General features: G+C 40.8%; 5 protein-coding genes, 2 non-coding genes and 2 pseudogenes across 7 annotated transcripts; 4 read left to right on the forward strand and 5 right to left on the reverse strand.

Moving 5' to 3' along the window:
* Positions 1-9,901: 9,901 nt before the first annotated feature.
* RECK (reversion inducing cysteine rich protein with kazal motifs) lies at positions 9,902-91,110 on the reverse strand. Its single transcript, XM_070375659.1, has 21 exons — positions 90,934-91,110; positions 76,336-76,394; positions 73,870-73,944; positions 72,944-72,980; positions 70,189-70,274; positions 68,472-68,519; positions 52,866-52,899; positions 50,628-50,825; positions 46,849-47,116; positions 44,136-44,315; positions 38,530-38,742; positions 34,288-34,424; positions 28,065-28,205; positions 27,037-27,225; positions 25,537-25,659; positions 23,275-23,446; positions 16,317-16,509; positions 14,549-14,759; positions 13,287-13,360; positions 12,303-12,458; positions 9,902-11,486 (listed from the first exon to the last, which is right to left on the reverse strand). The coding sequence occupies exons 1-21, from the start codon at positions 91,031-91,033 to the stop codon at positions 11,265-11,267; spliced, it is 2,916 nt and encodes a 971-aa protein (XP_070231760.1). The 5' UTR covers positions 91,034-91,110; the 3' UTR covers positions 9,902-11,264.
* LOC102281494 (NADH dehydrogenase [ubiquinone] 1 alpha subcomplex subunit 5 pseudogene) lies at positions 42,789-43,136 on the reverse strand (annotated as a pseudogene).
* Positions 49,172-49,290, reverse strand: LOC138989037 (small nucleolar RNA SNORA40). Its single transcript, XR_011465280.1, has one exon. It is a non-coding gene; the product is annotated as a small nucleolar RNA SNORA40 (small nucleolar RNA).
* Positions 91,111-97,045: 5,935 nt separating the features above from the next.
* LOC138989039 (U6atac minor spliceosomal RNA) lies at positions 97,046-97,171 on the forward strand. Its single transcript, XR_011465282.1, has one exon. It is a non-coding gene; the product is annotated as a U6atac minor spliceosomal RNA (small nuclear RNA).
* Positions 97,172-100,217: 3,046 nt separating this feature from the next.
* On the reverse strand, positions 100,218-102,457 carry LOC102265966 (olfactory receptor 13C7-like; annotated as a pseudogene).
* An 11,191-nt stretch (positions 102,458-113,648) lies between these two features.
* LOC102264549 (olfactory receptor 13C7) lies at positions 113,649-114,608 on the reverse strand. Its single transcript, XM_005909971.2, has one exon. The coding sequence runs from the start codon at positions 114,606-114,608 to the stop codon at positions 113,649-113,651; it is 960 nt and encodes a 319-aa protein (XP_005910033.2).
* A 12,236-nt stretch (positions 114,609-126,844) lies between these two features.
* Positions 126,845-127,801, forward strand: LOC102288354 (olfactory receptor 13C7). The gene has a single exon (XM_005909970.3). The coding sequence runs from the start codon at positions 126,845-126,847 to the stop codon at positions 127,799-127,801; it is 957 nt and encodes a 318-aa protein (XP_005910032.1).
* A 5,384-nt stretch (positions 127,802-133,185) lies between these two features.
* Positions 133,186-134,142, forward strand: LOC102265676 (olfactory receptor 13C7-like). The gene has a single exon (XM_014483035.2). It carries the CDS (start codon positions 133,186-133,188, stop codon positions 134,140-134,142), a length of 957 nt encoding a protein of 318 aa, XP_014338521.2.
* Positions 134,143-142,404: 8,262 nt separating this feature from the next.
* Positions 142,405-143,864, forward strand: LOC102265393 (olfactory receptor 13C7). Its single transcript, XM_014483034.2, is given in 3 exon segments — positions 142,405-142,588; positions 142,591-142,719; positions 142,722-143,864. Coding segments are annotated over 3 exon segments (954 nt in total). The 5' UTR covers positions 142,405-142,458; the 3' UTR covers positions 143,417-143,864.
* Positions 143,865-144,179: the final 315 nt, after the last annotated feature.

Below are 144,179 nucleotides of genomic sequence, written 5' to 3' on the forward strand. Positions count from 1 at the left end.
ACAAGCAAGGAAATTAAGATGCAGCCTGGGTGAGATTCCCCAGAGTAACTCCTTATGGGGGAAGGGATTCAGTAAACCCTAACTGAAAGAAGCTAATTTTAAGATCTTTCAATAAGTGGGCACTGAAGTGGACTGACTTGTTGATTATAAGGGTTGATTTTTAAGTAAGACTGGGCGCTGTCCTCTACTTCCTCCCCTGTGCCAGGCAAATAAGACCATTTATATTTGATAACATTATTTTCAAATTTCTATGGAACAAATACAAAGGTTGACCAAATATTAGGCCCTAAAGTAAACCACAATTCCAGAAAGTAGAAACTATCCAGTTAAATTTTCTGAACACAATGTAATAAAACTAAAATTTAACAAAAGATTAACTGATAATTTTTGAAATGAAAAAAGTCCCTCCCAGAGGACTGAAAGGCAAAGTCAAAAGAAGTGTTCAGAGATGAATGGCAATTAAGAATGCTTGGTTAAGAGCCTGGGGCATGGCCTTGAAGTCACGTGGCCCCTGTCCGTGTTCCAGCTCTGCTGCCCACTGACTGGGATTCTCATCCAGGTGCTTGAAATAACAGTAATACCTAATTCAGAGTTTTTTTTTTTTTTAATTAAATGAGATGATAACTAAAGCATCCTTTAAACATCACTTATTTGTGTGTGGGTAATATTTCACAGTCACAATTTAGATATGTAAAACGGTCACTGTATAGATCTACTCGAAATTCCGCTGATGGTAGAAAACTTAAACTTGCAAATTGACGGAAACTGTCACATCTACTTTAGTCTCTTGGGGATAAATATTCAAGCAATCCAGAATCTTCCCTGGTCCCTCGCTATGCCTCTGGGTCAACTCTTCTAGACTCAGATTCTTGGGCAGCAGCACCTGTTTGGCTGAACCGGGGTCACATGACTTCCCACAAGCTTTCAGAAAGAGAACAGAGGAATGTCTGCCCCGCTTCAGCTTCCATAGTTAGATACAGGATCTTGTACTCTCAAATAGAGACCTCGCCACATGCTGAGCAGCCAGAACCCAGAAGATGTCTACCTTATCTTCCCTTCAACAAAAGGAAATTTTGTTTCTGTCCTAAATGTTTCCCCAGAATGTGCTGCACTCCATGATTCAGTCCTTCTTAGTGTCTAAAGTCTTATATTATTATAAATTCTTCCCTAAACTATGGTTTAAGATACATATAATGCTTTAAGCCCTTCAGCCTTTGGGTCTTGATCTGCAGTTCTGGGGAATAAAAAATTCATTGTAATAGTTTGATGGGTAGAGATCATGGCAGCTAGAAAAGTGGAGGAAAGTAAAACCTTGGCAGAAAGTCTCATTTTATTGAGTTATGCTCTCTTTATTACTGTTGGTAGAAAATATATGGGGGGGACTTTCCTGTTGGTCCAGGGGTCAAGACTTTGCCTTCCAATGCAAGGGGTACGGGTTTGATCCCTGGTTGGGGAGCTAGGACCTCCCATGCCTTGGGGTCAAAAAAGAAAACCCCCAAAACATAGGACAGAAGCAATATTGTAACAAATTCAATATAGATTTTAAAAATGGTTCACATCAAAACAAATAAAAGATTAGAAAAAAGGAAATCTATGGGATTGAGAGTTGTTTAAAAAGAGAAAATAAATAATGCTGGGCCAAAGGAGTTAGACAAGTTATAAAAAATAAAGAATCATAAAAAAATATTGAATTCTAATTAATGAATAAATGCTGAAGTGTTTAGGGGTAAAAATATATTAATGTTTGTAACTTACTTTGAAATGCATAAAGTATAAGATGTATGGATAGAAGACGAGATGGATAAATAGTGATAAAGCAATTAGCAAAATGTTCATTATAGAATCTGGACAGTGGTATATGGATTTTCACTTTCACATTGTCTGCCAGTTTGAAATTTTCATAATAAAGTGTTCAAATTAACTGAATAAAGAATTAATATAGATAAAACAGAAAAGTAGCAGAAGTGAAAAAATATATCCTAGAGCTGGAAGATATCAAATAGATAAATTTCTACAAAATCAAATCACTAAAAAAAAGTCTAAAAAGAGAAAATTCAAATGTACTACATTAATAATAAAAAGAGGAGGTAACCTCTTTTTAGAAAAATAGTATCTACTCTCCACTAGTAGATTTTCTGAATTGGGCAATTTTCTAGGGAAAAAAAAAAAGTATTTAAGAAGAGAAAAAAATAAAAGTGAACCAATATGGTCATTAAAAAAATGAAAATATGACTGCTTACCCAAATAAGAGCTGGACCCAGATAAGCCCACAGGTAAATTCTATCAAAGCTTTGATAGACAGATGATTCTGGTACTATTTACATGTTCTAAAGCATAGAAAACCTTCCCCTCTCATTTAATGAAGCTAAAATGATCCTGATTCCACAACCTGAAAAATACAACAAATACAAAAAAACATTATGAATATAAATATCAATGTCCTAAATAAAATGTCAGCAAGCTGAACCTAGAAGCATATTATTAGAGTAAAATTTATTTCAAGGCTATTAAGAAATATATTCATAAGTCAAAGGAAAAATGTCATTTAAATGGATGCAGAAAATACCTTTGATACAATTCAATATCCACTAAGGAGTTAAAAAAAATCTGTTTTCCCTTAGCAGAATCAAGAGAAACCTCCAGAACAAATAGTAAAACATCATACTTAAAACATCATGCTTAACAGTAAAACAATGGGACACTGCCATTAAAATAAAGAACATAAGGTTTCTTGCTATCACCACTGTTATCCAACACTGTCTGAGGAGTTCTAGCTCATACTAGGGCAACAAAATGATGTAAGAGGTATAAATATTGGTAAAGGAAGAGTGAAGTTTTAATTATGGCTTCTTCCTAGAAAAACTTAAGAAAATTCATTAAATTAATATAAAAACCTTCAAATGATAGCCAGGTCCAAGAATAATATTTTTAAGAATCAACTTTTTCACATGGCATCAATACCTAGTTAGAATGTTGTTGTTGAGTCACTAAGTCGTGTCCGATTCTTTGCAACCCCATAGACTGCAGCATACCAGGCTTCCCTGTCCTTTATCTCCCAGAGTTGCTCAAATTTATGTCCATTGAGTTGGTGATGTTATCTAACCATCTCATCCTCTGTCACCCTCTTCTCATTTTGCCTTCAATCTTTCCCAGCATCAGGGTCTTTTCCAATGAAATGGCTCTTCGCATCAGGTGGCCAAAGTATTGAAGCTTCAGCTTCAGCATCAGTCGGTCTTTTCCAATGAAATGGCTCTTCGCATCAGGTGGCCAAAGTATTGAAGCTTCAGCTTCAGCATCAGTCCTTCCAATGAATATTCAGGGTTGATTTCCTTTGGGATTGACTGGTTTGATCCCCTTGCAGTCCAAAGGACTCTCAAGAGTCTTCTCCAGCACAATTTGAAAGCGTCACTTCTATGGGGCTCAGCCTTCTTTATGGTCCAAATCTCACATCAGTAAATGACTACTAGAAAAATGATAGCTTTGACTAGATGGACCTTTGTTGGCCACGTGATGTCTCTGCTTTTTAATATGCTGTCTAGGTTTTTCCTTCCAAGGAGTAAGAGTCTCTTAATTTTATGGCTGCAGTCACCATTCGCAGTGATTTTGGAGCCCAAGAAGAAAATCTGTCACTGCTTCCACTTTTTCCGCATCTATTTGTCATGAAGTGATGGGACCAGATGCCATGATATTCATTATTTGAATGTTGAATTCAAAAAAGCCAACTTCTCTTTCACCCTTAAGAGGCTTTTTAGCTCCTCTTCACTTTCTGCCATTAGAGTGGTATTGTCTACACATCTGAAGTTGCTGATATTTTTCCTGGCAATCTTGATTCCAGCTTGTGAATTATCCAGTGCAGTATTTCACATGATGTACTTGGCATAGAAGTTAAATAAATAGGGTGATACATACAACCTTGTACTCCTTTCCCAATTCTGAACCAGTTGTTCCATGCACAGTTCTAATTGTTGCCTCTGATCCACATACAGGTTTCTCAGGAGACACGCAAGGTGGTCTGGTAGTCTCATCTCTTTAAGAATTTTCCACAGTTTGCTGTGATCCACACAGTCAAAGGCTTTTGCGTAGTCAGTGAAGCAGAAGCAGATGTTTTTCTGGAATTCTCATGCTTTCTCTGTGATCCAACAGATGTTGGCAATTTGATCTCTGGTTTCTCTGCCTTTTCTAAAACCAGCTTGTATATCTGGAAATTCTCTGTTCATGTACTGCTGAAGCCTAGCTTGAAGATTTTGAGCATAACCTTTCTAGAATATATCATGGGCGAAACCTTGATTAACAGCAGTAATAGCAACTTACTTTTTTTTAAGATTTTTTTTTTTTTTGATGTGGACTAGTTTTTAAAGTCTGTATTGAATTTGTTACCATATTGCTTCTGTTATGTTTTGGTTTTTTGGCCTTGAGGTATGCGGGATCTTAGATTCCTGATCAGGAACTGAACCTGCACTCCCTGGGCTGGAAGGTGAAGTCTTAACCACTGGACTGTCGAGGAAGTCCTGACATCAACCCATTTTAAAAGTACCCAAGTATGGACTTGTTTCACTAGGCACATGATCAAATTCATTTTATTACGAGGATTATGTCGCTTCCTTACATGTGACAGCCTTGTCTGCTTTAGGAAGAAAATGAATACGTTGAGGAGGGTGCTTGCTCTTGGGCAGCTCCATGCTGACAGGGAAGGCGAGCTGGATCCTGAGCCAGATGACATTTCTGGGTCATTCTTGGGGAGTTGGGAAGAGACTCTGGGAAATGTGGCATGAAGAACGGCCACAAGAGGAGGGTGGAGAGGAACTGTGGAGGCTGCACTCAGAGGGACCCTTCCAAAAGTTTAAACCAAGAGGCCTTGCCATCTTGGGGTGTGCTGGAATGAGGGGGCAGATACTGTCACATCTCCCCTCCTCTTACAAGGTACTGCCCTGATCTGTTGTGCTGGTGTCTTCTTCTGCTCCACTTCCTTCCCTAAATCACTCTGTGCCCTGCGGGGAAGGTTGACTTGCATAGTTGCAACAGAATCCCTTGTCCTCTGGCTTCTGATGGGGTTCAGCAATGGGCGGACACCCGAGGGAGGGGGAGGAAATGCCTGCTCTGTGCAGCAGTGCCCTTGGCTTCTGGAAATCACCTCACCACTTTGTGCCAAGAGGTGTTAACATACCTGTGTTAACAGCTCGTGCCCTGTACTCTTCCTCTGGTTTCTTACATACTGCTCACACCTTTATAAATAGTTCCTTTATGAAGCCTTCCTCAAATTATCCTGATTTGGGTGGGCCACCTGTTTTCCTGCTGGGTCTTGACCAACATGAATGCCTCCATGACTCTTCCCTAAAACTGTGGCTCACATCTCCAGTCAAGGTCAGCGGGAGATTGTCCAGGGAAGACAGCCCTCAGGAAGGGGACCCGGAGAGGTTCTGGCTGAGTGAGGCTTCCACCTGTGAACCATCAGGCAGGGAAGTGTCAATCAGGAGGCAACATCCTCAATATGAAACCAATGTTCTGAGTTAACCACCTGTGCCCCCAAGCACAAGGAGAAAGGACCCTGACCCAACTGGGTACAGAGATGGCGGTAGAAAGAGTCCACTCTCTCTAGTAGGGGCAGGGGGAAGATGGTGCACTGAGGGTAACTTTTTCCTGTGTATATTTCCAGGTTTGGGGGGAATACACAAAGTTATTTTTCACAATAAGAAAACAATAAATTTCATTTAGGAAAAATGAAAGAGTGGGTGGAGCTGGGGGCAGGGGTGTTAGGAAGCTTCCCCATGTGAAGGCTCCTGCCTTACCCTTGCCTTACCCTTACCAGCCTCACTTCCTGAGAACCTAACCTGACCTTGGACTCGGTATATGCCCTCTCTGTGCACCCTTTTGCTGTGGGCCAGTGAGAGAAGCAGGTGGAGGGCACTGTGCAGACTGTCACACAAAGGGCAGGAGGGCTGTGTCCATTACTTTTATGATCCCTGTTGCTCCTTGGACCTGTCAGACCCCACCCAGGTGCTTGCCTTGTCAGTCTGACACTGAACCTAGTTCACTCGGGCCACTCACAGTATCCACCTTCACGGAGCGCTCCTGCATGGTTGGCTCCATCCCTCAGGAGCACAAATCCTGCCCAGCTGCCTTGTGCCAGGGAAAGCCCAGACCTGGCCTCTGGCTTGGCTCTGACCTGACTTGCCGTGTGACCCCGGGCTTATATTGCTTTCCGGGCCCACTGCCCTCTGTGTACAAAATGAAAGTCTGCTGGACTGGGGAAAGGAATTTCCCTAGGAATGATTCTGCAGCTTTCCCTTTCCCTCGCCTGGCAAAGCTCACAATGCAGCTGGGAGAAAGGGAGAGAGGACCAGGGCCTCTGGTCCCTTTGAGAAATACAGTGGGAATGTGTGGGTTTGACTCCCGCCAGCCAGGGTTAAAGGAAAACCATTCAATCAAATGAAAGAAAATGAAATGTCTTCTATGGATTTTGTGTGAAGGCCATCAGTGTTGCTGGCGGGTTTAACTTTCTTCCCAAGGTGCAGCTGAAACAGACCCAGGCTGAACCCTGAAGGAGGGGGCAAGTTCCAGGGAAAGCTGGCACCCAGCCTGGCTCAATTAATGTTTCCTCAGTAGAGTCCAGGATGTTCACAGGACAGAAGAAGGGAGCATGAGATAACGAGATTAGTGGGTGACCTTGAAGGTCTCTCCAGTCACTGAGGTTGGGTGGCCACGGTTCTATGCCTGGGAACTATCCCAGGCAGTATAGCCGGGAGGGCAAGGCCAACAGCTCTGGGTGCCATTCCGGCCTGGAAGCCTAGGCTCCAAATCTGACCTGCCTTATGCTTCCTCTCACCACCCCTTCCCACGTCATTAACTCCACTGTACTACCACTGGGACAGACCCAGTGCTAATGAAGCCCTGCACAGCCCTCTGTCTGCTCCTTATTAGATTTTCTCTCCCACTCCTGACACTTCCCATGGCACACTGCCTTGTACAATTAGGTGACCTACATCTGTTTTGTACAGGCTAACCACAGTTGAGGGCAACACCACTCACCTCTTGGTTGACAAACTTTCTTACTAGAAATGAATGTTCCAGAGTTTGTACTGAAGACACCCTAATGTCTGTGACTAATGCCACTAGACAAGCTCACAGACTCTGAGATGTGAGCCTTGCATATGTTTGTGGCAAAAAGACCATCCCTTCTAACCACCCTATTCTTGAGCAAACATCTAGTCTAGGCTGGAGGAGGTGAAGAGGCCTTTGCATTGGATATGGGATGGAAGTTTTAAAATAACCAGGTCAGAGGCCTGAGGAATGGAAGCAGGGCTGTTTAAGTAACTGGAGGAAAGCACTAAAGTTATGAAATCAGACACTTGTTGTTATGGGGTTTCACTACCTTATTAGTGAACTAGCTGCAGTTCATGGGATCACAACGAGTCAGATACGACTTAGCAACTGAACAATCACCTAGTTAGAAACACCTATCACAGCTGGAGGTAGTTAAACAAAACTTTTCATATCTATACTCTAACAAGTTGAGACTACCCAAAACTGACTTTATCTTAGGGTAAATGCTCTTGGCGGCCTTGGCCAACTTACTCTTGCCCTCTTGCACCTCAGATTGGTTGCGGCAGCAGTGCGTTGCCTCTGACTAGCCAACCAGCTACGGCCATCCTGCTCCCCTTGGCCAACTGTCTAGTGTTGGCAAATACTACCCAGTCCTGGGCAAGGAGATACCCGGGACAACTGTTGAGGGATTCCTGAGAAGCATTTTTTTATTCATAAGATACGATGGCAGCAAAGAAGGTACTCTAGTGCCCTTTCTTCCTACTCAGAATGCTGTGCTTGAAGCTGGGCTTGTCGCCACCACCAGGAGACCATGATGGAACTGTGATCTCTTTACCATGGACATCCAATGAGGATTTGGTCACATGAATGACACACATTTGCTGTCCCTGGTTTACAGTAAATGATGACTTATGAGAGACCAACAATTTAGTGTCACCCTGTGACAATCGAGCCTTAAGCCTGGATCCTCTGTCCTGGAGCCCTTGGGAAGACCCCTGACAGAGCTGGTTGTGGAGTGAGGATTCCAGGAGATAAGAAGAATCTTTCCCAAGTTCTCCTACTTCTTTTTGCCCTGATTAAAAATGTTTACATTCATCACAGTCTCTCCTCTTCATTGCCATTTTTGCTCTGAAGATGATTTACTTTATTACCAGTCACTTTGGATAACTCCCTTGTTTAATAGGTCTCTCATACAAAGCACCCTGTTGGCTGTCCCTGGGCTCTGGTGGCTGATGGTTTGACAGTTCCAGGTGGGCACCTGGCCTGAAGGTGAGGCACTGTTGTGTGCTCCCAGACTGACTAACGGCCAGTTAGAGAGACGTATACTCCCCAGAGGATATATCTAGCAGCCACCTTCTTCTAGGAACTGAGTCATTTCCTGTGAGAAATCCATTCTGTCTGGTTTAAGTGGGGCTGAAGCTCCCCTGACTTTCCTTCTCTGCCAGAGGTGGGCATATGACCCAGGCCAGGCCTATGACCTCTTAGGGTCCACTGCTGCCCAATTACTTCCCGTAGGCCAGACAGGAGGTTATTTCCTATGTTTTCTTAGTGTCTTAGTTTCATTACCCATGACCTTATGGGAGCCTCTGAACCTTTCTCTGGAGTCCACTTTTCACGCAGTTATCTCATCTGCTAAGTTACCTCCCGCAGAACCGCTTTCTCCGGACTTCCAGGTCCTCCCTGCCTCTAGCTCCTGGCAGAATTACAGAAGGGCAGGGCCCACATTTCTCTCTTTCGCCTGTGCCCCCTGTCTCCCGCAGAGCCTCTACTAGCCTAATACACTTGGACAGAGCTAACCAACAGGGGCTGTGTCCTGCTCTGAGGCCACTGACAGCTGGTCCCCAAGGCAGCCTGGCTGTGCTCACCACAGCCACTGGCTAGTGAGGAGTGCCATCTCCTGAACTGACTGGACCTGGGCTTGTTTCGCCTGTGACTACCTATGGTCAGAGTTCTCAAGACTGTGATTCTGTCCTTGGGGCAGGACCAACCTTTAGATCTTTTCCTCCCTTGATATTGCCCCCTCCATCAAACCCAAGCACCTCTCTTATTTCTCATTTCCTTCTCAGACCAAAAACTTCTACTGCTTTTTTAATAAGAAATTCAGTCATTCCTGGCTATTGCCCTATCCTGATGAGAAAGGGCCTCTGCAGTAGACTGTATCATTGTTCAAAATACTCATGGTCTGCCCCAGCTTCTTCTCTTCTTCCCCGCAACACACAGATACACACACATACACAAGAGGACGGTATGTTCCTCGCTACCTTTTGGAGTCAGGGGCGGCCATGTGACTTGCTTGGACGTTAGCCGTAGGCAGAAATGACAGCGTCATTTCTGAGCAGAGACCTAACCACCAGTTGTGGTTTCCTTCATCTCCTTCTTCCCTTTGTGAGGACACTGCATGGGTCCTGGAGTGAAGACAACAATGAGAAGAAGCACAGCAGACATGTGACGGGAGCAAGATGGAGGTTTGGGGCCTTAGCCTCAGCCGACTGATAGAACCTCTCAGGCCCTGACCAGCTGGCCCTCTGTCTTCACAGTGCAAAGTTCTTTCTGTTCTAGGATATACCATAGGGCTGAAGTATCGGGATGAACCAGTGGGGAGAAGAACTGCCTAACCTACTCCTGGTCTTGGAGTGCCTGAAGCTCTCAGTCCTGAAGAAGCCGGGGTCTTTGTCCTTGACCCTTCTGCCAAGAACATGCCAGGGTCTGTTCTGACCAGCTCTGTCCCAGCTGCTCTGTTTTCCCATTTTTGAAGTAATCACACTCCCATAACTTCTTAGTCAGAGCAAAGGACATGGCTCGCTGAAGAGTGATCAGTGGTTTCATTCTAAACGTGCACTTTGCTTAGAAATACACATAATCATATAAAATTATTTTATTAAAATAGAAAAGCTTTCCAGTATATTGCATTGAAGAGATTTATAGCAATTGCAACAAACATGCTACATCAGCACTGAGAAATTCTGAAAGCTTTAAGTGCCCACTTTTAAACAACATTTTGGTATAATAAGCATAACCCTATATCTTTCAGAGGGTACATATATATAACACTGAGAAAAACACTTCATGTAAATTCTAAGTTTAGGTGCATATAAACAAGAAGTATTACACTGAATAGCTTATTTAAAACTGTGAAACACATTCAAAGTATTCAATTTCTTAGACAACATGCAAACATTTTAATACTTAGATTGACACTTTTAAATATATAAACCACACTTCTTTATAAATCTGTATCAAAAAAGAAAAACAGAACACTTACCTACATTGTGCATATCACAAAAAACAAATGTGTCTTCATGAACGGAAAGTACTGGGTTAACACACATGATTGTCATTTTACAAATATGGCTATTCACCTTCTTCATAATAAAATAGAAAAATCATGTATTATTTACATGAACTACTAATTATTTCACTTTTTGGCAATTACATAAGTAGCAGCAATTGGTTTAAAGGTTAATGTTTAAAAACTCAACATTTAACTTGGATGATACCAAAAGATATACATCTGTTAATATAAAAAATGCATAATACAAGATGCTTTGATGCAATATAACTTCTCCCTTTCACAGAAGTCACAGACACACTTTAAGAACCACTGAGACTATCACTTAGGTACAATATATCATGTGAGTGCCATTTACTTAGCCTGCTTTTGCTTACTTAACACATTAAATGGATTCTGAATTAGATTTCTATAAATTAAATTTGCCTGATGACTTATATGAATTCCAAAGATGCCTTATCTTTTTCTCATACTCTAATAACAGAGTAGGGAATTATCTGTAAACAAACACACACGCACTAGGGGCACCCTAATACTGAAAGAACTCTGAAATGAAGTTTCTGTGATACGAAGTCCATAGTTAAAGTGAGCTGTCTTTCTAAAAAGTGATCATCTCATTTATCAATGATATATAATTTGTTTTGGGTGGGGGACCCATCTAACGAGCAAAATGTAAATTGTAAGGCAGTCAGTGATCCACCAGAAGGAAACATCCTCTTTTCCTTAGTATTTGGAAGAATATATTGTAACACTTGTAGAAACAAGGAAAAACCCTTACTAATACTGGTAATTAAGAAAAATACTGTATGGTGAACAGGTTAGAGGTGACAAGTGCTTTGCCTTGGCCACTATTCAACTACAAACCAGCAGTCCTATATGTTTTTTCCAAAGTGAGAAAATTAGATCAAGGACTATTTTGCAGTTTTCATGGGCATCAGTTGTGTCTCCAGACCCTGTGGAAGGTGAGGCCCAGGCTGAGGAGGAAGAGGCAGGAGTGATGGGGAGGCCGGGCGCTGGGGGCGGCTGAGGGCATGCTGCTGGAGACCTGCACCTGGGAGATGACCAGGGCAGACAGAGGGACGTGGGCCGCCAGAGTGGGGCTGTCAGAGTTGATGAGAGACTCGATCTTCTCTGCTTCCTTATTGCAGGCCTCAATCTGGGAGAGGATAATCAGATCCTTTTAATATAAGTCACAGAACCCACGAAAAAGTCAAGTCACACAAATTCCATATATATCCCAACACACGGAATATGTCTTCTCTTTATCCTTCTTTTTAGCAAAGTGATATTCTAATAAAGTCTTAATTTATTACACAAATAATAACAGCATCAATGGAAATCAAATGTAAAGAAAAGCCATGACCCACACAGCCACTGCCCTTTCTTTCCCCACAATCCTGTTCACCCCTTCTTCACGTTTAGACATTATCTTTTCACGCTTAGACACAGTCACAGGGATTGGCCTCTCCACGGCCACCTACACATCAGGAGAAGAGGAGAGCGCTGAGACAGAATGAGCTTCCTCACTGTGGCAGCTTAGAAACCACTGTATTCACTTCCGTCACTGGGACCTCCCTATGTTGATGCTGAAATTTGTGCCTCCTGAGTGAGTTTCACCTCTAGATTATGAAGAAGAAAACTCGGGGCCCATCAGATCAGTTCTGGTGGGCTCCTCCTCCCCAGTAGGAGCACAGCCCTTGGGAGACAGGAGTCTGCCTGGCCTTGTCACTGAGTGGCTGGTGTCTGTCCCTGCCCTCCCTGGGCCTCAAGCGCCTCATCTGGAAGATGAGCAGACACCTTTCATGTCTGCACCTTCTGAGTCACAGCACCTGCACCTCACCCCCGCCTCCCCCGCATTCTGTTGGAAGCCACTCCCCTGGAGCAGCTTGTCCTCAGAGCTGCCGTGCTTTCCTCCCTTCCGCCCACCCAATTCAGCGTGACAGGATGGCTGTACGACACGTGCTGACCTCACCTGTAAAGCCTTTGGATAATGGTCCACAGGAATGATAAGGATCACAATTTCTGACTCAATGCTGAAGTACCCAAACACATCACACTGTGGGACAGACACGTGCATGCGGATCTTCTGAAGTATTTCCAGAACTGTGATTGGCTTTTTGTTTGTAACCTAGAAAGAGAAAACAATTCTATTACCTGAAAAAAGAATTCCTTACTACTGCCTAAGCTGCCTTTTTACCTTGCCTAAAACAAGAAGGCTCTTTTAATCCTAAGTGTGGGGCAGGGCCTTGCTGGATGAATTCTAAATATCCACAGAACCCATTCCAGTAGGGTTTTTTCTGACTGCTGAGTTTTCTGGCTGACATAAACACTCTCACCAGGAGCACTTTTTAAGGGACAGTTCTGAGTTGGACACCATGGGGAAATAATTAAAGCCTTCCTGTAAAAATACAGTTGTTTTCATTGAAATGGGTGTAATTTTTTTAGGTGGTGGCAGGTGTTGGTTGCTACACTTCTGCAATCTCATCTTCACAAAAGTGAGCAGCAAAAGTAATGGTACAAAAAAGGAAAAGGGGTAAAACCATCACGGGAAGATGGTCGATTCTGGACATACCCCCAGAGGAATGGGGACCACCTGAGGGCGGGCAACCTTGAAACTATCTGGGAGTCTACCAGCTGCTGGCTGCCTGGCTCTGGCTCCAGCCCTCACTCTGCTCACTATGCTGGCAGGAGACCTTTTTTAAACAAGTGCAGGCTACCTGGTTGCAGAGCAAGGTCACTGCACAGCCAGGCTGTACAGGGAAGGAACACAGGACGGGGAGGCAGATGGCCTGAGCTCAAAGCCTCCTGGTTGGGAGCTACTGTACAGCCTTGGGCAAGACGTTCCCGTGCAAATTAGTTTCTTCAACTATGAAAGGGATGACACGTTCTGTCTGTATGATTACTGACAAGCTTATTAATAAGGTTTCAATAGTACATGGCACATAAAGCAACTTACCTTAGCAATAGTATCCAATTTTTCTTTGTCAAACAAAACTCTTAACATTCCAGCACATAGTGGGCAACAAGCACCTGTATAACAGAAACCATTCTGTTTGTGTTCAGAATTAGAAATAAAGAAAATTCAAAACAGTTGGTGAAATTACCAGCCCTTCATTTTGTGCTGGGAAAGTTACCGAAGTCCTTCCTGATGACTGCACTTTCAGATATGTTCCCTGATCAACCTGGAGTCTAATGATCTACACATTTACCAAAATCCTTCCTCCATTCCTGCTTTCCTCCTGTACCACTTCTCAGGTGGGGCAGCTGTGGCTTCATACAGCACAGGGAGAGCTGGCCTTTCCAGAGACACGGGGCCTAGACCCTGCCCTACTCAGAACTGTGTCATCCCAGGCAAGTGTTTCCTGTCGGCAAAACACAGGAGCAAGTGTTTCAGAGATTCCATGGGTGTTTGATTCAAACTGAATTTTAAAAGTTATTTAAACTGTTAAAAAAACAATAATAACATGTCAAACCATGGTCTCCAGGAGGAAGGAGGCTATGTTAGCTCACTGCTGTGCCCCCAGCACCTAGACACTTGTCTAGGACATAGTAGATGCTCAAGAAACATTTGCTAAGTTCCTAGACAAAGGAATGAATTTGTTAGACTCCAGGTAATCTGTTCTGTGCAGACTTGGGATAAAGCCTCTTCTGCTACCTCTGCTTAACTGAAGAGTATGAAACTGAAAGGTAAGCTGTTTGAAAACTGTTACTGCTTATAATAGCCTGTTTGAAACAAGACTTCTTGATTATATGCAACTGAAACAATTAAATTAGACGCTAAGGCCAGTCTAAGGCAACAACTATCTTGTTTTTCTCAATTTAAAATGTTTGTGTTCATCAAAAATACTTCAATTGTTCATTAATGTCCAATTCTTTATTCATTAACTTTATAACAGGCAAACATTATGCCTTTGAACTAATAACCATAATTCTAGCAGTTAAATATTGCTGTTTATCTATTGGTGCTTGAGGTAAGACTGAAATAAGTTTTCCATATTGTTTTAAAACCACTAGACTAGATGATGTCTAAGATAGATCCACTACTTTTTAAGGTCTGCCCAGAGAAATGCATCCAATCAGCATTAGGTAGAGTCAAGACTTTCTGAGAAGTTTAAACACACTTAAGTCAGCTTTATTTTTAGTGACTCACTCTCTGAAGACAGATAAGTAAATCCACCCAATCCTGCCCCTACCCCACCCCCAGCACTGCCAGCCTACCAGGTGGGATGATGGGTTTGCACTCAGTCACCGAGAGTGAAGGACACTTCACAGCAGCACACTCAGCCACAGAACTGTACTCGGAGAGGACTCCAACAGCCTGGCAGGGCCCATAGTAATCGATGGCCACCCGGTCCGAGTAGGCAGCACACACGCTGCTATAGGTCTCCCCGTTGTGCCCACAGACGAGCTCCGGGGCCCTGCAAAAAGGCTGAGGGCAAGAAAGCATACTTAGCTGTAAACTTCTATGGCACACTTTTCCTAACCAAGAATAGGTCTCCCTACTTTCAAGAAGGAGAAAAGACAGTATAAATTTTTGGACACTCTAAACAGGGCGTGGGGTTAGGTGCAACAGGACCATCCCAAGACTGACTGAAGAGACTACTTTTCTCAGCCTCTCAGGGACCTGGGTGATCATTCTCTGAGAACGGATATGAGATAAAAAGCCTTCCTTCCTCTCGACTTCCATTATTCCAGAAGAGCCTGTTAGAAGAGAACAAGACCAATCTTGATGCAAATTCAGAGGCCTTATCATTTCACACTGGTTCATGGGGTTGCAGAGTCAGACACGACTTAGCAACTGAACAACAATAGGATAGAGAGGGAAGACAGGAGGGATGAGGAGAGCAGATGGACTCTGCATCCATGAAGAACATGTAAGAGAAAACCTGAAGCCAGAAAGAGGGACCAACAAGAGGGAATTCAGAGTCAAGGTATCAGTGCACTTAGAACACAAGCTCTGAGGGGAAACAAGCCCAGGGAGATGAGCTGAAGGGACTTTCCTTCAGTGAAAACCAGGAAATGAGCATGTCAGCATGTCAGGTGTCAGCCGGCTGTAGGCAGGGATTGCTGGTCCACGGCTGGGCTTCCTCCAGGCAGACGGCCCAGCACACAGATCACTGGTGTGTATGTAAGGTCTCAGTGGGGTTGTCCTCAAGGTTATTTTTTGACATGAATACCAATTTCACAACCCTCAAAGACTAAAGTAAACTGATGTAAGACATTAAGTTTTAAGATAAAATAAATTATATATATTAGGTGGGAAGGGGTGGGAGGTGAGAGGGAGGTTCAAGAGAGACAGGACATATGTATACCCATGGCTGATTCATGTTGATGTATGGCAGAAACCAATACAATAGTGTAAAGCAATTATCCTTCAATTAAAAATAAACACAGAAAAAATTATAGAAGACAAAGCCTAATTTTGTAAATTATACTAAGTAAATATAAAATTCTAAATAAATCTAAAAAATATGTCCAAAAAAAAAAAAGACACTAAGTTTTAGAGAAGTTTTCAGGACCTTGGGTGGAACTTCAGTGGAAAGAGTGGGGGAAAAGCTCTTTTCTTGGTTGTTTTCCCTCATATTCTTCCTGGGCTGTTTTCTTTCTTTTTTTTTTTTTATTATTTTTGTTTGTGCGGTTTTCTAACGAAACAGTTCTGGGCCCACAGAACTAGGGGAAGTGAAGATGCTGCTGACTCATGCCAAGGGTGCAAGGCTTTAAATTCTTTTCTAGTGGTTGGTGTCAAGAAGCCTCTCTATTTGCTCTGTACACTAGAGGTGCCAAGGGTCATGAGCAAGGGGGCCCTCCAGTGTTAGGAGGAAAAGCCAGCCTCAGATGGTTCATTTTTGATAGAGGACTGAGTGCTTTAGATTTGATGGGATTCACAGAAGACCCTCAATGGGGGTCTCACTGCTGATTACATGTAAAAGATCATAAGCTGATTTCATGCTCAGTGTACTTGGGCTTGTCAGGCCAACAGCGGTACCTGGCACGGGCCTTTGTATAAGAGGCTTTTCCCTCTCTGGTACAAAGTGCAGAGATTGCTGTGCTCCATGTGGTTTGTATCACAAACAGGATCTCGGACCTGGTCACAGGTGAGCTGTCTTGGCAAACACTCATATTGGCTACATCCAAATTTATCAAATGTCGTCAGGCAGACTTGTGGTTTGGGTATGCATCTGAAAAACACAAATGCAGCACCATGAATCAATGTTGTAAGAGACTATAGTGGGGCTGGCAGGCAGTGGTGGGGCACAGGAGGCTGAAGAGAAAGTAAGAGCGCAATCAGAAACAGTCCCTGTGCCTGAGAGCTTATGGAGACTGGGGAGTCGCGCATGTAACGCAGGCCCTCAGGCAGAAAACCACATGCCAAATGCTCATGAGAATGAGTCATTCTGACTGGGGAGCCTGGAGAAAGCGCATGGAGGAGGTGGAGCCTGGAGGATGAAGGCCTGCCAGTCAGAGGGAGTAGCAGAGCAAGCGTGTGATGCCCCAGACCCTGTGGTGCTGGGGGAGAGGGCAGGGGGCCCTGAGGGCAGAAGCGAAGGGTGCTCGGGGTGGAAGAGCATGATACGAGACCACCAGACAGGTCAGGGTCCAATGCTGGAGGCGTTCTTATCAATAATAAATGAAGCATTTCTCAGGGACTTAATTATCAGCTTGGCTAATATGAGTCTATCTTAAGAGAAAACTTCACAGCATACGCTGAAAATTTCAGGCTTCTGTGTTTATAAGGCTGAGGACCTGATGCTGGCTGGTTGTGAATCACTGAGAGAATGCCACACCATGAAGCTGGGTTTTCCTAGTAATACCCAGATCTGGCTTCATTCTCAATCTCTGAACTTCTTCAGAGGGGTTAGGGAGGATGGTTCTTTTCTTTTTTAGACTATTTTGCCTCTCTCATTTCTATAAAGGGTATTTATAATTTTCTATAAGAAGACAGGACCTAAGAAAATGTTTAACTTTTACTGGGTATTTAAAATAATAGGATACACAAATATTTACCTATAACATAAAAGGTGAAGAATATATTAGCTAACATCATATAATTCCAAAGGAAATTACTTCTTTTTACACAAAATTACCACCACCATCACTACTACTACCTATGGCTACCTTTTCTGATGAGATTTAAAATCAGGATGTATGTAAAGAAAAATTAAGAAAACAATCCAATTTACAAGCACAAATAACTAAGGAAAACTATAAGACACTGATAAACTGAAGACAACACAAACAGGTGGAAGGATGTACTATGCTCATGGATTAGAAGAACTATTGTTAAAAATGACAGTTACCCAAGGTAACTGTCCAATGCACTCCCTATCAAATACAAATAGCATTTTTCATAGAACTAGAACAAATAATTATAAAATTTGTATGGAAACACAAAAGTTCCTGAATAGCCAAAACAATCTTGAGAAAGAAGAACAGAGCCCTTCCTGATTTCAAACTATACTACATAGCTATAGCCATCAAACCATATGGTACTAGCACAAAAACAGACACATAGATCAATGAACAAAACAGAGAGTCCACAAATAAACCCACATTTATATGGGCAAATAATCTATGACAAAGGAGGCAAGAATATACAATGGGTAAGAGATAGTCTGTTCAATAAATCGTGTTGGGAAAACTGGACAACTACATGTAAAAGAACCAAACTGGACCACTTTCTCACACCATCAGTTCAGTTCAGTTCAGTTTAGTCGCTCAGTCGTGTCCGACTCTTTGCAACCCCATGAATCGCAGCACACCAGGCCTCCCTGTCCTTCACCAACTCCCGGAGTTCACCCAAACTCATGTCCATTGAGTTGGTGACGCCATCCAACCATCTCATCCTCTGTCGTCCCCTTGTCCTCCTGCCCCCAATCCCTCCCAGCATCAGAGTCTTTTCCAGTGAGTCAACTCTTTACATGAGATGGCCAAAGTACTGGAGTTTCACCTTTAGCATCATCTCACACCATACACAAATATAAATTCAAAATGGATCGATGACTTAAATGTAAAACCTGAAACCATAAAACTTCTAGAAGAAAACACAGGCAGTATGCTCCCTGACATTAGTCTTAATAATATTTTTTAGGTATGTCTCCTCAAGCAAGGGAAACAAGAGCAAATATAAACAAACGTTGACTACATCAAACTAAAAAGCTTTTGCACAGCAGAGAAAACCATCAACAAAATGAAAAGGCTGCCTACTGAATGGGAGAATATATTTGCAAAAGATATATGTGATAAGGGGTTAATATCTTAAATATGCAAAGAACTCAAAATCAAAACAAACAAGCAAACAAATAAACAAAAAAACCCCTAACCCTAAACAATCCAATCAAACAATGGGCAGAGGATGTGAAGAGACATTTTCCCAAAGAAGACATACAGATGGCTAAAAGGCACAAGAAAAGATGCTCAACATCCTCAGTAACCAGGGAAATGCAAATCAGAATCACAATGAGATATCACCTCATACCTGTCAGAATGACTATTATCTAAAAGACAACAAATAAGTCTTGATGAAGAGGTGGAGAAAAGGAAACCCTTCTGTGTGCATGTGATGTATGCCACCCATGTGAACACACAGGATGGAATATTACTCAGTTATAGAAAAGAATGAAACCTTGTTACAGCATGGATGGACCTAGAGAGCGCTATGCTAAAGTGAAATAAGACAGAAAGAGAAAGACAGATTTCAGTTACGTGTGGACTGTAAAAAATGAAACAAATGGACGAATAGTAAAGGACTGCATCTATGTGTATCTGTATCTATGTGTAGGTACAGAGAACAAACAGGTGATTGCCAGAGGGGAGGAGAGTGGGGAGAGGACAGAAATTGGTGTGGAAGACCAAGAGGTACAAAATTCCAGTTGCACAATAAATGAATCATAGATATGAAATGTACAGTATGGAGAACAGAGTTGATAATTATGTAATATCTTTATATGGTGAAAGATAGTAACTAAACTTACTTCAAAATGTATAGAAATACTGAATCACTATGTTTACACCAGGAACTAACACAGAGTTGTAGGTCAATTATACTTTAAAACAGACAAACTCATAGGAAAAGATCAGATATGTGGTTGCCAGAGGCAAAAGGTGAGGGGAGGGAGACTTAGATGAAGGTAGTCAGAACCAGACATGGAACGACAGACTGGTTCCAAATTGGGAAAGGAGTATGTCAAGGCTGTATATTGTCACCCTGCGTATTTAACTTAAATGCAGAGTACATCATGTGAAATGCCAGACTGTATGAAGCACAATCTGGAATCAAGACTGCGGGGAGAAATACCAATAACCTCGGATATACAGATGAAATCACCCTTAGGGAAGAAAGTAAAGAAGAACTAAAGAGCCTCTTGATGAAAGTGAAAGAGGAGTGGAAAAAGTTGGCTTAAAACTCAAAAAACAAAGATCATGGCAACTGGCCCCATCACTTCATGGCAAATAGATGGGGAAACAACAGAAACAGTGACAGACTTTATTTTTTTGGCTCCAAAATCACTGCAGATGGTGACTGCAGCCATGAAATTAAAAGATGCTTGCTCCTTGGAAGAAAATCTATGACCAACCACAGCATATTAAGCAGAGATATTACTTTGCCAACAAAAATCCATCTAATCAAAGCTATGGTTTTTCTAGTAGTCATGTATGGATGTGGGATTTGGACCATAAAGAAAACTAAGTGCTGAAGAATTGATGCTTTTGAACTGTGGTGTTGGAGGAGACTCTTGAGAGTCCCTTGGACTGCAAGGAGATCCAACCAGTCAATCCTAAAGGAAATCAGTCCTTAATATTCATTGAAATAACTGATGTGATGAAATGACTCATTGGAAAAGACCCTGATGCAGGGAAAGATTTAAGACAGGAGGAGAAGGGGACCACAGAGGATGAAATGGTTGTATGGCATCACTGACTCAATGGACATGAGTTTGAGCAAGCTCTGGGAGTTGGTGACGAACGGACAGGGAAGCCTGGCGTGTTGGCAGTCCATGGGGTGGCAAAGAGTCGGACATGACTGAGTGACTGAACTGAATGGAACTGAGTCAAAAGATAACAAACTTCTAGTTATAACATAGTGATGTAATGTATAACATGATAAATATAATTAACACTGCTGAGAGTTATATATGGAAGTTATTGAGACTAAATCCCAAGAGCTCTTAGCGTCAAGAAGAAATTTTTTTTCAATTTCTTCAAGATGATAGATGTTCACTAAACTTACTATGGTAGTTATTTCATGATGCATGTAAATCAAATCATTGTGCTGTACACCTTAAACTTATACAGGGCCACATGTCAAGTCTATCTCAAAAAAACTAGAAGAAAGAAATTGGAATGCATTAAGTTACAATTTTATAGAAATTTAAGACATTTGAAGAGAAATGAAAAAGAAGACTATTTAGAACTTCACTATCTATTAACATGAAGGAATGAGGACAAAGAATATCACGAGAAATTTGGTAATTTTGGAAGAAAAAACATTACTAATTTGAATACACAGAAATAAGAGGATCAACAGGAAAGGCTGAGAATCAAGGAGAGGGCAACAAATTACAAAAAACACTATCAGGGCAGGGACTTGGTCTTGTTGACTACTGTGTCTTAGTGATTAGAAAGATCAGTACAACAGGAGATACTTGATGAATGAACACAGCTTCATTTATTTTCAAATTTCTATTTTTTAAACAACTATTTTTTGAACAGATAATATAAGCCCATGGAGAAAATGAAAAGACAAAATTGTATATAATGAAAAGTAAGTCTCCTGCCTATTCTTTGTATCCCAGCCACCTTCCCTGGAGGTAATCACTTATTACCAACTTCTTATTTATTCTTCCAGAGATATTTTATATAAGAACAAGCATTTTTACATGCTGATTCAAAGAGCATGTGCACTTAAAATTTTGATATGCTTGGCCAAACTGCCCTCCATAGAGGAGGTACCAATCTTTGCCCCAATCCTCTTCTGTATAGGAGTGCCTATTTCTCTGTATTTTGCTATCAAACTTTTTTATCTTTACCAATCTGGTAGATGGAAAATGGTACACAACTGTAGTTTTAATTTATATTTCTCTTAATATGAGAGAGGTTAAGCATTGTGGTAGATTGGCTAGAGCTCATTCATCAAATTCATTTAGTTTTCTTCCTGGGCATACATCTAGATTATATTTCCCAGCCTCCCTGGAAGTATTGGTCAAATGAAAAAGTTCTAGACAATGGAATGTGGCTAGAAGTAGAGATGAATTTTAACTTGGCTTATAAAAGCTTTTCAGGAGCAACCTCCATCATGTCCCTTCTCTTATTTGCCTGACAGAGGAGGACTAGAGGCTGTAGGAGCTGGCTGAGTTGCTAGATGGAAAGATCCTAAGTTTCTGAATCACATGTGGAAAGCCACCTGCTGACCACCCAAATGGACTGTAGTTGAACTTCCACTATGTAGAAGTACTGATATTTGGGGGTTTGTATACAGTAGCTAGAGTTGCTCCCCCCAAGTAATAAAAGCATCTTTTTAAGTGTTTAAGAAGAATTTGTATTTCTTTTCCTATGTTTATGTCCTTGGTCCATTTTCCACTGGTTATAGATCTTTGCCTATTTTTATTAATATATTAAGTTGTTCATCTTTTTCATATTGATTTGTAGGGGTTCTTTATATTATCAGAGATTGTACTGAAATCCCTTTCTCTTAAGATTTCTCTTAGTTTGTCATTTGTTACCATGCAGCAAAACTTCATTTTCATGTAGTTGTATTTTTCAAACTGTTCTTTTATATTGATTTTGTATTATACCCAGCCAGGCCTTCCCATTTTTGAGATTTGTGGTTTTATTATAAAAGCAAGCCAATCTTATTCAGAAAGGTTACCAAACAGAAGGAAACAAACAGATAAACAGATACCAAAACAACTCTCAATTCTATGTCCCGACACAACTATATTATCCTTTTGACTTATTTCTTTATCATGTTTTCTTATGCATAACACCCTATCTTCTTTGCAGAACAACTCTTTGGGCTTAGCTTTCATGATGTAAACTTTGCTAGACAGGGACCAATTCTCTTTGGTAAAAGAGAATTTGTTAAAATAAATTTAACACAAGAGAAAATTTTCCTTCTCTCCCTTCATACTGCACCAAGGTTTTCGGGATGGAGAAGCAATTGCTTATTCTCCACAAAACCTTCAAAAGGCAAGGACTGTGGTGCTGGGACATGTCTTACTCAGCTGTCTGAGGCAGTCAGTGAAAACTTCAATTCCAGAAGCTTGAAACCTAAGAGAATCAGCAGTACCCTTCACCTGCGACCACAAGCAGAAATCCATCATTAAGGTGACGTCAACTGCACTCTGAGCTCCTGAGGAAACCACAGAGAGAGGAGTCCCTAAACAAATGTCTTCATAAAATACTGAAAGTGCACTTCCAGAGATTTCTCATGTTCAATCCGTACAGTGGAGGCAGGTTTTAAGTAGACTATTTTCTATTACTACCAGGCATCAGTAACTAATAATAAGAATGCATCCATTTCTCTTGTCTTAGCTGCCGCTTCTCCTTGCCTCACACTTTGTTTCTGTCTTACAGAACTGGTCTAGCTTCCGGCATACACCATGCTCTCTCATTAGCAGCCAAGAGATTTGCTCTGGTTACTCTCTCTGCCTTCATGAACACCACTTCTCCTCTACCGTAAACCTTGCTGGCAGTCTCCTCCTCGTTTTCCCAGCTAACTACCACATGCTCTAGAGGCTTTCCCAGGTTCCTCCAGGCTGTGTCAACTGCTTGACCTCTGGGCCCCCAATCACAGCATATTACCAAGCAGCTTTACCTGGATCTTTCCCTCGAGACTCTAACTTCTCAGGGGAGAGAGCATCTTAATTCATCTTTGTATTTTCACTGTCTGGTATAGAGTAAGTGGTGACCTTCAGTTGAAAAAGACAAGGAGGCATTTGACTTACCTTTGGTTTTTTGGGCAGGGATTAGGAGTACATGGATCCTTTGAGATGCATGATCCAAACTCAAACTGATGGTCCTGGAGGCCCACACAGCGAGCAATGCAGGCGCTGGGGTAAGTGCGTCCATTCTGCCCACAAACGGGGACAAACTGATCTGCACAGTTGCAGGGCAGACCTGCAGGGGGACAGCACCTCAGCAACTGCTCTTGTATGGCCCCTTCCTCTGTTTCCTCATTAAGGTAAACCACTGACAAGCAGCCAGAGGTCTCAGGTTAAAACAGAATTTAACATTAGGTCAGGGGGGTGGGGGAGGATGGGGAGCTGAATGGAAGGGGGCATATCCTCCCATCTCAGTGTTTTTAAAGGTGGCAAGGCTCTGAAAAGCCATTTGTCTGCACAATGACTTTCCTTTGTTCCACTTATTGCCTGCTAACTGAGGGTTTCCAGATCTTGATCCCAGGGGTAGAGATCCTTGCAAACTAAACTACGGGTAGGAGAATGTTTCTCCCAATTTTATATATAGAATCTGGAATTTAGATGTTTGATTCTGGTTTAAGGGATTTCCAGAATGTTCAAGGATAATACCAAAAAACAAGACAAAGAATGAAGGTTGTAAATGCCTCACATAGGTTCTTTCTACCTCCTTAGGGAGGAGAAAGAACAAGAAGTTAGTAACTTGGAAAGATATTGTAACTTAAAACTTAAGAATTTTTATGAACATCTCCTTCTGAGTCCTGTGTAGACTGTGGCCCTATTTGAGTCCCCCAGATGTGTATACTTTGTGGCCAGTAAAATCTCCTTAGAGTCTGCTAGCTAAATACTCTTTATTTTTTTATTTTTTTGTCTGTACCACATGCCTTATGGGATTTTAGTTCCTTGACCAGGGATTCACTGGACTACCAGGGAAATCCCATTAAATAGTCATTGATGTAACTTATCCCAGGACATGAGGGGCTACACACTACAGGGAAAAAGGGTCCTACTAGTTGTAAACTTTAACTTCTAAAAACATTGTGATGTATGTAAATAAGTAAAAGTCTTCCTTGTAAATCTTTAGCTCATTTCTCATCCCACATCATTTTTCGGTTTCTCTAGGCAGAATGAATTGTCCTCATCAGAGCACAGCAGATAAAGGATAAAAATAAAGGACAACAACAACAAGACAATAAAGTAGCAAACCCTGGTACTCATTAGGGTGGATAGAGGATGGGATGGAGCTGGTCCTGCCTCTACTTCCCCATCAGTCTGCATTCACTTCTTGTTTCTGATCTCCCTTTTATTTCCAATGTGCTGGAGATACAAGGTTGGTAAACCCTATTCTGTTCTCTTCCTACCCTATTCCATGTGTAATACCAACTCAGAGTCAAGCTGCTGCTGCAACAGGAAGAAATGGTTTAAGGGCAACTACCTAACTCCTCTTTGCCCAGAACCAGATTTGGGAAAAAAGTAGATACCAGCAAATACTGGCAACTATGCTGTTGCTGTTGACAACTGGAGTTTCTTCTCAAGAAAAGAGCATCTCATCTCACTAACCTTGTCACTTACTGTGGCTGATGTGAGCATAATACCAGCAGCATAAAGCCTAGGAAAGTCAAGAAAGTAACATTCTTGATTGACTGTTCATAAAAATTAAGTTTCAAAATTACAATAATTTCCCAAGTTACTTTCCTGTTTTCCCCCTCCCTAAGGAGATATGAATGGAAGGAATCTATGTAAGGTGTTTACAACCTCTGTCTTTGTCTTGCTATTGTTATCACCCTTCAACATTCCAGAAAACTCCCAGACTTGACATACCTAAATTCTAGATTTTATATCTAGATTGGGAGAAACATTCTTTACTTTTTCTTCCAGTAGCTTTGTTTATAGGGGTCCCTGCCTATATGAATCCAGAAAGCCAAGGTAGGACAAGGAAGAACATGGTTAAAGAAAACAAACACAGAAACAAATTTACAAAATACAGGGACACTTTGGACTATAGTGGTAGGGGCAAATGGGTATTTCAGCAGGTAGAAAAACTCCATGTAACTAAAACTATACCAATCACTGGCCCTGTTCTTTTTGACTTACGGAATTCCAAAAGGACCTTAAGAAACCACTTACTTTAATGCCTTCAATTTATAGAGGAGGAAGCGATCCAGAGAGCAAAGTACCTTGCTCTCAGGTTATGTATTTACTTTACTGTGAACATTTGCAGTTAATGAGATGCTGCCTTCAAGGGAAAATGGGTACAGAGGATGAGGAAAGCTGCTGGATGACCACGGTTACCTGTGAAGGTACGACGGTCATCTTCTGAGCTGTGCTCACTGAGACAAAGGCGGGTAGAACACACCAAATTGCCAGCAAAACAAGAACAGATATTGCAGTCGACATTAAAGGAAGTTCCATGACCTGAGAGAAAGAGAAATAAAATGCTAATTTATGTCATGAATTTATAAATAAATCACAAATTAAAAATTACATAGTTTAAAAAGTTTTAAAATAGAAATTCTTAAAAGATGACTTCTGAATATATAAACTAGGGAATTAAACTTGTAATACTGGTATTTTCATATTGACCTCCCACCATATCCCCTCCAAACCCCTAATATGCTCATCTCACTAGACTGCTCCAAATTCTCTCCTATCTTATCATGTAAAGCATGACTTCAATTCCTCATCCGAGGTTCTTTTGTACAGAAAAGGTATTTACTCAGTGAAAGCATGACTTCAATTCCTCATCCGAGGTTCTTTTGTACAGAAAAGGTATTTACTCAGTGAAAGTTTATGGAAAGAATGAGTTTATCTTCTGATGTTTTCTGTGATTCAAGGTACCTATGTTACATTTTAGCTAATTAGAATATGGACTAAGCAATGAATACCTGACTTGCTGGTCTAAGCAGAAATTTGCAAGCTCTTTTTAGTCAAAAGTACTCTTCTTAAAGTAAGATCTCACACAGAAGAGTAAAACAAGAGGCATATAAAAGCTGAACTACTCTAGTTGATGGGGAGGGGGATGGATGTAGAGGTAGCAGAATGAGCAGGTGGGGTGGGGAGCACATTCTCAAAAGTGGTTTTTTTTTTCACAGTTTTTGAGGTTATATATTGATATGAAGAGTTACTAAGGGCTATAAGCAAAAGATGGTTTAAGGAAGCACTGAGAAAGCAAGATCCTCAGACTTTTAGAGAAGGTGATCAAACGGGGAGGTACTCTTAATGTGCTCTCTCCCAACCCCTAACCAACAGTGTAGTTCCCATCCCTTTGGTTTCCATGATGTCAACCTCTGGGTTTTACTTCTGGGAAAGGGGCAAAGCAGAGACAGACTGTTGAGAAAGGGGTGGGAAGGAGCAGACCTGTGTCCTTGCCTATGGAGCGCAAGGGCTTTATTGTCAAATAGGCCTAGGACTGAATTCTGCTTTGGTCATTTACTAGCTGGGTGACCTCTCTAAGCATCAGCTTCCTTATTAGTACCCATATCAAACAACTGGGAGGATTTAATGAGATAACACAGGCCAAGACTTAGCGCAGTATTAGCACACAGTAAAGAGTTCAGTAAGTGTTAGTTACTATCAGCTGTTAGTAGTCCCTTCTTGATGAGGCTTCTAAGAAGGTTCCTTAGAAGTCCTTGTGTTCCATAGAGTTTGAAAAATACTTCCCTAGAATATCTGATTTGTAGACTTTTACTCTCTGGTGAGAACCCATCCAATGTTCTCCCTACCAAGTTAATAAAACTAATCTTGTGTTAAAAACAAAACAAAACAAAAAAACAAAAACAGTTCAAGACTCACTTTTTCTTTTTCCTCCAACAATACAAGACTTCTGAAGGTCTATACAGTGCATCTCTATACAGTTTTCTAAGAGTCCACTTTGCCCACACGAGCAAATTTTATAACAACCAACTTCCCCTGCAGATGATGGCACCTGGATCAGTGTCCCTTGACGGACAATAAAATCAGATGCTTCTCCCAATTTGCAGCCTGTAGGGACAAAAATGAGCTGAGAGAGCTGGTACTGTTCCCTGATATTGTTTTGTGATATCAGATACACTTCACATAAGTTTTATAGATATTGTGTGGCCACTAAAGATTACGTAATAGAACTTTCACTAAACTAGGGAATTGCTTTGGTTCAACTGGCCACAAACAAACAAAAATTCCACGTTCAGTCTGTGAAGTGGTGGTGATTAAAGGACACATACCCCAAAGTTAGAAATAGTTCTTACAAAAATGCTGTAAGATAAGTAGTTCTTAAAATTTTTTAAGGCTTATCAAATATATTTTTAAAACACAGGTATTTTTTTAAATGTAACATGGCAACTGAGAGTAATTTTAGAATAATCTGGTCAGAAAACTTTTAGTGATAGAATAAAGACACATCTTAAATTCAAAGAAAAGTGAATACTTGATTGGACTTAGGGAAAACCCGTTTATTTTCAATTTTAACAAGATTTATTATGATGCTATAGCTTATGTAGTATTATACAAATATTATAAGTGGCCCTTTGAGATACGCTTATTTAATTTTTTTTTTTTTTCTTTTTACTTCCCATGTTTAAAAACTAGCCCAAGGTTCTTTTTTCCTTTGGTTGTCAAGAACCTTATGACTCATTATGAGAATCTGGTTTTGAAAGTGAAATAAGTTTACAATCTAAATGACTACTGAAAATTATTTTTTTGTCTTCCTCTGCTTACATATATAATACACGTTTATTTGAAAAACATAATTTAGAAAATGATCTTATTCCAAAGATAACTGCTATAAAGAAACAACAGCAGCACATACCCTTGCCCATCCCACACCCCATCCCACCTCTTACCCTGAACACAAGAGTATGGAAGGCAGGGATCACCAGATGGACACCCTTTCCGGTTTACCTCACAGAGTTCATTAGCAGGGCAAGGGTTTGGGTTACAAGGATGAGTCACCTCTTCTACAATGTTACCTAAAGAACTTGGCCCTGAAAATACAAAAACAGATCAGTTTAAACACCCAAAAGAGTAGAAGAGGTCTGTAAATTGTCTGAATTAATGACATCTGAAACAAATGGACAGCTCATGAGGTCTGTATAGTCAAAGCTATGGTTCTTCTAGTAGTCATGTATTGATGTGACAGTTGGACCATAAAGAAGGCTGAGCACCAAAGAATTGATGCTTTCAAACTGTGGTGCTGGACGAGACTCTTGAGGGTCCCTTGATCAACAAGGAAATCCAATCAGTCAATCCTAAAGGAAATCAACCCTGAATATTCATTGGAAGGACTGATGCTGAAGCTGAAGCTCCAATGCTTTGGTCATCTGATGTGAAGAGCTGACTCAACAGAAAAGACCCTGATGCTGGGAACGTTGAGGGCAGGAGCAGAAGGGGGTGGCAGAGGATGAGATGGTTGGTTGGCATCATCAACTCAATAAACATGAGTTTAAGCAAACTCTGAGAGATAGTGAAGGACAGGGAAACCTGGCATGCTGCAGTCCATGGGGTGGCAAAGGACTGGACATGACTGAGGGACTGAACAACAACATGAGGTATGATTCAAGTGAGTTATTGAAATGGATTTCCTGATCAACTGTGCATTTCCATAAACAAACATTCATTCATTTGTTTATTTATTGGGTGCCTAAGATAATGCCCATGAATCAAGGCAAATTGGAAGTGGTCAAATAAGAGATGGCAAGAGTGAACGTCGACATTCTAGAAATCAGCTAACTAAAAGGGACTGGAATGGGTGAATTTAACTCAGATGACCATTATATCTACTACTGTGGGCCAGAATCCCTTAGAAGAAATGGAGTAGCCATCATGGTCAACAAAAGAGTCCGAAATGCAGTACTTGGATGCAATCTCAAAAACGACAGAATGATCTCTGTTCGTTTCCAAGGCAAACCATTCAATATCACAGTGATCCAAGTCTATGCCCCAAACAGTAATGCTGAAGAAGCTGAAGTTGAATGGTTCTATGAAGACCTACAAGACCTTTTAGAACTAACACCCAAAAAAGATGTTCTTTTCATTATAGGGGACTGGAATGCAAAAGTAGGAAGTCAAGAAACACCTGGAGTAACAGGCAAATTTGGCCTTGGAATACGGAATGAAGCAGGGCAAAGGCTAATAGAGTTTTGCCAAGAAAATGCACTGGTCATAGCAAACACCCTCTTCCAACAACACAAGAGAAGACTCTACACATGGACATCACCAGATGGTCAACACCGAGATCAGATTGATTATATTCTTTGCAGCCAAAGATGGAGAAGCTTTATACAGTCAGCAAAAACAAGACCAGGAGCTGACTGTGGCTCAGATCATGAACTCCTTATTGTCAGATTCAGACTTAAATTGAAGAAAGTAGGGAAAACCACTAGACCATTCAGGTATGACCTAAATCAAATCCCTTATGATTATATAGTGGAAGTGAGAAATACATTTAAGGGACTAGATCTGATAGATAGGATGGAGCTTTGTGACATTGTACAGGAGACAGGGATCAAGACCATCCCCATGGAAAAGAAATGCAAAAAAGCAAAATGGCTGTCTGAGGAGGCTTTACAAAAAGCTGTGAAAAGAAGAGAAGCGAAAAGCAAAGGAGAAAAGGAAAGATATAAGCATCTGAATGCAGAGTTCCAAAGAATAGCAAGAAGAGATAAGAAAGCCTTCCTCAGTGATCAGTGCAAAGAAATAGAGGAAAACAACAGAATGGGAAAGACTAGAGATCTCTTCAAGAAAATTAGAGATACCAAGGCAACATTTCATGCAAAGATGGGCTCGATAAAGGACAGAAATGGTATGGACCTAACAGAAGCAGAAGATATTAAGAAGAGGCGGCAGGAATACACAGAAGAACTGTACAAAAAAGATCTTCACGACCCAGATAATCACGAGGGTGTGATCACTGACCTAGAGCCAGACATCCTGGAATGTGAAGTCAAGTGGGCCTTAGAAAGCATCACTACGAACAAAGCTAGTGGAGGTGATGGAATTCCAGGTGAGCTATTTCAAATCCTGGAAGATGATGCTGTGAAAGTGCTGCACTCAATATGCCAGCAAGTTTGGAAAACTCAGCAGTGGCCACAGAACTGGAAAAGGTCAGTTTTCATTCCAATGCCAAAGAAAGGCAATGCCAAAGAATGCTCAAACTACCGCACAATTGCACTCATCTCACACGCTAGTAAAGTAATGCTCAAAATTCTCCACTCCAGGCTTCAACAGTACGTGAACCGTGAACTTCCAGATGTTCAAGCTGGTTTTAGAAAAGGCAGAGGAACCAGAGATCAAATTGCCAACATCTGCTGGATCATGGAAAAAGCAAGAGAGTTACAGAAAAACATCTATTTCTGCTTTATTGACTATCCCAAAGCCTTTGACTGTGTGGATCACAATAAACTGTGGAAAATTCTGAAAGAGATGGGAATCCCAGACCACCTGACCTGCCTCTTGAGAAACCTATATGCAGGTCAGGAAGCAACAGTTAGAACTGGACATGGAACAACAGACTCGTTCCAAATAGGAAAAGGAGTACATCAAAGCTGTACATTGTCACCCTGCTTCTTTAACTTATATGCAGAGTACATCATGAGAAACGCTGGGCTGGAAGAAGCACAACTGGAATCAAGATTGCCAGGAGAAATATCAATAACCTCAGATATGCAGATGACACCACTCTTATGGCAGAAAGTGAAGAGGAACTAAAAAGCCTCTTGATGAAAGTGATAGTGGAGAGTGAAAAAGTTGGCTTAAAACTCAACATTCAGAAAACGATGATCATGGCATCTGGTCCCATCACTTCATGGGAAATAGATGGGAAAACAGTGGAAACAGTGTCAGACTTTATTTTTTTGGGCTCCAAAATCACTGCAGATGGTGACTGCAGCCATGAAATTAAAAGACGCTTACTCCTTGGAAGGAAAGTTATGACCAACCTAGATAGCATATTGAAAAGCACAGACATTACTTTGCCAACAAAGGTCCGTCTAGTCAAGGCTATGGTTTTTCCAGTGGTCATGTATGGATGTGAGAGTTGGACTGTGAAGAAAGCTGAGTGCCGAAGAATTGATGCTTTTGAACTGTGGTGTTGGAGAAGACTCTTGAGAGTCCCTTGGACTGCAAAGGAGATCCAACCAGTCCATTCTGAAGGAGATCAGCCCTGGGATTTCTTTGGAAGGACTGATGCTGAGGCTGAAACTCCAATACTTTGGCCGCCTCATGTGAAGAGTTGACTCATTGGAAAAGACTCTGATGCTGGGAGGGATTGGGGGCAGGAGGAGAAGGGGAGGACAGAGGATGAGATGGCTGGATGGCATCACTGAATCGATGGACGTGAGTCTGAGTGAACTCCAGGAGTTGGTGATGGACAGGGAGACCTGGCGTGCTATGATTCATGGGTTCGCAAAGAGTCAGACCCTACTGAGCGACTGAACTAAAGATAATGCCTGGCAAGGTCCTAGGTTCTGGAGATACAGAAGTGAATAAAAAAGGCAAATCTCTCTAGAGTTTACATTTTGGTCAGGAAATAGACAATAAATAGACTCTGAGCGTGTGTGTGTATGAATGTAAGTAAAAAGTCAGATAACAATAAGCAGTATAAAGGGATGGAATGTAACATATATTTTAAATAAGGTGGTCAAATAGATGCTTATGTCTAAAAGCGATAATTTAGCACATTCACCATAAATAATGATAATATATTATGGTAAGATGGACCCTATACCATGATCATATTGGTGAACTTATTAAATAATGACCAAGGAAAAATCTCACTTAATATACAGTCATCCCTCAGTATCTGTGGGGGGTTGATTCCAACACTCCCATGGATATCAAATTCTGAGAATGTTCAAGTCCTTTATATAAAATGGTGTAGTATTTGCATATAACCTAAGCACACTCTCCTGCATAGTTTAAATTATCTCCAGATTATTTATAATACCTAATACAATGTAAATACTATGTAAGTTCAGTCGCTCAGTCGTGTCCGACTCTTTGCGACCCCATGAATCCCAGCGCGCCAGGCCTCCCTGTCCATCACCAACTCCTGGAGTTCACTCAGACTCACGTCCATCGAGTCAGTGATGCCATCCAGCCATCTCATCCTCTGTCCTCCCCTTCTCCTCCTGCCCCCAATCCCTCCCAGCATCAGAGTCTTTTCCAATGAGTCAACTCTTCGCATGAGGTGGCCAAAGTACTGGAGTTTCAGCTTTAGCATCATTCCTTCCAAAGAAATCCCAGGGCTGATCTCCTTCAGAATGGACTGGTTGGATCTCCTTGCAGTCCAAGGGACTTTTAAGAGTCTTCTCCAACACCACAGTTCAAAAGCATCAATTCTTCGTAAATAGTTATAAATAAAATGTAAATGCTATGTAAATAGTTGCCAGGTATACAACGTTCAAATTTTGCTTTTTGGAAATTTCTGGAATTTTTTTTTCCTGAATATTTTCAATTTGCAAATGCAGAACCTGTGGATATGGAGGGCAAACTCTGTGTGACATTTTAAAAGAGTATTGAAATGTAAACAAAAGCATTTCTTTAAGTTTCCTCCCACTGAAAACAGTCTCTGTTTACACATATATTTGACTACTCTAATGGCATCCAGGATTATGAATACATTCATTTTGCTTACATGATTTTAGGCCAGACTTAGACTCTAAGGCTATAGAGAATCAGGGCTTATAGAATTTATCTCATCCAGCCCAATCATTTTATAAATAGGAAAGCTGAGGCTCACAGAAGTCATCTGCTTAAAATCAGAGAGGCCTATGATTCTAGTCAGTCCAATGCTCTCTTTTTTTCTACACTTGTCACTAAGGTTAAGGGACACAGTCTGTTTGTCTTGATTAAAATATAGTGAATATTGGGAGTTGCAAATGTAGTACCCACTTTTTTCTTTTTACTTACTACCAGGTTGGCAATGGGCCCACAGATAAAAAATCTTTCCCAGCTTCCCATACAATGAGGGGTGGTTTTCCCTTACATGAAGTAGCTAGAATTAAAATACTCATGTTGTGATGGTAAAGTACACAAAGTAACCTTGATGATGGAAGCCAAGCACTAAGAATGGTGGAGAAAGAAAAGGGAACCTGGATTCCACTGTAACAGCCCTAGACTATTTACTTCTGGGCTTTCTTTTGCTTCCATCTGTTCTATTATTTGCAGGTGAACTTAATCCTATCTTAACACAGGAAAATAAAGCTAGTTTGAGCCAGCTCACAGCACTAATGCCCCTTAGTGGTAGCCTAAACACTTCTCTTAACTATATGTACTTAGTCTCTCAGTCGTGTCTGACTCTCTGCGACCCCATGGACTTATAGCCCACCAGCCCACAGGGATTCTCCAGGTAAGAATACTGGAGTGGGTTGCCAGGCCCTTCTCCACGAGATTTTCCCAATCCAGGGATCGAACCCAGGTCTCCAGCATTGCAGGCAGATTTTTCACTGAGCCACCAGGAAAGCCCCTTGACTATATAGTGTCTATGAATTTTATCCCCTGGTTTCTACCACACAGTCACCTCCTGCTGGGAAGCTTAGCTTCAGAGTCCATCAAGGAGATACAAACTTATTCTTCTAGCTCTTGGTAGGAGTATTTGGTACAGAGAAAAACTCCATTTTCATGTACTAACCCAGACCATCATTCCTTACTCCCTATTTGGTGGGTAAGTCCAAGCCAATGCCTGGCTCAGTTTCCACTGATATTAGATGACAAGAAGCTAAAGACTCCCTAGGGGAAATTCTACTTGATCAAATCATGGCAAGGAGACAGCAATGATAAAGAGCTGGTTATCTGAGAATGCGGACACATGACTCATCACTAAGAATTCCTGACTGACAACAGTTCACTACCCACTCAGACTGCTAATGATAGTTGCTTCTGTGTATATATTTTAAGACGACAATTCTTTCCTGGGCTGAAAAGGGCAAGCAAATAAGGTAAGAGTCTGCAGATGAGATATTATCATTAAACCACATGTTCTCAACAGATAGATGCTCATGCAAAGCAAACATCAAGGGCAGAGATAGAAGGGAGAAGCCTTTAAATTAAAAAAAAAAAAGTACTTACTGAGGTATGTATCCAAAGGTATGCAATTCTCCAGGTCATCTGTGGGTGACAGAAGCTCACAAATACTTTCAGCTGTGTGGTCTTCAGGGAATTTGTTCTGGTCCCCACATTTCTTGAGAATCTCTACACAATCTGATCTTGAAAAGGAAAATACACACAAATTTAGGATTTGAGGAACCTCCTCACTCCCCAGGTTGCCTAGCCAATATCAATTCTGTTTCAGAAGCTTTTCAGAAAGTGAGTTTTTACAACTCAACAATGTTTCGCACTTTGTTAGGTGCATGATAAAGGAACAGGGGTGACAGCAGACCTTCGGTTGAAGAGTAAGTAACATATTTCACTATCAAAGCAGCCCTAACTTTCTCTGACCTGAGATCAAAAGCCTTGCTCAAATTTTACACTCATACCTACTGCCACTACTATCAATGTGGTTTTCCACTGTCATTGAAAGGAAATTAACCTAGGCTAGTCTGATGTGCTCTTTGTGAAATCATATTCCTTTCTCTCAGGGCTTCCTTTCTTCTTCCCTCACTGCCTTCCTGCCTTTCTCTTTTTAAATATCTGTTTATATCAACATTAAAGTGTTTGGCCTGTAACAACTGGAAAACCCACTACTTTAAAATTTTCTGTCTTCAATAGAAATTTGACCCCTCTATAAAGTTTCATCTTTATTTTATCCAGATCCCCCTTTTTTTTGTCTTCCTATTTACTTAAATTTTTTTTAATTTTTTAATTGAAGTATAGTTAATTTATAATGCTGTGTTCATTTCAGATGTACAACAAACTGGTTTAGTTATATATATATACACTGTTTTTCAGATTCTTCTACCTTATAGATTATTTCAAAATATTGAGTATAGTTCCCTGTGCTATACAATAGGTCCTTAAACTTTATCCTATAATAGATCTTAATAAGTAAACCATTCAGAAATGTTTATTAGGAACAGACCCTATTGACTATATTTACTAAGTCTTTCACTCATCAAACATTTCTGGAATATCTATTGCACTTTAGGATTATGCTCATTCCTGAAGAGAAGAAAAAGAAGAGAGAAAATATAAGAAAAAAAGAGGTTCAAAGAAGAGTGTTTATCCTCAAGAAGAGCAAAGCTAACAGGATATAAGACAAATACACATATTAAAGTAAACGAATAGAATAGTGCATTGAAGATACTCACTGTTTCTTGAACTAAGTTCCATGAGAAAAGTACAAATGAAAGTCTACAGAAATTTGTAGTTTGGATAAACTACTATCAGCTGGAGAAATCTGGGAAGATTCCATAGCAATGACTGGAATTTAAGAGGGGCTAAGACGGACAGTCAACGTTCTAGGAATCAGCAAAATAAAATGGACTGGAATGGGTGAATTTAACTCAGATGACCATCATATCTACTACTGTGGGCAAGAATCCCTTAGAAGAAATGGAGTAGCCATCATGGTCAACAAAAGAGTCCGAAATGCAGTACTTGGATGCAATCTCAAAAACGACAGAATGATCTCTGTTTGTTTCCAAGGCAAACCATTCAATATCACGGTGATCCAAGCCTATGCCCCTACCAGTAACGCTGAAGAAGCTGAGTTGAACGGTTCTATGAAGACCTACAAGACCTTTTAGAACTAACACCCAAAAAAGATGTTCTTTTCATTATAGGGGACTGGAATGCAAAAGTAGGAAGTCAAGAGATACCTGGAGTAACGGGCAAATTTGGCCTTGGAATACGGAATGAAGCAGGGCAAAGGCTAATAGAGTTTTGCCAAGAAAATGCACTGGTCATAGCAAACACCCTCTTCCAACAACACAAGAGAAGACTCTACACATGGACATCACCAGATGGTCAACACCGAGATCAGATTGATTATATTCTTTGCAGCCAAAGATGGAGAAGCTTTATACAGTCAGCAAAAACAAGACCAGGAGCTGACTGTGGCTCAGATCATGAACTCCTTATTGTCAGATTCAGACTTAATTGAAGAAAGTAGGGAAAACCACTAGACCATTCAGGTATGACCTAAATCAAATCCCTTATGATTATACAGTGGAAGTGAGAAATACATTTAAGGGACTAGATCTGACACAGAGTACCTGATGAACTATGGACTGAGGTTCGTGACATTGTACAGGAGACAGGGATCAAGACCATCCCCATGGAAAAGAAATGCAAAAAAGCAAAATGGCTGTCTGAGGAGGCCTTACAAATAGCTGTGAAAAGAAGAGAAGAGAAAAGGAGAAAAGGAAAGATATTCCCATCTGAATGCAGATTTCCAAAGAATAAAAAGGAGAGATAAGAAAACCTTTCTCAGCGATCAATGCAAAGAAATAGAGGAAAGCAACAGAATGGGAAAGACTAGAGATCTCTTCAAGAAAATTAGAGATACCAAGAGAATATTTCATGCAAAGATGGGCTCAATAAAGGACAGAAATGATATGGACCTAACAGAAGCAGAAGACATTAAGAAGAGGTGGCAAGAATACACAGGAAAACTGTACAAAAAAAATCTTCACGACCCAGATAATCACGAGGGTGTGATCACTCACCTAGAGCCAGACATCCTGGAATGTGAAGTCAAGTGGGCCTTAGAAAGCATCAATATGAACAAAGCTAGTGGAGGTGATGGAATTCCAGGTGAGCTATTTCAAATCCTGGAAGATGATGCTGTGAAAGTGCTGCACTCAATATGCCAGCAAATGTGGAAAACTCAGCAGTGGCCACAGGACTAGAAAAGGTCAGTTTTCATTCCAATGCCAAAGAAAGGCAATGCCAAAGAATGCTCAAACTACTGCACAACTGCACTCATCTCACACGCTAGTAAAGTAATGCTCAAAATTCTCCACTCCAGGCTTTAACAGTACGTGAACCGTGAACTTCCAGATGTTCAAGCTGGTTTTAGAAAAGGCAGAGGAACCAGAGATCAAATTGCCAACATCTGCTGGATCATCAAAAAAGCAAGAGAGTTCCAGAAAAACATCTATTTCTGCTTTATTGACTATCCCAAAGCCTTTGACTGTGTGGATCACAATAAACTGGAAAATTCTGAAAGAGATGGGAATCCCAGACCACCTGACCTGCCTCTTGAGAAACCTATATGCAGGTCAGGAAGCAACAGTTAGAACTGGACATGGAACAACAGACTGGTTCCAAATAGGAAAAGGAGTTCGTCAAGGCTGTGTATTGTCACCCTGCTCATTTAACTTATATGCAGAGTACATCATGAGAAACGCTGGGCTGGAAGAAGCACAAGCTGGAATCAAGATTGCCAGGAGAACTATCAATAACCTCAGATATGCAGATGACACCACCCTTATGGCAGAAAGTGAAGAAGAACTAAGGAGCCTCTTGATGAAAGTGAAAGAGGAGAGTGAAATAGTTGGCTTAAAGCTCAACATTCAGAAAACTAAGATCATGGCATCCGGTCCCATCACTTCATGGGAAATAGATGGGGAAACAGTGGAAACAGTGTCAGACTTTATTTTTTTGGGCTCCAAAATCACTGCAGGTGGTGACTGCAGCCATGAAATTAAAAGACACTTACTCCTTGGAAGGAAAGTTGTGACCGACCTGCACATTAAAGAGCAGAGATATTACTTTGCCAACAAAGGTCCGTTTAGTCAAGGCTATGGTTTTTCCAGTGGTCATGTATGGATGTGAGAGTTTGACTGTGAAGAAAGCTGAGTGCCGAAGAATTGATGCTTTTGAACTGTGGAGTTGGAGAAGACTCTTGAGAGTCCCTTGGACTGTAAGGAGATCCAACCATTCCATCCTAAAGGAGACCAGTCCTGGGTGTTCATTGGAAGGACTGATGCTGAGGCTGAAACTCCAATACTTTGGCCACCTCATGTGAAGAGTTGACTCATTGGAAAAGACTCTGATGCTGGGAGGGATTGGGGGCAGGGAGAGAAGGGGGAGAAGAGGATGAGATGGCTGGATGGCATCACCGACTCGATGGACATGAGTTTGGGTGAACTCTGGGAGTTGGTGATGGACAGGGAGGCCTGGTGTGCTGCAATTCATGGGGTCGCAAAGAGTCGGACACCACTGAGTGACTGAACTGAACTGAACTGAAGAGGGAGAGGCAGTGGGCGAGTACAGATACAGGGTAGGAGGAAGAGTATTTTCAGTAAAGAAGGAAAATTGGGAGAACATCTGACATGTGGGGGTGATGACTCTAGAGACAGGCTGTGGGTAGAGATCATAGAGGGTCCAAACCAAAACTGGAGAGTCATTATGATGAAAGAAACTTACTTGCAAATAATACTGCCCCGTGATTTACTATGGCAAGGCTTAATCTGCAACGAACAAGCTATTGCTTTCCACATTTCTGGTTGGCACTTTTTAATGTCAAGGACAGGTATGCTGATAAATGGCATCTTTATGCTTCCTTTTTCCCACAGCTTCATGTCATTCATGGCTCCTTGATCTGACTGAGCATTGCAACTCCTGAAAAGTTCTGTTGGCCTGAAGAGAAAAAAGGCCAGAAGGAATCAAGAGGCAATTATTTTCTAGAAAGAAGCTACGTGTAAAATCTTGACATGCCAGTGTATCAGGAAAATATATTTTTTTAAAGAAGAAAGTGCATACAACCCATCAAAGAATGTCAGCTTTGAATGTATGAAGATTCAAAGTAGACATCAGCACTAAGACTCTGATTGAAATTTTTCTTTAAAATACAGATTTTTGTGAGGCACTTAAAAACTTCAAAACACTGTAGACTATCATCTCAGACCATACTATTTCTTTCATCTCATAAAATAAATAAGTTCAAGTTTTAAAAACTGAGCTATAATTTATAAAAATAAAATTTATAGATCTTATGGTTAGTTCAATTTGACAAACATATACATTCATATGGGCATATCCAAATCAATGAGCAGCATTTCTATCCTGTTAAAAAGTTCCCTTGTGTCCCCATCTAGTCAATGCCCTTCCCTGCTACTGCACCCCAGAGGCCACCACCACTCATATTCAGATCACCAGAGATTAATTCTCAAATGGAATCATACTGTATGTAGTCTTCTGGGTCTAGTGTCTTGAGCTAAAGAATCTTGAGATGTACTCATGTTGTGCATATAAATTGCTTATTCTTTTTATTGTTCAGTCATATTTTATTAATAAATGTATCATAATTTGTTTATCCCAGTGGTTCCCAAACTTTTTGATCTCAGGACCCATTTACACTTTTGAAACTACAGAGTTCTCAAAAAGCTTTTGTTTATGTAGACTATATACACCAATATCCCATTATCATATTATAAATCAAAACTGAGAGATTTTTAAAGTACTTATTAATCCATTTAAAATGATAAATCCATTTCACGATAACAAAAGGAAGAGAAGGGTAGGTCTGTTGCAGTTTTGTAAATCTCTTTTAATGTCTGGCTTTAAAAAGACAGCTGCACTTTCATATGTGCCCCTGCATTCAATCTGTTGCTATATCACGCCTTAAAGCAGCTGGAAAACTTCACTATTCACTCTTGTGAGTGAAAAAGGCAAATAATGTCTTGGTATTATTATAAAAATAGTTTTAATCTCATGGGGTTTTGGGAAAACAGAACACACTTTGAGAAATGCTGGTTTATTCATTCATTCACTGGTTTAGCGACATTAAGGTTGCTTCTAGTTTTCATGTCTCTTTTCCCTGGCTATGAATGGCACTGTTGGGTTATAACTTTCTAAGAAACTGTCAAACTGTTTCCAGAAGTAGTTACATCATCTTCTGCTCTCACCAGCCAAGTATGAAAATTCCAGCTGCTTTACATGCTTGTCAGTCTTTGTAGTTAATCACTCAATTGTGTGTAGTGGTATATCACTGGTTTTAATTTGCATTTTGCTGATGCCTAATTGCACTGAGCACCTTTTCATGCACTTATTGACCATTTTGATATCTTCATTTGTGAAGCATCTTTCCAGCCTTTTGACTTTTTTTAAAGTTGTCTTTTTACTATTGAGTTGTAAGAATTCTTTATATATTCCAGACATTAAGTTTTTTGTCAGACATATGTATTACAAATATTTTCTGTCAGCTTGTGGTTTGCCTTTTCATTTTCTCAATGGTGTCTTTCGATGAACAAATTTTTTTAACTTTAAAAATTTATTTGAGATACTATATTATTGGGGTATAATTTACATACAATATAATGTGAAGATCTTGAAAGTTCAGTTCAGTAAGTTTTGAAAATTATATTCATCTATATAATCAAACCCCCAAATAAAATATAGAACATTTCTGTCACTCCATAAAGTTCCCTTATACATTCTTCCAGGCGATTTCCCTTTCTGCCAGAGGCAAGGACTTTCTGATCTTAATCCTTAATGATTACTTTTTTCTATTCTTGAACTCATACATGTGGATGTGTTTTGGGTTGGGCTTCTTTCACTCAACATAAGATTCATCTGTGTTTTGGGGTTTATCAGTACTTTGGCTTTTTTTTCTCTCCTGCTAGGTACTAGCTATTCTATTGTTTAAATACCACAGTATGTTCTTTCATTCTCTTCTTGATGGATGTTTTATTTATCCACCCCTGCTTCCCATTGGAGAAGGAAATGGCAACCCACTCCAGTGTTCTTGCCTGGAGAATCCCCCAGACTGGGGAGCCTGGTGGGCTGCTGTCTACGGGGTAGCACAGAGTCAGACACGACTGAAGTGACTTAGCAACAGCAGCAGCAGCTCCCCATTTTGGAGTTCTTATGAATAAGAGTGCTATGTAAGCCTTTTGGGGGAACATATATTTTCATGTGTCTTGGATAAATGCTTCAGAATGAAATTGCTAGGGTACAGATTTAACTTTTTAAGAAATTGCAAGAAAACTTTCCAAAGTGCTTAAACACATCTTATACTCCCAGCAGCAAATTATGAAAATTCCATTTCATGCACATGCTTGGCAGTCTTCTGCTTTTAGCTATTTGGTGTGAGGGAGCATCTCATTGGGGTTTTAATTTGCATTTTTGCATGACTAATGGTAATGAACTTTTTCTATACTAAGTGTTTGTTTTGATGTTTTTTTTTTTTTTTTTTGATGTCTTTTTTGATGAAGTGTCCTTGGAAGTTTTTTTGCCCATTTTTCAATTTGACTTTTACTATGCCGTTATAGGAATTATCTATATATCCTGGATATAATACCTTTGTCAAATGCATCTGTGTGTGATTATGTGTGTGTATGTGTGCCTTTGTGAAGTAGGAAATATTTTTTCTCAGACTGTGGCCTCTCTTCTCAAATTTTAAATGGTGGCTTTAAATCAACAAAAATGTTTACTGTTGAACTCCAGTTCATTATTTTTTTTCTATTATAATTAGTATCTTGTGTCCTGTCTACAAAATCTTTGTCTATATCATGGTTGTTTAGAGATTCTCCTATTTTTTTTTCCCAGAAGCTTTTATTTTTATTTCTATGACCCATCTTGAATTAATGTTTATGGTGCGAGATAGAAGTTAAGGTTCTTTTCTATTTTCATACAGATATTCAACTGTCCCACCATTATTTGTCGAAAAGCTGTTACTTTTGCACTGAGTTGCCTTGCTTTGTTGAAAATCAAGTTTCAGCACAGTGTGGGTATACTATTGCTTTTCTATTTTGTCATTGATCTGTTTGTCTAAATTTATGCCAATATCATACTGATTTAATTTCTATTGCTTTATAATAAGTCTTGAAATCATGTACTGTAAGGTCTCCAAATTTAGTCTTTAAAAATACTGTTTTAGGTATTCTAGGTTCTTTGTATTTTCATATGAATTTTAGAATTAGACTGCCACTTTCTATTTTAAAAAGTCATTTGGGATTTTGATTGAGGTTGCACTGACTAGAGTTCAGATTGGTTTCAAGAGAATTAACATCTTAACAATATTAAAATGTTCTAATCTACATAGAGAAGTACATAGTTCTCTCCATGTATTTTCTGTCTTTAATTTCTTTTTGCAAAGTTTTCTAGTTTCCAGAGTAGAGTTTTTGTACATCTTTTGTTGAATTTATCTCTAAGTACTTCATATTTTTTATGCAGTTGTATAGATTTTCTTTATAAATTTCATTTTCTAATTGTTTCTTGCTAATAAACAGAAATACAATTTGCTTTTTTATGTTAACCTTATACCCTATGACTCTGTCAAATTCAAGGATTTAAGGGGAGTTTGTATGCAGATTTTATGTCATCTCCTTTTGCAGTTCCCTCCTTTCTGGGATTTTCTATTTCCACATCCAGCTACTCTGGCAGCCCCAAACTCTGATCTCTTAACTCCTCAGTCCAATACTGCTGCTTTTTGCTTGAAATCTATATGCCATGCCAGGGGACTAAGAGTGCCTATGAAGGAAAAACTGGATAAAAGTGGCCCTCACTCAGTGTGGTCTCTATCTTTCATGAGATGTAGTTCTTCCTGCATTAGGTCACTCTCAAAGGCCTTCAAAACAATTATGTTTTTGTAGTTTGTATAGGGCTAATAATTGGTATTTTTTAAATATAAAAATATTTAATTATATCAGTTTCCTATCAACAAACAAGTCATTGAAGGCTGTTTATACTGGCCATTTCCATGGTTGGCAGGAGGCTCTTTCACTAAAGGATCCCATGGTTTCCACTGAACCGTTTTTCTTATCAGGCTTAGTTCCTTTTCAGCTTGAAGAATTACCTCTTTTACTTGGCCACCCTGAAGTTGCTCTCCTAGTTTTTTAACATCTGGTTCCGCTTTAACCATACTCAGCTTCTCATTTTTAATCTGTTCTGTATACTTCCTATATGCTGCATTTTTTAGGGATCTGTCCAAGAACATCAAGAAACTTTGTATACAATATTTTTAGCCTCTCATGTGGAGTCTTACATACAGCTAATCCCACAAGGTCAGCGGTCTTCAGCAACCCCGCCATGAGAGCCATAACTGGTATTGACAGGAGTGTTAGTCTGATACAAACTGCTCTACCATTACCATAAGTTAGGAATATATCCAAATTTAACTTTAAACATTTGATAGATCTCAAATTTGCTCAACCTCTAAGCCAGGTCTTTATTGGCTAATATTAGCTGTAAAGATATCTCAATTTTCTTTCTTGAAATAATAATCTGAATACTTTTAAGAGGATAGAACTAGCTTGAGGTGTGTTAGCTTGAGGTAAACATCCTATGAACTTCCTTCTGGATCAACTGATTGATTCTCTGTCTTTTTGCCCTCCTGATCTTTGGGCTGTGCCTCACAAATCAACTAGCCCCCTTTTCTTTAGAAATTCTCCCTCTCTGGCTTCTCTGATACAGCATTCTGTATGCTTCTGGATGCCCCTTTCCTGGTTTTCTTCATTCCTTCTTCAGCCATTACTTCAGTTCTTGGCTCTTATTTTTCTTATCATAATGGATATCTCAGGAAAACACCTATTTAATTGCTCCTGTAAAGAATGCTTTTGTATGTCATAGGGGACTCACTGAGTGTGAACTTCAACCAATCTGAAGGTCCTTCACAGCAAGCTGTCATAAGAGGGTATTTGGATGAGTAAATTGTTCACATTGCTTTACTCTGCACTGAATTATTTTTTCACTGGTGATGCAGAGGAAGGGAGAGAGGAAGAATGGGAGATTGAAGGCAGAAGGACTCTGCATTCTAGAAGTCTGAAGCATCTTTAGATTAGAAGTGGCTTTGTTATAGTGCTTCCTTTCCCAGTGGTGATTTACCAGGTGAATACAGCCTTTAAAGATGAAATGATAAAGATATACTACTTCCTCTTAACTTAGCAGGAACAAAATCAGAGTTCTTAAGGAACTCCTGCTAAGGAACATTTTAGCAGAGTTCCTGCTAAAATGATCTTTTTTCACTTATTTAAAAATAAGTCAATTAATGACAAAATACTTCCATTCCATGTATAGTAATTTGCTCTTACCTGTTGTTAAAATTAGTGCAGTAAGTGAGGTTTCTACAGCCCAACTGGCAAGGTTCCCGGACATCTGCTAAACAGGTCAACATAGACACTTCCACTGGATTATATTCACAAAAGCGATCAAACTCTTGCCAACTCTGTGTATTGCCCCAGCTCATGCTATAGAGTTTAGTACACAGTTCTCTGAAACAAAAGCACAAATACAGAAACATACAGATCAGCCAAATGAATATTTGATTTGCATAAAACTTAAACTCTATGAACTGTGCTTTAGAACATAAATGAAAAAAATATACAAAGATCAAAAGACTAAGACCTATCTTCTAGAATTTAGAGCCCCCAAAAGTAATCTTTTACATGAAAAAGTTAGCTTTCTTTTATTATCGATCTCTTTTCTTTGCCATGGTTGCTAGAAAGCTTGGTGTTCAATTTAATGTTTAATCATATTTGTACATCCTTATTCTTGGCACAAGTATTCCCCTCTATATTTCTGATCTCTCTTTTACCTTTAAAGAACCTGCCTGCAAATACAGGAGACATAAGAGATGCAGGTTTGATCCCTGGGTTAGGAAGATCCCCTGGAGGAGGGCGTGGCAACCCACTCCAGTATTCTTGCCTAGAGAATCCCATGGACAGAGGAGCCTGGCAGGCTATGGATCATAGGCTTGCAAAAAGTTGGACACGACTGAAGCTACTTTGCAGCAGCAGCAAATGTAAAGCACATGGTTCTGCTTCTACCAAGACATAGTCCACTATATTTATGTTCGTCACATGAGGCAAAAATGTAACTTGATCCTCAGACTCCTTTTAAGAAGCATTATAGACTTAAGTTCACTAGCTTCTCCCTGAAAAAGTATCCCAAGCAACTTATAGTCCTTAAGATATACCAAGACAGCCTATATATATAGGCTTTAAGAATTTCAAAGCTGCTATAAACTATTATATATAGCAATATATACTATATATATTATTGTAGTATGCATGTATTCTTATTTCAGTACTCGCTAATTATAAAGCAACTTCGGTGCATATATATATAGCTGAAACAGAATCAGGATCATTTCCAAAGTGATTTCACATTTTATACTCATTAATTTTTAACACTGATAAATGTAATAAAAGTATAAAAAAAGTAATACGCAATATAAAATTTTAATACTACCAGAATGTACAAAGTCACAAGTAAAAATTCTCCACCTCTGTCACATTTTGACTCTCATAATTACCTCTATGAGGAGGGTACCTTTACTTTTATAAGTTTGCTCATTCACTTTACCAACATTTATTGCATGCCTATTTTATGTGAGGCCCTGTTCAAGGCACTGGCTATGCAGTGGTGAATAAAAGAAACAAAGTCCCTACTCTCAGTGGAGCTTACACATCATGGGGATGAGAAAGCTGAGGTACCTTGAGGTACCAAGATCCAACAGGCACCTGGATCTGGAAAATCAGTACCTTCTCTAGTCCTTACTTTCTGTATGACCTTGGACCTTGTTTAATATCTCAAGTTAGTTTTCTATATATAAACAAGAATTAACACAAATTGACATCAGTCATAAGATGATACCGGCCTTGTCAGATTTCATGAAGATGAACAAGATGAAAGTGAAAGCATTCAGTAAACCATAAAACCTTACATCAAGATAAGAGATGTAGTGTTTCTTACCAAAATTCTTCTTGGATGACACAGCCATTCCAATCTCCAGTTGATTACAGGGCACAACTCTTTAGTAGACACTCAAAGAATTATTCAGGATCCTTCCCAAATATATACATTTATAATTCCTATCAGTAACCCAATTTCCAATTATAGGACCAACTTAACTTCTCTTTTAGCCCTTCTGTTAATTTTCTTTGGATGTTTTCCAAGTTTTTCATATCTTTGGCAAAGTTTAATGAGCTATTCTAGGCACAATTTTTTGATAAAGTCTATCCAATTTAGGAAACACAGAGGAATTTCCCGTTGGTCCAGTGTTTAGGACTCCATGCTTCCACTGGAGGGGGCCTGGGTTCGATCTATGCTCAGGAACGAAGATTCCCACCCCCCACCCCCCCCACCACCGGCAAAAGACTGCTTCACTGTTTGTATGTCATATTTATTCAGGATATTACAGTAACATGTGGTACATTTTCACCCAAAATATCTCTAATAAAGCAAACTTCTGTGTTCTACCATTACTTTATCTCCATTTATTCTTGTCTCTAGATTGTGTTTCCTCAAGCCTACACAAATAGTATTGTTAGTTTTTTATCCCTAAGTGTATCACCTAAATAAATGCCAATACACTGCTGTCTAACTCCGGATACAAGTGTCAACTCAGGTTACTCACCAATATACACAAAGAGTTGATTAAGTTCAAAGTTTCATAGTTTAACAAAAAGAATATCTCTTAGCTGTCAGGTCACAACATCTACATTGTAGGCTTACTTGAGGATAACCTCGAGGGTAGAATTCATATTGCATCATCTTTAAATATTTAATGCCCTGCCAATGCTATTCCTCTCACTCTAAAACATAGTGCTTTTAGCTCAATGTACAAAAACAATGTTCTATATATACATGATGCTCAATAAACACCTGCTGGATGAAAGAATGAGGGATTTTATATCTTCTGAACTCTTTACACAGTGCAAGAATATAACACACATTTCCTTAAATTCATTAATTAAAATGCTATTTTCTACTGGTTTTAATAAAGGAAAATGAGATACTGACCTACATGTTGAAGTGTTTGCTTTAGAACAACAATGCAGTTTAGCACCATCAAGGCCTGTAGAGGGAGGAGGATGCAGAGTGACTCCAGGGTGAACAGACTGTGAGCTTTCAAGAAAACACTGCCAAAGTGGATCCTGAGGCAAAGGCTGGGTCTTACAACCCTCGATGAGGCCATCGACAATCTCCATTTCTGTTTTCTTAGACATCAGAATTCTCTTGCAGGCACTTTGGCAAGCATGATCTTCAGCTCTGTCACAGCAATACAAACCTACAGTTTTGGAATAGAAGTGGATTAATTAGCTGGTTTTATAGCATGCACTGCTCAGGCAGAAGAATCAAGTAGTATACTGGAATCCATTACTACTCTGAGTCATGTCAACATCTCCAGGATATTAAGCCTACCAAATTCTCTTTCCATTGCTTTGCAGTGTAGCAAACAAGTGAAAAGCTAAAGGTGGACTAGGTATCTATTATCAGATTCTCCACTGTGCTCATTCATGGGCTCTCTAGCATCATTCCTAGATAAATGAAATATCCTCTTACACCAAAGAGGTCCTTACCTGCAAGGTGTTTTATGTTCCTGGAAAGGATACAGTAGGTCAAATTGGAATTATTTCATGCTAGAAACAACTACGTAAAAGGATCATGTTCTTGACATAATGAGAAAGATGACTAATTTTAATAGCAATAATCACAAATACTGTATTTCATCACATTCTGGGATAAAAAGATTTATAAATCTGTACAAATTAATCTAAGTAGTAATTTAAATAATACAATAACAAACTCTGACAAGGCATAAGTTTGTTATACTTTTCTATAAAAAACTAGAAAGCAAGTGAACACTTTCAACCAGACTATAGAATTCAAAGGGCTTCTTTGAAGTAGTTTTCTTAGGAGTTTGACTTCTTAAGAAGCCTATTCAGGAATATCTGTTTGTAGCTTTCTTTTCCAGTTTTCCTATATATTAGCACAGACATTTGAGATGGTTGTTCTTTTACCCTTAAAACATTTTCTGCCTTTTTTTTTCTTTTGACCTGCTATCAACTTTGCTTCAGCAGCACCTCTCCATAGCCTAAATGTCAGTGAAGACAGATCTCTCTTTAAAATAAATGAATGTTATTTGCAGCAAGTGCTTCACCCTCTGATTTTCCTCACACAATCACAAAATGTCATAAGCCTTAGTTAGAATCTGGCCAAACAAGGCATAGCACTGCTTTTGAGTTTACAAAAACAAGTCTTTGAATATCCCAGTGTAAGTCAAAACACTGGCATCTGGCTTACAAGCCTTTTGCCGGTTTTGCTTAATTAGTCAGTTACTTTAAGTCTGATCACCTCTAAATGAAGAAAATGATTTATAGGCTTTACAAAGCTGAGATTCTGAAGATCCCATAAGGTGCAAGTTCATCAGGAGGCCCTGACTTTTGAAAAGTATGAGAATCTCATTTATACTGATATTTTTATTATAAAAGTAGCAAATGTTCATTGGTAAAATTCAAATATTACACATCCAAACAATGTGGAACAACTAGGTATTAACTAAAAATGAATCTTACTATATACATTTAGTTCTGCAACTTCCTTTCCTTGCTTATTACATCTTGGACTTCTATAATAAATATACATTTTTTTCTGGTATTGTAGTAGATTTACAGAATTGTGTTAGGTCCAGGTGTACAGTAGAGTGATTTGGTTATACATATATTTTTAAATTCTCTTCCATGTTAGTACAAGATATTCAATATAGCTCCCTGTGCTATATAGTAAATCTTTGTTGCTTATCTATTTCATATATGGTAGTGTATATCTGTTAATCTCATACTCCTAATTTACCCTTCCCCACACAACCTTTTCCTTTGATAACCACAATTTTGTTATTGGTCTGTGAGTCTGTTTTATAAAATGTTGATTTGTATTATTTTTTTTTAGCTTCCAGATAAAAGTAATATACTATTTCTCTTTTACTTCAGTTAGTATGAAAACCTCTAGCTCCATGCATGTTGCTGAAAATGGCATTATTTCATTCTCTTTTATGGGTAATATTACATTGTATGTTATCACATTTTCTTTATCCATTCATCTGTTGATGAACACCTGGGTTTTTTCCATGTCTTGGTTATTCTAAATAATGCTGCTTTGGACACTGGCATGCATGTTTCTTTTCTTTTCTTTTCTTGTTTTATGTCAACATTAAAACAAACAACTAGATCAATACAGGTAATAATTTAAAATCTTAATATATGAGAGCAAAGTATCAGCTCTATAGCCCTGGAAAAAATCTTTACATTCACCAAAAGACACCCATTATATCTGTTTTGTGTATCATGATGCTTCTTATCTGTAACGAATCTCATACAGAACAATGAGTACTGGGTTGCAAAAGAGGATTTATTTTTGCACCTGTCTATAAAAGTCTTTGTCTACAAATGAAACACAAGTGCTAGTATGTTTCTTTTCAAATTAGAGCTTTCATTTTTTCCACATATATATCCGGGAGTGGAATTGCTGTTCATATTTTTAGTTTTTTAAGGAACCTCCAAACTGTTCTGCATAGTGGCTGTACCAATTGAAATTCCCACCAACAGTATAGGTGGCTTCCCTTTTTTTCACACCCTCTTCATGTATTTTATATATATATATATATATATATATATATATATATATATATTATATTCATGTATTATTTGCAGACTTTTTGATAATGGCCATTCTGACTGGTGTGAAGTGATACCTCACTGTAGGTTTTTTTTCTCTCATTGTAGTTCTGATTTGTTTTTCTCTAATAATTAGCAATGTTGAGCATCTTTGCATGTGCCTGTTGACCATCTGTATGTTTTCTTTAGAAAAATGTCTATTTAGGCCTTCTGTATATTTTTTGATTAGTTTATATTTTTTGATATTGAGTTGTATGAGCTGTCTACATATTTTAGAAATTAAACCCTTGTTGTCACATTCTTTTTCAAATGTTTTTCTCCCAGTCTGTAAGTTGTCTTTTTATTTTGTTTATGGTTTTCTTGCAAAAGCTTATAAGTTTCATTAGGTCCCATTTGTTTATTTTGCTTTTATTTCTTTTGCCTTGGGAAACTTATCTAAGAAAACATTGTTATGATTTATGTCAAAGAATATTTTGCCTATATTCTTTTTTAGTTTTATGTCATGATGTCTTATAATTAAATCTTTAAGCCATTTTGAGTTTATTTTTGTGTATGGTGGGAGGCAGTATTCTAACTTCATGGATTTACATAACATACATCTCCCTTTTCGCAGGTTGTATAATGTTGTTATTATAGAGATATGTAGTTTATTTAATCAATTTTAATCAACACCCTATTGGTGGATGTTTAGGTTATTTCTAGTTTTTCTCTATTAATAGCAATGTTGTAGTAAACATCCTTTATATGAATAGATGTGTTTTTACAAATTTGTGTTTTCTTAAAGGACAAATTCTGAGAAATGGAATTACTAGATTAAAAGGTATGGTTATTTGAAATGCTCATGGTCATAGCCCAAATTCTGGCCCCCTCCCCAAAACACCCATACCAATGAATTCTCCCCCTTCAGGATAGAGAGGGCCTGTTCCTTCATACCTTCAACAGCTCTGTCTTTCTTGGCATCTTTTAGCTAAGACAAAAATGACCAATCTGCCAAATCTAAAGACCAAAGGAGATCTGGGTTTCCCAAATGACCCAGACTATAGATATCTTCAAGAATTTATTTCCTTTTTACAAATTATTTTACCAAAGATTGAAATGAGAGGAATATATATGGCTTTTACTTACTATCTGTTGGGTTCCTCATTGGATAAGATTGGGTGTAATTGTTCACACAGTGTATTAATCGTGGACTAATAGAGGCACAATAATTTTCCACTGCTTTGATCTGAGAAGGACCAGGAGAAGAATCTGTTCGAAAAATGGCTTGACAGTATTCTCGGCAGTTTGTGTGATGACCTGCATAACTGCAACAAACTGATCCCACTAGAGGAAAAAAAAGATGACAGTGAAATGAAATCAGCCATTCGCTAACATTCAATCATCATAATAATGATGAAACAATTTGTGTCTTTTTGAATTTGAGAAATAAAACCATGCCATGGAAGACATGTACTTAAAGTCAGAACTACTGTAAGCATAGCCATGGGGACATTCAGGTGGTCACTGGTCTGAGAAAGTCATTTTTTGTCAACTTATAGTCTATAATGCAGTGGTCCTCAGCAGGAGCAGTACCAGCCCATGGGAGAACTTGAATGCATGTGGAAGTATTTCTGGTTTTCATAATAACTTGAGGATATCTGCTGGCATTTAATACATGGGGGTCTGGGCTGTTAAATGCTCTGCAATGTACAGGACAGTCTCATACAATCAAACTGTCTCACCCATGGTGAGAACCACCAGACAGTTTCTTTCCATGTCAGATTAGTAGAGATTCATAAACAAAGCAAAGCAAAGCAAAAAAAAAAAAAATTGAACATACCAAAACAACAAAGCTCCAAATAGCTCCTTTATAAAATAGGACCGATAAAAACTAAGAGATATCAGGATCATTTCATAAATTTGCAAATTATATGTGCCTATCTTGAAATAAAATCCCTAAAGTTCTATGCTGTTTAAACATCTCCAAGATTAGGACTAAATTGAAAGTTCTCAACTCATAACTGATATGACCTGCTTCAATACTGAAAAGTAAAACCCACATTTGAAATAAGTGATTCTGGATTTACATATTTTTAAAAATCAAAGTAGACTGTTTAATTTATCTGGGAAGACCAGGATGAGTGGCTAGGGGTGAAGATGTGGGATTTATAATGAAGAGGAGCAAGAGGCCCTCACAGGAAAGGCTAAGGGATCTGTGGGAGGCCAAAGGGAGCCAAAAAGGTAGAGGGATGGCCATAAAAGGTTAAGAAAAAGGCAGATGGGAAATCTCTGATAATTATTAGGGATGGTTATATAGGAACCAGACTCAGGTTTCAGTGACTTCTATAGAACAGGGAATTCAGGTGGCTTCCAGAAATAATAATAATGATAAAATTATATACAAATGAACTAAACTAGTACTAAACTAACAGCAAGACAAGCCTGTTTTCATTCACAGCTACATTTATCACTGTCAACCTCAATGAGGCTAAAACTGAGGGTAGAGGTGATGGATGCTGAGGACAAAGAGACAAGAGAGAATGGGAGGAGGAGTCCCCCATGAGGCTGGCTTCCCTGCAGTGTGGGAGGACATAAAATTATGTGTCAAAGACTATCTGGGAAATGTTGAACTAAATCCCAATAAAAAAAGGGTAGCAAATAAAGTACAGACAGATAATGTTTCTGGTATTTTAATACACACACTACCAAGCTCATCTAAACAACTCTTTGTTCCTTGATTGCGTTTCCCCATTTCCAACTGCTCTCATTGTTTCCTTCACCTATGTCCTTCCTCCCATCTCTACTGTTCACATCATGTCTGTCCTTCTAGGCCCAGCTCAGATACCAACTCCACAAAGTTACTTCTAAGCACCCTGCAGGAGGTGATCTCTCCTTCCTCTGAACTCCCACAGCACGTTCTCAGTAACTCAAGCCCATACCTACCACGTCCCAGGGTTCTTTGTGTACAGATTATGCCCTCCAAGATGTGTATCTGCCCTGCACAAAGCAGGGCAAGCAGTCAGTGAATATCTGGAAGCAACTGAGAGGTAGCACTCAGCAACTGCTACATTATTTTACATCATATTATGTGTGCTCAACTTCTGAAAGTTATCCAAATGGGGCATGATCTTCCTCTAAAACACCCAGCACTATTATCTGCTTTGTAAATCTCCAACTAAGACATGGGAATTGTTAGAATTCATGAATGGCTCGACGCTCCAGAGGAAGCAGCCTATCAGAATCCTGCTGTGCACATTCCTTCAGATGGTTTAGCAACAGTCTGTTATAACAGCAAAGTGTTGGCAATATTTATAATAGCTAAATCATATTCTGTAAGCTGTGTTTTGCTCTTTGGATTGCTGGTATTGCTGATAATATACTTACTTTCATTTCTGCTAATGCAACTGAAAAGAGCATTCTGTAAATTAAAGAAAAACAAATAAAAAATTAACAACCACACAGAATTTCTAATTTTATTCCACTTTATAGTTATACAGAAATCTGGATATCAAACTACTTAATCTTTCTCGAAATCCAAGATTGAGAACAAAGAAACTATGATATAGCATCCTGGTGAAAAGAGAAACCATCTTCAAATACATTAAGAATATAAAAAAGCTTTTAGAAAATAATAAAGGATATTTAGGGAAATACATTAATATATTTCATATAACCACAGTATTTTAAGAGTTGAAAGGACTTTAGAGATCACTTCTAATTATACTCAAACATGGCCATACACTAGACTCACCTGGGCTTCCTAGGCTTTACCCTAGACTACAGAATTGAAATCAGGAACGAAGCACAGAAATCTAAATTTTAAACAAGCCCTCAAAGATGATTCCTCTATAGCCATCCTAAGGACCACAGTTGGGGGATCTCTCTACTACTTTACAGATAAATAAAACATTTCCTCAGCAAGGAAGAGACAGCCCCAAGTCACAGAGCAAGTCAAAACTAGAACCTGAGACTACAATTAACGTAACTAGATCTCTTAGATCATGAAAACATCACCCTGGCTTAAAATCATTGTAAGGAAAATAAGAAACAAGACAAAAAAATTTCTGGTAGAAAGTGAGTCGGATGATCAGGGCTTGTTGGCTAAGATTAATATCACTCACATTTGAAAGAGGATGAATTCTTAAAAAAATATGTTGTTGTTGTTCAGTCCCTAAGTCATGCCTTGACTCTTTGTGATCCCGTGGACTGCAGCACGCCAGGATTCCCTGTCCTTCTCTATGTCCTGAAGTTTGCTCAGACTCACGTGCACCGAGTTGGGGATGCCATTCAACCATTTCATCCTCTATTGCCCCTTCTCCTGCCTTCAATCCTTCCTAGAATCAGGGTCTTTTCCAATGATTTGGCTCTTTGCATCAGGTGGCCCAACTACTGGAGCTTCTGTATCAGTCCTTCCAATGAATATTCAGGGTTGATCTTCTTTAGGATTGACTGGTTTGATTTCTTTGCTGTCCAAGGGACTCTTAAGAGTCTTTTCCAGCACCACAGTTCGAAAGCATATAGGTATAAATAAAAGGTAGATAGAAATCAAGGGTACCCTTATTAATGAATACAGATGATTTTGGCTTTTAATTGTAACTAACTTCCAAGCTGCCTATGTGATCTGGACTTATTAAGGGACCAGCTTTACTGACATTTAAAACTTAGCTTCAAGGATCCATCTATGTAGTTGTATGAAGCTGTGCTGCATTTTCTCTACTATATAATATTCTACTGTAGGAAAAAACCACACTTTGACTTATCCAAAGCAAAACAAAATACTAGGACCCATAGATAAGGGTCAATAATTCACTCAGTATGACTTCTTTCTGCTAGAGGCCTCATCAAACAATATAAAATAGTGAAAAGTAAGTATTTTTGGTATTCTTTAGTAGTGGTCTGTTTTATATTTCTCTTCATCCATGTTTCTGTATTTTAGTTTAACTTTTTAGCTACCTATTATAGGTAGCCCTCAATTTTGGTTCAATGGTTTTATGAACACTTTCAATAAAATGACCTAAATCAATATTAAAAAGTCATCTGTTACCAACTTTCCAGCCCCTCTTGACTGGGTTAAAATAAAATCAATAAAATTCTCATTGTCTTTCTCCTTCTAATATGCTGGTTGTTCCTTTAGGTTTTAGCTTTTTTGGTCCTGTTCCTAAGGAAGTATGGTTATTATCTTGGTGGCCACCCTAGGTTGCACGGCCTGATTTCCATTTTTGTTCTTCTTCCAGTTATTCTTAAATTCTCTAGAGCTGTAGTTCTGAAGTGGAGGTGATTGTGTTTCCCAGGGAACATCTGACAATGTCTAGAGACATTTTTGGTTGTCATAACTCATGGGGTTGGGGTGCACTACTGAAGTGACATCTAGTAGGTAGAGGAGTCTAGAGATGCTGTGAAACATCCAACAATGTGCAGGGCAGCTCCCCTACAACAAAGGACAATCCAGCCCCAGATGTCAACTGTGTGAAGGTTGAGAAATCGTGCTCTAGAAACTTACAAACTTTTTCAAGCTTGATTTTTAAAAACCTCAATCTTAAAAATAAAAGAAATACCACTCTGGGTCACTCTTGTGGATCACTGAGCTTCAGCGAGAGGTACTAAAGGACATAAAATCTGAAAAACAGCAGAGATCATCTAATCCAATTCCTTATTTGACAGAAGCCAACGACTGAAGTCCAGAAAGTCTGAACCCTAGCTTTCACCCACAAATGAGTCAGCAAACTATGGCACATGGGCCAAATCTTGATCACTGCCTGTTTTTGTAAATAGTTTTATTAGAACACAGCCACACCCATCATTTACATATCGTATATGGCTACCTCACACAATAATGGCAGAGTTGAATGGACAGTGAGCCTAAAACGGTCTATATGCCTAAAATATTTGCTATCTGACTCTTCACAAAAAGTTCGCTAACCCCTGACATAGAAGGACTCAGATGTCTCTCTTGATGTCACATCCAGAGCTCAGAGATATTCCCTAAGCATTTCTCATTTCTCTTAATGTTCACTGATAGACCTTTCAGGCATACGGTTACTCTAACTTACTGAACTAAAGAAATATGAACTTTCATATTTCTGCAAGGCAGCACCTCTAGTGTTAATAACATGTTTACATCTCTTTCTTTATCAATTTTAAGGTTTCAAAGAATGGTCCTTGCAGAGAATAGACTGGTGGCTGCCAGGAGGGAGAGTGTGGGAGAGGGCTGGATTGGGAGTTTGAGATTAGCAGATGCAAATTGGGATATACAGAATTGATAAACAAGGCCCTACTGTATAGCACAGGAAACTATATTCAATATTCAGTGATAAGCCATAATGGGAAAAAGAATGTATATACATGTATAACTGAGTCACTTTTGCTGTATAGCAGTAACACAACACTGTAATTCAACTATACTTCAATAAAAATATAAAATTAAATTTAAAACTTACATTAAAAAATAAAAGAATGGTCCTTCACCCAAGTATACTGGTATTTGATAAATTCATCAATTCTCTGTTGCTTACTTTATATGCATCATGATTTTATCATATCCTTCTCTTTGATAAGATTCCTAACCATATGTAACTACACCTAAAGTATAAACTATAGGTAACTTTTTTTGGTGGGGGGGGGGCGCGGGGAAGGGGGGCCACAAAGCATGTGGGATCTTAATTCCTTGGTCCGGGATCATATCTGTGTTTCCTGCATTATAAGCATAGAGTCTTAACCACTGGACTGCCAGAGAAGTTCCAGTAACTCTGCCTTTTTACTGCTTATTGTTGTTTAGTTGCTAAGTTGTGTCTGACTCTTTGCAACCCCATGGACTGTAGCCTGCCAGGCTTCTTTGTCCTTGAGATTTCCCAGGTAAGAATACTGAAGTGGGTTGCCAGTTCCTTCTCCAGGGGATCTTCCTGACCCAGGGATTGAATCCAGGCCTCCAGCAGTAGCAGGTTGATTCTTTACTGCTGAGCTACCAGGGAAGCCCTTCACTGCTTAAACTACTGCTGGTTAGTTTGACAGGGCTCAGGACACACATGAGTTGCAGCACCGGCTTAGTTTCTTCATTTCTTTAAACGGTCAATCTTGTGAGTCTTGGCTAAACTCGTCTTAAGTCTGGTGAAGGGATCAAATATCTTATCGCCATCTAGTGGCAAAAGCAGGCAGTAACTGAGGGTTTATACTTGGGTTTATATGGAGCCTCTTTTGACCTCCTGCCACCAATACTATACTCATATAAACACCTCCCCCACCCGACTCATTTTACTCTAGAAGAGATCAAAATTACAGGGTAACTGAGGTGAGAACCTACCACAACCTCAGAGACCCAAAGAACAAGCCAGCATGTGGGAGTTGACAGTGTCCCCAAAGATCTTTAAGTCCCAAAGCCTTCACGATATAGGTGGAGAGACAGATATACACAGTAAGCAAAGGGCAGAGCTGGGTGGGGCTAGAACCCAGAGTGCTCTGCTTGTGCTCTCCTATGACACTATCCTGTGAGAAGACTTTGGATTATTATTTTGAAAGTAGCCAATGCAAAGCTGAATTTATGTCCATAGAGTGATCTATCTTAACAGTCTCCTGTTTTTAAAATCAACATCTTAAATTGTAAAAAAAATAATCTTCTTGGTTATTATATCCTTTAAAAAATTTTGAACATGAAGTCTTTCTTCAGGCAGCTGCTTTCATTAACTAGTTCCCTGCCCTACCTTCAATGGTTTTTGAGAACTGCAATAAGCCCTTCCACCTAGTACTGGGAGCAGGTAACCTGTGGGCAAACCTAGTAGAAAAACTAAGATACAGAGTGAAATCAACAAGAACCCTATGTGATCTTTCATGTCACATCGACCTTCCTTTTGGGGTCCAAGTAGGAGGCACATTCTGCAGCTCCAACTTCTTGTTCATAAGTTAGCTCTGTAGATTTATTTTTGACCTGGTCACCTGCTTTTCCACTTCAGTGACCCCTTCTAACATTTCTCCACTTGTCCACTTGTCTCAATCCTGTCTCTGTCCCACTGCCTTTCTACTATAACTGGTCCCTCCAGCTCCCTTTCCCATTCTCACCAATGATGATGATGAAAAAAAAAAAGGATCATATGAATCTTATTAAAAACAAACAAAATCAAGCTTGAATCTTTGATGTTTTAGCCACTTCTGGAGAAAGACCCAAAAGAACACATTCTATGAAATGTTAATGTTTCCTATTCCCAAGGCTACTAGTTAAAAGTAAAAGGGACTGATTTTGTTCTGAAGACCTCAATAAATAAAATCAGTTTGCTTTGCACAGATGGACTGAAATTTCTCCCAGTTTGAAGGTTTGCATGAAAAATCTAGCTTATTAAATGTTAAATCAGAGATTAAATACTTGACCTTTTTTTTGGGTCGCACCACACAGCTTGTGGGATCTTAGTTCTCTGACCAGGGATTGAACCTGGGCCACAGCAGTGAAAGCACTGAGTCCTAACCATCAGATTGCAGGGAATTCCCCAACAACGGAACTTTAAAAACATGTTTTTTTAAACCTCTACAAGATGTTTTCTCCTTGTTGTGGACACCATGGCTTTTTAGTGAAAAAAAAATCTAAGTGACTAGAACACGTAAAGGAGTTTAATATGACATTGTTGCTGTTTAGTCACTAAGTCATGGCTGACGCTTTTGTGACCTTATGGACTGTAGCCCATCAGGGTCCTCTGACCATGGGATTTCCCAGACAAGAACACTGGAGTGGGTTGCCATTTCCCCCTGCAGGGGATTTTGCTAACCAGGGATTGGACCTGTCTCTCCTGCATTGGCAGGTGGATTCTTTACTGCTGAGCCACCAGGAAAGTCCCTTAATGCAACATGGACATCACTAAACAAGTGATTCTTCAATTTCTTCAGCATTTCAAATAATGTCATTTCAATAGTGGGACAAAAATGAGACCCTAAACTAAGATTAACAGGTCTAGACTACTCAGAGAAGTTTGTTCATGATTACCACAGAGTATCCAACCAACTGGAAGCAAATTCACTGGCAAGTACTATAACACCTGCAGAGTAACACAAGGTCTAGAACAGAGCTTACATACAGTATGTGTCTGTGGCAGACTGACTGCAGCAATGGTTTCGATTTTTCACACTTCTCTGTCTATTTCTCTCACACTAACTCTGGACTTAATCGTGTGATTTGCTTTAGTTAAGGGGACAGCACTAAGTGTGAGGAAAGTAGAGGCCTGCCCATGTATCAATACTTGCAGGTTTCACTTCCTCTCTTGGGCTTGGGCCGCCACCATGGGAACTTGTCAGACCCAGGCTGTGAGAGTGCTGGGAGAGACTCATGGAATAGAGCTGAGCTGACTTAGCCGAGGGCATCCTAAACCAGCCAGGCCCTGGCTGATTTGCCAGGTAATGGCAGATGGGTAAGTGGGCCCAGCTTGCTCAAATCAGAACTGCCTAAATGCATGAGAAATAATAAATTGTTATGGTTCTCGGCTATGGGGTTTAGGAATGGCTTGCTACACAACATTACTGTGATTACAGATACAGTATTCAGTGCTTTCTCTGCTCATTCAAAGAATGACTAATTCATAGACATTTACACAGGGTTTTCACATAAAACTGCTATTTACTCTGAAACAAAGAACCTTGTGTACTACCCAGAGTGGGAAAATTTTCTATTAAAAATTCTATCTATAAAAATACTAACTGTAGCACCTATTTACAGGCAACAGATTTCTGTTCATCCTTTAAGTCTTACCTGCTCTGTGAAGACTTCCTCATTACCCTGGGCAGGGTTTTTTTCCTCCAGGCTTCAAGGTGTCTTATACAGACTTCTAGCAATGTACTTGGATTTGTATTATAATGGACTATTTGAATTTCCCTCCTCCCAAGGACTAGGCTATGGACTTCTTACTGTTCTCAGAGTACAAAGATCCTTCCATCTTTGTACTCTGAGAACAGTGCCTGGTACATATTAAATGTATCAACTCAATGAACATTGAAGGAATGAATGAATGACAGATGCAAAGAAAAGTGAGACATGGACTCTGCTGGTAGGAACTCAAGCAATTAGCATTAAAAAGTGATAGGCAAACGAAGAGTTACACTATAAGGTGACAAAATGCTACAATGAAGTATGCAAAGTGTTTATATGTAGCAAGTAATATTTTTGAGTGTGGAGGGAAGAGGGCTAAGCAGACAAGATTTTAAAGAGGTACCATCTAAGCCAGAATTTGGATAGGGGTTTTGGTATTCTGCGGTAGGGTGGGATTTCACAGGCGTGTGGGTAAAAGGGAGTTCTGATTTGTAATATTTGCTGATATGTATGGCATAAATACCCCCAACATGGCTGCTTTTCAAGTTAAAAACTGGCTTGCAAAATTCCTGAATATTTAACAACTGACCAGTTCTCCCTAGCAGGTAGGAGTTGGCTCTAGCCTACTACTGGATGGGAACGATAGAATGGATTCAGGGAGCAGGAATTCCAGGACAATGGGTGGTACAGCCACAACTAACTAACAAAACACACAGCCAATCTGGGAAGTATAAGCAGTAACCTGTAGAACTGTCAAGGAGGGAAGAGTTAGGACCAAGAAAAGCTTAAGTACACCAGGCTGAGGAACATGAACTATATCTTACGGGTGAGCCACTGAAGAGTTTCAAGGAAGGGAGTGTTATGACCATATCTGATATTTAAAGAGGTCACCCTAGAAGAAGTGGAGATAGTAAAAAAAAGAGGAGAAAGTAGAGACAGGGAAGCTACCTGGGCAGCTATTGTAGTAGTTCCTCAAAGTGGTATAAAGGCCTGAAACAGGCTATAACTAAGGGTCTGGAAAGTAGGCCCATTTAAGACATATTCCACAGGCAAATCTTTAGGGTTTTATGGCTAGTTGTTCTTTGTTTTTGTGGGAGGTGGTGAGAAAGAAGAAATAGTAGACAATACCTTTTAGGTTTTTAGTTTGTGTATCTGGGAGGACTGTACTTGAACAACCAAGTGAGGAATATAAGAAAGATGGTAAGTTTTTGTCTGGGGATGAGTGTATATGTGGCGTTGTGTAGTAGTAGCGTGGAGGGAAGGAGAGGTAGGGAAGATAAGTTAGTTTGGCTGATTTATTGGGGCAATCAAAGCAATCAGGGTAGATGAGATTCAGTTCAGTTCAGTTGCTCAGTTGTGTCCAACTCTTTGCAACACCATGGACTGCAGCACGCCAGGCCTCCCTGTCCATCACCAACTCCCGGAGTTTACTCAAACTCATGTCCATTGAGTTGGTGATTCCATCCAACCATCTCATCCTCTGTCGTCCCCTTCTCCTCCTGCTTTCAATCTTTCCCAGCATCAGGGTCTTTTCTAATGAGTCAGTTCTTTGCATCAGGTGGCCAAAATATTGAAGTTTCAGCTTCAACATTAGTGCTTCCAAGGAATATTCAGGACTGACTTCCTTTAGGATGGACTGGTTGGATCTCCTTGCAGTCCAAAGGACTCTCGAGTCTTCTCCAATACCACAGTTAAAAAGGATCAATTCTTCAGCACTCAGCTTTCTTTATAGTCCAACTCTCAAATCCATACATGACTCCTGGAAAAACCATAGCCTTGACTAGACAGACCTTTGTTGGCAAAGTAATGTCTCTGCTTTTTAATACGCTGTGTAGGTTGGTCATAACTTTTCTCCCAAGGAGTGTCTTTTAATTTCATGGCTGCAGTCACCATCTGCAGTGATTTTGGAGCCCCCAAAAATAAAGTTTGCACTGTTCCCACTGTTTCCCCATCTATTTCCCATGAAGTGATGGGACCAGATGCCATGATCTTAGTTTTCTGAATGTTGAGTTTTAAGCCAGCTTTTTTACTTTCCTCTTTCAAGAGGCTCTTTAGTTCTTTGCTTTTTGCCATAAGGGTGGTGTCATCTGCATATCTGAGGTTACTGATATTTCTCCTGGCAATCTTGATTCCAGCTTGTGCTTCATCCAGCCCAGGGTTTCTCATGATGTACTCTGCATATAAGTTAAATAAGGAGGGTGACAGTATACAGCCTTGATGTACTCCTTTCCCGATCTGGAACCAGTCTGTTGTTCCATGTCCAGTTCTAATTGTTGCTTCCTGACCTGCATATAGATTTCTCAAGAGGCAGGTAAGGTGATCTGGTATTCCCATCTCTTTAAGAATTTTCCAGAGTTTGTGGTGATCCACAAAGTCAAAGGCTTTGGGATAGTCAATAAAGCAGAAATAGATGTTTTTCTGGAACTCTCTTGCTCTTTCGATAATCCAGCAGATGTTGGCAATTTGATCTCTGGTTCCTCTGCCTTTTCTAAATCCAGCTTGAACACCTGGAAGTCCACGATTCACGTACTGTTGAAGCCTGGCTTGGAGAATTTTGAGCATTACTTTACTAGCGTGTGAGATGAGTGCAACTGTGCAGTAGTTTGAGCATTCTTTGGCACTGCCTTTCTTTGAGATTGGAATGAAAACTGACTTTTTTCCAGTCCTGTGGCCAATCCTGAGTTTTCCAAATTTGCTGGCATATTGAGTGCAGCACTTTTACAGCAGTAGATGAGACTGCCTAGATAGAAAAACCTGGCCATTTGGATTAGATGGGGTCATAATCTAATCAGACTTGATCAGATTTCCCTTTGGGGATGATCTTATTCAGTTCACTTCTGAGAAGAATGGACTAATGAGGAAATACACAAGCTCATCAGACTAAATGGGAGCTATTCCATTTAGCTTCTATTCCATTTAATTCCATTAGCTTCCCCAATACAAAATATGGCAAAACCAAAGAGCATACAAATGGAGAATAATCAAGATTTTATACTATCTTAAGCCAGTACTGCAGGACCTAATAGGTTTCGCTCTTTTTGGAGCTCATCAGCTGCAGGTAACGGCTCAAATCTAGTCCCATACAGCACACCTGTAGAGCATTTTACCATTACAAAGCCTCCCATTCACCATCTTCTATTTATTATATTCTGACAATCCTTGGCGTTTCCTTGGTACTAACTAAAAGAAGCTTTACATTTAGGTGCTAAAGGCTCTGCTGAGGCAAAGTAATCACATGACTCTTATTGTTAAAATTGCGCAAAGTCAACTGTCCACAGCCTAGGCTGTTATCTGCCATTCAAGAAGGCCTACTGTATTCTTGGAACTACTGCAGCACAGATCCAATCACACCGAGGCATAGAAGGCCTCGAGCTGTCCAGAGAATACTGTTGATCCCTGCCCTCCCAGCTCTAAATTTTGGGAGCTACTTTTTCATCCCTTTTCCTTTATGCTTCTGGTAGTAAATCTAGAATCAAAGTTATTTTGAGAGAAAAGAAACAAAATAAAATTAAAATAGAAATCTTTAAAGCAGAATATTTATTGTGACATTTCCTGATGATACACTACATACCATACAGACACACATAAAAATGCACCAAACAGTGGCATTCGGGGTACCATGAAGTGTGTGGTAAGCTACCATCTGTGCACAGAAGGGTGGAAAAGAATGTGTACATATTTACTTTCATGTGCATAAAGTCTCTCTGGTGACTTTAGGAACTGGGTGGCTGTGGTGTAAGAGGTAGGAAAGAGACTTTATTGTATATGGTTTTGAATTCTGAACATGTGAATACTAAAAAAAAGAAAATGAAATTTAACACATACCTGCACTCTTCTCTTATGCATTTAGCTGTGTGTTCATATGACATTGCTGACACTGCTGTGAGCTTGGAACTCACAAGGCTGACCATCTTTGTTCTTGTGGTTCTGAGAGCCTCTTTTTAACATCCTCAGAGTCTTAACTTTACCTCAGTATTCCCACAGAACCAGAGTCCAGGACATAGCATTATTTTAGTTTTCTTTAGCAACAATTTAGTTTAAAACTTTAAATGGCTTAACTTAAAAAAAAATCCTCACAAAAATATCTTCTTCTGGCTTTCCTTCATAGTTTCTCACCTTCCTTAATGAAATAACAGCAAATAACGAGTGAAGGAAGCTAGGAAGAAAATAGAGAACTGAAAATTGTATTTTTGATAAGGATATAAAGAAAAGCATACAGAAGGATCTGTGAAAGAAGGAATAAACAAGTAAAAGCATAAAAGTCTGATGACAAATTTGCAACACTCTATTTTAGTAGTTCATGCAGCAAATGGAAAGGTATATGTATTTATGGCCATTATGTTAAGAGACTGTCAGGTAAGGTCTGACATAAAGGCATGACACAGGTTTAACAACCTAAAACTAAAATTTGTCTCATCATGTTAGAGACATTGCCAAGTCTCTGGAAATATACCAGCCTCACATCATCTTGATGTTTATTCTGACATTCAAGAAAATAACTACCAACAGCCAATTTTTGTTTTTAACCACCATCTTGGTGGCTAGAAGAAAATGTTTTCAGCTAGCCTGTAGACAAAGACTATGCATAAAGTTTCACACCTTGTGGAAAATATGACTACGTTTTTACTTTAGTTCTAATCAGCCAATTTGCCCTACTGTGGCTAAACTAGTATGGCTCTACTTTATATCCACCATCTGTTCTGATTATTAGTGCTTTCATTCTAGTTGTTAAATATTTTAAATGTCATCCCTGGTCTAATATCACACATGAATAGACGTGGCCTGATCAATACTTCTAGGGTTAAGACCAAGTTTGTGAAAACGTATGGTGAACCTAGAACTGAGCATGCCGGTGATACTTGAACATGTCCATGATAGAGTTATCAAGCTACTGGTTAATCCTGGCAACTCTAACCAAATGTGTGTGATTCTGAAAGAAGTACTCTCAAATACTGAAGGAAGTATTCTTTCTCAGGTACTACTCAGAATAAAAGAACTGCAGAGACAAGTCTCTGCAGACTCTCTAGTCTCCTGTCCCATTGCAGAAATCTCCTCCACAGTGTGTTTATCCAGTAAATCTTTGCTTGAACACTTACAGTAATAAGAATTTCTCTTTTTCTTGGAATATCTCAATCCACTATTTTCAATGAACATAGAAAGGATCCTCCTACTGGAATGTCAGAAGGAGGATTGGCTCCTCCTCTTTCCATTCCCTAAAAATGCAATTTTCAAAATCAGCTCTCACTTTTTTCTACACTTCCTCTTTCACAGAGCTCTCCTTCACTCTTGAGATTCAAGAGTTACTTTATGGTTGACTTTGGGCATGATCTCTCATTTTTAGTCTGGTATTCCTAACTACCTCTGCGTGTGTGAGTGCTCAGTCACTAAGCCGTGTCCAACTCTTTGAGAACCTATGGACTGCAATCCACCAGGCTCCTCTGTCCATGGAATTTCCCAGGCAAGAATACTGGAATGGGTTGCCATTTCTTTCTCCAGGGAATCTTTCCGACTCAAGGAGCGAACCCACATCTCTTGCATTGCTGGCAGATTCTTCACCACTGAGCCACCTGGGAAGTCCAACTTAACCTCTGAGATATGCAATTTTTACATTTAAAAAAGACCTAACACTCAATATACTTCTATTTCTTTAAAATCCCTTCCCATGCTATCTTTGCTGTGTATTTTCTTTTTTAAAAATTCAATATTATTATTGTTTTCATATAACTTGTGTTTTAATTTAGTCCCTTTGTATTTTTATTGTTCTCATTTTCCTTTGCATCTCAAATAATTATAGGTATTTTAGAACTTCCTTTAGAGAAGGTCTTTTAGAAACGGTCCAGTAACAGCAATTCTTTGTTGTCTTTGTTGTCTAGAAACACCTTAATTTTGCCTTCTTTCTAGAAAAATATTTTTGCTGGATATGATAGTTATTTTCTCTCAGAACATTTTAGGTATCATTCTACTGTTCCTGGCTTCCATTGTTGCTTTGAAAAGTCAGCTGTTGAACTCCTTTGAAGACAATGTCTTTTTTTTTTTTTTCTGACTGTTTTTAAGATCTTTGGCTATGAAGTATGTCTGCAATGTATGGATTAAAAAAAAAAAAATCCTGCCAGATCCTTCTTGGGCCTGTGTTTTTTCTCCTTCCTCTAGTATTCCAATTAGAACACTCATATCCTCTATGTCCCTTAAGTCTCTTTCAGCCTATCCCACTGTGCTGCTTTTTCACATAGCTTCTTTAGTTCTATCTTCCAATTCATTAATTGTTTCTTATACTTCCCTGAACATCATCTCCTATACTCAGTTCATCATAACAAATCCTGAATGATGGACTCTTATCTTCAAATCTCTGATTTATTCCCAAATATTTGACTCCATTGCTATCATCCTAGTTGTGGGCCATATTTGTTTTTAGCTAAGTTAGAGAAATTTGGGGGATCTAAAACTTAGCTTGCACCCAAGACTTAAAGCTTTCTAAAATATTGACTTATTTGTTATGCTGATCTCTTATCACAGAATCTTTATTATCTCCTTCTACTTAATAATGACTGACCCCCAAAATATAATTTTTCCAGGATCTGGTCCCACTTTACCTATCCAAGCAGAATTCTCAGCCCTAAATAGGCCTGCCTTCTTTTTACCCCCCTGTACAAGCCATGTGCACGTTTGCTAACATGCTTTTGATACAGTCTCCTAACCCAAATTATATAAATCCTTTCAGGCCTCTCTTTTGCAGTTTCTCCTGATAACTCCCAGCATGCTCAGTCCGCTTTCTCATTTGCTTGAGCCCTTGTGTGTTCAGTACATATTTTAATTATCTTGACTCAATTAGATATAATTCTTTAGTATTTGAAGTTGAGCTATATGTAGCTTAACCATAATTCTAACCTAGATCTGATCCAAAGTTTTTATATAATTTTACTTATTTTTGGCCAAGCCATGTGGCTATGTGGGATCTTAGTTCCCCAACTAGGGATGAAACCCATGGTCCCTGCAGGGGAAGCATGGAGTCCTAATCACTGGATGGCCAGGGAATTCCCAAAAGTTTGCTTTCTAATATAATAAAATTGCCTCTCACTATTCAATAAATATTTGTTGACTTGTGTAAAAAAGAAACTAGATGTTGCAAAATCATATATGAAAATGCTTTACATTTAACTAGTTTATCTTAGCTTAGCTGGAACAAAGTAATCTTAAATGGCATTAAAATTTTTAAACTTTATTCATTTAAATACATTTCTCAGGAAATCTCCTCAAAGTGGATTCTGCAGCAGTTTATCAGTAAAGATAAACATTAGCTCCTTCGAAAATGACCACTCATTCTCTGACTCTCTAGTCAAATTATGCAACTCCATCCTTTAGAGTAAATGTTAACCCCTAAAATTGTAAACCTAAAGTAATAGCTTACATATTTGGAAGTTCACTTCCAGGGGCCACTCCAGTGTTAAGGAAAAGGTACTAAAAACCTAGTTTTATGTTTTATAAACTATTCTCAGGTTGATAAACAACTGATCCAGTTAAAATAGGTTGCACTACACCAAAGTTACCCACTTCACTTTATAACAAATGGCCATTACGTCTACACTAGAGTTTAACAATCTAATGAGAGTGACTGTTATTTGGGGTTTATAATGCAGAACCTTCTTTCCATGTTTAAGTGCTCTTGCTCTCTTTTTATTTCTAAATAGCATATAAAATATAAAATAGAATCTCAAATTATCTTGATAATGTGTACAGTTTTTTACGTATGTAAACATTATATTATATATATAACATATATATTTTACATATATATATTACATATATATTTTATTTTTATATATATGTGAAAAACCATCTTGACATGTACATTTTTGGAAAATATTAATAGTTGCTTAATTCTAGGCCAAATAAGGGAGGAGAGACTGAAAAAGAGAAACTACTCTTAGTATTTCTCTCATAGGACAGTGATTATCTCTCTTACCTTTCCTGTCCCGTCCTTCATCAACACATACTGGCAGACTTCCTAGGTCAATGCAGAAATCCAGACAAGAGAAGGAAGCACACTAAAATAGTGGAGGACAGGCTACAGGAGATGGACAGTGTCAGTGTCATGGACATCATGTGGGAGAAAAGAAGGAATCGTCACAGTTAGTCTCTTGTTTAAGAGAAACTAAAACAGTTACTTCAGTGGTAGAGAGAAAAGAAAAAAAGAAAGATCTTTCTACTTCTTTGTAGAAAGTCTCTTTTCAATAAGAACAGAGAAGAACTGCAGTTAATTTGGAAATTCGTCTTCAGAGAAACAGATAAAACTTAGCAATAGTATAAAGGAACAAAAGATAAATAAGACTTTTTTTCAATTCTAAAATATTGAGAGATTATTTATAGGCTTTGAGAAAAGAAAAAAAAATCAGAACTATAATCTAGAAGCAGTGAAGAGGCTGTTCTATTTTTCTTCTCCAAGAGAATACAGACTATTAAAAGCAATAGGAATCCCAATGTTTATATATAAAAATGATGAATGAGTATACAGCTTTATACTATGAAAAAACACATTGTCACATTTAACAATGAAGTTCTAGAAACTGACCAAATTTTAGTATCAGTGAGGAGCTTTTATTTCACATCAGGGACAATCTTTTGTACATACTTACATGATATGAAATACTTCCTATACCTCTGCCCCTCCTCAACCTGTGTCCCCATGCCCCACCCAATCTATCAGTAAGTATTACAGTGCTTGAAATACCACTGCTAGGAAGAGTCCCTCGAGATTTAAACAGCCTTTGAAATTTAGTATGTACCTCTCCCCTCCAATGTACGATGCTAGGAAAGTACGAAGTTACTCACGCTAGCAATGTGATTGTTTCTTCCAATTAGTAGTAGTTCATAAAGGTGGATACCTGGATGAATCAAGGTATAGGAAAAGGGGCAAAAGAAGATATGGAACCTAAGGAAAACTATTTTACAACCTAGGATACAACCAGTAGCTATATTATGAAAACACAGGTTAAAGCTTCTACATGTGTGATTTAGGCATTTCTTTCAAATTAATGCTTAACTGCAACAAGTTAAAGTCATAACATTTCTAAACAAAGTAAATGACATTTTTCTCAAGATTATCTTTTCTATAAAGTAAAAGGTAATTTATTTAACAATGAATTCATTTTTAAAACTTGATTCTATCAATTCTGATAACATCTGATTCGTTTATCCACATTTGTGAAAATGCATACCTCATATTCTTTTCTGCAAACTCTGGAAATATCATTTTTTGACGATGCCTAAAAGATAACAAATTCCTCAATTAATTTATTACACATGCTCTTCAGTATGAAACCAAAAAGAATACAAACATAAGTATATGTAATTGCTGGCACAGCAGTCTTTACTTCATCAAGGAAAACCTCATGCTCAAATATTATCCAAACAAATCTCATATAATTTTTTAAACAAGCATTAGCTCCAGATATGCTAGAATTTCATTCTTCTATGGCTTTAATCTCACATAATAACACAGTCCTTTTGTTATTTCAGAAACTAGATAAGTTTGAAGGAAATGTAAATCAGAGGACTTTTTTTAAAAAGTCTAAATTCCATTCTGTAACAAATTTTCTTGTGAAGCTCTGCTGCAGTGAATTTTCTTATGAAGTTCTGCCAGGGCATTTATAGTTTGCTTTTTCTTTAACCCTTCATATTCTAAGTTCCCATATGAACCCATATCCTCAGAAAAAATCCGTACCTAACAGAGGAGACAACTAAAGAAGGAAAGGCAATGCCAGGCAATTAATTAATAAAAGTTATTTTTATGTAATTTTCTTAACAAGTTTATGAAGAAGAAATTAACCTTTCTACAGATGAGGAAACGGACACACAGAGAAACAACGTGATTTACTGAAGTATATACTTTCCATAAAAAACAAGCCAAAATACATCTGCTGAGGGGTGGCTGTTCTTCTACATGATAACAGTCTCCACTCAGAAATACAGTCCCAGAGCCATGGGCTCTGGTTCCTTTTTCTATTTCCTCCTCTTCTATCACCTAGGCTCATGCAGTTCTTAATAGATCAGCTGACGAGGACAGGGAAAGCAAGCAGCAGAATGGACTGGCAACTATTCTGTGTCTCACGAGATACACTACAGTTCAAATCCTCTTACAACTCAGTTTCACCTCAATGCCTGCAGGAGAACAGCAGATAGTTAGGCTGTGTGCTGCCCAAAGAGTGTGGTTTGGTAGTCTGTATGAAAGTGAAGGTGTCTCATATACTCCTGTTCAAAGACCAGTCACTAGAAGAAGAAAATAAGACAAGGCTTTGCAGCTGCAGTTTCAGGGCCACTTAAGTTTCCCAGTTAAGAGTGCTCCCACCACTCGGAGTTAGAGGAGCCTGGAGACCAGTTTTACCACAGCACTCTGACGAATCACCATGAGCATATAGTGAGGAAGAGTTCAGGGGTCTAACTTGATTCAGACCTGAGATACATCAAATCAGAGAGGAGTCATAATTCACTGTAGGAGTCATGCTCACCTGAGGAGCAGAGAAGGAATAAAGAACACAGAGTAAATCCATGATGAAAGACAGAGGGAAGATAAAAGCAAAATAAGCCAACTGTGTCAACTGCTTTCATCCAAGCACGCCTGAAATTTATACCACTATTTGGAGTTGTTTAGCACTGATTAAGCATGACCATAGGCAGAGTACAAAAGTCCTTGATTTCAATAACATTTTTTCTTTGTGTGGCAGAGAAAAGTTAAAGCACAAGAGAAGGCTGAGTGTCTTACATGCAGCAGACATAACTGAAAAAGCAGCATGTCTAAAAGGAAATATTCTATGCAAGGAATGCTAAATTTGCAGCTGCTATGGGTCACCTCTCCAGAAATAGGCAAGATCCAGGACACAGCTAAAATGCAAACTATACTGCACTCTGCTTAAGAGCCTCATTGCTAAGTGTTACCTGCTTGCATGCCTGTCGACATTCCAAGGTAATAGCCAGTTCACAGCAGCCTAAGCCAACCCAGCCATCAGACTTCTTAAACACACCTTAAAAACAAAATGTTCAAATGTTTTGGTCATAAGAAGTGACAAAACAAACTGGTTCAAGGATACCACTCAAGTCAAAGCAAGTTTCCGTAAGAAAACTAGCTTAGATAGCAGGGTCTCAAAAGTATGAAGCCCCTCCTCCCACCCTGACTCTCAATGCTATCTAGTCTTCTCAGGGTCTCTTCTCCCTGCTCACCTTAAATTCTCTTTAGCTCATTCTCACTCTAAGGTGGACAAAATCTCCAGAGGACATACGGGTTAAGGAAAGCAATGACTTCTTTCACCTCTGGACTGTGAACCAGAGGCAGGACTCCTATTAATAACTTAATAAGCAAGCAAACAAAATAGGGCATGAGTATTATTGTATTCAAAATACCTAGAATAGCATAAAACCCATGATGCTGTTTAACAACTGATACTTAGTAAACAGACAGGAACATCTCTTGTGAGCCATGACTGAATTTGATAGGTACACTTTACTGTGGGGCAAAATGACTATACTGATGCAATTTATGCACAGTAGCTATTTCTCCAACCAAATTACAGTGATACCAAAAGGTGGTAAAATTATAAAGAGTTCTAATGCAATTTTAAGATCCCTTTTTGCAATTATAAATGTCAATGAATAACTCCTAGATGAAATTAGGAGATATAAATAATGATTATGATAAAAGAAAAAATTTACTTGTAGGAATGCTGTAAATTCCTTATCTCTTTTAAGAAATGCTTTATGCTGCTTCCATGTAATACACAGATCTGCAAATTCACATGTACATTAAATTATTTCCATTTGAAAAAAAAGTCAGGGATTCAAGGCAATAGGTAACATAGTTCTCTATACGAAACCAAGACCTAATATAAAAAACAGAAGCATTCCACTAAAAAAACAAACAAAAGCAAACAAATGGCCCATGGACAGACAAAGCTCTCAAAATATAATCATAAACCATTCCAACTGTTCAAACTGGCTAAGAATACCGCATATCATAAGATTCTATATCCCTATATGTTTAAATGGTATTAAAGGGCAGCAGACTCCCATCTAGTCCCACTGCCCAGCATAGATTCCTCTTGATCTTTGCTGCTTGCTACTCAGAATTGCACATATTCTATAAAGAATTTTGAATGGAACCAATGTAGGTCATATCTGTGAGCTTTTATACCATAATTCAGTATACTGCTATTTTCACATATCCAGTACCTTTTGTGTTTTAGTTGCTTAGTTATGTCTGACTCTTTGCAACTCCATGGACTGAAGCCCTCTAGGCTCCTCTGTCCATGGAATTCTCCAGGCATGAGTACTGGAGTGGGTTGCCATTCCCTTCTCGAGGGGAGCTTCCCAATCCAGAGATCGAACCTGGGTCTTCCATATTGCAGGCAGATTCTTTACCATCTGAGCCACAAAAGGAGCTCTTACTCTTAGAAAATATTAAATTATTCAACAAGCAACTACATTCACTGAACCCTTACTATATACAAAGCCCTTTATCAGGTATTTTGTGGGCTAACAAATAGATAAAAATATATGATTTATCCCTTTATGGAGATTACAGTTTGGTAGGAACAATACACACACATATATAATTATAGACACTAGGTAGAGGGATAATTAGGAAAACAAGCAAGGATGTGAGCAATTCCAAGACGAAAATAGTTCAATTAGTTTGAAATGAAAACTTTCAACAGTGTGAAAACCTTTAGAATTCAGAGAAATGTAAGCTATACTCCCTTTTTTCAAGGCACTGGCTTTAACCAGGACTGGAAAACGAGCTCTAATCCTAGGAGATCGGGAATGCCAGACAGGGAGTTTGGGCTTTATTCCGACTGAAGTGGATAGCCCCTGAGGGAGTTTTTTTGAAGAAGGTGGGGAAGACAGCTATGGTGTGTTGAAACATGAGTTATGAAATTACTCCAAAAATCCACCCCAAAAGTGTAATAATAAAGGCTTGATCTAGGAATAGCAAGGATGGATGCAAGATTTTACAAGAGGGTGAACGAAGCTAAAAAGAAAAAACATTCAGAGATAATGACTTGAGGGTTTCCAGTCTAGTGGCATTCATAACAAAAAGCAATTATAAGATGAGTTTGGTTTTGAGTCATGCTACCTGGATGCAGAGATCCAAGTAGAGAAGACTCGAAGTCATGAATAATAACTTGTATTTGAAAATTATCTTCTCAGAGCTGATTAGATAACAGTTCTGGGAAGGAATGTGATACCAGGGTGAGTGTGGAGAAAGAAGGGAAGAGGACCACACACAGGAATAGCCATGGTAGTTACAGGGGTGATGGTGTGTGTGTGTGGAGGTTGGGGGTGGTGCGTGGGGATAAGAGAGGACAAAGTCACAGGCCAAGGTGAAGTCACAAGGAGGTAGTGGTCAATGTATCAACTATTACATGGAAGTCAAAAAGAACAAGTACTGAGAAAAAGCTGTAAGATCTAGGAACCAAGAGATCTTGGTGATCTTTCAAAGCCTAGTTTCAACAGAACAGTTGAAGTGGAAACAAGAATACCATAAAGGACTGAGTGAATGAGAATAAATTATACATTTGAAAATTTGGATGCCTCCAAGAAGGAGAGGATAGAAATCCAAGGGTATATATTAGGTTACAGGACTATGACACAGATTTTACAATCACAAAATAAGTTTTAATGTTATACTATTGCTTACCTGGCAAAGATGAATTCATACAACTCCAAATGTCAACCTAAAATTATAATCACCAAAAGATTTTAATGTAGAAAACAAAATACAATTTCTACAGAAATTACGTATAGCTAATTTGATTATGTGTGTCTCTATACAATCAATGATCTAGAAGCATCAACCAGCTATTTGGGGAAGAAAAAACAGAAATGAGATGTAAAAATACTGCTTGTTGTTGTCTCAACTTCCCATCTGGGATACAAAGGACAAGTATGGTTACTCAGGATGTTTACTGGAATAACTGTTTCCAAGCACAGAGATAAAAGTGCCTGTTGAGTGACTGAAGTAAAATATGTCAGTCAGAACTGTTTGATCATCAACTTTCCCATTTAACCCAACCTACCTTATCTAAACAGGCTTTCTCATGCCAGTTCAGACTTTTTTAGCTTGGCCATGAGCATCCCAAACATGGGATGGTCCATGCATTAGAGACATTTTAAGTTACATGATTCAGACAGGCATGCAATGTATTTTTAGTATACCAGAAAATGAGAAGACAGAAGTAATGAGAAATTACACATTTTCCCTTACCCTAAATCTGACTTCTTAAAAATTAAAATAAATATAAGATTTAGTTATAGTTTTCATAAAATTGTCAAAATAATAAGTAAAAGTCTCAATTTCAGAGAAACTATTATTATGAAATTTAAAGACTAGAACATATTTTTATATAATACTGTTTTTATACCTACATCATAAACAATAAAAGATGAAAGACAATATTCCATCCAGCAATTTGTATGAAGATCTTTTTAAAGTATCCAGTTAAATCTAACATTTTACTTTGACCACAAACCCCAATCACACTGAAAAATTTGTTAAAGCAAAAGTAACTCAATAGAGTGCTTCATTAGACAAAAACTTCCATAGTTAAGTCAAACAATACCTACCATTGTTTCAGGGCAATAATCTGGGGCTCGCTGCAACAGATGTTTTAGTCGCGATTCACTTTTTGAGGAAAATATCTACTTGACAAAAAAAAAGTTTTACGGCATTTTTTCAATAAGAAAATGGAAGAGGTAAATTTTTTTATCCTCTAGGTTTATCAGTTGTCTAGAATATTTTCCAATTTCCCTTCATAAATGTGCTTTATTGTAAAACATCAGCCCTGACTTCTTATATAAATTCAAATTCTAAAAGTTTTAATTCCAAATCTTTAACTGCCTTCACACAGTGGTTTTCACTGACAATTCAGCAACTTACCCCACTATCATCTTCCTAACTTTCTACAGCCATCAAGTGCATTAGTATTCACTCCAAATCAAAACCTAAATATCAGTAGAATACCCTTTCTCTATTCCTTGCTGGTTGAAGAATTAAAGATTCCTTATTCCTGGCAATTCTTCTGTCAGTGAGCTCTGCCAGTTTTAGCATCCTAGCCTCTCACTCCTCCAGTGATTGGGATGACTGACTTACCTGATTGTTGAGTCTGAGCAGGGAAAGTGAATCCAATTCTTACCTCTCTTCCTCTGCAAGTAAGTAGTCTATCTGGAGTTTAGTGCATACTTAGAGATAAATGCTATCTACATTCAGCATTTGTGTAACCAGAAATAAAGTAATTTGGTCAGGGAAGAACTTGGTCAGGGAAGAATTTTTTTTATTAGGATGACTATAGTATTCACTTACTTTGCTACATTATAGAATTTCAAACACTTTAGATTTTAAGAAATTAGTCCTTGCCTGTTGCAAGTATCTCACAAAAATAATTTACCCTATGGAACATTAGTGGAAAAAACAAGAGGAAACAAGGCAAAAAGTCAGGAAAGGAGTGCTTCCAAAAGTAGGAGAGTTACTTTAAAAGCTCTCTTATGCTGACACCATCAAGAGGACATTTTTGCTTTTAAAAAGCTATTGTTCTGGCAGTAAATTTGCAGAAAACTTAATCTGCTATAGTGTTTTGACATGAATTCTCTAGCAGCTATTTAGGTAAGACATCTTGTTATACTTAGAGTATCTTGAAAAATCTTTTTCATCTATGTTAGGTAGTGCTCGCATTTTTAGGAAGTAATAAAATCCAGGTTATTACTTGAAAACTCCTCAAAAGATGATTGAGGTCATTAATTCTCAACTAGTAAGGCTACAACTACACTATCAAGATGATGAAAGAAAGGTAAGACATTATGAACAGCTATTGTCTCAGTGGAACTTGCCTTAGAAAGGTTCAAGCAGAACTACAGAAAAGTTTCAAAGGTAGGAAATCAGTCCCGAATATTCATTGGAAGGACTGATGCTGAAGCTGAAACTCCAATACTTTGGCCACCTGATGCAAAGAACTGACTCATCTGAAAAGACCCTGATGCTGGAAAAGACTGATGGCAGGAGGAGAAGGGGACAACAGAGGATAAGATGGTTGGATGGCATCACCGACTCAATGGACGTGAGTTTGAGTAAACTCCGGGAGTTGGTGATGGACAGGGAGGCCTGGTGTGCTGCAGTCCATGGGCTCCCAAAGAGTCAGACATGACTGAGCGACTGAACTGAACTGAGTACAATGAACACCCACATAAGCCTTCATCTAAATTCACCCATTATTAACATTTGCTTTAACTTTCTCTACATATGCATGTTATTTTTATTACTTTGATGAAACATTTAGAATTCATTACAGACATGATCATTCATTCCTAAATTCCAGCATGTATCTTCTAAGAATAAGGACACCATCCTAACTAACCACAGTACAATCATCAGATTCAGTTCACAGCACTGGTAGGTACAATATCATTATAGCTCATATTTAAATTTCACCAATTTATCTCAATCACATCCTCTATAGCAGTCTTTTTTTTTTTAAATTCCAGGACCCAATACAGAATTATACACTGCATTTAGTTGTCATCTCTTTAGTTTCCTTTAATCTGGAAGTTTCTTGTGTGTTCTTTGAAGCCTCAGGAACTGCAGCCTGCCAGGCTCCTCCGTCTACGGCATCTTCCGGGCAAGAATACTGGAGTGCACTGCCTTTTCCTACTCCAGGGGATCTTCCCAATCCAGGAATCAAATCCGTCTCTCTTGTGTCTCCTGTATTAGCAGGCGGGTTCTTTACCACTAGCACTACCTAGGAATTCCTGGGACATTTCTTGACCTTTGTTTTATAACACTGATATCTCTGAAGGGTACAGGCGGTTGTTTTGAGGAACATCCCTCAATCTGGGTTTGCCATATTGTTTCCTCAGGATTCAGGTTATGTATTTTGGGTAGGAATCCCATGTCAGATACTGTGCTCCACCACGTTTGCAGATTCATGTTAACTTGTTCCATTACTGCTGATGTGAACTGACCATTTAAGTGCTGTCCAACAGATTTCTCTGAAACAATTACACTAAATGATATCCTCTATAATTATCATGCAAGCTTACCTGTTCACAAACATCACGGCACATCTGGTTATCCTTTGAATGATTACAACACAGAGCACCTAGGGAGAAAAAATAAACACCTAATATTGCCTACTGTTAAAACACAATGATTAAGCTAAGTCAGATGGTTACACAAATCACTTATCGACAGATTATTACTATTATTATCCATTTTAACTCAACAAACCTTTGTTGTGTACCTATTTCAAGTCAAAGATGGTGCTATTTGAGGACACAATTTTGGCCTTTAAGAAGCTTGCAATCTAACAGGGGAGACTGTCATTTAATAATAATTGCTACTGTGTACTGTGTACTTTTTATGTGTCAGAATTTTACTACTTGTTTTAAGATCATCTCATTCAATCCTCAACAATTATTCTATGGACTATATTCTATTATTATTCCTATAAAGGAAGGTTAAATGATTAAAAGATAATGAATTTTGTTTTGGACATGTTAAATGTAAGTCTCCATTATCTCAGTGAAATAAATAGAGATTAGGTTTGAAAACAAAAAGAGTTGAGGGCTTGAGGTGAGATTGTATATGTCTCTGAATGGTCACTGTGGAGAACAAAGGAAGCAACTATAAATGTTTCTCAAACTTTTTTCTGTGAAACACTGTTTCATGATGTGTTAATATCTATTCCTCAAGAGAAAATGTTTCATGTTCAAATAAATTAGGAAACAAACGATTAAAAAGTTAAAGAGAATTTTTTTTTAAATTATTTTATTTTTATCCCCTGGAGAAGGGAATGGCAACCCACTCCAGTATTCTTGTCTGGAGAATTCCACGGACAGAGGAGCCTGGCAGGGCTAGTCTATGGGGGTCGCAAAGAGTCAGAAAGGACTGAGTGACTACACTTTAATGCCATTTTTAATTTATTTTTTTAACACCAAAAACATTTTGCATTGGGGTATAGCCTATCTTAAATTCTTAAGAATTTGAGAAATTTCTTTCTCAAATCTGAGAAAATTCTTAGAGATGGGAATACCTGACCTGACTCCTAAGAAATCGGTATGCAGGTCAAGAAGCAACAGTTAGAACTGAACATGGAACAACAGACTGGTTCCAAATTGAGAAAGGAGTATGTCAAGGCTGTATACTGTCACCCTGCTTATTTAACTTACATGCAGAGTACATCATGCAAAATGCTGGGCTGGATGAAGCACAAGCTGGAATCAAGATTGCTGGGAGAAATATCAATAATTTTAGATATACAGATGACACCATCCTTATGGCGGAAAGCAAAGAAGAACTAAACAGCCTCTTGATGAAAGTGAAAGAGGAGAGTGAAAAAGTTGGCTGAAAACTCAACATTCAGAAAACTAAGATCATGGCATCCGGTCCCATCTATTCATGGCAAATAGATGGGGACAATGGAAACAGTGATAGACTTTATTTTTTGGGGTTCCAAAATCACTGCAGATGGTGACTGAAGCCATGAAATTAAAAGACACTTACTCCTTGGAAGAAAAGCTATGACCAACCTAGGCAGCACATTAAAAAGCAGAGACATTACTTTGCCAACAAAGGTCCGTCTAGTCAAAGCTATGGTTTTTCCAGTAGTCACGTATGGATTTGAGAGTTGGACTATAAAGAAAGCTGAGTGCTGAAGAATTGATGCTTTTGAACTGTGGTGTTGGAGAAGACTGAGAGTCCCTTGGACTGCAAGGAGATTAAACCAGTCAATTCTAAAAGAAATCAACCCTGAATATTCATTGGAAGGACTAATGCTGAAGCTGAAACTCCAATACTTTGGCCACCTGATGCAAAGAACTGACTCATTGGAAAAGACTCTGATGCTGGGAAAGACTGAAGGCAGGAGGAGAAAGGGACAACAGAGGATGAGATGGTTGGATGGCATCACTGACTCAATGGACATGAGTCTGAGTAAGTTCTGGGAGTTGGTGATGGACAGGAAAGCCTGGCATGCTACAGTCCATGGAGTATGGAGTACAGTCCAAAGAGTCGGACATGACTGAGCAACTGAACTGAATAGCCAATCAATAATGTTGTGACAGTTTCAGGTAAACAGTGAAGGGACTCAGTCATATACATACATGTATCCATTCTCTCCCAAACCCTGTTCCCATCCAGGGTGGCACATAACACTGGCAGAGTTCCACGTGCTATGCAGTTGATTTTTGTTGGTTATCCATTTTAAATATAGCAGGGTGTACATAACTTCCCAAAGTCCTTAACTATTCTTTCACACAACCCCCAACCATAAGTTCATTTTCTAAGTCTGTGAGTCTCTGTTTTGTAAGTAAATTCATTTGTATCATTTCTTTTTAGACTCCACATATAAGGGATGTCATATATTTTTCCTTCTCTGACTTATGACAGTCTCTAGGTCCACCCATGTTGCTGCAAATGGCCTTATTTCACTCTTTTTAATGGCCAAGTAATATTCCAATGTATACATATATGCATGTGTGCGTGTGTGTATATAGATATATTCATATATACACCACATCTTCTTTATCCAGTCCTCTGTCAATATTTAAGTTCTTTCCATGCCTTGGCTATTGTAAACAGTGCTGCCTTGAACACTGGGGTGCATGTATCTTTTCAGGCCATGTTTTTCTCTGGATATATGTCCCTGAGTGGGATTGCAGAGTGATATGATAGCTCTAGTTTAGTTTTTTAAGAAACTCCCATACTGTTCTCCATAGTGGCTGTACCAACTTACATTCCCACCAACAATAGCAAAAGGGTTCCCTTTAAAGAGAATTCTTTACTGGACTTTATGAAACCTTTAATATATTAATATGCATCATTAATCTCCTAAAAAGGATCTAAGTAGACAGATTTCTCAGAGCACAAGATATTTTTCTCATGCCACTTATTTTACATCTCAGCATGCCAATTTGAGAAACATCACAGAAAAGGAAAATGTTGCCAAGCGGCATTATGGGCCCAGAAAAATTAATAAATCAGTGATATAGATAATCAGCAGGGGCATGTCATTATTCTAGAATGAAGCTAACTGGGAAAAGAGATAAAGCTGAATTGGTCAGGGGCTGTTTATAGAGTGCTAAATCAAAAGTGACAAGGACATGAAAATATCTCATTTCAGGCAGCTAGATCCAATACAATGCCTATATATGTGTATCAATCTCTTTAAATGAAATCTATATAATCTCAGTATATAAAACAGATGACAGCAGAGCTTTTTTGATTGAAGGTAAGATTGGTATTGGGAAGAAATGAATGAATAAAAAAGGTTCTTTTTAGCTCTTACCAACATCCTTTTAAGCTCAAAATTGATATTGTTACTCCATAAAACAATAACAGGGCATATGATATTACTAACATATTGCTACAGTTTAGTTTCATAAAACACTATCGTGGGGCAGGCTTTCTAATGCTATATGGAAAAAGGTGTCTTAAGCTTTTAACATTTGACTTAAAAATTCTTAAAAAATGAAAGTTAAGTTGCTCAGTCATATCTGACTCTTTGCAACCCTATGGACTGTAGCCTGTCAGGCTCCTCCATCCATGGGATTTTCTAGGCAAGAATACTGGAGTGAGTTGCCATTTTCAGTATGTAGAAATTCCATTAAGTTTCAGAAATGAAAAAAATTCCTTGTTTACAGGCTATAGCTACCTTCTTAGAAGCATTGTATTCAAGGATGGGCCCAATCACTAATGAGACTTTCTCACAACACCCCTCTCTTCTCTGCCATGCCACATCATGTTGAACCCCTGCCCTTTTAAGATCCTGTTATGTCCTCAGCCTCATTAGAATGAAGAAGACAGGCAAGAAAAGAAAGGTGGGGCCGGGGATCTTCTGTGTGACATCAATGTGATCTTTTGAAGTGCTCAAGTTGTTGCCGCTTTCTACTATCTTCTAACACAAAGGTCACAGGATGGCAGAAAATCCAGCTGATGGAAAGCAAAGATAACTCAGGATAATACATGATCCCCATAAGCACAGGCTTAGCAAAAAGTAAATAGGCAGGCAAGAGTCTGACTTGGGCCTAGGGATTTTTGGAAAAAAAAGTTTCTTGGAGCAAAGGTCTATTTAGAACAGAAACATGAAATATGTCACAATTAAAACTCCAATAACAATGAAAGATTTGTTAAAAATATAAAGGTTTATTTTTTCCTATTTAACGGTGAAGGTCAAATTTATAGTGGGGTGACCCCCAAAGTTAAATTTTTTAAATGATTCACTTTTTCATTAAGAAATCCCAAAACCTGGAAAAGAAGAAAAATGATCTAATATTCCCACTGTCCTGTCAGAACATGTACTGACATTTTTGACATATTTCTTTCTAGTCTTTCCAAAAGCCTGAAATTTCTGACAAAATGGGGTTAGAGAGCAGCCTGAAGTCTTCTAGTAGTAATGCCCTTCCCCCTCCTAACCAAGCATTCCTCTGTAATAATACATTTCCTCTCTCGAGAGGAACTGCCACCCTCCTAGAACAGGCTAGGGGACCTATGCTATATCACGTTTTCCAAACTTCATTTTTAACCTTAGTCATCATTATATTTGTATACATTTTTATTTCTTTGAAACAACAAAAACTTACTAGACTCTTAAACACTGCATACTTTTAGAGAAATGTCTACATATAGACATTAAGTCATATGCCTTCATTAAGAATGAGGGCAAAGGATTCAAATGCAATTAATGTGGCAATTAAAGGTCTTTGTCTTTTCAGAGCTTTTAAAATGGATTAATTGGGTCATTCAACTATTAGAGTACAAAAAACTCTCCAAGGCCTAATGTTTTATACAAAAGAAGACAGTGAATTTTAGAAATGCTTTGTTTTTATAATTTGATTCTAACCTAATTTCTGGTTCTTCAAGAATAGTTTAAAACTCTGGTTATTTTCATAAAATGGAATTGAACAGATAAAGGAAAATTAGTTCAAAATAACACTTGATATTGACAGGATGAAAATAAATAGCACAGATATCATCCTTATTAAAGACATAAGGATGAGTGTCATATTTTGCATTCTTATTTCTAAACTCTGAAAATATAAAATTAATAAAAACCCAAAACTGATTACTAAAAGCCATGTATATTGGGTTTAAGAGGGTATTAGTGCAACCTAGAAATATTCAAGCAGAATTACCCAGTAATTAGAAACATCAAGGGTTGGCTGCTGGTTTGGGCCACGTGCCTACTAAAGACAGGCAAGTAAGCGGGAAGCACATGCTCCAGCCACAAGGGAAAAATGCAACTTCTGAGACCAACTAGCATTTAAAAAAACAATTACACACACTAATCTAAAACTAAAATATTCATAGAATTATAGGATATTTGAAGTTAAAAGAGAATTTGCTACAGAAGCCTCCCCAAACCTCAATTTGGTTAATGAAAAGCCAGTATTGTTTTCTTTTCTAAAGAAAATAAAGATTCTTTCTAATTAATGTATTTTTAGAGAATTACTAAAACAGAATATATATATCCTGCACTACTGAAAGGGAATAAACTAAATCTGAGCTGATACTGCAAAAAGATCATTCCAAATAAAAAAGGTATGTTAATTTAAAAAATCTTATTTTCAAATTTTTATTTCCAAAACAGCCTGGAAATTGACCATCCCTTAAAAACATTTAAATGACAACTGCAACTTTAACTTATAAATGCATTCTTACCATTGTCACATTTATCCCTTGGAAGATGGATATGTGCCTATGTATACAGATAAAATATATCATCAGCCAAGTAAGAGCCAAAGAGTAAAATGATTATTTATATATCTACTACCTGGATTCAACACTGCACCTTTTTCTTGACTCATTTACAAGTTACAGACATCCTCCACTGCTTGCCTCAAACTGTAATGCTACAACTGCCAATTAGGTTCATTCTCTTCTGTTATCAATATGACTGCCAGGTTAATTTTTTAAATTACTTTTCATGATGTCACTCTTTTAATCAAGGGTCCACAATGGTGTCCTGCTATTTCAGTTCTAAATTTTCTTAAGTCTTCTTACCTCCCCCTCCCTGATCCTCTATTATTTTTAACAAGGAAAGCCTGTATTTATATAATAATACCTTGAACACAGCCTCTGACTGTCATGCTTAGTGCCCTCTTTCCAGCTGACATAAATCCCAAACATCTTTCAAGGCTTAAAATTAAGCCCCATCTCAACTCTAAGTAAGCCTTTCTTCTCTAACAACTCCAGGCCATGTTGTTTTTTTGGTTAATGTCCTACTATTCCAGTCAGAACTGAAAACTTTATCACTTAACTCTAATAATTTCATGTGTGTACTAATGGTATTTCCAGACTGAATGGGGACTTCTTGTACACAATTTAGCAAAGTGCTCAGCTCAAAAAATTTTCTTATTCACTGGTTAATAAGTAATAATTTCCTACTTATGCAATGTATTTTTAATCAGAAAAAAATGTACGAGAAGTTTATTTCTCCCACGTACCACTGTCATACCACATTTCCCATGGTGACCAAGCCATAATTTAGCAAACATCGTCAAAAGATAGGCTGGACCCAATCATATGCACAGGCACAGAGGTACGTACCCAGAGGGTGGTGGGCTCTACAGCTATCAGGTCAAGATGAGTTGGAGCTGAGGAAGTTTTATGGTGTAGAGAAACCATGAGTAAGAAGAGGAAGCTAGTGGTGGAGAATGGGAAAGGCAAGAGATGTACAGAGTCAAGCTATGAGAGACAGAGGGAGACTGTCTCTAAAAGTAGTCTTGGCCAGTCAGAATGGCTGCTATCCAAAAGTCTACAAGCAATAAATGCTGGAGAGGGTGTGGATAAAAGGGAACCCTCTTACATTGTTGGTAGGAATGCAAACTAGTACAGCCACTATGGAGAACAGTGTGGAGATCCCTTAAAAAACTGGAAATAGAACTGCCATACGACCCAGCAATCCCACTGAGGAAACCAGAATTGAAAGAGACACGTGTACCCCAATATTCATCACATGACCTGTTTATAATAGCAAGAACATGGAAGCAACCTAGATGTCCATCAGCAGACGAATGGATAAGAAAGCTGTGGCACATATACACAATGGAATATTACTCAGCTATTAAAAAGAATACATTTGAATCAGTTCTAATGAGGTGGATGAAACTGGAGCCTATCATATAGAGTGAAGTAAGCCAGAAAGAAAAACACCAATACAGTATACTAATGCATATATATGGAATTTAGAAAGATGGTAACGATAACCCTGTATGTGAGACAGCAAAAGAGACACAGATGTATAGAACAGTCTTTTGGACTCTGTGGGAGAGGGCGACAGTGGGATGATTTGGGAGAATGGCATTGAAACGTGTATAATATCACATGTGAAATGAATCGTCAGTCCAGGTTCGATGCAGGATACAGGATGCTCAGGACTGGTGCACTGGGATGACCCAGAGGGATGGTATGGGGAGGGAGGTGGGAGGGAGGTTCAGGATGGGGAACACGTGTACACTCATGGCGGATTCATGTTGATGTGTGGCAGAACCAATACAATATTGTAAAGTAAGTAAAAAAAAAAAACCTGAAATTAGAAAAAAAAAGTAGCCTTGGTTCCTGGCAGCTTTCCAGTTCCCACAGCAGTCCCTGAGGTTGTGCTCAATTTCCTATCCTTGGATTTCCATGTTCCCTGTTAGATGCTATCTAGCTAGCTCCCTACTCCTGAGCTACCTTAGTTTCTGTTCTTTGGGGGGGTCCAAAGACCCTAAACACATTATCATACGTTATTATGAAACAACTAAGCAAATGACTCCTCAGATGTGCCCCCACTCCATAGACGCTAATAGCCAGTATTCTCAGATAATTCCCTCTCCATTCTATGCCATCTACTCCCATCTATCAGATGAGGGATCTCAAAGTATTTGTGTCTGGCTCCCAATGATATATTCCATGGTGAAAATGTTTCTCTTAATACTTATTACACTTTTCTTGAAGTTTTCTTGATGTAAGTTATGTGCTCTACATTATGTACTACAAATTTGACTAAATTGTATGATTTTTCCTCAAATATATTCAGATTTAGAATATAAATGGATATGTACAAATATAACTACATAATACTAGTAATGCAGATATACACATTTTTTGGTGATATTTAATGTCTGACATTCTCACTAAACCATAAACCCCATGAAAGCAGAGACCACGTCTGTTTTTGTTTACCACATTATGTACCTAATGCTTGTCACAGTGTCTGGCACTATTAATCCCTCAATGAATATTTGCTGAATGGAATACTTACAGGTATGACATTTAATTTAGTAAGCAATGGACCAAGGGGAGTTATTCCTAATATCTACCTTAAACATATATGAAAACAGAAAATTTGATTCTCTTCCTGACTCACCTGCCAAACCTCCAACTTACTTCTCCCCATCATCCTGACCTCAGTAAATAGCAACATTTTCCACTAAGTTGCTCAAGGTGAAAATCTAGAAATAATCTCTAATTCTTGCTTCCCTCACTTTCCATATCCAATCCATTAGTAATATATTCTGAATTTGTCCTCTTTAATCTCCATCATCACTCTAAGAATTATCTCCTATTTTGACTACTACAGTGGCCTATTAGCTCTGCTTTTATTCCTACCCTCTTACAATAACTTTTTTAAATTCAGCAGTCAGTGTGATCTAAAACAGAAATGAAAGCATACATCTCTTAAAGGTCCATTGGTTTCTATTTGCACATACAATAATATCCACAATCCTTACGTGGGTTTTTGCACAGCTCAGTACTATCTGCATGCGTGTGTGCTAAATCGCTTCAGCTGTGTCCGACTCTCTTGAGTTCAGTTTAGTTCAGTTGCTGCTCAGTTGTGTCAGACTCTTTGAGACCCCATGGACTGCAGCATGCCAGGCCTCCCTGTCCATCACCAACTCTTGGAGCTTGCTCAGACTTGTGTCCATCAAGTTGGTGATGCCATCTAACCATCTCATCTCCTGTCATCCCCTTCCCCTCCTGCCTTCAATCTTTTCCAGCATCAGGGTCTTTTCCAATGAGTCAGTTCTTCGCATCAGCTGGCCAAAGTATTGGAGCTTCAGCTTCAGCATCAGTCCTTCCAATGAACATTCAGGACTGATTTCCTTTAGGACTGACTGGTTGGATCTCCTTGCTGTCCAAGGGACTCTCAAGAGTCTTCTCCAACACCACAGTTCAAAAGCATCAATTCTTCAGCACTCAGACTTCTTTATAGTTCAACTCTCAAATCCACACATGACCAAGGAAAAAACCATAGCTTTGACTAGATGGACCTTTGTCAGCAAAGTAACGTCTCTGCTTTTTAATGTGCTGTCTAGGTTGGTCATAGCTTTTCTTCCAAGGAGCAAGCATCTTTTAATTTCATGGCTGTGGTCACCATCTGCAGTGATTTTGGAGCCCCCCAAAACAAAGTCTGTCACTGTTTCCATTGTTTCCCCATCTATTTACCATGAATTGATGGGATCAGATGCCATGATCTTAGTTTTCTGAATGTTGAGTTTTAAGCCAACTACTACACTCTCTTTCACTTTCAACAAGAGGCTCTTTTGTTCTTATTCACTTTCTGCCATAAGGGTGGTGTTGTCCGAGTATCTAAGATTATTGATATTTCTCCCAGCAATCTTGTACTTGTACTTCATCCAGCCTTGGTATTTCACATGATGTACTCTGCATATAAGTTAAATAAGCAGGGTGACAGTATACAGCCTTGACGTACTCCTTTCCTGATTTGGAACCAGTCTGTTGTTCTGTGTCCAGTTCTAACTGTTGCTTCTTGACCTGCATACAGATTTCTCAGGAGGCAGGTCAGTTGGTCTGGTATTCCCATCTCTTTAAGAATTTTCCACAGTTTGTTGTGATCCACATAGTCAAAGGCTTTGGCACAGTCAATAAAGCAGAAGTAGATGTTTTTCTGGAACTCTCTTGCTTTTTTGATGATCCAGCGGATGTTGGCAATTTGATCTCTGTTTCCTCTACCTTTTCTAAAACCAGCTTGAATATCTAAAAGTTCATGGTTCTTGTACTATTGAAGGCTGGCTTGGAGAATTTTGAATATTACTTTGCAAGCGTGTGAGATGAGTTCAATTGTGTGGTAGTTTGAGCATTCTTTGGCATTGCCTTTCTTTGGGATTGGAATGAAAACTGACATTTTCCAGTCCTGTGGCCACTGCTGAGTTTCCCAAATTCACTGGCATATTGAGTGCAGCACCTTCACAGCATCATCTTTTAGGATTTGAAATAGCTCAATTGGAATTCTGTCACCTCTACTAGTTTTTTTTGAAGTGATGCTTCCTAAGACCCACTTGACTTCACATTCCAGGATGTGGCTCTAGTCCAGTGATCACACCATTGTGGTTATCTAGGTCATGAAAATCTTTCTGTATAGTTCTGTGTATTCTTGCTACCTCTTCTTAATATCTTCTGCTTCTATTAGGTCCATACCATTTCTGTCCTTTATTGTGCTCATCTTTACATGAAATGTTCCCTTGGTATCTCTAATTTTCTTGAAGAGATTTCTAGTCTTTCCCATTCTATTGCTTTCTGACTCTCCTGCTGCTGCTGCTGGTAAGTCGCTTCAGTCGAGTCCGACTCTGTGCGACCCCATAGACGGCAGCCCACCAGGCTTCCCCGTCCCTGGGGTTCTCCTAGCCCTGGCAAATTCACCTGCTCAGGATGTTGGAACCATACTGACCTTCAGTTTCTTCTTGCTTCAGGGCCTGTGCACTTTCTGGTCCCCACCCTGATCTTTCCTAAGGACAGCACCTTTGGTCTTCACATTTCAGTTCAGAACTTAACCCTCTCAAAGCTTTTCTTGACATCATTATGGAAAGAACCAGTCCTCACTACTCACACAATTCTTTATGCTACCCTCTAGTTTCCTTCACAGCATATTTATCACTACTAGAAATCATTTTATTTATCTGTTTATTGTCTATCACCGACTCAATCAACATGAATCTGAGCAATCTCCAGGAGATGGTGAAAGACAGGGAAGCTCCAGTCCATGGGGTCGCAAAGAGTTGGACATGACTTAGTTACTGAATAACAGTCTATTCCCCCTCTACTAGAAATCTAAGCCCCTTGAAAGCAGTAACCCTGAACCTAAAACAGTGCCTGACATATAGTAAGCATGCAAGTTTTTTGGAATAAACTCTTGCAGTATCTATTTTGCTCTTTAAAAAAAACCACATTTATAATATATAAAAACCACCTGTTTGATATCATTCTACTTTCTTCAAAAAGTGGCAAAGGATGAAAGGTATGATTAATGAAAGACTGTTTAAATCTACGACTGTAAGACAGGAACTTTTAGTAGCATACTAGAATAAACTGTTATATCTGGTTTCTCACTCCTTTTACAGTGTGGGCCAAGACAGTTCTGTTTGAAAGGAAAGAGAATCTGTTTCTTATTACATTCCTCCAGATAGGCGGTCACTTTTTCTAACTTAAAATTCATTACATTCTTTTTCAGGATCCTAGGCTATTACATAATTCCTTAAATGTCAACTTATTGAAACCTAGACCTTAAATGTTACATCTTTCTCTCTTTAGTACAATTAGAAAATATCTTAGATGGAAACAGAGCTAGTATCAGGTGCCATGACACACAGATTCTCAGACTGTAACACAGGGTTCCAGCCCATCCTTCAAAGGAAACACTAGAGGTGCTGGGGAGCAGAGCCGAGGGTCAAGGAGACCAGAAAGTACACTGTGGAAGTGTGGCGTTACTCCAGTGTACAGGGTGTGGCCAAACTTCACAAGAGATAATAACTAGCAAGTCGAATCACTCCTTCCCTCTCCAACAGGAATGAAATCTCCAAGTCAGAACAAATAAGACTTGTAAAATGCTTTATACCAGAGGAGACAGGATAACCCAACCTTGGATGGGGTAAGGAGATGAGAATGAAGACTGAGCAGGAATACAAGTCAGGCCTTCATTGAAACACATTTAATATTGTTTTCTTAATTTTGTCTAGGATTGAGGAACATTTTCCACACTTTATACAAATCCACAGTGGAAGCCTTTGTTCATTATATTACTCAATGTCTTTTATGTAAGGAAGCAGGCAATATATGCCTAAGAATTTAGTACAAGAGACAATTCTCACTTTTACATCAAACTTGGGGGTTTTCCTTTTTTACCAAACAATGCAAGTTCTGTGTTGTCATGGACGTTTTGAACTGGTAGGGCCTTTAGAAATCTGCTAGCCTAGAATTTCCTAAATTGGAATTGAGGTGCTATGAAGAAAAAAACAGTTCTTTAAGCAAAAAAGTTTCTTTCTTTCTTTGCATAACAATTTTACTGAAATAAAAGTCACGTTAAATTAATAAAACAAGGAGACCACTAGACTGAGTTGGCATCAGTTCCCTAGTAGCATACCTAAGTAAACCTAAACTTAAGCCTATAATCCCCCAAGGTTAAGAGATCAGAATCCTAAGGACAATCAATCAGCAACAATCACCTGGGCTTTCCCAAATAAGACACCTGCTCAAACTATAGCCAATCAAATATTTCCTTGCTTCGTCTCCACCTTTTCTATAAAAGTCCTTCCTGAGCTCCTGTTACTTCCCATTTGACACTGTCCAAATTCAAATCAATTTTTGCTCAAATAAACTTTCAATTTTAATATGACCCCATCTATCTTTTAACAGTAACACATTATAAAATTCATCCTTTTAAAGTGTACCATTCAGTTATTTTTAGTATATTCACAGAATTGTGCTATTTTTCAATTTCAAACATTTTCATCATCCTGAAAAGAAACCTCATATTCATCAGCAGTCATTTCCCCATTTCTCCATTCTCCCAGCAACAAGTTTCTTAACCACAGGAATCTTTGCAAATTATTGTGAACCTAACCTGTTTGTGAATTTATAAGAGAGGGGTACAGTGTACAGTGTTTCCCAAACTTATTTAATAGCTAATATGCATGTATTACCTCAATTATCACAATAAAAATCTATGAGAATCTTTATATACAATAAATGTGGATATTAAAGCACAAAGAATAAAGCTAACTAAATTTGTTCAAATATTCTTAACTATATTCTACTCTACTATTTCCCACAGAACTAACCAGCTGTGGGATAATAGGCAACTAGTTTTCCAATGCGGAGAAGGCAATGGCACCCCACTCCAGTACTCTTGCCTGGAAAATCCCATGGACAGAGGAGCCTGGTGCGCTGCAATCCATGGGGTCGAGAAGAGTCCAACACGACTGAGCGACTTCACTTTCACTTTTTACTTTTATGCACTGGAGAAGGAAATGGCAACCCACTCCAGTGTTCTTGCCTGGAGAATCCCAGGGACGGGGGAGCCTGGTGGGCTGCTGTCTATGGGGTCGCACAGAGTCGGACACGATTGAAGTGACTTAGCAGTAGTAGTAGCAGTTTTCTAATGAATCAAAACTTTGAAAGTGCTTTAATTCAATTTCTTTAACTTGAGAAAAATAGGGTCCAGGAAAGTAAGCTGATTTAGCCCCAAATATACAACATTCTTTATTTCTCCTTTGATTTGTCTAATTGACAGCTTTGTTAGAACTCAATTATAATTAACTGTATAACCCCAGGCTCCTGACAATTCTCTCCCTTCTTTAAATACTCTTGACTTAAACAAAATCCTTTAACTCTGTAAGCTACCTTGAAACCTGTTGAGGCTGATTTTGCTCTTTCTAGGTGTGTCTCCCTGTGAGCAATGCACTTCTCCTCCACTTTCGCATGTATAAATCCCAGCCATCTTTCAATATCTAGCGAAGCTGGGGCATCACTCAATTATATCTTCCCAACCTGAGTGGACATCATCATCTCTCTCCCTGTGTGCACTCACAGCCCTCATCGCTTCATGTGGATACTTTTGCCTGGAATTGGAGCCGCTCCTGTCTTGTGGCACCCCACCCTCTAGCTAAAGCTGGTGGAGGGCAGGAGTTGGCAACAACTCCTAAAACCCAGCACGTGGGAGACACTCAGTAAGCACTGAACAGCTTCCTATCCACTCGTGGTCTAATTTCTCCAGAGCAAGAACAAAACTCTCCTCAAGTCAGCCCCCACAGACAGAATTCCCTGATTTCTAATCTCTCTCCTGGCATAGCCCAGCGCTGTCTTGGACACACTGCATACCCACAGCGAAGAGCAGCAGAATCGGGTTTAGGAGACTTGGACCTAGTCTCTGCCTGAGACTTCAGAAGTCAGTCAGGGTGTAGAGCACATAAGTGCTCGCTGTCCGAGGTCGGCCTTTCAGAACCGAGGGTCAAGTAACAAGCAACAGTAACTGGCCAGGGTGGCGGTAAGGCGGCGGCCCCTCCAAAATCCCGTCCCACCCTCGCGACAGTCCTGGACGAAGGCATTTCGCGCTCTTCGGACACAGACCCGAGCCGGATGAGGAGCTGAGGGCTCCTGCTCGGTGGGTGACAGAGGAAGGCCTCGAACCCAGGTCACGGCTCCCAGTTCAGGGGATCTGGGCGGAAAGAGAGAGGGTGGAGAAGGGTCCTGCTCGTCCAGCCTCAGTCCCTCCTGCCGCCTGCTGAGACCTCCCGACCCTGGGTCATCAGACTTGGACTGGGTCTGGGGGTCGCCGGCACCCCCGCCCCCTGCTCCGCGCCATCTTGGAGCGCTGAGGCGACCGCTCTGGACCTCCCCGAACCCCTGCTCCAGAAGTTACTCACCCGCACTGCCCGGGGCCAGGCCCCCTGCCACCTCCGCGACCCTAGCCACCGTCAGGAGAAGCAGCAACGCGCCTCGCGGGGAGGCCCGGACGGTCGCCATGTCCAGGCCTGGGGCTCCAGGGCAGCTTGATGCTCGGACCCAGCCTGCCCGCCGCGGCAACTCGCGGAGGCCCCGCCCCCGTGGCCCGGACCCTTGGTGATTGGCTGCGGCGCGAAACTCCGCCCGTCTGCCGCAAGGATTTTCCAAAACCTGCTGGGGGCGGGAACCTGCCCGAGACCCCGCTCTTTGTTAAGGCCCAGCTAGCTATCTGTCCGCTTCTGCGGCGGAATCTGGCAGCCGGCGTTCTCCAAGAGGCGAGTCAGAGGATGTCAGGGTTGGGAGGGTCCTAAGAACGCCTCGGCCTCCCGAGGTTTGCAGATGCGGTCACTGAGGCTCAGCGAAGAGACCATCAGCCCAAGGTCACACCGCAAGTTCTCCTGAGAACTGGGGCACAGGCCAAAGCTGAACCAAAGGGACTTGTCCCTTTCACGTACTTCGATGATCTTAATATCCTTTCTGCCCGACGCTGCCCCACACCCCATGAGGGCGTGTCATCTGGGACAACTCCGCCTCCCCTGAAATCGGAGGGGCTCTGCCTCTGACAATCTCCTGACAAGAGCCCGAGGCAAGAATTCGCCACCAAACGTCTTCTGCACGTGTAGCCTCACTGTATCTTTGATGTTCTAAGGACACCTGATGTTGCCATCAGGAGAATGTGGAGAGGAGAATGCTTGTTTATCTAAATATGGAGAGCCTCGAAGGCCAGGCTGGGTTTAGACTTCAAGAGACAATTTGGAGGTGGGTACGCTTATTATCAAAGCTTTCTCCAACCCCCACCCCGTTCCTGTGTCCCTCCTTCTCTCCCTCTCCTTTCCTTTTGTCAATTATGTAATACATTTTTTCCTTTCCTCTTCCTTAAAAAAGCAAAAAGCAAACATAACCACAGTTACATTTTTAAATATGGAATATCATTAAATATCCAGTGTTTACATTTTCCTTATTGTCTCATAATTTCCTTTTACAGTTTTCAAGTGCCAACCGAAGTCCATGTATAGGAGTTAGTTTGTATGTCCTTTAGGTCTCTATATATTCTCTCCTTTAGGAAAATGTGAATAAGTTACAATAATCTTTCTAAAACGTTTGCTCTGGCAACAACCCTCTTGCTTCTCTGAGAGACCACCTCTTTATTTACAGGATGGAATGATGTACAGTTATTCACCATGATATCAGAGGCTCTCAGCATTTAAACCCAATCACCTTTACCAGTTTCATCTCGCCTTACATCCCACTCCTCTCTAGGAGAGAAGAGTCAAAAAACCTAGAGTCGCGCTGATACGGTAGCCACTAGCCACATGTGGCTGTTGAATACTTGAAACATAGCAATTCCAAACTGAAATATGATGGAACCAGATTTGGAAGACTTAATATGAAAACAAGAACCTTGCTTATTTAACTTATATGCAGAGTACATCATGCGAAATGCCGGACTGTACAAAGCACAAGCTGGAATCAAGATTGCAGGGAGAAATATCAATAACCTCAGATATGCAGATGACACCACCCTTATGGCAGAAAGTGAAGAGGAACTAAAAAGCCTCTTGATGAAAGTGAAAAAGAGTGAAAAAGCTGACTTAAAACTCAACATTCAAAAAACAAATATCATGGCATCTGGTCCCATCACTTCATGGCAGATAGATGGGGAAACAATGGAAACAGTGACAGACTATTTTATTGGGCTCCAAAATCACTGCAGACAGTGACTGCAGCAATGAAATTAAAAGATGCTTGCTCCTTGGAAGAAAAGCTATGACAAACCTAGCGTATTAAAAAGCAGAGACATTACTTTACCGACAAAGGTCCATCTAGTCAAAGCTATGGTTTTTCCAGTAGTCACGTATGGATATGAGAGTTGGACCATAAAGAAAGCTGAGCACCGAAGAATTGATGCTTTTGAGCTGTGGTGTTGACGAAGACTCTCGAGAGTCCCTTGGACAGCAAGAAGATCAAACAAGTCAATCCTAAAGGAAATCAGTCCTGAATATTCATTGGAAGGACTGATGCTGATGCTGAAACTCCAACACTTTGGCCACCTGATGCGAAGAACTGACGCACTGGAAAAGACCCTGATGCTGGAAAAGATTGAAGGCAAGAGGAGAAGGGGATGACAGAGGATGAGATGGTTGGATGGCATCACCGACTCGATGGACATGAGTTTGAGCAAGCTCTGGGAGTTGGTGATGGACAGGGAAGCCTGGTGTGCTGTAGTCCATGGGGTCACAAAGAGTTGGACACGACTGAGCGACTGAACTGAAAATGTTATTAAAACTAATTTCACCTTTTTTAAAAACTTGTTTTTGTTTTAAAATGACTTTATTTTTTAGAGTGGTTTTCAGCTCACAGAAAAACTAAGCAGAAGTTACAGAGATTTTTCATAAACCCCATGCTTCAACATACGATATACTCACAGACCCCTCCAGTATCAACATCTCACACCTCAGTGGTGCATTTGTTACAGCTGATGAAGCTGCACTGACACATCATTATCACCCGAAGTCCCCAGTTTACCTTAGAGTTCATTCTTGGCTTTACACATTCTGTGGGTTTTGACAAATGTATAATGACATGTAGCCACCATTATTCTTTTTACTTTTTTTAATGTGACTATTAGAAAACTTAAAATCATGTATATGGTTCACTTTGGGGTTCATATAGTTCTATTGTACAGTGCTGGTGTAATTACTTTTCATTCTAAACAAAGGTTAATGCTCAGAGAGCATCTTTAAAGTGGCACTTTTAAAAATGTTACTCATCAATGATTTTGTCCTGAGCTCAAAACATCTTTCTATATTTCAGATAAATAAAACCCATCAAATCTTTTGATTCATCTTTGTGTACTATGATTTCCCCATCATTTTACTTTTGTTTCTTTATAAAGTATTTCAAGTAAGCTTCCTGCAGAAATCATATAGTTGGTTGCTTTTTTAAAAAAAATTTAATATGATAATATTTGCCTCTTAATGCGAGTGTTTGGATTTAATGTAACTATTGATATATGGTTGAGTTTAAATATATCTTGCAATTTGTTTTCTATTTACTCCAGTTGTTCTTTTTTCCTTTTTCCTACTTTTCCTACCTTCTCTCAGAATAATAAAGTGTTTGGAGTGTTGTTTTTATTATTTCATTATATCTCTTCTATTGGCTTATCAGCTCTACTTCTTTGTTTTATTTTTCAGTAGGTGCACTAGAGTTTAGTATACAGTTTAACTTATTACAGTCCACCTTCAAATAATAATTATCACTTCATGTCAAATGTAAGATGTGACACCAATATACTTCCACTTTCTCCTCCCATCTTTTGTGCTAACGTTATCATACATTTTGCTTCCACGCTCTGTTATTATTTGCTTTAAATAGTCAATTATTTACGAGATTATAAAATGAGAAACTGGGTTTTATATTTACCCATATGTCAAGCATTTCTGATGCTCTTCATTTCTTTATGTAACTCCAGATTTCTCTTTGGTATCTAGAGGAAGATAAATATTTTGATTAAGAACATGGCAGATTTTGCTGATTTTAATTAACTAGGACCCCAGACATTGGTTTTAGGGGTTTATGCATACTATTAATTCATTTCTGAAGTTAATTTTTAATGGAAATGATTTTTCTATTTTTTTTAATTTTTTTAATTTTTTTATTTTTTTTTTTTTTTAAATTTCAGGTATACACGTGCTCCCCATCCCGAACCCTCCTCCTCCCCCCCCCCCACACCATCCCCGGCCATCCCAGCGCACCAGTCCCAAGCATCCAGCACCGTGCACCGAACCCGGACTGGCACCCCGCCTCACACATGACACTTCACATCACATGCCTCAATGCCACATTTTTCTAGGTTTATTTAGCTTAAACACATTTTCTTATCAATCAGAGACAGTCCCTCCACTCCCATCAGTCCCCAGCAACTTGACTCACTGGGATGGGGAAGGAGGCAAGCCCCTGGAAAAGGGAGGCTGTAGTGGGCTGGGACACGGAACCCCAGAGGGGCTTGAAAATATGAGATAAGAGGGGATCTGAGCCTTGTCTCATGGAGCTCAGAGAAGAGAGACACCTCATAATGTTCCCCTGCCCTTTGGTGGCAAATGTGTCCTGTTCCTTGCTCCCCACCGAGAATGACACAGAAGAGGAGCTAAATGTTTTCTGTCTCTGGTGGCTCAGATGGTAAAAAATCTGCCCAACAATGTAGGAGACTCGCGTTCGATACCTGTGTCAGGAAGATCCTCTGGAGAAGAGAACGGCAACGAGTATTCATGCCTGGAGAATTCCATGGACAGAGGAGCCTGGCGGGCTATAGTCCATATGGTTACGAAGAGCTGGACACAACTGAGTGACTAAAACAGGAGCTGAGAGAGCTGAGACCCCAAAGAGGCCTCCAGATCAGAACAAGGAGGCTGTAACTGGTATCTGCATGGTCTGTACAACTGGATGCCAGATGAGAATGCAGGTACCAATGGGGATTGATTATGACAACTGAGGACCAGATGTCCTGCCTTCTTCCCCAGTCCCAGCTGGTGGGTTTGACTCTATGTATTTTCCTCTCAAAACTATGGAGGGGGTTGGGGAGAGGCCTTGACTCAGCTGAGATCCTACTGAATTGACTGAGATTAAGTTTCAGTTGTTCGGCAGGAAGGGGACTTGCAGAGACAAGTAGCTGTTGATCAAGATTTGTGCAGCCCTGCTAGAAACTGTGGCTTAGAAGCAACTGCCCAGCCAGAGCAAACATTTTCTGAGTGCTATCATGTTCTCTGTTCGTTTACTGCCTGTGACTATAACCTTGGAGAACAAAGGATCCCATGCCTTGGAGCAGAATCAGTGTATTTGACAGTCCCATTGCCCCTATATTGAGATCTCACAGGACAGAGAGAAGCCCTAACGCAAAGTCATTCAATAAGAACACATTATAAAACTTAACATTGTGACCTCAGTCTGTGATATTGGTACAATATCTTGCCAGCGTCCAGTAAGCCCTCTAAACATATGAGCCTGTGAGTATGAAATTGTCCCCATTCTCTACTTTCCTTGCTTGCTTACTTCAGCAATTTTCAAATTTAAAAAATATTATTTTTATTTTTTAGCAATGGAACCCTTTTCCCAACAAAATCTTACAGAGTCCTACCATATAAAATAGAATTAAAAAAGCTATATTTCAGTGCTACATTTATTTTCTCAGTTCAAATATATAATTAATAATTGGTTCAAAGACAATAAATGAGAATTCAGATAATAAATAAAATTTTGATGAACACGAAAACTTGCAATTGGGAATTATGTATGATAATTGTGGGCTTCCCTGGTAGCTCAGCTGGTAAAGAATCTGCCTGCAATGCAGGAGACCCCGGTTCAATTCCTGGCTCAGGAAGATTCCCTGGAGAAGGAATAGGCCATCCAGTATCCTTGGGCTTCCCTGGTAGCTCAAATTGTAAAGAATCCGCCTGCGATGTGGGACGCCTGGGTTCGATCCCTGGGTTGGGAAGATCCCCTGGAGGAGGGCATGGCAACCCACTCCAGTATTGTTGCCTGGAGAATCCCCATGGACAGAGGAGCCTGGCAGGCTATATTATAGTCCATGGGGTCCCAAAGAATTGGACACGACTGAATGACTAAGCACAGCACAACATGATAATTGCAGTCATATCAGTTTTGGCTTCCATTTCTGTACTTTGTTTTGGTTGCCTGTTGTAGAGAAAATCCTGCTTCATACAGATGAGTAGTTTGCAAAGGGTCTTGGTTTTTGAATTAGCCCACCTTGCATTCTCTGACTACTCTTTGTTCAAATTAACATGGTACCTTGAAAAAGAAATATTGAGAGATTTTTGTTTCAATACTGATTCAGTAACACTTATGTCCATACCAAAATCTGCACATGGATATTTATAGCAGCTTTGTTCATAACTGCTAAAACTTGGAAGCAACCAAGATGTTTTTTAGTAGGTAAGTGGTTAAATTAACTGTGATACCTCCATACAATGGAAGATTGTTGAGCAATAAAAAGAAATGAGCTAGTCAAACCACAGAGTGTTGTATGGAAGGAGAGAAGGTTAGCACCCACCTTTACAAGGATGGAAGAGGCCCTTGGGCCTGACAACACACAGATGGTTAAGGCATTGATACCTACTTTGTGGCGTCTAACCACTATTTTTAAAAGGGGATGGTGGCAGCCGAGGATGAGATGGTTAGACAGCATCACCAACTCAATGGACATGAGTCTGAGCAAACTCTGGGAGACAGTGAAGGACAGTGAAGCTTGGCATGCTGCAGTCCATGGGGCCACAAAAAGTCAGGCACAACTTAGCAACTGAACAGAACAGAACAGAATAATAATCACAATGTTAGAAAAAAAAAAAAGAAAACCAATACCAACAGCAAAAAACACCCCACAAAAAGACAGGGATGAAACTTAAAAAGGCATATTTCTGAGTGAAAGAAGCCAATCTGAAAAGGTTACATACCTTCAGATTCCAACTCAATAACATTCTGGAAAAGGCAAAATTATGGAGACAATAAAAAGATTAGGGATTGTCAGGGGCTAAAGGGGGAGGGCAGGGTGAAGAGGCAGAGCACAGAGGATTTTCAGGTCAGTTAAAGTGCTCTGTTTAAAACTATAATGCTCAGATCAGATCAGATCAGGTCAGTCGCTCAGTCGTGTCCGACTCTTTGCGACCCCATGAATCGCAGCACACCAGGCCTCCCTGTCCATCGCCAGCTCCCAGAGTTCACTGAGACTCACGTCCATCGAGTCAGTGATGCCATCCAGCCATCTCATCCTCTGTCGTCCCCTTCTCCTTCTGCCCCCAATCCCTCCCAGCATCAGAGTCTTTTCCAATGGGTGCTGGATACATGTTAATATACACATTTGTCCAAACCCACACACCAGGAGTGAACTCTAAACTATGAACTCTGGGTGATGATGTGTCAATATAGATTCACTGATACCATTGTAACAGAGATACCATTCTGCTGGTGGATGTTGACAGTCCGAGAGGATGTGGGCCGAGGGGGACCTGGCATATGGGAACTCTCAGTACCTCCTGCCCAGTTTTGCTGTGAAGCTAAAATTGCTCTAAAAAACAAACTGTATTGATTTTTAAAATGCCAGTTCGACATTAAAAATTAAAAAATATTGATTCACTAATAAAGTTTGGATAATTGCTCAAATTCCTTATCATAAATGTAGTCAGAGAAGTAACACCCCCAAATGTCTAGTTAACTCCAATACTATATATAATGTGACATTATTACTGTGTGACCGCTTACATGTTCCTTTGTCATTGTGCAATTGGCTATGACACTATGATGAGAACATGCACCAGGCAGATGATTCTGAGCTTTGACCAATGCTTAATTGGAAACAGTGCACATTTGTATTCCTTGGTACTACTGTACGTAAGCAGTTGAGCGTAGGCTTGGATTTGAGAAATGATCAGTGCAGATTTACACTTTTTCTAATGAAGGACACATCCAAAGAAGATGAAATATGCAGAGACGGTAGGAAAAGATTTATTCTGAGGTCTATGTAAAGGAATCAACTCAACAACACACATACTTGTGATAGTGGTTTCTTGTGTGTCAAAAATCAAAATGCAAGTTTGTGTGTGTCCATGGTCTTACTTAAAAGTTATTTAGTTATTTAGTTTATACATTAAAGAAGCTCAAATCAAATATTTGTAGAGCCCAACAAACTTCCATTTGGGAGCAGCTTGATTCTTGCTTGGTTAGACTATATTATTCAAGAGTTTTATACAAGAGTTTTGTATATTGGAACATGTCTGTTTTAATTCTGATACCCTCTTTCCCTTCCAAAATAATGAATCATGCTCTCTTCCACAGCTGGAATAAATATGTCATTCGGTTGTCTTTTTTTTGCTTTGTATAATCATGATGGTGTTTACGTTTAATTCTAATCCATCCTGTTTCTGGCAGCGTGTGGTGTGATGTATGGATCAAAGGAAAAACCTTCATTCAGTTGAATGTCGCTGTTGTCCCACTGTTTATTAAAAACTGGTTCCTCTTCATGCTATTAATTTTGACCTGATGTGTATATGTATTAAATTCTTGTAGTTGGAATTAATTTTCTGGTATCTCATAACCATTGATTTTACACACAAAAAAATAACAACACTTAAAAAAAAAAAGCCAATGGTCTATTGTTCAGTAATTGTTATATTTTAGTAAGTTCAAATCTGGCAGGAAGACTCCAACATCATTACCTTCAAAAGATCCTTGTTCAATTATACTTTATAAGCTCAGTAGAATCTTCTGGGGAATTAAAAACACTAAACAACTTTGTTTCTAAGCCCAATTTTCCTATTGGTCTTACCACAGAAACAGTGAAATTTGAATTGTTGTAGGGTAGAGACTAGGAGATGGAGAAGGCAATGGCAACCCACTCCAGCCTGGCAAATCCCATGTATGGAGGAGCCTGGTAGGCTGCAGTCCATGGGGTCTCTAGGAGTCAGACACGACTGAGCGACTTCACTTTCACTTTTCACTTTCATGCATGGAGAAGGAAATGGCAACCCACTCCAGTGTTCTTACCTGGAGAATCCCAAGGAAGGTGGAGCCTGGTGGACTGCCATCTATGGGGTCGCACAGAGTCGAACACAACTGAAGCGACTTAGCAGCCAGCAGCAGCAGCAGCAGAGACCAGGAATGTGAATATTAAAGAAGTTCTTCCATCTGTTACAATTTGAGAGCTTCCAACTTAAAAATTAAGGTTATTGTCTTATATTTATACTCTCAAGCCCCTGGTCCATCACTCTGCCTTCCTTTATACTCCCAAAACACTCATCATTTTTTCCTTGACACAGTCTGTCATGTCTAGAATTATTTTTGTTCCCAATTATTTGGTACTTTTACTAGCGTAAATAAGATATTATTTCTGTTTTTATTTTTGCTCTATATTGATGGAATGTAGGAATACAATTGACATTTGAGAAGTTATTTCTATATTCTTAACTTTCCTGAACTCTTAGTACTGATAATATTTTTCTAGTTAATACTTAGAAATACAATCATTATGTTTTCTGTAGAAATTGACATCTGTTTCTTCCTCTGCTATGTTAATGCCTCTTATTTTGTACTTGACAACATTTTTATATCTATCTGCACTCGGACACGACTGAAGTGACTTAGCAGCAGCAGCAGCACTTGACTGCACTTTAGTGCTATTTGAAATGGGAATGGCTGGTTTCTGGTCTAGCATGGAAGAAGCTTGGGAGATGCCATACTGTACTAACAAGCAAAAATCTGAACAGACTTATTGATAAACCAATAATTCTTCTTAGACCTGTAAGAGAAATGAGGTCACAGGGCAAACTGCTACCCCCACATTGGAGAGAGCAGCCTGGGTTGCTGATGCTGGAGGACTTGGTACCTGCAGGAGTTGCTTCCTTGCCTCTCTCCTCAGTCCCTTGTCCCTAGTCCCCAGTCTTGCAGGGCCTACTACTCAGAGGTGCAGTGTCACCTAGGAACTGGGCAGAGATCCAGAATCTCCAGCCTCACCTCCGACTCAATGAATCTTAATCAGCATTTTCACAACCTCCCCAGGTGACTCAGGAACCTTTTCAGGTTTCACAAGTACTGACCTCAGGAGCTTGCAGAAATGTCCACCAGATGGCAGGTTTGCAGCAGGCACAGGTATCCAGAGACACCTCTGGCCACCCAAGTTCATTGGCATAAAGCAGCTGTGATGTGACGTCACTGTGGTTATGCACAAAGTCAACAATTTCTAGCCAGCACTTCTAGAAATTCAAAGCTCCTTCCTTCTAGGTTCTTAAATAGGAGCTTCCATTGCCTATGAAACAAAGGCATAATGGTCAGTCTACTTTTTAGTTTTAGTCACATGGTCTACAATGTGAACCTTGGGAGACTCCCTTCTGTTTGCTGGGTTCTCACTTCTCTACCAGGACAATGGGGGGTTTGGAGACCATGTGTTCTGGAGTCTGAAAATCTATGACAGTCACTCAGTTAGGTGTTTCTGACTCACCAGGTTCCTCACAGCAGCCTTCGCGTCCTTGTTCCTGAGGCTGTAGATGATGGGGTTGAGCATGGGGGTCACCACCCCATAGAAGAGGGAGGTGAGCTTGTCTGCAAGGTCCTCTTTGTCTGCCCCCAGGGGGTCCTTGTTTTTGGGCTTCCCGTACATGAAGAGGATGGTCCCGTAGAAGATGACCACAACTGTGAGGTGGGCAGAGCAGGTGGAGACCTTTTTCTTCCCTACTGCTGAAGGGATCCTCAGGATGGTAGCAATGATGAACACATGGTAGAAAAAGATGAACGGAACTGAGATGCCCATGAAAATAACAGTTGTTATCCCCATGCTGATCACATTGATGGAGATGTTAGCACAAGCCATGGCACTTCAGGACAGCCAGGATCTCACAGGTGAAGTGGTTGATGATGTTGTCCCCACGGAAGGGCAGCCTCACAGCCTGGGATGTCTGAACTACAGAGTTGGTGATACCAGCTGCTTAGGAGCCAACAGCCATGGGCATGTAGGCAGCCTTGCTCATGATGACGGAGTACCTTAGGGAGTTGCAGATGGCTACATAGCGGTAAAGTGCCATCATGCTCAGGAGCACATACTCTGTTCCCACCATGGTGAAGGAGAGGACCATCTGCATGGCACAGGCTGAGAATGGGATGGTTTTCCTGGGAGTCAGGAAGCTGTCAAGGATGAGGGGGACTGAGGAGGTTGTGTAGCAGATGTCCAGGAAGGAGAGGTTCCCCAGGAAGAAGTACATGGGTGTGTGCAGACGGGAGTCAAGGATGGTCACCAGGATGAGAACCCCATTGCCCAGTAGGATCACCAGGTACAAGAGCAGGATGAGCACAAAGAGCTTTCTCCAGCTTTGGGGGGGGCTGACAGGCCCAGGCAAATGAACTCCACCAGTGGGGAGGTCTGATCGGACCCGTCCACAGCGCCTCTGCTCTGTCACCTGCAGGAACTCAGAAGCTCAACCTCAGCACTCTCTCATTGAAGTGCTGGCTTGCTAGTGAGGAATGCCCTCTCTGCTGAGCAAGAGGAAAACAACTTTAACAATGATGGTTTCTCTGCGGTTCTCAGTAAGATTCTGGGGACTAGAAGGAATCTAGTTTGTCATCTTAAGCCACCCTCTGTGCAAGAGACATCTGAGATGCTCCTGTGGTGATTTAACTTACCTGATCAGACATACTCATTTCTACTGAAATATCCTAGATGGTGGACTTCTCTTGTTAAATCTTGGTCAGAGAGAGTAGCATTGAAACATAAATTGTTGTTCAGTCACCCAGTTGAGTCTAACTCTTCGCGACCCCATGAACTGCAGTGTGCTAGGCCTCCCTATCCCTCACCATCTCCTGAAGTTTGCCCAAGTTCGTGTTCATTGTACTGGTGATGCCATCCAGCCGTCTCATGCTCTTATACCTTCTTCTCCTTCTGCCCTCCATCATTCCCAGAATCAGGGACTTTTGCAATGAGTCATCTGTTCGCATTAGGAGACAAAAATACTGGAGCTTCAGTTTCAGCATCAGTCCTTCCAATGAGTATTCAGGGTTGATTTCTCTAAAGATTGACTGGCTTGATCTCCTTGCTGTCCAAGGAACTCTCAAGAGTCTTCTCCAGCACCACAGTTCAAAGGGGCATCAATTCTTTGGTGCTCTACTAACTCTCACAACCATATGTGACCACTGGGAAGACCATAGCCTTGACTCTATGGACCTTTGTTGGCAGAGTAATGTCTCTGCTTTTCAACACACTGTTTAGGTTTGTCATAGCTTTCCTGCCAAGAAGCAATCGTCTTCTGACTTCATGGCTGCAGTCATCATCTGAAGTGATTTTAGAGCCCAAGAAGAGGAAATCTGTCACTACTTACACCTCTTCCCCTTCTATTTGCTATTAAGTAATGGGGCCGGATGCCATGATCTTAGTTTTTTTTTAATATTTAGTTTTAAGCTGGCTTTTTCACTCTCCTCGTTCACTCTCATCAAGAGGTTCTTTAGTTGCTCTTTGCTTTCTGCCATTAAAGTGGTAACATCCACATATCTGAGGTTGTTGATGTTTCTCCCACCTATCTTGATTCCAGCTTTTAACTCATCCAGGCTGGCATTTCTCATGATATGCTCAGCATATAGGTTAAATAAACAGGGTGACAACAGACAGCCCTGCCATACTCCTTTCTCAATCCCGAACCAATCAGTTGTTCCATACAGGGTTCTAACTGTTGCTTCTTGACCCACATACAGGTTTCTCAGGAGACAGGTAAGATGGTCTGTATTTCCATCTCTTTAAGAGCTTTCCACAGTTTGCTTCCACATGTACATTACCACATGTAAAATAGACAGCCAGTGGGAATCTGCTGTATGATGCAGGGAGCTCAGTCTGGTGCTCTGTGACAACCTAGAGGGGTAAGATGGGGTGGCAGGTGGGAGTTGGAAGGGAGTTTCAAGAGGGAGGGGATATACGTATACCTATGGCTGATTCATGTTGATGTATGGCAGAAACCAACACAACATTGTAAAGCAATTATTCTCCAGTTAAAAATAAATAAATTAAAAAAAAAATCTTTGTCAGAAAAGTGAGACCAGGTTCACTTCATGCTTTTCTCCCTTGGTGTCCAAGGCTGGTGAAATGATCAGCCCTGAAGCCACGGCTCTTGGCAGGCTTTCTTTGCTTCATGGTATCCTCATAGAAATATCTTTTGACCTTCCCCTTTCCTCCTGTAATAGACAACCAGGCCCCAGGCCATCTCTCATCTGTCCCTTCACCCTATCCTGTCTTCCTCTCTCCATTCATCAGCCAACATGACTCACTCACACTTGACTCTGAAACCCCACAGCCTTTCAGGAATGATGCACTGGCTCCAAAAGAGACAACAGTTCCAGGGAGAGGATACTGATGGGTCACTTTGAAAGGGCAGGCTGGACAGAAAGGTCACCTGGGGAAGGTAAGGAGGGTGAGGGCTGGATTTGGGCAGCTGTGTTGTGGAGTATGGATGCATTCTAAGATGTTAATCATCCCCCTGGCTGCAGTGCCATCCTGGCCAGTTTGAACTGATGCTCCGGGAAACCAGGCTGCATTTAACAGCCACCATCTCAGCCTCTGGAGAACCCCAGTTCCCCGATTGATTTCTCAGTCCATTGCCACTGAAGTCAGGCTAATGCCTCATCCCTGACTCTGAAGACCTCAACCTTAGAAAAGAGAATTCTAAACATCTAGTCTCACTGATTTTTTCTTTGTACATCCAAGCTATATCCAATAATCCAACAGGATTATTAAGCAATATTCCTGTCCACCAATGAAGATCTCATTACCTTTTTAGGAAGCCCATTCAAGCTTTATAAATCTTGTATCATCTGAAAATTTTGTCTCTTGGGTCAAATCTCTTAATATCTTCCTAATTCTAATTCTAGTTCTGCTCTCTGGGGACACATACAACATGTCACCCCTTTCTGCCCCATAATAGCTCATCAGAGATCTAAAGATAAAGATGATTCTCTTAATTCTCCTCTTTTCCTGGGTCATACCCTGCACCAGGCAAATCCAAATGTCTATGATAGAATCCAGGCATCAGGTCTTGTTAAAACTCCCCAGATGGCTTCAATGTTTGGCCAAAGTTGAGAACACAATCCTAACTTTGTATCCCAGGTATTCCATTCTGCCCTTAGGACTTTTAAAAAACAGACACCAACAGACAAACAAATCAAAGTCTTTAGAGACTTTCGTGATTTCTTGCCGGACATTTGCTTGATCAAAAGACTTTCCTGGAATAAGCAATATTCAGTGATAGGTTCTGAAGACAAGCCATCTTCACCTTCCTTGGGCTTTTCTGAGGCCCTATTACCAGTCACATTATACCCTCTGCCCCTAAATGCAAAGGTCAGAATGACTTAAATGACATAAATGATTGACTGCCTGTCTCCCCTGATCTCTTCCCCACACAGGTGGGGTCTGCAGGAACTCTGTCAGGGGCCCTGTACCTCTGAGGTCAGAGTCCCTCTCTGACCCAGGGGCTGGATGTTATGAATCCCCTTGAACAGCTCCTCTTCCCCTGGAGGAAGGAAGACATATGGCTTATTCATGAGTGGAAGCACGGTTCCAACCTCCTCCTTCCTGTCATAAGAATAAAGATGAGGAATGTTTCCCTTTTCCATCACTTAAGCCCAATAAATTTGATTTGGAAGTAATTCATGTTTGAAAAGATTTTCCAAAATACTTTCTTCCAGTGCAGTTCAGTTTAGTCGCTCAGTCATGTCTGACTCATTGTGACCCCATGGGCTGCAGCACGCCAGGCCTCCCTGTCCATCACCAACTCCCGGAGTTTACTCAAATTCACATCCTTTGAGTCGGTGATGCCATCCAACCATCTCATCCTCTGTCATTCCCTTCTCCTCCTGCTTTCAATCTTTCCCAGCATCAGGGTCTTCTCAAATGAGTCAGTTCTTCGCATCAGGTGGCCAAAGCATTGAAGTTTCAGCTTCAACATCAGTCCTTCCAATGAATATTCAGGGCTGATTTCCTTTAGGATGGACTGATTTGATCTCCTTGCACTCCAAGGGACTTACAGGAATCTTCTCCAACACCACAGTTCAAAAGCATCAATTCTTTGGTGCTCCGCTTTCTTTATAGTCCAACTCTCAAATCCATACATACTACTGGAAAAACCATAGCCTTGACTAGATGGACCTTTGTTGGCAAAGTAATGTCATAACTTTGGTTGGTCATAACTTTTCTTCCAAGGAGTAAATGTCTTTTAAATAGATGCACAAAAATAGTTGTAGAAACAGTTATGGGGTGGAAGCTACCTGCTTATTCAGGGCTTCCTAAAACACACCATACTGGCCATCCTTCAATTCTGGCTTTCATTATTTTGACAGACAACTGTAGACCCAGGTGCAGCAGGGCCCTAAGGGTCTAAATAAACCAACCTCCCCATCCCACTCTCAAAGAATGCAGGTCCACTACTTCTTTGATTATGGTGCTCTGGCCTCAGCTGGAATACTTGAGTGAAGCAGGCTCTCTGCTTGCTGAGGTTTATTTCATTTTAAAGTAGTTCCCATAGACAGACAGTTCTGCCTCCCTACAAATTCCATCTGGTTCTACCCTTTGCAGCCTTCAAAGTTGGTTCTTTCCCCATGCCCTCTAAATATTTAGAAATAGGTTGGTTTTGGCAATAAGATGATATAGAACCAATCTTGTTACTCTTACAGCATCCAAAAAAAATGTCATATAGTTTAGAGGAACTGTCCACAGTTCCTGAATAATTATGAGATATCTTTCTGGATATTATGTTCCACCAGGTTGGATTGTGCTGCATCCAGCACTTGCCATACCACTGAAATCATCTCTTTCCCCCCATTTTGAGACCTATTCCACTGAACAATCATCTATTCTTAGGGCTTCCCTAGTGGCTCAGTGGTAAAGAATCCTGCCAATGCAGGACACACAGGTTGATCTGGGAAGATCCCACATGCCACAAAGCAACTAATCTCATGCTCAACAACTATTGAGCCTGTGATCTAGGGCTTGGGAGCCACAGCTACTGAGCCTACTACATGCTGCAGTTACTTAAGCTCACTCTCCCTAGAGCCCATGCTCTGCAACAAGAGAAGCCACACAATGAGAAGTCTATGCACTGCGACTAGAGAGTAGCCCCTACTTGCTGCAACTAGAGAAAAGCCCAGGCAGCAACGAAGACCCAGCGCAAAAAAAAAAAAATACATAAAATATTTTTTAAAGGTACAAGGAGAAAAAACAACCCCAAAAGATTTTTTAAAAACAATCTATTCTTAGAAATGAGTTTGTGCTAATGAGAATCTGAGTCCTCTTATCAAAACCTTCACTTACCTTTATCAGAAACATGGTGTGAAAGAGTGATCACTCTCCTAAGGGTTGGGGACAGGCCAGTTGTCAGAAATAGCCACACTGGATCCAAGGCACCCAGTGCAGGAAGAGTGGGAATGTGTCAGGCCCTGCAATTGGTGAAGGTCCAGGCCTCCCCAGTCCTCCTGCCTTGGTGCTCCAGGAACAATCTCCAAAGAACTGGCCATTGCCTATAGAAAGGAAATTGAGTCTCAGTTTCCTTTTGGGGACCAGTTTAGTCCTGAAAGTCATTTACAGTTTGGAAAGTGAGTTGTACTCAGTTTAGAAACTTTGTATTCTTCTGGGATAAAACCCCAAAGATCCAGTTACACTGAAGGCCCTGAAGAAGGTTTTTTGCTTGCTGCCTCCCTCCCTCCTTTTCATGTCTTCTTCTCCTTTCTTTGGTCAACATATTCTGATAAAGACATCAGCCTTAGCCTGGAGCCTGATGGCAAATCATCCTGCAGCTCACTCAGCCCCCAGGTCCTTTCCCCTGAAAGGAGGGTGACAGAATTGCTTCTGTCACCCTCAGCCTGGACTTGCAGCAGTTTTGGAAGGAGAGTTAGAGTTTGATTTTAGAATGACTACTCATCCCCAGAGTGGTTAGGCTCCATGAAGCATCATGCTGTGTTCTTTCTGGATCCTTCAGCTTCCTTCCTCTGTGCATCCTCAATTCTTCATCTGAGTCACTGACAGCAGTACAACACAGGCCAGGCATGGGTGCAGAGCCCTGAGGCTCCATGAGAGACCATCACTATGGACACTGTTATTCAAGGTGGAGTGGGAGGCAGCCACATGTAGAGGAGTAACACACTGGCTCAGTCTTCAGGGCATTCACCCTCTGTATTGAGAAAAATGAGTTAAAAGTTAATTATGGCTCTTCTTGAGCTGGAATGTCATCTTCTTCCCTCAGACATTGGAGCTCCTGATTCTTGGGTCTTCAGATTCTCATTGAATCATACCTTGGTTTTTCTGGTGCTCTAGCATGTAGATGGCAGACCATGGGACTTCTCAGTCTCGATATCTTTTATCAATACAATACTTCTACCTAAAAGTAGCAGAATATATGTTTTTTTTCAGGTATAACTGGAACTTTCTCCAGGATAGATCATATCTTAGGTCACAAAACAAGTCTTAACAAACTTAACAATGAAATTATGCCAAGTATCTTTTCTGATCACAATCAAATGAAACTAAAATCAATAGCAGAAGTAAAACTGGAAAATTCAAATGTGTGGAAATTAAACAACACACTTGTAAGCAACCATTGGGTCAAAAAAGAAATAAAAAAAGGAAATTAGAAAATATCTCAAGACAAACAAAAATAAAATACAATATGCCAAAACTTATAGAGTGCAACAAAAACAGTACCAAGAGATGTGGGAAAATACTGGGCAACAACTGATCTCCAATGACACTAGAACCAAGTATTTCAGTTAACTCAAGAATAGCATAAGGAACTTGAATGCTTTTTCCAGCACATACTTCTAAAACTTCATGATATAAGTGATAAATTTAGACAAAGTGGTACAAGAGGAGAATTTACTGGATGGGAAAGACCAAAGGAAAATATGGATTAACCCATGACTGTGATGTGAATTTTGCAGATTCTTCATTGAATGTAGAACCGAGGTACAGGAATCACATTCATCACTATGAAGTAGAGCCAAAGAAAAGATATATCTGGGATTGTGAGTGCAAACTGATTACAAATCCATAACGAAGGATGGAGTATGACAGTTGGCCTTTTTATAACAATGTTTATATAAGTGGAAGGAGGTTGGCGTTGGCTGGGTGAGAACAAAGGGTGACAACAACGGCCTCTCATCAGAGACATCTTATTCTGACAGCTAAAACCGATGTGCTCATAATAGTAGCCTTATTGTAATCTTTGGCAAATTGGAGCTGGATTAAAATGCTCTCAGATTACTCAGCCAAGGGATGTACAAATGTACTTTTTTTTTTAAGGGCAATTTACTGAATTGTAGATTTGCCTCGGGTAGTGTTATTTATTTCCTCAGATTTTTTTTCATGTCAATCTGTCATGAGTTTACTCCAATAAAGGGGAAAAAAATGATCAACACAGATTTTCTTTTAGCAGGATAATATCAGTAGTATGGTTACTTTAACACAATCAATTCTTCCAATCAAGGAACACAGTATATCTTCCCATCTGTTTAATGTCATCTTCAATTTCTTTCAACAATGTCTTATAGTTTTCTGACTATACAGGTCTTTTACCTCCTTAGGCAAGCCTATTCCTAGGTATTTTATTCTTTTTGATGTGATTATAAGTGGACTGTTTCCTTAATTTTTCTTTCTGATAGTTCATTGTTAGTGTGTAGAAATGCAACAGATTTCTGTACAGTAATTTTGTATTATGCAACTTTACTGGATTCATTGATAAGCTCTAGTAGTTTTTTGGCAGTGTCTTTGTTTTTATGTATAATATCATGTCATCTGCAAACAGTGGCAGCTGTATTCTTCCCTTCCAATTTGGATTTCTTTTATTTCTTCTTCTTGTCTGGTTGCCATGACTAGGTTTTCCAGTACTGTGTTGAATAAAAATGGCAAGAGTGAGAACCCTTGTCTTGTTCCTGATACCAGAGGAAATGTTTTGAATTGAATCTACAGATTTAAAGCAATCTTTTAAAAAAATGCACATGGCATTCTTCAAGAACAAAAATAAATAATTTTAAAATTTTTATTGAAGTACAAAAGACCCTGAAGAGCCAAAACAATCTTGTGAAAGAACAGAATTGGAAGTATCACATTCCTTGACTCAGACTATACTACAAAGCTACAGTAATCAAAATAGTATGGTACTGGAACAAAAACAGATACATAGATTAATGGAACAGAATAGAGAGCCTAGAAATAAACCCATGCACTTTTGGTCAATCTATGACAAAGGAGGCAAGAATATCCAATGGAGAAAAGATAGTCTCTTTAATAGTGGTGCTGGGAAAACAGGACAGCTACATATAAAATAACAAAATTAGAACATTTTCTCACACTATATACAAAAATAAACTCAAAATGGATTAAAAACCTAAATGTAATACTGAAACCATAAAAGTCTTAGAAGAAAACACAAACAGAACCACCTCTGACATAAATCATAGCAATACATCATGAGGCAAGTATATTATGCTAGAGGCAGAACTAAAAGGCACTGGTGCTCTTGTTTATATAGTCTGGGATATGACTTCCTCTACTGGAACAAAGACGGGCAAGTGAATCAATCTGGTCTATGATGGCTTCTGTTGTCTGATAGACACCAAACCTATCTCATGTCTACCTTCCTGAACAGCCACCTGCCAATTTGAGGGGGCGGGGATAGAAGTAGCTGTTGTAGTAATTTACTTGGGGATGGTTAATGGACCTCCCATTCTCTTCTCCTCTTCCTTGTAATACTTAGAGTCTCCTCCTCATAATATTCAGGGTCCTCTAAATTAATTCTCAAGGGAACACTGAACCAGCATTAACTGCAACCAAGCAGGTCAGCCTGAGTATCCCTATTGGGAGCCAGAATTGGTTGTGAGCAGCTGGGTTCTTAATAACTCTTATCCTGACCTAGTTTTGCTCTTTTGGTTATAAGAAACTAAGATCCACTCAGGCTATCTCAGGGAAAGTTCTATTGTGGTGGTGGTTCTAAGAAAAGATGCATTTGGGGGCAATTATGGAATTTTATATAAATCAAAGAACAAGATTCTTAACCGGGAAAAGTGAAAGGATTGAGAAATGGAAAATGTTCTTTTTAAAAATTTTATGTATTTATTTTTGGCTGCACTGAGACTTCGTTGCTTTTCACAGGCTTTCTCTAGCAGAGACAAGCAGGGGCTACTCTTCAATATGGTCCAGAGGCTTCTCATCATGGTAGCTTCTCCTGTTGCAGCAAACAGGATCTAGGTCACCTGGGCTTCAGTAGCTGTGGCTTGTGGGCTCAGCAGTTGCGGCTTGGAGGCTCTAGAACGTGGACTCAGTAGTTGTGGTGCACAGGCTTAGTTGCTCCATGTCGTGTGGAATCTCCCCAGACCAAGAATTAAATCCATGTTCCCTGCATCGGCAGGTAGATTCTTATCCATTGCGCCACCAGGGAAGTTCAAGAATGTTCTTGATAGCAAGAAGCTCCAGGAAACCCAGAAACAGAATTCATGGGTTCACCTTTTGAATCTCCTCTACTAATGAGACAGACACTTTCTACATTTTTTTTTCTCTTTTGTTTTTCTTTTCTTTTTTCTAATGGGCTTCATCTGCTGACTGATAGCTTTTGCTTCCCACCCTACCACCATAATATCAACCCTACCTCATGGAATCTTTGGTGGGTCCTTTCTGATTTGGGTCTCATTAAACTGATTTTGGGAGAAGGCAATGGCAACCCACTCTAGTACTCTCGCCTGGAAAATCCCATGGATGAAGGAGTCTGGTAGGCTGCAGTCCATGGGGTCGCTAAGAGTCAGACATGACTGAGTGACTTCACTTTCACTTTTCCTCTCATGCATTGGAGAAGGAAATGGCAACCCACTCCAGTGTTTTGCCTGGAGAATCCCAGGGACGGGGGAGCCTGGTGGGCTGCCGTCTATGGGGTCGCACAGAGTTGGACATGCCTGAAGTGACTTAGCAGCCCCAGCAAATTGATTTTGTCTCCCTGTTTCTTAATTCCAAGTTCCGAAAAGATCACACTAACTAGCCCAATTCACCCTTTCGCTTCAGTCGATATGTGAGTGCATGCATGCTTAGTCACTTCAGTCATGTCTGACTCTTTGTGACCCTGTGGACTGCAGCCTGCCAGGCTCCTCTGTCCATGGGATCCTCCAGGCAAGAATATTGGAGTGGGTTGCCATGCCCTCCTCCGGGGATCTTCCTAACCCAGGGATCAAACCCATTTCTCTTATGTCTCCTGGATTGTCAGGCAGGTTCTTTACCACCAGCACCATCTGGGAAGCCCTCAGTCGGATATATTACTCTCAAATCTATAGATAACCTCATCTGGGGTCACAGTTGCTCCGGTCCAGTGAACTATGGCTACAGGAAAACTGCAAGTGTCACTGGGTTGAAGATGGAATAGATCCCTTTGGAAGCAATGTGTATAGAGGAAGCTCTATGGCATCTTTATGATGTAATATGAGTTTGACTCCATCCATCTATCCATAATTAGCAAATGCTACAGTACCTCACTTACCAATCTTTCAGTCCCACTATGATTTCAGCCACAGCTGTGTGGACAGTTTGTGCAAGTTAGACTCACCTTGAGCTAACAGTATTCCACTTCAAACACCATCCATCTTTCTGCTTCTCTGCCCCAGACCTTCTCCAATTCTATGGAAATCCACTGTGCATAGCCCAGAAGAACAGGGGTTACACCTGTGGGAGGCAGGATTCTAAGATGTCCCCAAGATTTTCCCTCCCTGGTGTACACACTCTGTATAATCCCCAGGACTGTAAAAAATGATGACATGATTGGCCTTAACATAGAGATTATCCAGGTGGGCCTGACCTAACCATGAATCCTATAAAGGCAGAGAGTTTTTCTCTGGCTAGTAGCAGAAAGAGAAACCAAAGATTCAAAGCACTAGAAGAATTTGATGCACCATTACTGACATGAAGATGGAGGGGCCATGCAAAAAGGAAATGGGGGATTCAATCCTATGGCTACACAAAATTGAATTCTGCAACATAAATATGCTTGAAAGTGGATTTTTCTTCAGAGCCTCCAGATGAAAACTTAATGCAGCTGACACTTTGTGATTTTAGCCATTTGATACCCTGAGAAAAGAACCAAGTCATGTCATGCTGGATTTCTGAACTGTGAACTAATAAATGAGCATTGATTTAAGCTGCTATATTGTGGTGATTTGCTACACAGGAAGAGAAAACTGATACAAGGAAAACAAACAGGACAAAAAAATGATAGTTTCATCATTAAAAAAAAAGTCAAGGGCTAAAAGCCCTTGTAAGTAACTAAAAGTTACTTCTCAAGGGCTATAGATAATATTCTGAGCCATATCCTTTGAGCTGTTTTATAGACACTAAAACCCCTACCAGGTGGAAGAAGTTAATTTGATGACCAGACTGTAGCCATGACATAAGCTGCCACAACTCCAAGAACTGGCCTTAAAGAAATAAGAATGAATGGACCCTGGAGCTGAAGACTAACTGTACTTAATCAAGGTGATGCTGATTAGACCACCCCATTATCAATTTCAAGACAATTGTCAAGAGATGACAGTGCTGTTTTTTCATGTAGTTCCTTTCCCCACCTGTAAAAGTTCTTGCCCACTGATTGTCAGTTGGGGGAGTGGGGTGGAAATTGACCTTTGACAGGAGTCTGCCATCCCCTACCTCAGTTGCCAAACTTCAAAATAAAGCAATCTTTCCTTCCTACCCAACTTGCCCCTTTATTGGCTTTTGAGCGACAAGCAGCCAGACCTCACTTTTGGTTAACAGTTCTACACAGAAAACAAACAAACAAACAAAATACTTGATAGTCTCAGTACCACTAAAATTTCCATTTGTCTCTTTTGACTATATTTATAACTTCTTAATGGATATTTACCAAATTCTGGTATCAGAGGATTTCAGACTTAGGCAGCAAAATACAGCTGTGATATGATACAGTATGTTTCTGGGTGAAGCCAAGAAGCTGACCAGCAGTACCAGAAATGAAAAGGCTCTTTCCACTGACAACCTAAGGACATCCCTGGGTTACCATTTCCCCATGAAGACAATGAGGAATTTGGGGGTCTTGTACTCTGGCAGCCTGGGAATCTGTGATGGTCACTCAGTTAGGTGTGTCTGACTCACCAGGTTCCTCACAGCAGCCTTCACGTCCTTGTTCCTGAGGCTGTAGATGATGGGGTTCAGCATGGGGGTCACCACCCCATAGAAGAGGGAGGTGAGCTTGTCTGTAAGGTCCTGTTTGTCTGCCCCCAGAGGGTCCTTGTTTTTGGGCTTCCCATACATGAAGAGGATGGTCCCGTAGAAGATGACCACAACTGTGAGGTGGGCAGAGCAGGTGGAGAAGGCCTTTTTCCTCCCCTCTCCAGAGGGGATCCTCAGGATGGTAGCAATGATGAACACATAGGAGACAAAAATGAACAGAACTGGGACTCCTAGGAAAATCACATTGGCCACGACCATACTGACCACATTGATGGAGATATCAGCACAGGCCAACTTCAGGACAGCCAGGATCTCACAGGTGAAGTGGTTGATGACATTGTCCCCACAGAATGGCAGTCTCACAGCCTGGGATGTCTGAACTACAGAGTTGGTGATACCAGCTGCCCAGGAGCCAATAGCCATAGGCCTGCAGGCAACCTTGTTCATGACTACAGGATACCTCAGGGGGTTGCAGATGGCCACATAGCGATCAAACGCCATCATGCCCAGAAGCACACATTCTGTAGCTCCCATGGCAAAGGAGAGGAACATCTGCCCAAAACAGGCTGAGAAAGAGACGGTTTTCCTGGGGGTCAGGAAGCTGTCAAGGATGAGGGGGACTGAGGAGGTTGTGTAGCAGATGTCCAGGAAGGAGAGGTTCCCCAGGAAGAAGTACATGGGTTTGTGCAGGCGGGAGTCAAGGATGGTCACCAGAATGAGGACCCCATTGCCCAGCAGGATCACCAGGTACATGAGCACGATGAGCACAAAGAGTGTTTTCTCCAGCGTTGGGTAGGCTGAGAGGCCCAGGAGAATGAACTCCACCAGCGGGGAGGTCTGATTGGACCTGTCCATAGTGCCTCTGCTCTGTCACCTGCAGCGACTCTCTACAGTCAACCTCAGCACTCTCTGATTCCAAAAGTGCCTGGGCATAAGGGCAAAAATCTCTGCCCTGTTGAGCAACTGGAGAAGAGCTCTGACAATCTGGTCATGTCTAAGGGGCTCTAGAAAAATTATGATAGAGATCGGTGTTTTACTTCTCTTTTCAGCAAGAATGAAGAGTTAATTTGGACTAACTCATCTGCAGATGAAAAATCTTTTAAATTGGGCAAATGATTTAAAACTTTTGTGTAAAGTACTTGGCAAGACAGATAAGATGACAAGGAATCACAGAGTCAGGATTTAGGAGGAAGAAAGGAATTCGGAGAAGTATATCCGGCTTTTGAGGCTATGTGTCAGCTGGGGCATCTGCACCTTCTGGAGGTGGCCTCTGAGAGACCAAGAAGTGTTACTCACAGCCTCCTGGAGGTAGAAACAGGTCTGAAGTGCAAGGCCCACTGTGAAGGACCCCTAACTAAGCCTCCTCCCTTTGGAAACAAACCAAAGGGCAACACCATAGGAATAAGAGTTAATCAGAAAGAAACAGGTGTTTACAGGTGCTGCAGCTTATCTTCAAATCTTCTCTAGCTCTGAAATTGGACTGAGGTGGTCCCCAATTTTTGATGCTTCCAAATACCTACCAGAAGCAAACACAAATCTACTTTGAAGGAAGGCAACATCATCACTACCTCTAAATCAGGTCCACAAATAATTCTGCAAATACAACGCCTAGCACACATTGAAAAAGAGTAAGTCACACAGGAGACAAGACAACATAAATGAAAACTGACAACAGGAAAAAACAGAAAACCAAGCCTCCTTTCTTAGGGGAAGGTGAGAGACTACAGCTGCTCTGGCCTGGTGTTGCCTATTGAGAGAATTAACCCAGACACAGTGCCAAGGCCTTCACCTCTTGTTGACACTTTGGTACACCTGGGGCACAAGTGACCCTTTTGTGCACTGTGGCCAAGCTGAAGGAGAGTCTGATGGACTGTCTCTTCTTTTCCTCTTTCTCCATCTGCCTCACCAGAGGCACTGGCTTCTCCCTGAGACTGTTTCCACAGTTCTGAGTCCTGCCCTGTCAGCCCTTCTTCCTGGGAAGCTTGAATCTCCCCTCAGACTTCTAAGAGCTCCCCAAACTAGGATTTATTCTGGACCAGTGGGAAAAAAAAGGTAGGTAACACTGAGGATGTTGGGCATTTGCCTTTATTTGCTCTGTATCTAAAATATTCATGAATTCCCATATCTCCACCTCTTCAAATGTTCTCAGTCATCCAGCCCCTGCCTCGACTATAACGGAACCTTCCTGCCTGGGGAGCTCTGAGACATTTCTCTGGTGGTGCCCAGCACTATAGCTGTGACCAAACCAGCACCACAGTAATTCAATTCAGGCTGACATATTTATTGAGCATCTGTGCTGAGGCAGGCACTATTTTAGGTGCTGGGATCACAGCAAAGAAGGGCACAGCCTACAACCTCAAGGGGCTCAAAACCTAACAGAGGAAACAGTCATGCACATAGTCACACACACAAGTAATTATGTCATCCTCGACCAGAACAATGCCTCTAACACTATTGACAACAGGCCTTGGGACTTATTTCGCAATCTGTGCCCTTTCCAATGCGGAAAGCCCTTTGCTGTGTTCCTCGTGGCCCTCTGGCCTGTCTTTGGCTCCCTGAATGATGTGGGGCGCTATGCTTCCTGGCGAGGCTCATTTCACTTTGAAGTAGTTCCCCTTTGATATTGAGCCGAAATCTGCTTCTTTGCAACATTAATCCCTCTTCCACAGACAGCCCTCCAAATGTCCAGAAATAGCTTGGCTTCAGCATGAAGATAAACAAGAGTCCATCTCCCTTTTTCTCCCAGGACTTTAAAACAGACATATTTCTCATGAGCAAATGTACCATCCAGAAACTGACTACATAGGCTGGTCAGTACTGAGAATGGCCCCCAATTTGAGCATGGCTCACCTGCCCAGAACACAGTACCACCTGGATATCTGTGCTGAGACAGTAAATCAGTACCAGGCTGGGTTTTCACTCTATGTCAGCCAGCCCTCCAGACTTTTCCCCAAACCTGGATTCTGTGAAGAAAATATTCCCTCCATGTCATCATCACTAGATCCAGATTCGTGGCTCATTACTATTGCTGGATGTTGGATTCTTAACTACAAAAGAAGAAAAAGCCTCACAGTTTTAATCAAGAAGGGACAACTGTGTGAGAAAAAATTATGAGCTGTGGAGTCCCAGGCAACCCTTTCCTCTCTACACAAAGTGGGGTGAGGCTAGATGACCTTAGAGACTCTTGCAGTTTGATGGGTCTATTTACCTCTGTGAGAATAACACCTTATCCATGAAGGGCTTCCTACCTTGGCTTCTCAACCCTATTCCATTATGGTCAAGTCTGAAAGCAGAAATGCCACTGCACTGATGAAACTTTTGGTGTCACCAAATCCTGCGCTTACCTTTATCAGAGACATGGTGAGCAAGAAGGATCTGCTTCCTAAGGGTTGGGAAGAGGCCACATATCAGAAAGAGCAATGCCAGGTGGGAAGTATCAGGGTGAGGGTTCAGAATGTGTGACAGGTGAAGGGTCCAGCCAGTCGTCTGCCCTGTGTCTCCAGCACTCAGGGTACAATTTCCAAAGGACTGGCCATCACCCTTAGAAGATAATTTAAATTCCAGTCTGTTCCTTGGGACCATTTTGTCCCTGAAGTCATTTAAAGTTTGGAAAGTGAGTTGACACATTTAGAAACTTTGTATCCTTCTGGGATAACATCCCCAAGATCCAATTATGTTGAAGACATCGGAGGAAGTTTACTGCCTGCTTCCTTTCTCCCTCCTTCCTTCTCTCCCTTCCTCCCTTCCTTCTCTCTTAATATCATAATCCCATTAATAGAGTCCAGCAGCCTGCTGGTCAATGATTACATGACTCATTCAGATGCCAAGTCTTTTCTCCTGCGCTGTAGTCAAGCCCCATCACCCCAAGTCTGTGCTTGTATGTTGTGTTAGTCGCTTAGTCGTGTCCAACTCTTTGCAACCCCATGGATTGTAGCCCACCAGGCTTCTCTGTTCATGGGATTCTCCAGGTAAGAATACTGGGGTGGGTTGCCATTCCCTTCTCCACAAGTCTGTGCTTATGCAGTGGTGTATAGGGGTCTGAGTGAAAGACATATTCTCTTCCAAATTTTCAACTTGTGGCATTAGGGCCCTTGAAGTATCCCACCATGTTCTTCCTGAATCCTCTCCTGGCATCCATCTCAGCCATTGCCCTTTCAGCATCCCATCATCTGCTCATGTGCTCCCAGACCTTATAGGGACCCCAGATAGGATGCAACCTAGAATAGGGATGGATCCAGAAAAAGGGTACCTTCCTTTATCCAGCAAATGATTATTGAGTGTGTACTGTTACACAGAAGGCAGACACGTGCCAAGAACCAGGGTCAGGAAAGTGAAAAGAAAGCTACCACACAAGGAAGGAAGCACAGGCCGGGGAGAATGCCCACACTTATGTGATAGCCCAGAGCGAGGCGAGGGCCAGACCTCCTGGAGGAGGTAACCCAAGGTCCTCGGTGTGCTGGTGCTGGCTCACAATTGTGTACATCTCCTCCCAACTCCCATTCAGTGACTGTTGGTAGCTTGAAATGGGCCCTCCTATGAGTGTTTAAACCACAGAAATCAGCAAATGTTCCAGATCAGGGCTTTTTCTGACTTGGGGATGTGGTTGTTAAACATTCGTCAGCACACCACTGGTGTGGAGAAGTGTCCGTCTGCCAGATGAAGGGGAGTGGGGAATCATTCCAGCCAGAAAGGGCTGCATAAATCAAGGCACAGAAACGAGAAGGAGCCCCTGGAATAAGGAGTGGCCAGCAGGGCAGTGTTGCTAGAGCACAAAGGGGCTGGATGGGGAGGAAGGCAGGGCTGGACCCATGCTGACCTTTGGGGACATCCTGAGGAGCTAGGACTTTCTCCTGTAGCAGATGAGGAGGCAGTTGGGGATCTTAAGTAAGGGTCTGACACCATGAAATCTGCATCTTAGGATGGTCCTTCCAGTCACAAAGTGGAGAGAACACTGGGGGCAGGCTGGAGGACAAGGTCTAAAGAGACAGAGAAACACTTCAGGCAAATGAAGATAAGAATACTGACTGGGGAGTGATGAAGCGGTGAAGATGAGAAGATGCAAGAAATGTTTGGTAGATACAAAATACAATAGTAGATTTTGGTTGGATGTGACAGACAGGAAAGAGGATAGAATCAATGCTTCTAGCTCAGATGATGGGAGGATGATGGTGACATCACCAAGGTAGAGAATATTGATCAAGCTGATGGTTTGCGGGGAGAAGATGATTCATTTTGGAGTATAGAATGTTTGAGGAACTTCCAGAAAGATATGGGGGAAACGTCTGAGCTCAAGACTCATCAACTTATCCATCACTTAGGGAGAGTTGCTGGCACTGCTCTGCTGTCTGTAGGTACAAGTCTAACTGTACTGCCATGGGAGATTGTTGGCGGACCCCTGAAGTGCCAGTCATACTATCTACAGTTTCCTCGACCTCTGGGCCACTAAGGACCCATCTGCTCTGTTATGAGAACTTTCTGAGGAAGTGGATTTCTGAGGATAGAAAAGCAACTCCTTGTTGGCAGGGGAGAGAATAAGGCCACGGAGACCAGTGGCCCAGAGGAGGTCAGCAGGGGTGTGGACAGTCGAGGGTCAAGATTCATGAGTGAGGGGCAAGCAAGGACTGGAAGAGCAGTTGACTCCAGAGCAGAGGAACTACAAGCAGCTGCTCTGACCATGCATAAAAACACCCTCCTTCCTCTGGGAGGCCTTAAAGGGATAACTGGGACCCCAGTTGTAGAAGTCTAGATAGACCAGTGCTCTCAGGCAGTAGCATGCATCAGAATCACCTAGGGGACCTGTTAAAACACAGATTGGAAACACACAGGTACACACAAACACACATACTCATGGGTGCACAAGCAGGTTGTTGGGACCCACCCCCAGAGATTAAGTAGGCCCAGGGAAAAGCCCGGGAATCTGCATTATCAACAAGTTTCCAGGTGATGCTGATGCTGCCCTCTGTCATCACATTGAGTAGTCCGGGGCTAAACTTCTTACTAACTTAGCGTGTGGGGTCTCAGGGCATTGAGATCTGAGGTATTGCTGAAAATGCTTCTCCTCATTACTCCTCATTGTCTAGGGAAGCCTTGGACAGACCAGCCAAGGGGATGTTGGGTTTTAATTGGACAAGAGGGAGCGCTGTGTGTCAGAAATCTCCTTTTCTGCAGGTGTGTTTGTGTGTAAATGAGTTTGCCAAAAGAAGTGGACTGAAGGAGTAGTCTGAACTCCAGCGAGCCCAGCATCCCCTGGGGAGACATCTCTGTTTATTGTGACATTCTGAGGACAAATGTGGACATGACACCCCCATGAAATTCACAAGGCCTGTAACCAGATCCCTGCTCAAGACATTTGGAGATTCTGTCAGGCATCAGGAGTAACAGCACGGTCTCTATGAAGGCAGAAAAGCAGCACTGCCATTTTGAGATGATCCCAGGGCTGGAATCAGGTGCTCTAAAGGTCAGAGAGACAGAACTTTCCTGAAGGGAAGGGAAGGGGTGGTAGAGGGAGGGGCCAAAGCGCTGCTCCTTCATGGAGGGAGCCCACTCGCGCGGCAAGAGCTCAGTGGAGAAGCGAGTGTGTAATCTCTTGTGTCTGAACGCTGGGTCATCTAAACAGTACTTGTCTGATTCACCGCTTTGTCCCAGGAAGTCTCATGTTCTCCTTCTGAGGGGGTTCCTTACGTTGTTTCCAGGCTCTGCACCAGAGTGGCAGAGTCTCCACCATGGCGGACTCTGGGCAGTGACCCCCAGGAGTTGGGGGACAGAGAACTCTGCCATGCAGGGATGAGCAGGAGCCACTCAGACCCTGATTGACAGGCCAGTGCCTGTTTAACCATGAGGCCCAGTGGTGCCACCGCACCCCTGCCCCCATGAACCCCACAACATCCCCTAACCCTTGAGGAAATCCAGGTGTGAAGGACGGGGAGGCTCCCGGCACTTAGAGGGCAGAGGTTAAAAATGCTAGACATTCTGAATACAAGTTACTACAGCCCAGGAAAGGAGGGTCCTTCCAGCTGTTCACATCCAAGCATCCCTCATACCTGCCTCATGGGGTTTGGGGAGCACTAGATACGATTTAGAAAACATCTGTAAGTTAATGGCAACCCTTAGTAATATCTCACCATTATCTCAAATACAACAAATCAACCTGCCGTAAACAGTTTCAATCACGGAAACTATCTCTTAGTCATATCTCTATTTCTAGTAACTAGCCTGGAACTGGGCACAGAGGAGTAGAGAAACTATACACAGAAATGTCAGAGACAACCGTGTAGCCACCCTACCCCCACCAGCCCAGACAGCCTCTCCTAACTTCCTCCAGGTCTCAAGATCTGGGATTTTAACCACTGTTCATTTTTCTCTCTCCTGCATGTCCCACCCCGATCTATCTCTAAATTCTATAATTTCTTCCTTCTAAATATCTCCCAGGGCCACTGTCTCCTCCAACCCTGTTACTGTCATCCTGGGCTGATTCTGCCTGCCCCTCCCAGGCCCAGCCCCCTGGACAGCTTTGTGACATTCTCAGACATGTCTCAGTCTCTGGCTGGTCCCACTCTGCTGGACATTCTCTGAAGGCAAAGACCCACTTTTGGCCATCATGTCCCCCACCCACCCCTAACCTCTGGTACCTGGCACAAGGCCTGATACACATGACGTGTTTGTAGTGTAGAGATTGTTCAGAGTGGAGGGCAGGCTGGTAGGGGAGAGAGAGAGAAAGAAAGAGAGCCTGCCCGTGTGCACTCTGCGTCACCCAGTGGAGGGGAGGAGATGCCTAGGTGGCCAGGAATCCGTCCAAAATCCCCAGGAATATTCAAAGCACTGAGGGTTAGCTTTTTCCCTTCTAGGCAATTCTGAGAGTCAATGACAGAGCCAATTGTTAGACCAATTGTTGGAGCAACTGTTGTGATCAAAGCCTGGGAGAACTCTGACTACCTGGCCAGAGAACATTCTAAGCTGGAATTTCCTTGCAGTGAGAGACGAGCTTTGGGTAGACTGTACAGCATTGCCTAATTGGGTCTATGAGGCGAAGTCTAAATTCTGAGTCTCTCACCAAACTTTAAATTGCTTCTGGGACAGGGCCTGGCCCCGAAACAACCCAGATCTAAACTCCTGAGTCATCGTGGGACCCTCTGGAGAGCAGGGCGGAGCACAAGAGAAGAGGGTACTGGGCGGGGGTTGGGCATGGCTTGCCTGCTGGCACTGTGGTGCAGTTTCCTCCAGGCTGGAGGTACCTGGGTGAGCCTCAGCCTTGAGAGTCAGCCCTCGTCTCCTTGTCTCATAAAGCCCCAAAGGCAGGCAAGGGCACTCTGAGTAGCTGTGGCTGAACTTTGGAGCCTTCTACACCCAGGGTCACTTGGAGACACTAGGACATTAGACAACAGTTAAAGGGTATGTGTTCCTGTTAACAGCACATGTCCAGCTGTTGCCAGAGCAGCTCGGAAGGCTATGGCCTGTATGGCCTTCTTGGTTATGGCTTGGTAGCACCCAGATGGGCAGGTGACACCAGAGACAGTCACTTCTCCTGGCCCCCAGTAAACTGGCAGCCTGCTTACTCCATGTTCTGCCTCCCTGCCAGCAATAGACCCAGCCTTCATGGGGTCCCATACTGGGTAAGTGCTGGATGACCTTCAGGACTAGTTCTTCACCAGCTGAGGCTTCCCTGCATTGGCAGGTAAAGAACCTCACCTGCCAATGCAGGAGACTCGGGTTCAATCTTGGGTCAGGAAAATCCTCTGGAGAAGGAAATGACACCCTGCTCCAGTATTCTTGCCTAGAAAATTCCATGGACAGAGGCGGGCAGTCCATGGGGTCGAAAAGAGTTGGACATGACTGAGCATGTACACTTCACCACCTGGGAGGAAAGACAGGAGTCTCAGGCAAAGAGGGCTGAGTGGAGCTGGGGCAGGGAGAAGGACTGGGCTAGGGGGACAAGACAACTGTTTCCAAAAGCTCTGAGGGCTGTTACTCTCGCAAGTGAGCTCGTCAGTTTTGGATGTGCCCAGGAGGCTGGCTTAGGACCAGGGGCTGCTGCTGCTGCTAAATCGCTTCAGTTGTGTCTGACTCTGTGCGACCCCAGAGACGGCAGCCCACCAGGCTCCGCCATCCCTGGGATTCTTTAGGCAAGAACACTGGAGTAGGTTGTCATTTCCTTCTCCAATGCATGAAAGTGAAAAGTGAAAGTGAAGTCGCTCAGTCGTGTCGGACTCTTCGAGACCCCATGGACTGCAGCCTACCAGGCTCCTCCGTCCATGGGATTTTCCAGGCAAGAGTACTGGAGTGGGTTGCCATTGCCTTCTCCTAGGACCAGGGGAGGAAGGGAGGAAAGGGTACACGTCAGGTCCCTGAATAACTAACAACTCAGGATTCCCGACAACAACACTGTAGGCCATGAGCGCTGCCATCATTATTCAGAATGTTCAAGCAGAGGCCGAGAAATCACCTCCTGAAGACAGGGCCCCTGTAACAGGTGGGTTAGAGGAGGGGACTGGATTGATTTAATATCTGAAGATTCTGCCAAGCTTCCAATCTTGGCACCCCCACCACCACCACCCGCCAATAGTAAAGGAGCCTTTCTCTAAAAAGGATTCTGCATCCCTTCATTCCTGGTATCCTGAGATAACCTCTTTTGGACACTGTATCATCACCAAGTAGAAAAAAAGCACCTCTTCTTCAGGTCCAAGTACAATCCACAAATCTCTCTCCTGGCCTCAGTTTCTCCACCTTTAAATCAAGAGGTCAGTGATTCCTGAGACTGATGTACATCAGAAGTAAGTACATGGGGAGCATTTATTTAAAACAGAAAAACAAACACTGATCTTTAAGACCATCTGTAAAGGCAGGACTCAGCAATATGTCCTTTCTTTCACTGTATTTTCAGTTTTTTTGGTTTGCCATTCTTTTTTCCTTTTTTTTTTTTCAACTGAACTATAGTTGATTTACAATATTGTGTTAGTTTTAGGTGTACAGAAAAGTGATTCAGATATATATATATCCATATGGATATATGGATATGAATATATATGTATATATTGTTTTTCAGATTCTTTTCCATTATAGGTTATTATAAAATATTGACTATAGTTCCCTGTGCTATACAGTAAATCCTTTTATATATTTTATATATAGTAGTATGTATCTGTTAATACCATATTCCTAATTTATTGCTCCCCACTTTTCTCCTTTGGTAACCATAAGTTTGTTTTCTATGCCTGTGAGTCTTTTTCCATTTTGTAAATAAGTTCATTTGTATTATTTGTAGATTTCACATATATATGATATCATATAATATTTTTCTTTCTCTAACATACTTCACTTAGTATGATAATCTCTAGGCCCACCCATGTTGCTCTAAATGGCAATACTTCATTCTTTTTATGGCTAAGTAATATTCCATTGTGTGTGTGTGGATATTTCATATATATATATATGAATTTCATATATATATATATATGTGGATATTTCATATATATATATATGTGGATATTTCATATATATATATATGTGGATATTTCATATATATATATGTTGCAATTTCATATATGTATATACACATACACACACACCCACACCACATCTTCTTTGTCCATTTACCTCTTGAACATTTGGGTTGTTTCCATGTCTTGGCTATTGTAAACAGTGCTGCTATGAACACGGGTACATGTATCTTTTTGAATTAGAGTTTTCATCTTTTTCATATTTATGCCCAGGAGTGGGATTGCTAGATCATTTAATATCTCTATTTTTAGTTTTTTAAGGAACCTCCATACTATTTTCCATAGTGGCTGTACCAATTTATATTCCCATCAACAGTGTAGGAGGATTCCCTTTTTTCTAAACCCTCTCCAGCATGTATTATTTGTAGACTACTTGATCATGGTCAATCTGAAAGGTATGAGGAGCTACCTCATTGTAGTTTTGGTGTGCATTTCTCTAATAATCAGTGATGTTGAGCGTCTTTTTCATGTGCCTGTTGGCCATCTGTATGTCTTTTTGGGAGAAATGTCTATTTAAGTTCTGTTCATTTTTTGATTGAATTTTTAAAAAATAGATTAAGCTGTATGAGCTACTTGTATATTGTGGAAATTAAGCCCTTGTTGGTTGCATTGTTTGCAAACATTTTCTTCCAGTTTTAAGGTTGCTTTTTCATTTTTTTTCCTTTTCCTTTTGTTTATGGTTTCCTTTGTGTGCAAAAGCTTATAAATATGATTAGGCCCCATTTATTTATTTTTACTTTTGTTTCTTTTGCCTTGGGAGACTGAACTAAGAAAATATTGCAATGATTTATGTCAGAGATTGTTTTTCCTATGTTCTAGGAGTTTTATGTCATGTCTTATATTCAAGTCTTTAAGCCATTTTGGAATTTACTGTATATATGGTATGACGGAGTGTTTTAATTTCATTGATTTACATGTGATTGTCCAGTTTTCTCAACACCACCTGCTAAAGTGACTGTCTTTTCTCCATCATATATACTTTTCTCCTTTGACAAAGATTAATTGATGATAGATGTGGAGGGTCATCTCTGAGCTCTCTATTCTCTTCCATTGATCCATGTGTCTGTTTTTGGGCCAGTACCATGCTGTTTTGATTTATTGTACCTGTGCAGTATTGTCTGATGTCTGGGAGGGTTATGGCTCCAGTTTTGTTCTTCTTCCTCATGATTGCTTTGGCAATTCTGGGTCTTTTGTGGTTCTATATAAATTTAAGAGTAATTTATTCTACTTCTGCCATGGGTAATTTGATAGGGATTGCATTAAATCTGTAGAATGCCTTGGTAACATTGCTATTTTAGCAATATTAATTCTTCCAATCCAAGAGCACGGGATACCTTTCCATTTCTTTGAATCATCTTCAATCTCCTTTGTCAATGTTTTACAGTTCTCGGCATACTGTTCTCACCTCCTTGGCAAAGTTTATTCCTATGTTTCTTTTTTATGTGATTTTAAACAGGATTTTTTTAAACTTTCTCTTTCTGATATTTCATTTGTAGCGTAAAGATGTGCAACAGATTTCTGTATATTAATTTTGTATCCCAGCAATCTATATTTGTAACCAGCACTCAGGCAGCTATTAGACAGCCAGCTCCATGTTGTTTTGGGAACCATGCAGCAGGGTGTGGTGATATCTGTGTTCTAATTTCTTTGGCAGTGAAGTTGTGATGATCTACAGTGTGACTCTGGATATTCTGAGAGGCTGAGTAGAGTTACATGTAATAATGTCTGAAAAACATCTAAATGGCACTAGACAGCTTGTGACTCAAGGTCCCACTCAGTGTAGGCTGGGAATGTGAATTCTGAGTGGGCTCTGACTGTCAGGTAAGGTTTTATTCCCTTAGGCCAAGTCTGAGAGCAGCCAAGGTGCAGGCATGGTATGATTACGGGGGCAATGCACAAGACCTGCTCTGCAGATCAAATTTCTGGAGACTCTGGTGGACACTCTATGTTACAGGTTCCAAAAATTCAATTTCATTAGATTTTTCAAAGAAGGTTAAGATCAAATGAACTAATTCATACTTGTTAAACTCACAAAACATTGAAGTGTAAAACAGATACTGTATAAGAAATAAACCTGCTCAAGAGATGAAAAACTTCATGTTTTTAAGCCAGCACATCTCTCCCTATAAGACTATCTGGGAAGTCGAATTAAAATAGAAACTTGGTATGTAAACAGGAACTAGATCTGGAGGAATGGGCCATGTGGCCTTAATGGCCAGAATCACTGAACTGTGATAGCCTGAGGACCCCAACTACATGGCAAAGAAAGTTATTCAGAAGCCTTTGATTTGCAGGTAAGTTCTGGATATACACAACATATATAGACATAGGACATTGGTTTAGGAATCATTGACTACACAAAAATGTCCTTCATTTTATTAAGTTTCATGAGATTTTTAGTCTGTTCTTCATGATTTTGACTGAAACACAACCTGGCTTTTAGATAAGTGGTTTTTTAGTTGAATCCTACAGTGTAGGCTTAAAATTAGAGACATGATACATATTATGATCCCCCTGTATTGACATAAGCAAGCCATTAGAAATCAAACATGTATTTTCTGCCTTCAGTATTCCTAGAGATGAAAAAGAGAGATTGAAATGGAAGCATCCAACCAATCCAGCGTGACAGAGTTTGTCTTGCTGGGCCTCTCTGCCCACCCCAAACTAGAGAAAACGTTCTTTGTGCTCATCCTGTCCATGTACCTGGTGATCCTGCTGGGCAATGGGGTCCTCATCCTGGTGACTGTGTCTGACTCTCACCTGCACACACCCATGTATTTCTTCCTGGGGAACCTCTCCTTCCTGGACATCTGCTACACAACCTCCTCAGTCCCCCTGGTCCTGGATGGCTTCCTGACCCCCAGGAAAACTATCCCCTTCTCAGCCTGTGCCATACAGATGTTCCTCTCCTTTGCCATGGGAGCCACAGAGTGTGTGCTTCTGGGCATGATGGCATTTGATCGCTACATGGCCATCTGCAACCCCCTGAGATACTCCATAGTCATGAGAAAGGCTGTCTATGTGTCCATGGCTGCCAGCTCCTGGCTGGCTGGTGGAGCTAACTCCTTGGTACAGATCTCTCTTGCAGTACAATTACCCTTCTGTGGGGACAACGTCATCAACCACTTCATCTGTGAGATCCTGGCTGTCCTGAAGTTGGCCTGTGCTGACATCTCCATCAATGTGGTCAGTATGGGGGTGGCCAATGTGATCTTCCTGGGAGTCCCAGTTCTGTTCATTCTTGTCTCCTACATCTTCATCCTTACCACCATCCTGAGGATCCCCTCAGTTGAGGGGAGGAAAAAGGCCTTCTCTACCTGCTCTGCCCACCTCACTGTGGTGGTCATCTTCTATGGGACTATTCTTTTCATGTATGGGAAGCCCAAATCCAAGGACCCCCTGGGGGCAGACAAACAGGAACTTGCAGACAAACTCATCTCCCTCTTCTATGGACTTCTGACCCCCATGCTCAACCCCATAATCTACAGCCTCAGGAACAAAGATGTTAAGGCTGCTGTGAAGAACCTCATGGTTCAGAAACACTCCACTCAGTGATTGTGGGATGTGTCCCATGATATGATCTGCACACTCTGATGACTGTCACTTGAAAATCCCAATGCGAAGTAATGCCAGGTGAGGGGCAAACTCAGTTTAGAGCCATGCTACCCACAGTGTGGTCCATGGAGCAGCAGCATCAGCAACACCTGGGAGCTTATTGGGCATGTAGAATCTTGGGGCCCATTCCAGACCTACTGAGTTAGAATCTACATTTTAACAAGATTCCCCAGGTAATTCATATGCATAGTACACATTGGGAAGTATTAGTTAAGAGTGTACAGTGGGGGACTACCCTAGTGGTCTAGTGGTTAAGGATCCACCTGCCAGTGCAGGGGACATTGATTCAATCCCTGATCCAGGAACTAGAATCCCACATGTGGCAGAGAAACTAAGCCCGCTCACCGCAACTAGACAGCTCTCACACCACACTGAAAGATCCCACACAACGCAACAAAGATCTCGCATGCTGCAACTAAGGCCTGACATGGCCAAATAAACAAATAATATATCTCTCTATATAAAGAGTATACAGTGGATGTGCGGTGTTCCTTCAGACCCGACTCTCACCTACCTCGGGCTGAAGCTCTTATAGCCTCAGCTGCTCAGAGTGCTGACAGTGAGTCCCTCTGCTGGCCTGCCCTTGGTCCAAGAGAGTTTACTCACCCAAAGTCACATTCCCTTCCCAGAGGCAGCACACATCTACTGATTAGTCATTGTCAATATAGAGTCCTGATCTTCCTTGCTTCCGATGGGGATGACTCTAAAGAGCCATCCCACCCTGAGAGCTTCCTCATGACAGAGTTCTTCCTCTGCTCAGCCCTGCTTCCTTCCCCACCCCCTACTCCACAGGTGTTGATCTTAGCAGCACTCCCCAGTCAGCATCCTGCATGAAAATCTCCCCACCAGAGCCGACTTCCTGGGAGACCCAACCCGGGACAGAGAATAATGGTCAGTCTCGGCACTGATACATGAACCTCATGTGGGGTTCCCAGAGCACGTTCTTCTCAAGTGTTTCCTGCAGCCTGACTCCCAAGGAAAGTAACTCAACAAATTCCTTTTGTTCAGACAAAGAAAAAATTATCCCCTACAAACAACTTGCTAAATTCGATTCTCTTACTTTTCAGTTCTATGAATGGAACTTCATTTGTATTTACTGTATGAGTGTCTTTACTCCAACTCAGAGCATTGGCAACACCCTGGGCATATGAGTGCGGTATCAGGTCTATGAGGTTTTATCCGAGGACAAAGATGTTTGATGTCTGGAAAATATGTTGGCTCTTAACTACAAACAAAATAAATTAAATTAAAAACTCTTAAAAATCTCTTAATAATTGTAAATTTACATGCCTATAAAGGGGAATATATGTCAACCACAGTAATGGGTAAATTTCGGTATTCACGTGCCATATTTTAAAACACTTGGTACTTAGGTACTTCTATAGGAACTCCTGGGCTTTAATGATTATTGTTGAGAAGACATAGAATTACAAATTAAATAAGTCACTTGTAAGTCAAATAGTTTTAATAACAGAAGTAGAAAAATTATTTCAGATTTACCACAAGATCATACTTATAATGAGATGTAGGTACATTTTGACATGTTGTGGGGTGGGAACTCTGAGAGTCCCCAGGCCTGTGACAGCCTTCATATGGACCTGATAGTTACAGATATATTGGGTTGTAGTGCCTAAAATTTAATCAGCACACAGGTGCTCAATAAGACACACAGACTTCGCTCCCCAATTAACTTTCAACCTTCCCTTACCCACCTTCACCTCTTGTGCTCAGAGAGACGTGGGGCGTGTGGCTGGTAGACTTCTTTGCGAGGTCCAAGATGGGGACACTTTTCCCTAAGAGATAACCCTAACCATGCCACCCTGTACCTGTGGGTGGTAGAGATCCCCAGGCAGGGGCTCTAGGGCCCCTTCTTCTCAGTCCTTATGAAAATGATGAAAGCGTGGATGGAGGGGGCTGAACCCACACTCTATGATGAGACCTCTGCATTTCCCGTGTACTAACAGGGACTATGATGCCTGCAGGGATGACAAGCATATAGAAAGAACTCGGACTGCAACTTCCTTCATCTTACTAATGAAGCATTAGTACTTAGGATCTTTTTATTAGCAAATTATCCTACTTCTCTTTAAAACAAATCTTTTTTTTTTTTTTTTTTTTTTTAATACTACACATTTCTTCTCTTATTCCCCTACGTATGCTTACATCTGACTTTCAGGTAAACAAATCAGCAGTCAGTTTTTATATTTTCAGAACCGTGCTCACCACTAATCAAGGTCAGGTATTCCCCAAGAACATGGCTCTCACGAGGCTACCCTTGCAGGGGCCTGTGACTCAGCACCCCCTTTTCAGATTTTCATTTTTAAATTGAAGTATAGTTGATATTCGAGGTTGTGTTAGTTTCTGATATTCAGCAAAGTGATCAGTTATATACACACACACACTAAGACCAGTCTTTATCAGTTGCTTTTGATAGAGATTAGGCTTCAATCTAAAGCTCCTCACCTCCTCTCAGCTTTCCCCCTCATCCACTTCTAAGGGAAACACCCCATCCTCAGGCCTCCTAAACAGGCTTCGTCATGTCCCATACCACCTGACTCACCTCACTGGCCCCCGGTGAGACTACCTGAAAGATTCCATGTTCCTAGCCACCAGAGATCTCCAACTATCCAGAAGCCAGTCACCTGCCTGGCCTGTAACTCTGGAGCAACTTTCACCTACAGCATGACCCTGTTGCTCTTTCACCAAACCCAGAGCCCTCTTGGCCCCTCATGTCCTCTGCTTTAGCCTGTAATCCTCACTCAGCTCAGTATGATGCTGAGGGACTGCAGGGAGGGCCAGCACCTCTGGAGCAGAGGGATGACCACCTTTAGCCTTGCAGAGACAAGGGCAGAGTCCCCTTTAATAGATACCATTGTGGTCAAAGCACAATCAGACCTTAGTTCTCTCCTCTCCTCCCAGGAAAGTCAGCAAGGCAAGGACGGAAACTTCTTAATCTAAGGAATATTAGTGAGTTGAGATTTACACAGAGCTGTCTGCAGCTTATCTAATTGGGTTTATGGAACACGGGCCCTACACTCCTGTGAGGCCTCCACCAAACTTTAAATTGCTTCTGGGATTAAAACTGGCCCCGAACAACCAGAGCTCTAGATTGCTCCACGGCTCCTTGACAGAACCTCTGGAGAGAGGGCTGGGGCAAAGAGCATGACCGCCAGGACCTCAGAAAGCAGTTCCTTGAGCTGTTCTCCCTCCTGCTAGCTCACTGCAGGTGGACAAGGCCAGGGAAGGGAGCAATCAGAGCCCCTGCAGCTACGGCCAAGGCCCAATTCTCATTCACTGGCTGTGAACTCTGAAGGGACTGCTCGGCTCCAAGGCAGCTACACCGAACTTGCTGCATGCTTCCAGGCACAGCCTCACCAGCAGGGGATGGTCAGGGCAGGCAGTTCAAGCCATCACCTCCCAGCCATCTTCCCTGCCCAGGTGAGCTCCTGTCCCCACCATGGCCTCATCCCCACGTGGGCGCAGACCTGTTTCTCTCTGTGGCCAAACCTTCCTCAGATTGGTGGGGAGCAGAGGACAGGTGGCACAAGTGGGGACTGGTCACAGCTTCCATCTCTCTGAAGGGTTTTAAAGGGAAGGGAACAGGCACGGCCTGGAAGCCTAGACCCACTTTGGGACAGAGCAGGGTTGAGGAGTGGGGATGATATTAGAAAAAAGAAGTTTCTGTTCAGTTTAAAGGAAAACTTTCCAACAATAGAGGATCTCTGATCAAGGAGTGGGAGCCAAGGTATTCAAGGTATTCAAATAACTCAAGCTATTCAAAGGAGCAATTGGAAAAATTGGGTCTCATAGAAAGTATTTACACAATGGAGGCGAAAGAGGCAAGACCAGTTATTTTACAACATTCCTGCCTAGTCTGACACTCTTTAGTCATTTTCTCAAATGTTCCTGACACCTACAGTTAATCTCCTCTAATAATTGCATGAGGGTAGCTTGAGACTCTGCCTGGTTTCTCCCACCCAATTTCCCCCAGCCAGCACCAGTGTAATAGTCACAGATGCAGTGAATGAAGCCCAGGGACACACTGCTATGAGGCAGATGTCTTGGAGAAAGTTGTGACACCTCTATTTCACATGAGTGTCCTGGGGAAGTGAGGATGACCAAGACTTCATAATCAGTCCTTTGCTCCTCAGTAGACCTGCTCTGGCACGAATGGAGCAAAACTACATTCAGAGAGATGAAGGGAGAAGGTGAGGAGCCAGGCTCCAACCTAGCCCTATCCTCACTGAGCTTTAGTTTCATCTTTAGTGTGAGAACTCCAGGCTTGAGATTTTCTCTAATGTACTAGACCTACTGCTCTATGGTGACTGAAGTGCATCCTACTTGCATGTCTCCTTTGAGCCACTCTTCTGCAAAGCTGGGTAGAATTTTTTCTGTGGGGGAGAAAGCATTGTCATAGCACTGCAGTGGCTTTAATCAGCTCAGGAATAGAAGGACCTGAGCTAGGAGCTGTGACTTACAAAACCGCTCCAAAAGTATGGAGCTTGGTCCAAAAGTCACTGATGCTCACACTTGGAGGCATGATGGACACTTGCCCTTTGACCCTGTCCCTGCTTCCCAGCCCCAGGAGCTGGTAAAGCCTGAGGAAACTGCAGTTCTGGGGGCAAAGGCCATGGGTAGAGAGAGGGGATATGGACTGGCAGTGGTCTTCTGACCAGAAACTCCTTATTGACAGTGCAACAAAGGGAGGTCGCCAACCAGACTCACAAGAAATGAAGTATTAGCCGGGCACCAAGTAACTAATGTTGATGCTAAGCATACCCTAATACTCCTGGCCTCTGCTCACCACATTCTGTGTAGGACTCCATGTGGAGCCAAATTATCATCAGAAAAGTATTACATAAGCACAGAATTAGAGCCAGGAAAGTGAGTGAGGTGATGGCAATTGTCAGCATCACTAAGTGTGACAGCCTGAAGCCCCCAAGGACCTGCAGGGACAATGTGGGGACAGGCAGGCCTGGATCAGGCAGCACACCCTCAGAATTCCTCTCTTACAATCCTCATGGGGATCCATCCTTACACATCCCTTTCTTCAAGTGAGTTAACATTACTGATCAGGCTAAAATTCTATCATGTATCATGGTTTAATTAGATTTCCAGGGTCTACTTTTCCTGCTCTAAATTTGATATATCCTGACTTTTAGGGTAACTTTAGTGAACAGTGAATTTCATCGTTTAGATGCAAATACTATAAGTTAGCATGTCAAATGTCAAATTTAATTATAAGTTCTGGAAGTACATATTGATCCCCATAAACATGTGTTTCCTGTCCTCAGTTTTCCTGAGGGTAGAAGAGATAATTTAAAATGAAACTGGCCAACCAATCCACTGTGGCAGGATTCGTCTTGCTGGGGCTGTCGGATCAGCCGAAGCTGGAGAAAATGTTCTTTGTGCTCATCCTGCTCATGTACCTGGTGATCCTACTGGGCAACAGGGTCCTCATCCTGGTGACCATCCTTGACTCCTGCCTGCACACGCCCATGTACTTCTTCCTGGGGAACCTCTCCTTCCTGGACATCTGCTACACAACCTCTTCCATCCCTCTAGTCCTAGATGGCTTCCTTACTCCCCGGAAAACCATCTCTTTCTCAGCCTGTGCCATACAGATGTTCCTCTCCTTTGCCATGGGAGCCACAGAGTGTGTGCTTCTGGGCATGATGGCACTTGATCGCTACGTGGCCATCTGCAACCCCCTGAGATACCCTGTGGTCATGAGAAAGGCTGTCTATGTGTCCATGGCTGCCAGCTCCTGGCTGGCTGGTGGAGCTAACTCCTTGGTACAGATCTCTCTTGCAGTACAATTACCCTTCTGCGGGGACAATGTCATCAACCACTTCACCTGTGAGATCCTGGCTGTCCTGAAGTTGGCCTGTGCTGACATCTCCATCAATGTGGTCAGTATGGGGGTGGCCAATGTGATCTTCCTGGGAGTCCCAGTTCTGTTCATTCTTGTCTCCTACATCTTCATCCTTACCACCATCCTGAGGATCCCCTCAGTTGAGGGGAGGAAAAAGGCCTTCTCTACCTGCTCTGCCCACCTCACTGTGGTGGTCATCTTCTATGGGACTATTCTTTTCATGTATGGGAAGCCCAAATCTAAGGACTCCCTGGGGGCAGATAACCAGGATGTTTCAGACAAGCTCATCTCCCTCTTCTACGGGGTGCTGATTCCCATGCTCAACCCCATCATTTACAGCCTAAGAAACAAGGATGTGAAGGTCACTGTGAAGAATCTAGTGAGTCAGAAATGCTTCCCTAGGTGACAGCGGGAGAGAGCAGTGAGTGTACCTTGCAGTTCTCTGCACACAGGAGATCCCCTAGGGAATGGCCACTTGGTAAGTACAGACTGGCTCCATGACCCTCCACAACAGTATCATCACAAGACTGATCCCCAAGATGCACATATAGATAGGGCTTTTCTGAATATCTGAAAATGGAACATCAAGTCTTTAGAATGAAGAGGGGCTATGCTAAATCACCTAGAAGCAAGGATAAGTAACTATTACAATTTATTTTTATTCTGAAAAAAAAATTAAAACTTTATACAAAAGTGCTTCTTTCTTTGTTCATGTGCAGACTAGCTCCAATTTGTATATGTAATCATGCTGTTTTCTGCTCACTGTATAATGGGGAGCATGGCAGTGAGGAAAAGTCACTTCTTTTTAAAATTTATTTCTTCTTAATTGGAGGATAACTGCTTTATAATATTGTTTGTTTCTGCCCATACATCAACATGAATCAGCCACAGGTATACATAAGTCCCCTCCCCCTTGAACTTCCTTTCTGAAAAGTCATTGATTAACTGGTGTCCAAACCAAAACCCAATCTGCCATTTTGGAAAATTACCAAAACCAAAACATCCCAAATGACAATATTTAACCCCCTTTTCACCGCAGGGGCTCAGAGTGTTTCTCAGAGCCAATTTTATATCCCAAATATAAAATCCCAGCACCCATTTTTGGAAACTCCTTCTCCTCTGTACATAGAGCACATCTATTCATATCCAGATTTGCAGAAGAGTTGTTTCAACACCAACTGAAATTAGATATTGCAGGCCAAGGGCAAATATTATAGAAGTCTGTATTTAATTATTGTTGTTCTGTTGCTCAGTCATGTCCAGCTCTTTGTGACCCCATGGACTGCAGTGCACCAGGCTTCCCTGTTCTTCACTACCTCCTGGAGTTTGCTCAAACTCATATCCATTTGGGACAGTGATACTCTGAGTCCTTTCCTTTCCCTGGAATTAATGTTTGCGACCATCCAAACCTCCGTGGTCATACTTGATCATGTCTAAGATTTGGATTGGACATGGGCACCAGCTGCTAAAAAATCTATCTGTAACAACCCTTGTGGTTAAAAGCATAGACTGTGAAGCCAGACACATGTCGAGTGCCCCTGACTCGACATTACACTCGACTGGCACATTACAAACATGACTTAATATCATAGACTCTTGGTTTTCTAATGTGTGAAACAGTGATGATTAAACCAACCCCAAGGAGTTATGGTGGGGAATAAATTAAAATAGGGCATCATATGTATTAAAAATGCACAGTGGCCAGCAAAGAATAGCCTCTCAATTAATAAATGAACAGTGTTTATTATTAATGAAATATGTTAAATAATTCCTTTGAGGGAACTTCATGACACAGAGTTCAAAATCACACTTAACTGGATCAATTTCAGTTTATTATTGCAGCACATTTTTAGCTAGATTTCTAGCTTATGAACCAACAATTTCTTTGGGCATTTTCCCATCACCCCTCATCCTCATCCACAGAGATGAGGGACCCAGGTCTGTGCTGTCTGATGCTAACTCTGTCTAGAACAAGCAGGTTCTTTCTGCCAGGTTTTGGGGATTGTCATTAGTGCCCAAAGACTCACTGAATCTATAACATGCAAACATGGGAGCTACAAGGAAATCATGTTTGAACATATGTCTTGGGGAACTAACTGTACATAATAAACCAATATATATTCTATAGTATAATATATAGTTAATGTAGATATTAAGTCTAGATATGGACTAAAGTTTATTTTGGCAGAGAGTGTTAAACAGAAAACAAGTCTGCAAAAATAAAAGAACAGCCAAAGAGCAAAGACAGGAGATGAAGGCATCTTCCTATGTTCTCAGTTCTTGGTTTCCTTTTTCCCCTCAATCTGGCCACATCACTGCACTTTTGCCTCCAAAGGACACCCCTGCATCCTGATACTAGATTCTATTTTTCACTAATCTAGATTGTTACTTGCTTTGAGGGGGGTAATAAAAGTCACATCTAATATGATTACTAACTGGTGTGAAATAGATACGCTCTTTCCTGTGCAAGTGCAGAGTGCCAGGCCTTGTGCACTGCAAAAGTCTTTTAGAAATCAGTCTTGAAATAATCATTCTGAAGTCAACATGTAGTGCTTCTTGCAATCAATTATCCATTCCTGCTACAGTGGATTTGCTCTCTGTCGATTCTATCACCCGTAAATTTGGAACATGTCTAGGGGTTGATGTATTACAGGAGGTCTAGGTTCAAATCTTTGCCCTCCCACATAGAGCTGGGTGACCATGAGTGTGTCCTCTGTGCTTGAAAAATAGTCATTCTCACAATGAAGGGGGCCTACAGAATATCTCAGGTGACCCCCACCTGTGAATTTCCCTGAACCTATGGTTCCTTTCTCTTGTGGGATGGTGCCTTGAAGAGAACACAGCAATGTCTTATCATAGTATTTAATTATTTGAAGCTGAGTGTGGTATCTCTCACCTCCTTAACACTCTATGTTCCAGGAGATTCTTCAGAGTCTCCATCTTCCCCACTAGGCTCAACAAACAATAAAATGATTCAAGAAGTTGATGTTATCCAACCTCTGTTATTGGTACAACTGAGTAACCATGATAGCAGAAGGCTATCTATGGGCTAACCACCAGGGCCTCGCATTCACAGAGGCTGATGTAGCTACTTCAGCAGCTGAATATTCAAACTGGCAGCAAGAGACCAACCTTCATTTGAAAAGACTCACCAGCCACCTGGTAGTGAGCTGATTGCATTAGACCATTTTCCTTCTGGAAGGGACAGAGACTCACCTTGACTAAAATCAACACCTTTTCTGAGTATAAGTCATCTTTCCTCTCTGTAGGGTATTAGCAAATATCACTCTCTGAAAGCTCATGGAAGGTTTGATTTAACAGCATGGAATCCTGCATAAAATCTCATCAGACCAAGGGGCTCATTTACCAAAGTAGATGCTGCTGTGGAATCACGATTATGGGTTCCACTGACCCTTCCACATCATGCACCATCCAGAAGTAGCTGGCCCAACACAGTTGACATAATGGCCTTTTGAAAGCTAAGGCCCTAGCTGTTGCAGATGAAAACAACAATGAGATACCACTACACATTATCAGAATGGCTAAAATTTTAGACTGACAACACCAAATGTTGGCAAGGATGTGATATGAGACATCTTGTCCTTTTATGATAAGAATGTAAAATATTACACATGCTTTGGCAAAAGACCTATCCATTTCTTAGAAAACTAAGTGTAAACCTGTGTTATGATCCAGAATCTCATTCTCAGATATTTAGCCAAGAAAAGTTGAAATATACATCTACAAAAGGACTTGTATGAAAGTGTTAATAATGGCTTTATTCATAACAGCCAAAACTAGAAACAGCTCAGATGTCCATCAAGAAGGAGAGGATAAACAAAGATGTTCATTTAATGAAATACTACTCAGTAATAGAAAGGGACAAGCTAAAAAAAAATGTAAAAACATGACAGATTTTAAGAACCTTATTCTGAATATAAAGACTTGCACATGATTCCATCTATTTGATGTTTCTGAAAAGGTAATACTTTACAAAGAGTGAAAAATATTAGGAGACTAAGACTGCTAATAATCATAATAATGAGGACTGACTGGTAAGGGGCATGAGAAAACTCTTGGTTGTGCTGTAAACATTCTGTAGTGATAAGATTTGGTTACATGGGTGTGAACATCTGTAAAACCTCATTGGATGATATACTTAAGATTTATTTTATTATGGTTAAGAACACAACATGATATATACTCTTTTAGCAACATTTTAAGTGTATATTACACTACTGTTGACTATAGGTACAATGCTGTACATGGATCTCTAGAGTTTAATCATCTTGCTAAACTGGAACTTTATACCCATTTATTAAGTAACTCACATTTGCCCCTCCTCCTGGTCACTGGCAACTACATTCCATTCTGTGATTCTATGGATTGATTTTATTGGGTTAGCAATGAACTTAAGATTTATGCATTTCACTGTGAGTAGATTCTACCCAAAAAAGTGGACTACTAACTATCTGTCTGTCTGTCTAAATATACAGACTTTTTATAGTGACTGCTATTGGCAAGCCACAAATTTGTCTAGTAAACTTTCTAGCAGCTTCATTATAGAAGGAAGATGTATCCCATCGGGTGCTTGTTCTTGTATTTGTTACTATTTCTTTCCCATAAATAACAGTGAAAAGCTCCTCTTATAAGTAGGTCATCTAGGGCCTGAGATTCCCTGGGCTTCTTGGACTGATGGCAGAGTCTGATTTGCCAGGATAGCTTTTGGTCATGATTTTATTATATACTTATTGAGTTACTGTTTAATTTCTATTATTTGTTGAGTTATTGTAGATGGTTGTGCTTAGTTCAGGCTCACATCTTCAGTGTAACTGAGCACATCTGTAATGACTTATTGTCTTCCTATCTTTGAAGGGCTAATTTGTAAAAGAAGAAGTAACCATGTCCTGTCGTTGATTTTCAGTTGCTCAGTTGTGTGTGACTCATTCTTTAGGTTAGAAGCAGTTACTAAAGGTAACTGGTTATATAAGAGAGTTACATAAGGCCATGAAATCCAGTAGGAAAGAATTACTGGGGTCATCTTAAAGGCTGCTATCACATCCCAGATTCCTGTCCCATGATGTTTTTCACACATATGACATACTGAGGCTGTGGAAGAAATATTCAAGCCCAAGCCCCATGCCAACCTCCATCCCCAGGATGGTAAGTCCCTTTTTCCCATCCGTTGCCTGTCTCTTCATGTGTAAATTCGCCCTTACTCTCCCTGGCCAGAAAATATCTCCTCCTTGAAGTTTCCCCATGGCTCTGGGTGGAAGTTCCCCCAAGCATACAAATCATGACTTTGAGCACTTGGTTTAGAAACAGTGTGTCCATAGAGGCTGATTCCACAATGCTGTGAACACAGAGTATTCCTAAATAACTCTTCTCTCCCAAGCTGCTGATTTCAAGAAGTTAAAACATTTTGAAGTTTGTACAAATTCAAGCAGCACATGGAAATGCTTCCCCTGATGCCCTTCAGTGGCCTCAGAGTGGAAAGTTCCAGCAGGAACAAAGGAATGAGAAAAAGAAGCTTTTCCTGGAGTGCTTTCAGCATAATTGGATCTTGGGGACATTGTCCCAAAAGTATAAAAATTCCCTAACTTTGTATGCTTTCATTTCCGAACTTTTAATCACTTTAGGGAACACAATAGTCCCAACTGCAGTTCTGATTTCAAATTGCCTTCTACATGGACTGGTTGTTCCTTTAGAAAGTTTGCCTAAAACACAGAAGTAAGACAGAGTGGGAGGAATTGGCTTTCACGCCTTCTTCTCATCAGAGCTGGACATCTCAGCCTGGACCTTTCAAACTAGTGATGATATTTCTGGCCCATGTACTGTTCCCAGACCATAGGGACCCTTTCCCAGTAGGTTCCTAAAAAAGGTAAGTGAGGGTTCTTATAAGAGTAATCCTCAACCTTTTATCAGCACAGGGATATTTCCAGCTTCTGACTTGATTTTCTGAAGGGCCTGGGGGTTGGGAAGGGAGGAAATGAAACAATTTCAGTGATATCACAAAGACCAAGGGCCATTCAAAACCCCAGGTTAGAAAAACCTAGATGACAAGAAGCCTCTGAAACTTTTGTCTCATTTCATGGATTCCTCTAACTTCAGAGACACCCCTAGGATGAGATGGTCCCACAGTTTCAGAGCCTCTTCTGTACAACTCCAGGGAGCACCATTCACACTATAGCCACAGAAATGGCTGCAGCTGTCCTGCTGTTATACTCCAGAGGTGCCATTTATATTGCCTGTAATGAAAACAGTTTCTGAGAGCTGCTTGTCAATGGCCTGGTCTCTGGCAGGCCTCATGGGCTGAACAACCCAGACTTTCTGAGCCCTCCTGGCCCACTTCAACAAGCACAGCTCTACTTTATACTTGGTGTGATGTGTGCTGTGCTAAATCACTTCAGTCATGTCTGACTCTCTGTGACCCCATGGACAGTAGCCTGCCATGCTCCTCTGTCCATGGGATTCTCCAGGCAAGAATATTGGAGTGGGTTGCCATGCCCTCCTCCAGGGGATCTTTCCAACCCAGGGATGGAACTATGTCTTTGATGTCTCCTGCATTGGCAGGCAGGTCCTTTACCAATAGCGCCACCTGGGAAGCCCACTATATACTTGGAGTGGGGGTTCTGAATTTAAGGAAACAAAAATTCTTTCTCTTAAAGAGTTTGAACATCATTGATCTGTTCAATTCCAAAGCAGAAGAGGGTAACCTGAGAGTCTAAGAGAGGGAAGGAGCACTGAAGTCTACACAGCAGGTTAGAATGCAGCCCAAATCTCTGTGCTTACAGACCTGATGTATTTGCACAAATTCAATGCAATTTTTAAAGGAAGCTGACCACTGACAACCATCATATGGACAAGAAAAACTTAGAAAACTACCTGCTTGGTTCAATATGAAAAAGAATTTTCTAATACTCTAGAGCTCTGAAAATATGGAGTAGATTGTTTAGGAATGTAGTGGGCTCTTCATCACTAGAGGAAATCAAATTGAAACCGAAAAACCATGCATCAGTGTGGTGCAGAGAAAGATCTACAATGGGAGACAGAATTGGACTAGATTACTTGGGGGGCATAATCAGTGACAGGATATAAGTCTGAATGACGTACCTAGAAGCTCAGCCAAAAGATTCAAGGACTATCAGTGTCCACTGATTCCTGAGTGGACATTTATGAAGAGGGAATGATAACAACAACAAAAAAAATAGTAACATAACAAAGATGTTGTTTAAGGGTACAAACTTGCCATTCCCTTCTCCAGGGGATGTTCCCAACCCAGGGACTGACGCTGGGTCTCCTGCATCGCAGGCAGATACTTTACCATCGAAGTCACCAGGGAAGACTTTTTTTTTCCTTCAGTCATGTCTGACTCTTTTCCGTCCTATGGACTGTAGCTCACCAGGCTCCTCTGTCCATGGGATTCTCTAGGCAAGGATACTGGAGTGGATTGCCGTGCCCTCCTCCAAGGGATCTTTCTGACTCAGAGATCGAACCCACATTTCTTACGTCTCCTGTATGGCAGGAAGTGGTTCTTTACCACCAGTGCCACCTGGGAAGCCTACAACTTGCAACAAGTAGTAAATACCCCAGTGATCTAACGCATGGTATAATGAATACAGAGAGCAATACTGTACTATAATTACGTGATATGATAAATATCATGACAACAATCATATTACAATATATAAATGTATCAGAGTAACACATTGTACACCTTAAATTTACATGTTATATGTCAAACATATTCAAGACTGGAAAAAATCGTTGTTTTAGTTATCCAAGAGAACTAGATTTCCAGAAACTGTGACCCACTGTGGATTTCTGGAGACAGTCCTCTGTCTGTCTTCGCAGAACATCAGATTCAAACTATTAGGAACATAACAGCATTTCCAGATCACAAAGTTACTGTGGAGGCCTGCCCAAGTTCTCTCTCCATGTTCGGTGTCCTTTGTCCTTAAAAGCCAAGCTAGATTCTACACCGCTTAAGGATTATTTCATGACCCCTGTTCTACACTGCACGCCCATTTGGATGTCCTAGCCCCTCCAAAATCCTTCTGCTTACCCTCTCTGACAGGTGCTTGGGCCATGGGTCACCCTGTTCCTCACAGGAATTCTCACACTCATATACCGGGTGATCAACAGGCGTTTTGATGAGTGGATCGATGTTCAAACATGGATGGATGGATGGATGGATAGACAAGACAGGTGGCTGGACAGACAGATGAATGGATAACCCTGGAGTTTGCATTGCTCATGAGGAAAAGAGGTCTTGGGAACAATAGGAATATGTTTTCTGTGAAAATGATCTGGAGAAACAGAGTATTCACAGCTAATGATTTCCCTAGTCCCTAGCACAAATTGGAAGAACATGGAGCAAACTTAAAAGTCATTTTTCTGACCAAAGTTTAATGAGATCAATTGCCATATAGCACATAGAACCACTTAAATGAATGTGTTGTGTATACTGTCTCTGATCAAATGCATTAAATAATCAGAATTGTAATTTAAACAGTATAAATTTGATATTCTATGACCCCAAAGTAGTTTCTAATTTTATTGCTCCTTTTTCTTGGAAACAAATAGAGACTGCCTTCAGAACTGTTTCCTAATCACTCAGCCAGACTGGAACTCCTGAACAGATGCCCTGGAACTGTGTGAGACAACGGATGTGGAGTCTGGATCACTGAGTATTTTATTCAGTTGAAAGAGGAGACATACCATGGAAAGTGCCAACCAGACAGCCTCTGTGACAGAGTTCATTTTCCTGGGCCTCTCAGCCCACCCAAAGCTGGAGAAAACACTCTTTGTGCTCATCCTGCTCACGTACCTGGTGATCCTACTGGGCAACGGGTCCTCATCCTGGTGACCATCTTTGACTCCCACCTGCACACACCCATGTACTTCTTCCTGGGGAATCTCTCCTTCCTGGACATCTGCTATACAACTTCCTCAGTCCCCCTCATCCTTGACAGCTTCCTGACCCCAGGAAAACCATTCCCTTCTCAGCCTGTGCTGTGCAGATGTTCCTCTCCTTTGCCATGGGGGCCACAGAGTGTGTGCTTCTGGGCATGATGGCATTTGACCGCTATATGGCCATCTGCAACCCCCTGAGGTACCCCATAGTCATGAGCAAGGCTGTCTATGTGCCCATGGCTGCTGGCTCCTGGGCAGCTGGATGGGCTGCCTCTATGGTTCAAACATCCCTTGCGATGAGGCTGCCCTTCTGTGGGGACAATGTCATCAACCACTTCACCTGTGAGATCCTGGCTGTCCTGAGGCTGGCCTGTGCTGACATCTCCATCAATGTGGTCAGTATGGGGGTGACTAATGTGATCTTCCTGGGGGTCCCAGTTCTGCTCATCTTTGTCTCCTACATCTTCATCCTCACCACCATCCTGAGAATACCTTCAGCTGAGGGGAGGAAAAAGGCCTTCTCCACCTGCTCTGCCCACCTCACAGTTGTGGTCATCTTCTATGGGACCATCCTCTTCATGTATGGGAAGCCCAAATCCAAGGACCCTCTAGGGGCAGACAAACAGGACCTTTCAAACAAGCTCACCTCTCTCTTCTATGGGGTGGTGACCCCCATGCTCAACCCCATCATCTACAGCCTCAGGAACAAGGATGTGAAGGCTGCTGTGCGGAACCTGGTGAGTCAGAAATGCTTCATCTGGTGATGTTTGGAGGACAGATGTCCCTGTAGTTCTGCGTCTCTTGGCTACTTTCACTCATGAATCTCAGAAGAATGTGCCTCTCAAAGAAGATATGTATAAAGAGTCATTACCAGAAAACTGAATTACACATACAAGGGAGAATTTTAGCCGTTACTGGACTTAATCTTTGAAACAATGAAACCTAAATAAAACCTGATGGGAGTGTGCCTTGAGGGGATAGAAGTGGAATGCAGCTGAAAGAACAATTTGTGATGTCCTGCTTCTCTACTGGGCAAGTCTGAATTCACCTTTGTGAGCAAGTTGCTCCTTTGCTTTGAGAAAAACAGACTAATTTACCTTTGTGTTACATAAAGATTCAAAATACTGCTCTAAAAGGAGGCACTGAAGACAGTGTGGGGTGAAACTTCATGACAACAGTACAAAAAATAGTCTTCACTGTAGGTGAAATGGCACATCTTCACATTTTATTTTTCTTGGAGGCAAGGTTGAGACTGGATATGAAAAAGAAGCTGTCTCTGAGATGGAGAAGTTGGGACCTTGTAGATTATACACAGGGCGCTTCTTCTGAGGGCAAGTAAGGCGAATCCTGCAACACGTGTGTGGAGGGTCTTAGCCTCGCATCTGGATGCAAGCTTTGCTTTCCTGCCCCTGGTAAATCCTGAGTACACAGTCTGGTGCTATAGTCTGGAGAGTTAAAGGGTGGTTCTATGGGAAGAGCAGAGTCGGGGCAGCACGGTGATTTGAGAGACGCTGGAGTCAAGATGCT

This window comes from Bos mutus, chromosome 8 (genome assembly GCF_027580195.1).
Source record: "Bos mutus isolate GX-2022 chromosome 8, NWIPB_WYAK_1.1, whole genome shotgun sequence".
Classification (NCBI taxonomy): domain Eukaryota; kingdom Metazoa; phylum Chordata; class Mammalia; order Artiodactyla; family Bovidae; genus Bos; species Bos mutus.

Excerpts from the sequence above, each read along its gene's own strand:
- RECK (XM_070375659.1), bottom strand. The coding sequence starts at position 91,033 with ATGGCGACCGTCCGGGCCTCCCCGCGAGGCGCGTTGCTGCTTCTCCTG. Across the intron at positions 50,826-52,865 it reads TTGCATTAGCAGAAATGAAA|TGGGATCAGTTTGTTGCAGT; the intron begins GTAAGTATATTA and ends TTTTTCCTCTAG. Across the intron at positions 11,487-12,302 it reads ATTATCCAAAGGCTTTACAG|ATTGAGGCCTGCAATAAGGA; the intron begins GTGAGGTCAGCA and ends ATCCTCTCCCAG.
- LOC102264549 (XM_005909971.2), bottom strand. The coding sequence starts at position 114,608 with ATGGACAGGTCCAATCAGACCTCCCCGCTGGTGGAGTTCATTCTCCTG.
- LOC102288354 (XM_005909970.3), top strand. The coding sequence starts at position 126,845 with ATGGAAGCATCCAACCAATCCAGCGTGACAGAGTTTGTCTTGCTGGGC.
- LOC102265676 (XM_014483035.2), top strand. The coding sequence starts at position 133,186 with ATGAAACTGGCCAACCAATCCACTGTGGCAGGATTCGTCTTGCTGGGG.